The sequence below is a fragment of the Eurytemora carolleeae genome, unplaced genomic scaffold, assembly GCF_000591075.1.
Source record: "Eurytemora carolleeae unplaced genomic scaffold, Eaff_2.0 scaffold9, whole genome shotgun sequence".
NCBI classification, from domain to species: domain Eukaryota; kingdom Metazoa; phylum Arthropoda; class Copepoda; order Calanoida; family Temoridae; genus Eurytemora; species Eurytemora carolleeae.
Genome location: NW_019396095.1, coordinates 545,011 through 688,641, shown reverse-complemented (window position 1 = coordinate 688,641; position 143,631 = coordinate 545,011). Strand labels below are relative to the sequence as shown.

At 33.4% G+C, this 143,631-nt stretch overlaps 10 protein-coding genes and 1 long non-coding RNA gene across 16 annotated transcripts; 9 read left to right on the top strand and 2 right to left on the bottom strand.

Annotated features, from left to right (window-relative positions):
• Nucleotides 1–3,631: 3,631 nt before the first annotated feature.
• Nucleotides 3,632–4,223, top strand: LOC111694804 (formin-like protein 3). The gene is made up of 2 exons (XM_023463829.1): nucleotides 3,632–4,144; nucleotides 4,188–4,223. The coding sequence occupies exons 1-2, from the start codon at nucleotides 3,632–3,634 to the stop codon at nucleotides 4,221–4,223; spliced, it is 549 nt and encodes a 182-aa protein (XP_023319597.1).
• Nucleotide 4,224: 1 nt separating this feature from the next.
• Nucleotides 4,225–17,211, top strand: LOC111694790 (uncharacterized). Its single transcript, XM_023463816.1, has 4 exons — nucleotides 4,225–5,276; nucleotides 9,760–9,961; nucleotides 12,148–12,343; nucleotides 16,418–17,211. Exons 1-4 carry the CDS (start codon nucleotides 4,232–4,234, stop codon nucleotides 16,682–16,684), a joined length of 1,710 nt encoding a protein of 569 aa, XP_023319584.1. The 5' UTR covers nucleotides 4,225–4,231; the 3' UTR covers nucleotides 16,685–17,211.
• A 1,323-nt stretch (nucleotides 17,212–18,534) lies between these two features.
• On the top strand, nucleotides 18,535–19,217 carry LOC111694803 (collagen alpha-4(IV) chain-like). Its single transcript, XM_023463828.1, has 2 exons — nucleotides 18,535–18,850; nucleotides 18,925–19,217. Exons 1-2 carry the CDS (start codon nucleotides 18,535–18,537, stop codon nucleotides 19,215–19,217), a joined length of 609 nt encoding a protein of 202 aa, XP_023319596.1.
• Nucleotides 19,218–20,901: 1,684 nt separating this feature from the next.
• Nucleotides 20,902–28,786, bottom strand: LOC111694796 (uncharacterized). Of its 2 annotated transcripts, XR_002763716.1 has the most exons (11): nucleotides 28,607–28,786; nucleotides 27,946–28,046; nucleotides 27,215–27,266; nucleotides 26,532–26,765; nucleotides 25,906–25,974; nucleotides 25,233–25,501; nucleotides 24,748–24,843; nucleotides 24,356–24,454; nucleotides 24,077–24,096; nucleotides 21,919–22,789; nucleotides 20,902–21,697 (listed from the first exon to the last, which is right to left on the bottom strand). XR_002763716.1 is itself a non-coding variant. In XM_023463822.1 (10 exons), the coding sequence occupies exons 1-10, from the start codon at nucleotides 28,735–28,737 to the stop codon at nucleotides 22,355–22,357; spliced, it is 1,326 nt and encodes a 441-aa protein (XP_023319590.1). In that variant the 5' UTR covers nucleotides 28,738–28,786; the 3' UTR covers nucleotides 22,244–22,354. The 2 variants fall into 2 exon arrangements, 1 of the variants encoding a protein (XP_023319590.1); XM_023463822.1 differs by lacking the exon at nucleotides 20,902–21,697 and having other exon boundaries at nucleotides 22,244–22,789; nucleotides 25,413–25,501.
• Nucleotides 28,787–42,899: 14,113 nt separating this feature from the next.
• Nucleotides 42,900–45,046, bottom strand: LOC111694792 (uncharacterized). The gene is made up of 4 exons (XR_002763715.1): nucleotides 44,946–45,046; nucleotides 44,393–44,452; nucleotides 43,608–43,691; nucleotides 42,900–43,078 (listed from the first exon to the last, which is right to left on the bottom strand). It is a non-coding gene; the product is annotated as an uncharacterized LOC111694792 (long non-coding RNA).
• Nucleotides 45,047–53,549: 8,503 nt separating this feature from the next.
• Nucleotides 53,550–59,394, top strand: LOC111694801 (uncharacterized). The gene is made up of 4 exons (XM_023463827.1): nucleotides 53,550–53,677; nucleotides 54,327–54,455; nucleotides 54,537–56,332; nucleotides 56,702–59,394. Exons 1-4 carry the CDS (start codon nucleotides 53,550–53,552, stop codon nucleotides 59,392–59,394), a joined length of 4,746 nt encoding a protein of 1,581 aa, XP_023319595.1.
• A 3,981-nt stretch (nucleotides 59,395–63,375) lies between these two features.
• LOC111694784 (histone-binding protein RBBP4) lies at nucleotides 63,376–70,647 on the top strand. Its single transcript, XM_023463809.1, has 10 exons — nucleotides 63,376–63,488; nucleotides 64,749–64,859; nucleotides 65,206–65,664; nucleotides 66,187–66,375; nucleotides 67,294–67,379; nucleotides 67,620–67,715; nucleotides 68,966–69,093; nucleotides 69,567–69,631; nucleotides 70,195–70,255; nucleotides 70,429–70,647. The coding sequence occupies exons 1-10, from the start codon at nucleotides 63,411–63,413 to the stop codon at nucleotides 70,434–70,436; spliced, it is 1,281 nt and encodes a 426-aa protein (XP_023319577.1). The 5' UTR covers nucleotides 63,376–63,410; the 3' UTR covers nucleotides 70,437–70,647.
• Nucleotides 70,648–70,681: 34 nt separating this feature from the next.
• LOC111694785 (cell division cycle-associated protein 3) lies at nucleotides 70,682–74,656 on the top strand. The gene is made up of 6 exons (XM_023463810.1): nucleotides 70,682–70,775; nucleotides 71,270–71,410; nucleotides 72,379–72,506; nucleotides 73,000–73,158; nucleotides 73,711–73,871; nucleotides 74,439–74,656. Exons 1-6 carry the CDS (start codon nucleotides 70,701–70,703, stop codon nucleotides 74,498–74,500), a joined length of 726 nt encoding a protein of 241 aa, XP_023319578.1. The 5' UTR covers nucleotides 70,682–70,700; the 3' UTR covers nucleotides 74,501–74,656.
• A 6,605-nt stretch (nucleotides 74,657–81,261) lies between these two features.
• Nucleotides 81,262–83,690, top strand: LOC111694800 (anaphase-promoting complex subunit 10). Its single transcript, XM_023463826.1, has 5 exons — nucleotides 81,262–81,309; nucleotides 81,666–81,725; nucleotides 82,310–82,411; nucleotides 82,830–82,943; nucleotides 83,497–83,690. The coding sequence occupies exons 1-5, from the start codon at nucleotides 81,262–81,264 to the stop codon at nucleotides 83,617–83,619; spliced, it is 447 nt and encodes a 148-aa protein (XP_023319594.1). The 3' UTR covers nucleotides 83,620–83,690.
• On the top strand, nucleotides 83,618–92,719 carry LOC111694786 (deoxyuridine 5'-triphosphate nucleotidohydrolase). Its single transcript, XM_023463811.1, has 5 exons — nucleotides 83,618–83,747; nucleotides 90,423–90,481; nucleotides 90,831–90,903; nucleotides 91,124–91,339; nucleotides 91,969–92,719. Exons 1-5 carry the CDS (start codon nucleotides 83,700–83,702, stop codon nucleotides 92,032–92,034), a joined length of 462 nt encoding a protein of 153 aa, XP_023319579.1. The 5' UTR covers nucleotides 83,618–83,699; the 3' UTR covers nucleotides 92,035–92,719.
• A 37-nt stretch (nucleotides 92,720–92,756) lies between these two features.
• LOC111694782 (arylsulfatase B) lies at nucleotides 92,757–121,209 on the top strand. 5 transcript variants are annotated; one of them, XM_023463807.1, is made up of 24 exons: nucleotides 92,757–92,820; nucleotides 98,173–98,254; nucleotides 98,502–98,559; nucleotides 98,738–98,792; nucleotides 99,329–99,433; nucleotides 107,008–107,087; nucleotides 107,384–107,480; nucleotides 107,835–107,887; nucleotides 109,516–109,611; nucleotides 109,671–109,737; nucleotides 109,997–110,069; nucleotides 111,078–111,144; nucleotides 111,278–111,382; nucleotides 111,739–111,784; nucleotides 113,670–113,759; nucleotides 114,275–114,335; nucleotides 114,708–114,776; nucleotides 115,061–115,168; nucleotides 115,432–115,483; nucleotides 116,928–117,014; nucleotides 118,771–118,845; nucleotides 119,255–119,337; nucleotides 120,271–120,313; nucleotides 120,699–121,209. In XM_023463807.1, exons 1-24 carry the CDS (start codon nucleotides 92,772–92,774, stop codon nucleotides 120,789–120,791), a joined length of 1,794 nt encoding a protein of 597 aa, XP_023319575.1. In that variant the 5' UTR covers nucleotides 92,757–92,771; the 3' UTR covers nucleotides 120,792–121,209. The 5 variants fall into 5 exon arrangements, with proteins under 5 accessions (XP_023319575.1, XP_023319574.1, XP_023319576.1 ...); XM_023463806.1 differs by lacking the exons at nucleotides 107,008–107,087; nucleotides 107,384–107,480; nucleotides 107,835–107,887 and adding exons at nucleotides 100,816–100,972; nucleotides 106,638–106,719 and having other exon boundaries at nucleotides 98,173–98,249; nucleotides 98,497–98,559; XM_023463808.1 differs by lacking the exons at nucleotides 107,008–107,087; nucleotides 107,384–107,480; nucleotides 107,835–107,887 and adding exons at nucleotides 108,407–108,563; nucleotides 108,920–108,989.
• The last annotated feature ends 22,422 nt before the right edge of the window (nucleotides 121,210–143,631 follow it).

Genomic DNA, 143,631 nt, shown 5'->3' with positions numbered 1-143,631 from the left:
AAAAAAAAATGGTATTACTTTTTTATCTCATATAAGATAACCCAAAAAAACATATAAGTTCGTACACATTCAATTATATTACTGTTTTTATGTAGTCAACTTATTATTTTATTGTTTTTATGTACACTAAATTATGGTGCACTTTCCAACGTACATATTATATTGACTAAAAGAAAAGTACGCTGAAATAAAGTGTACATATGTATTATAATCTATTGTAAAGCCTATGAATGCCTATTATTATACAAACCTGCATCATGCAGTTAAGTAATGGCCTATTCTAAGCAGTGTGCAGGTATTTATGCCTGACTATCTATGCATAAAATGTATTTCTATCTCTGTAAATTATGAGGAAGAGATATCGTTTGTTGCAAAAAATTTTCTTCTTTTTTTCTATGAACTTTATACTTTAAACCATTAAAATAAACAATTTTTTGGATAAAAAAACAAATATTCGCATTTGTTATCGTTTGTTTGAATCCAATAAACATTGAAAAGGCTGAACCGATGGTAGTGTTACTGTATTGCCGGGCAGGTTTTCAGAAACCTTAATAATATCAGATTTTTCTAAATTTTGTAAATTAAGCTATGAACCCAGTAAAAGGAACTGATTTTTTGCCACAAACTCAAATTTTCTAATCCCTATATCTTTGCAACCTGATGGTGTAAACCTTTGATATGTTCTACTTATACTTCGTGATCTAACAGAATTCATAGTTTTAAATATCAAAGGTTCAAGACATCGGAGTCTAAAACTAAAGAATGCGCGAATTTTAAGTTCGAGGTTAAAAGTTCTGTAAAATAATTAATAGCTACTTAAATATTAAACTTTCTCAGTTTTAAATTTGAATTTCCCGGGAAAATCTGAACCAATCAGAGAAAAGGATTTACGGAGAATATTACATAACCATCGCTAATCAGCTGTTCTTACGTAACCGAAAACAAAACATACAACCGTTTTTTGGGTTTACATCCAAAAATTAATTTATCTAAAACGTGAAATTTCTTTAACAAGGTTTTCAATTTTAAATATATCGTAAAGTTGAATGCCGCTTTCTCAGCTGCAGCTGAATGATGATTGAATAATAGACAAATAGGGAAAATGCAGGATTTCAAGATAATTTAAAACCTCTGTTTAAATTTTAACTCGTCGATTTCAGCGAGTTAAATATTTAACCACAGGGTTAAATATTTAACCTCAAGGTTAAAGTTCAGGTTTAAATTAAGTCAGAAGTGGCATTTAACCATGAACTTAAAATTTAAGTCAAAACTTTTCGTTCTTTAGTTTTAGACTCTGGTTGCAAAGATTTAAAAATTTGAGCTTGCGACAAAACTCATTTCATTAACGGAATATTTGTGAGCTATTGATTTAATAAAATACGAAGAAAAGCTATTTATTGCCAGAAACCTGGATTCAAACTAAGTGTCCTGGAACTTTGAAGCCTAATATTTTAATATAGTTTAACTGTTATAGTTCTGCATATAATAATCACAGGAATTGAATCATTGGCTGGAATAAAAGGGCAAGTTCAAGATTAAGTATTAAAGGAACCGCGACCAGTTTGCACGTAAAGTGTTTTAACACCGACCCCATGGTCTTTAATGTTTTCTATAGAGAGTAGGGGGGGGGTGGGATTATTGTGGATTTTCTGGTTTAATTTCATCAACTTTGCTTTGATCTCAGATTATCCTGTTGTACTGGGTTTTTCATTATGCATAGGAATACAGTAAACTGATTTTTGTTTAGAGTGTTTCATAAAACATAGGATTACATTTAACAGATCTTTGTACAGGGTGTTTCATTACACATTAAAAAGATCTTTGTACAATGTACAGCACAATTCACGCATGCTGTTAAAAACACTATATTTTAACTTCTAAAAGCCTTTCGAAATTACGCAAATTATGAACATACTGATAGAGATATCTCACAAATCGTTAAATAACAAAAAAAATCGTAATTTCTAACAAAATTTTCGAAATATTTTGGGTAAATTGAAGATCAAGAAATAAATGCGCCAGCTTAAGGAAAATAAAATATTAGAACTTTATCTTTTGCGCCCTCAGTCTCAAATTTGAATATTTAATATCCTCATCGTAAAGACCAAGGAGAATTGAATACAAGGAGGGGGCAATAGGGTTTCCGTACACTTTGCTGTGACGTTTTTGGACTGCTGGAGAACTAGTTTTTGCGTAACAACAATAATAAAGGCAGCCGATCTAATGTAAAGAAACATGAGTTAGTATACGGTGAATCTTCATCTAACGCCAGCTAGATGCGCCCATAGAGAATATAATATATAGAGAGGAATTAAAAGAATCTCTCGGTATGAATTTTTTCAGTCCCTTTCAGCCTGACAGGGAGTTCAAAGAGTACAAATCATGTAAATGTTCACAAATTATATGCAGTAGAGTACATTAATACAGTATGTTCCCTAGACTATCCATTTCAATTTTGAATTTTTTAAACTGTTAAATAAACTTTATATTGAATTAGGTGAAAAAAACATCATTTGATTTATAGTTATAATGGAAAATCATCATTTGTAAAGTGGAAGGCATAGAGTCTATGTGAAATGATCATTGGTCAATAATGAAACCAGCCTATTTCATAATTTGGTTTTCTTTTAATTATAATTTTAGATTTTCTATAAAATGATTTTCCAGGGCCCAACAGGTTATATAGCATAAATATGTGAAGTACACCTGCAGTATGGAAACAGTACAACAAAATGGCCGTTTTACACTTTTTTCTAGTAAATTCATCTCTATATATTCTATTCTCTATGGATGCGCCAGATGTCTGTTTATTATTTGTGTTATTGTTTACAATCTTTATTATTGTTTTTACGCAAAAACTAGTTCTCCATGCATCAGTCCAAAAACGTCACAGCAAAGTGTACGGAAACCCTATTGCCCCCTCCTTCTATTCAATTCTCCTTGGTAAAGACAAACTTCCATAAACTTATCAAAGTCCGTGATCCCACCCTTAGATTGTTTTTATAAGTGTATATAATTGGCAGGTTGGAATTAGCGTTTAATTACTATTTGCCGATAGATGCCAAAAGCTCCGGGTTTTCAAACAATACAGTTTTCCCTCTTTCAATCTGCAGATTTTATCTTCATACCTTTAAATTATCTTGTCGATAAGTTAAATACAATTTACTGAGTTTCCGATATTAAAACTACAAACTTTGATTATTTTTTATATAGAAAGATTTAATTTCATCTATAATAAACATATCGAAGAAAGAGGTTTTATGCGAATGGTTTTTTAAATCCAATATCATATTGGTATACAGGGTTGCCCACAAAGGATGAGACTTCAGAGACGTCTGTACAGAATGTATGCAAACCTTTATTTTTACACATAGTTTTGGTTGGATACTTGTTTCTTTCAGTGCCGATTCATTAATCAGAACTTTTTAAGACTATTTTAGTGCAAATTACCGAATTCAACCATCTAATTGTTATATTTAATAGATTTATGGTCGTCATCCTTTGTGGGAAACCCTGTATGTATGTTTTAACCATGTATTCCAGTTTACGTAAGATCGTAATTATCCTAGTTTAATTAAATCATATTTATTTTTACTAATTCTATTTTTTCCAGATCGAGGATCCAAACACCATGCCGCGGCGGACAACACGGCGGAAACCTAAACTGCCGACTCCGCCCTGCTCACCGAATATTAGTGTTCTTGGGCGGGGAACCTGCTCCACACCCTCCCCTCCTCCTCCACCTCTGCCAGAGATTGATCTAATCACCACATCAGAACCTCTACCTCCTCCTCCTCCTCTAACCGCCGCTAAATTCTCCCGCCAAAATGGGATTATACCGGCTCCCGCCGGTCCCCAGTTTGTGTTTCAACCTGCCTCCTCTAAAGGGGGGATAAGAAATTCATCGTATGCGCCAGGCACAGCAGGTACAGCAGCTGTAGCAGGTTCAGTGGGTACAGCTGTATCTCCGTACGGTCGATCCTCTACGGCAAGACAGACGGTCAATCATCAACATCAACAACAATCTTTCAACAGACAGCCATCAACATCTGCTCAACAGCTGCAGACCACCGCTAGACAGCCAACAACTCCTCCTAAACAGTCACACAGTGTTGGTCGACAGCCAGCTAATACACCACCACAAGTGTCAGGGAGACAGCCGGCTGACAGCCCGCCTCACATGACAGCTACAGGGAGACAGCCAGCATATTATAATATCCTAGGCTGGCAAATGTTCCTTGGAGTGAAGAGTTCAACTGTAAGTTTTACCTCCGAGGAAGCAAGCAAATTTCGAGCTGCGAGAGACGAAAGTCGAACCAGAATTCGCCGCGAGGATCGCCCTCCACCTTCCTCAACCCAACCTAGGGATGAGCGAATGAGCTCGATGGATGACTTAAATGTACTTGAAAGAACTTATCCTAGGGATGAGAGAACATATCCACAGCTCGAACACTCAAGGATCGACACTTTCTCGCGGGATGAAAATTTCCATTCCGGACCTGCTGGGGATGATACTCGTCCTAGGAATAATGTAGCGTACCGTGATGAACTGGGTACCCGGATGAACCGGGATGAACCTGCTCCGGCCAGGAATGAGTTGGGACGTGAAGCGAGTATGTCGAGGTTGCGGAGAACGGAAAGCCGAGGACGGAAGAGAAGTGAGAACCCGAACAGATCCTGCAACGAGAACGAGAACATTGATCCGAACAAGAAGCGGCAGAACCTGAAGGACAGGAACGTGGTGCTCCCCCGGTCCTCTAACGAGAAGTTCTTGAGGAACTTCAATAAGTTCAGCAACGGCCAGGAGTTAAATAGAAGTGTGGAGGAGGAGGAGAAGAATGAAAAACTGGATGATGAAGGAGGATCCTCAGAGAATAAACAACAAAACCTACATCTGAGCAGGGAACGGTCCCTTAAATCCATCTCCAACTGGTGGAAGAGTAGTCTGGATTCAGGACCTACTCCACCCAACCACACTCCAACCAACTCCTCAGCACAAAACCATGAATGGAACGACTCCACCCCAAGTCCTAAACACAACCATTCTCACTCCGACTCTGGTATCTCATCTCTCTCCGGACGCTCCTCCTGTATATCTCCGATGTCTGATCTGAGTAGTAGTAGCGGAAGTAGCAGAACCTCGCTGAGGTCGTCTTCTATAGTATCTGCCAGTAATATCCCTGTAGAAGAAGAACCTGAAGAGCTAGATCTAGAAGATTTATATCGAGATCTTCTAGTCTTTTCTCCAAAGGATTCAAGGGTATCTTGTGCCATAAGTAAGTAATTTTACTTTACAACAAATTTTTCTTCGTTTTTTCAATCTTTCTCATTTTTTTCTCTCTCTTTTCATTATAGATTTTTTCAACTATCTCCATATATCATCTATTTGTTGGCTTTTATATATAGGGTTACTTACAAAGGATGAGACTGGAAAGACGACTTGAATACCTTGAAATGATGATTTCAAGGCTGCTTAAGCCTTTTCCCTTGAAAATAGTCTTTCAGTGGATTAAATCATAATTTAACAAAGAAAGATTTAAGTTTACAGTCGCAGGGTACCATAAATTTAAGAAAACAGACAATATTAATTCCGTAGAGTCGTCTCTGAAGTCTCATCCTTTGTGGTTAACCCTGTATTTGTTGGTATTTTTGTAACTGTGTGAGTTCTGCACAGTATACAGTTAAACTCCTAAAACTTGATATTTGATTATGTATTCTCACACTCTCATATACTTTATTTAAAGTAGAGGCTGTTTAGAAATTAAATTAAATAAAACTAAAATTATATTTTTTGGTCTTTATTTTAACCTTTTAAATAGAATCACTTTCGACTTAAAATATATTCTGTAGATATTTTTAGTTTTTTTTTCTTCTATAAAATAACATATATATATTTATATGTTAGCCATAGCTGAGCAAACGGCTGGACCAAATTAGCAATAAAAAATGTAAGAAACCAAGGGCCGACAATAGGCTAAAAAAATTGAAAATAATATAAACTTTGGCAACACCGAGCACTCCAGCTAGCAGCCTAGCATACATTATATATATAATCTAGCTTTTCCATCTAAATAAATTTGGCTTGTGTGTTTAATTGGTGTTGGTTTTTCTGTCTATTTCTTTTTAATCAAAACTTTTTTTTTGGTAACTCAGATAACCGGTTTATAATCGGGTCAAAATGTAAAAATTTTGATTTGTCAAAAATGACGGAAATTTACAACAAAAAAGCAGAAAAATCTGCTAAATGCGCTGTTGCAAATATTACAATGATTGATACATCTACGAAAAATAATGTTTGATATTCAGAGCTAATTGCGAACATCCTGGTATAAATAAGCTCAACACTTGAAGCCCTTATCTTTTTTTATAGCCTTGCTTTACTAGCGTCCTGTTGCAATAACTTTTTTAATTATTTAAAAATCAAATTCATTTGTTATAACGATTCGATTCTAATGCAAATGTGCAGGATAAACACAAAATTCTGAATTTTTACTTGATAAACACAAGATTAATTTAACACTGAAACACATAACTTACTTAACACGTTGATAACATGACACTTTGTTTACAAAACATGCTAAGTTGTGATTTATGCAAAATACAAATCTTACAAAACACCTTGCAGTGTATTATGTTTTAAAATCGTACATTCTGTTATGCCTCAACTTCCTAAACGCCCTTACTATCACCTGCTGTTTTTACACTTCTAGCGTTGTATTCATAATATACATTATGTAGAGTATAGTTTTTACACTTCCATCGTTGTATTCATAATATACATTATGAAGAGTATAGTTTTTACACTTCTAGCGTTGCATTCATAATATACATTATGTAGAGTATAGTTTTATACCAATGAAGTGTAAAGTTGACCTAGCACGTTTTATGCAACAAAGGCAGCCTAGCAAGATCTCAATGTACTTAACTTAGAAAATTTAACCCAAACAAACAACAATTTGTGGCTCTAACAAGATTCACAATCAAAATTTGAGGCACCTCGGTTAATTGGTTCATGAGTTATGATTAGCCATGCAAGCAAACAGACAGACAAACAGCTAGATTACTACTTTATATATTTACCAGCTGAAGTGTCCGGCGTTCCCCGTGAAATTTTAAAAACATTTTAGGAAAATAGATTTCACATTTTGAAGAAAAAAATTTCAGCCAATTTGGTTCAGCCGTTTTGCCAGCTATAGCTAACTAATATTATATATAGATGAGCGAAGAGCTTTATTATATATCAATATATTTTTGGGGTCACCTAGCGTATCCTAATACTCATGCTTGTATCTATGTAGAATGTAGATGTTAAGTAAGATCTTCAAGAAAATTATTCATTCAGATATAAATTGACAGTTAATATATCTCAGCATAGAATTTCTCCCAGCACTCCCCCCCTTTCCCCTGCCCCCTCCCTCCTCAACCCCCTCAACTCCCTCCTCAACCCCCTCAACCCCCTCTTCCTTATTTTGCCCATCTAGTTTAGCACATTTACATAGGCTATAGTTTGAGAATTTTCAGGAGGGTTAAATAGAACATTTCCTAAAATAGCATCAAAATAATATACTTTAGAAAAGATAATATATAAAGGAAACAAAACTAAAAAAAAAATGTTTTAAAACGAATGGAACAAATTCTTCAATAAAATTTAAACCCCTAACTATCCTTGCGGTTAGAGTTTTCAGGAGGATTAAATAGAAAATGTACTTAAAATTTCTTAAAATGGCCTAAATAAATAGCTTTTGTGGGACCTCGCGTGATCCCAGGGAAGGTTTATGGACGATCGAATTTCCGAAAATTGCTTCTAACAAAATTCGATTTTTGAAAATTTAGAAAATCCACGAAATTTTTTTGTTTTTTGTTTTACAATGTATACAAAGAAAACATGTTCACAATTGAAATAGAAGATGGGCGCGAAGCGCCCAAAAAGCTAGTAGAATAAATTCTTCAATCAAGCTTAAGCCCCATAGCTATCCTTGCCACGAAGGGGTGAAGCATAAATTTGATAAATAAATCCCATTAATCTGGATTCATTCTGAAACCAGACAATCTCAAGGATATTTGGTTGAATAAAAGTGGGCGGTTTCATTCCAGCGCTTTTATACATAAAACTACCTTCAATTCTTCACGCACAGTCTTATGGATTAAAGGGACTGTGTACGTAATTTAGATTGACCCCTATTTACAAAGTATTCTTTACAAATTTTATTGTTGCAACAATGAGGGAGATATCATCGTTTTTCTTTCTAGAACAAAAATCTGGCAATTTCTTTCTTTGTCTCTTCTAGTTACACCATTGATAATAATTAATTTTTAGATAGAAAAAAAGGATACCATTTTTCCTCTGACTCAGTCATACCTCTTTTTTCAGTGCAGGATCACATGAAATTTCGTCGTCGACAATTCCTACAATTCTTTTAGATAAAATATAAGGAATTGAAAATTTGAAAATTCTTATAAAATGGATAAACCGGCAATGTATGGTCTTTTAACTGAGATTGCAGTACTATAGAGCATTTTGTTAGGATTCATTTGAGATCAATCGGACATTTTAACGACGCATTTTTTTCAATAATACTGCAATCTTAGTTCTCGTACTATAAATTGCCGGTAACTCCCTTTAAAGCTTGTAATCAAAACTTGAAGTTCAAGACATTCTGACAGAAGAAGCAAATGTCCGTAATTCTTTGTATAAATTCACTCTTTGTTTAAATGATATGAATACGTTTTAATTTAAGGTGATGTCATTTCACTTTTTCTTTACATATTAATTTTCCCATGGTTTGCTAGTCTCTTGTTTAATTTGTCCTGTCATGTCGTTACACAGTGTTTAGTAGGTTTATATTAGTGTTCACTTCAACCCAACCTTTATGCAAACAATCTAAGGAGGGTGTTCAAAAACTTCTGTTTAAAATTTTTCAAATTTGTTGGATTCAAGAAATAATTTGTTTAAAAGCTGAGAGAAAACTGAAAAATTAGTACGGCACGACAAAAAATATGGTTAATGGAAGAAAAATATTTCCGGAATTTTTTTTGAACTCCCTGTAGAATTCTTTTTAAAACTTGAAAAAGTCAACATTGTCATCTCTTCTTGGTAGGCTTAAACTTTTTCCCAACAGGGAGAGTTTTAACCGTAAATAAGTTTTTAATTTATAGTTTATTATCTCACTTTATAGCGTTCTTAAAAATGTTCACAAATATCTGTCTGTTTGTCTGTTTGGTATGAATTGTCTGTATAATTGCGTAGAGGAGGGGGGGGGAGTAAGGGGGAGAGGGGGAAGGCAGTAGGGTTTAGTTAACTCTAAAATTGAAACAAAAACTAAATTATTCGTTCAGGTCTCAAGTTTCAAAGCTGTCTACACCAACCTCAGTATTTGAGACCTTTTACATACATTGATCCAGACTACTATGAAATGTTGCGTCCATTTCTAAAACCGGGTTGACTTTGAAATTCTCAATTATTTTTGCTTGTGAGCTTACTACCTTTATCACCCTAAACTACACAGTAATCTCCAGTACTCTGACTGAATTAATAGTGGGTTTTAGTGGAATGTTGGATCTCTTTGTTCTTCCAGTCAATTATTTCATTTTCTTTCTTCCTTCTTTCTTCTCTTAAACTGATATTTTTTATAACTTTTTATTGATTATCGTTTTTATAAATAATCTTATATTTTTTGACATTATTTATCCTTCATCACTTTTAGATTTTTTTTGCTTCTGATTTTTTTTTCTGGAAATAATAAATATATATTTTTTTAGAAAGCTGTTTAGCTCCCAGTCTGTCGGTTTACTTCCCCGAAGGGTCCCTCGAGTTCGAAATCAGATCGAACCAGAAGGAGAGCCTCGAAACCGAGTCCCCGAGACGAAACCACTCATCGAGCTTCGAAGAATCTCGAAAGAAAGTTCTGAGTTTCGTCTCTCAACGGGTTCAGGCGGAAAGGAAACATCAAGCTTTGCTCAGGTATGCTGGAACTGGAACTTATGACAGTGTTTAACATCAATTAAACCCGGTTTCAATATTAGAATATTTTTCAGAAATGATTAGATTTAACATTTGCATTTAATAGGAGATGTACTTTTATGATTTTCAATTGCGGTTTTCTCTGAAACAGTGACCTGCGGAGTTGTTCAACAGAGACAAAAAAGAACCTTTTTTTTAGAAAAACAACAATTTCTTCATTATTAAAATCTTTAGATATATGGTCACTAAAAGTACATCCCCTTTATCCGTTAACAGAGAATTCCTAATGGGGGTTTCGTTCCTCGTTACTTCCACTTAAAATTCCGAATCAAGGGGAAAGTGTTTACGCGGATTTTCTCAGAAATGCAAATAAAAAGTAAATAAAATTTACACAAACTTGAAATATTTTATTTTACACAATCTTGAAATTGCCTTTTCACTTTTAAGATTACGTTTGTTGGTATTTTTATTATTTGCTCGAAAACACTTTAAATTTTGAACTGCAAGCACTAAACCTGAACATAAACATTGAGAGGACAAAAGGGATAGAAGTTGTTTTAATTATTTTTATTTATTTTTTCCATGAATCATTTTTGCTAACAAAGATTTTAAGCTAAAACTCTAGTGTTCCAATCGCTTTATCTTTGTAACCCAATGTTGTAAATATTTCAAACAATAGAATTTTGTTAGATCAAATAATCTAAGTTTAAAATATCAAGGATTTACACTATTATGTTGCACAGATAAATGGAACAGAAAATCACAGTTTGTGGCAAAGACTCAATTCTATTCCTGTGAAAGGTGTTTTCCAAATAACTGCATGTTTTATACAGATAAACATAAATAGATAAACAAATGAATAGTGAAGAAATTTTGAAACTAATTCAAAAAAATAAATTTCGTGACAAACTTGTGTAGCCTGTGAACAGGAAGAACATTAAGGTTAATTTTTTACAAAATATCTGGTCATTTCTTGATTATCCCTGGAATTTGGAATTGTTAAATTCATTTAAATCTCAGTTAATAAATTGAACTTGTACAGTTCTGAGAACTAGGATTAAGTCATGGTTGTAGGAGCTGTTGGGATTATGTTGTTGTGATGTTGTGTTGTTGGATAGGAGCTGTTGGCTTTATGTTGTTGTGGTGTTGTGTTGTTTGATAGGAGCTGTTGGGTTTATGTTGTTGTGGTGTTGTATTGTTGGATAGGAGCTGGTGGGTTTATGTTGTTGTGGTGTTGTGTTATTAGATAGGAGCTGTTGGGTTTATGTTGTTGTGGTGTTGTGTTGTTGGATAGGAGCTGGTGGGTTTATGTTGTTGTGGTGTTGTGTTGTTGGACGTCAAGTATCTTACTGTTGAGTTGCCGGGTTCTGTAGTGTTGGGATCAATAATAAATTCCATGTGTCCTATGGTTCCAAGTATGGCGTGTAAAACAAATTTGTGTAGGACTCACTCCAGAATATTCTCTGCACATTGCTTACTGACAGAGCCATTCATTCTTTCATTCATTTATTCATCCATCCTTTCATCCATCCTTTCATTCATCCTTCCTGTCATTCACCTATTCATTCTTCCTTCCATCCTTACTTTTTAACCTACTCTTTTAATCATCTCTCATAGTTCTGTGTTCCTTCTATTTGTTTTTTCATTTTTTTCTTTTTATTTCGTTCACTTGATTAAATTTTTTCCATTTTTTCCTAATAAACTTTTTATATTTAAAACTTTAAATTTAGAAACATTAAAAAGTTTAAGTTTGAAACTTCACGTTACCTCAAACTAAAGCAAAGTGCATGTATAAGATTGATATTTTTATTATTATCAATATTTTGAATTTCTTATGTGTAGTGTAATCCGATAAATTTGCTCTCCTCAGAGCAAACTAGGGGAGCTTTGAGTAGTGAATAGTGAGTAGTAGTGTGAGTAGTATTGTGAGTAGTATTGTGAGAAGTAGTGTGAGTAGTGTTTGAGTAGTATTGTGAGTAGTATTGTAAGTAGTATTGTTAGTAGTGGGTAGTATTGAAAATTTCAATAAAACTTTATTATGTTAAAGTTTGCTTTTATAAAACTTAGAAATATCTTTATCAGGCAAAAAACGACTGAAATCACATCGCTAAAGCTACGAGGTCACAAAGTCGCAGCAGTAATAGAGCATAATTCACAGTGGCTTCGTTAACCCTATGCTTGTTTAGGGAGACCGTCAGGCTGAATGATGAGGTTGGAAAGGATGTCCTCGGGGAGTTGAGACAGGTTGCTCAGCAGATGGAGGTCGACAAGGTCAGGGTCTTCATCGAGGAGGTGGACAAGATCACCAGCCTCGTGATTGGATTAACTAGCAGGCTGGTCAGAGCTAACCTCAACCCTAGACCAGACAACCAGAAATCTCAGGTGAATTAATTTGGATTATTAAATCTATAAGAACTGTATTATTCCAGATATAAGAACTGTATTTAAATATTTTTTTTTAAATTTAAAATGTTTTCTACTGTCGTTGTACAAAAGGTATTTACCTTTTTGATGCCGAATTTTATAAAATTGGACACACATTGTTGGTTCAATTTGAAATGTTAATCAGTGTTTCGAATTTTGAGCCAGCGCGCAATTTGAACCGGTGATCATCGGTTCAGCGACACGGTTCAAATTTATTAAATTCGGCCTCTGATTAAATATTTAAGACAACAATAAAAAACGACATCCAACTTCAGCATATCCGGTTTAGCCGGTCCAGACTAGATATTACATCCGGTTTAGCCGGTCCAGACTAGATATTACATCCGGTTTAGCCGGTCCAGACTAGAAATTATATCCGGTTTAGCCGGTCCAGACTAGATATTATATTCGGTTTAGCCGGTCCAGATTAGAAATTATATCCGGTTTAGCCGGTCCAAACAAGAAATTATATCCGGTTTAGCCGGTCCATAGATATTATATCCGGTTTTGCCGGTCCAGACTAGACATTATATCCGGTTTAGATAATATGTTCATCTTAATTTTTATCACGTTCGGTAATATAGCAGAAAATAATTGTAGCATTTAATAATTAAAGAAAAATCTTATTTTTTTTAATACATCGGTTGAAAGATATGAATTTTACATTAAGATTACAAAAGAAAAATATTACGTTTAACTGATCAAAAAAGCGTATTTTTTAAAGAGATTTTATATGTTAAAACAAAAATGAAGAGTAACGTTTAATTAATCCATGTAATAAATTCATAACATAATTCATATATATGTTCCCTCTGGTCAGCCAAACGGCTGGACCGAATGGGCTGAACTTTTTTGTGGACACTCATGGTTAAACAAATTTAATTTGTTTTCCTATTTTTCCACGGGCAACGCTGGGCCCTTCAGCTAGTTATAAAATAAAATTGCAGAAAATAGTTTATTTCATTTTAAATCAGAAAAAATTCAAAGTAGCTTTAATTATGTTTGATGCTGTGAGTGTGACCCATTAATATGTTTACGATAACTCCCATCTGTCAAAGTTGTCCTGTTGTCAGTTTCTAATATTTAGCATCTAATATTATCAATTGAAGAAAAATGGATAATATTATGTAATAACAGGTTGAACAGACGTGACAATTAAATATTCTATTCAACTTCATGTTAACGCATTGATGCATATTATTGATATTTACACAAACGTTTATTTATTTTGTCTGTCACGTCTCTGTAAATCCGTCGTTTGGTCTGTACCCACAAATAATGAGTCTTTAATGACGACCTAATGGTCTTAAAACCTTTATCTGATCAATAATGTGGAAGATATTTTCGTTTTTCAGGTTTACAAGTGTTTCATGTATGATAATTCCTACATGTTTTTTCTGCATGCAGTGGAAATGCGCAAGTCATTATTGCATATTGTAGAGAAACCACAAATGAAAATAATCAGTTTTCAAAATTACAAAATTCATATCTAATTCATACTTGATCAGACAAAGGGTAGCGTTGTGATTAGGCATTGTCATCTTTGCATGGAGGGTGAATTGAAATTATGCTTACAGTTCCTTTCAGAATTGTTTCTAAAATCTGGAGGAGTGTAACAAATCTATTTCATGTTTTTTGCAAGTTTCCTGGAGTTAAGCTTAGTAAAGAATTAAAAATGCCATTTAGCTAGAATCCTGGAGTTTAACCAGTTTTATGAGATTATTAATCTTTAAAGCAGTTTTGACTGCCTGTCTCCAAGGCCACAAACCACTTATATCCTTATGTATATACATGATGGGGGGGTATATGACCTCTATAAAGTAGATAGATAGATATTACTATGTCGTGTCTCATCCTTTATGCTCGAGTAGAATTGACAGAGTTCAATAATAAACCTCTAACCCCATTATTTTATATATTTATTAGGGTGTCCTGAAGTTTTCAAATCAGTTTCTTGCTTCGGAGCTTTAAGATTAGTCCTCGGAGTAATTATGTTAAAGCAAAGAATACCAAGAGATATATATTTCTAAATTTTGAGTTTGTGAAAAAAATCTTAAATGATAATCGTTAGAAAACTATATAGTTATAAAATGTTGTGTAATGCTAATGAAATAGTATGCAGAGAAGACACCATGCACAAATGATAATAAACTGTTTTCAAAAGCAAAAACATGGATATCTTAGTCAAACTTGATCAGACAACGCTTTTAATGGCACCGTCTGTCTCTACTGTCCCGTTAATGTTTACTAATTTAAGATAAATGTTTATTGTTGAAATACAGGAACTAAATAAAAGTTTTCAGATTTATATAATAATGGGATTTTTTAGACTTTAAAATTTCTATAAATAAAATTATCTATTTTCATTTGATCTAGCAGAAAATCAGAATTTGTGGCAAGATAGCATTTCATACATATACCCCTGCTCTTGTATATACCTCTACTCCTCTATATATACTCCTACTCCTCTATATACTCCTAGACCTACTCCTCCACTCTTGTTAAATATATTGTTAGTGTAGATATAAATCTTGTCAAATGTAACCAGCTCCCTCCCTTCATTAGTTTTACATGCAGGGGGAGGAAGCCCCCCCCCCCCCTATAATTTGTTCATGAAGTTGATGAGTTTTTAAAAACAAGGCCACTGCTGAATATTTTCCTTAATGGAGGAAGAAGGGGGGGGGGGTAATATTTTCTAGATCAATTAATCAATCCATCCATCCTTCGACCATTGGCAGTTTTTGCTAAAATATCAATTATTCTTTTTACTAATTCATCATTTCGTCAATTCGTGAATCAAATTAATTATTAACTCAATTTTTTGCTCATTAGAGCAATCTGATATTCTTCTTTAAAGAGAAGATAAAGAGTTTAAAGTATTTATTTCAAAACTAAAATAATTTGTTAAAGTCTCCTCTCTAAGGGTTAAATGAATGATCTATTGATTAATCTAATGATCTATAAAGTTTAGCTGTATAATAAAAAAGGTCGTATTACAGTGTTTAAATGAGTTCTGTTAACGAACTGCATTGATAAGATTAATGAGTTAATATCTTCCACTAATGAATATTAAACTAAATAAGTCTATTAAGTAACCTAGCCTAACTAGGCAGAAGGAAGAAAAGGAAGCCGACATGTATTTCTTCAAATTAAAAATAGAAATTTGCAAACAAAGATAATTATTTAGATATCACAGCTTGCATCAAATAAATCTAAGGATCGGAAACATTTTTAAAAATAAGATGCCTGGTTCTTCTTTCATTTCTATCCAATTCTTTTTAAAATATTTATTAAGAAATTCTAGAACGTAATGTCCATTTCCGGTTCAGGATTAAAATGTTGATACATTTAAGCAAATAGATTGTCAAGTACAATAGATGGCAACGTAGAATGTGTACACTCTGAGTACAGCTGTATTCTTACGTCACGAGTGTCAACAGTTCTATGTGTCCGACAAAATTATTAATAATATTGATAATTTTAGAATAAAGTGCTTATCTTAAGTAAAATTATTAATAATAGTGAAATAAGTACAAATGTGTGTTCTTTATTTTCTGTTTTTACAGATCTATTTAACCTTGGAAAACATGTCAAATAATGTGAGAAAATGTTGTCTTCCTTGTTATATTTGACACTTGTGACATCATGTATAATTGGTCCATTTCTCTGTTGCCACTTAGTATACTTAATAATTTATTTGTATTTAAGGGGACTTTATGTGGCCCTTTATTTTGAAAGAGTCAAATTCACAACGCTTTTACCCTTTATATGATCAAAAATGTGAAAGATATCGACATTTTCTAGTTTAAGAAGTGTTTAATTTTGACACTTTCTGTAGCAGAAAGTAATTTTATTTTACAATGAAAAGAAAAACATGGATATCTCATTCATTTTTAATCAAACAAAGCATTTCTTGGTACCGTTATGAATCGAACATTTCAGGCTATAAATAGATGGATGGACACTGGAAATCACATCAGCATTTCCTTTTTTTTTTTTAAATATTCAAAATAATGTTTTTTTCTTTTTCAGGTTGAGTTTCAAGAGAAACAAGAGAAGCTTTTAGAACAATTAGAAGAAGCGCGCAAGCTCCGCCAATCCATATTCCGCCGCGCGCAGGTCGTCTTTCGAACCTTGGCCAAGTACCTTCCTGACTCCGCCCTGGAGGGGTTTGGTGGATTTATCAAGGAGAAGATCCGCCTGATTCTAGATACGCGGCAGCTGACAGAAGGATTGAAAAACATGGAAGAGATCATCAAGTGCTTGAAAGAATATTCTAACGGAGTTATGATTATTTAAATTCAAGAAAATTCGTACTTTTCTAAATGGCGAATTTTTCTTATTTGTTTTAAATATCTAAATGAATATGTATATTTGTACCATTTAGATTATTGTTTGGGGCGCGTATGAGGCGGGGAGGGGGGCAATTAATCTGTAAAGGGTTTAGGTATACATTATATATAAAAACCTTTTAATGAATGGTAGTGAAAGTTATCCCTTTGAACCGCATGAATAGAGATCTATGTTGTATAAATCTAAATGTATATATACCATGTATTTATTAAGCTAACTTGGTAGAAACCATTCCCAAGCAGTGCCATAGTATTCTTGCATTCCATCCAACCATATATGGAAGTTGGAACCATTATATATAGTAGAGAGACAACCATAATCATAGCCTCAGCACCATCTAGTCCATACTCATTGGTGACACCTTCAACTTATATCCTTTCCTTTTCAATCCTTTCCTTTTCAATTCTTTCCAGTTTAATCCTTTCCTTTTCAATCCTTTCCTTTTCAATCCTTTCCTTTTCAATCCCTTCCTTTTCAATCCCTTCCTTTTCAATCCTTTCCTTTTCAATCCCTTCCTTTTCAATCCCTTCCTTTTCAATCCTTTCCTTTTCAATTCTTTCCTTTTCAATTCTTTCCAGTTTAATCATTTCATTTTCAATCCCTTCCTTTTCAATCCTTTCCTTTTCAATCCTTTCCTTTTCACTCCTTTTCTTTTCAGTCCTTTCCTTTTCAATCCTTTCCTTTTCAATCATCTCCAGTTTAATCATTTCCTTTTCAATCCTTTCCTTTTCAATCCTTTCCTTTTCAATCCCTTCCTTTTCAATCCTTTCTTTTTCAATCCTTTCCGTTTCTCCCTTTCCCTTTCTTTTCCCTTTCCTTTTCTTCTGTCCTTTCCTTTTCAATCCTTTCTTTTTCAATCATCTCCAGTTTAATCATTTCCTTTTCAATCCTTTCCTTTTCAATCCTTTCCTTTTCAATCCCTTCCTTTTCAATCCCTTCCTTTTCAATCCCTTCCTTTTCAATCCTTTCCTTTTCAATCCTTTCTTTTTCAATCCTTTCCGTTTCTCCCTTTCCCTTTCTTTTCTCCCTCTTTTCCGTCTTGACATTCCACAAAAAATTGTTTATTTTCTATTTAGCCATTTGTTGTGTATTATCATGTTTTATTTGTTATGAAATATATTATCAAAAATAGGTTTTTTTACTTGTCTGATTTTGCTATACTGACATCTCACAAGAGTATTTTACACTTCCATAAAGAAAAGGAGAAAACGATAGAAATATCTTCTTTAATAAATGCCTCCAATATAGATATTGTTGACACATTTTAACAAAGTAACTGAGTTTTAACCAAAAACTCAAATTCTTTAATATTTGGAACCTGATGGTGGAAACCTCTGAAATTTTGAACTTAGATTATTTGATCTCATAGTTTGAAGGTCTACGGCATCGGGTTGCAAAGATTGAAAAATCAGAGTTTATTCCAAAAACTCATTAGTGATTTCCTTTAAAGTAACGAAACATTCCCCAAATATTCTGGTTTTTTAACACAATATATTGGTAACTTTTAATTCTGAAAACCGTTGATATTTCAAACTTTAACTATTTAAACCAGCAAAATTCATATTTTGAAATATAATAGTCGCAATTAACAAAATCAAGAAAACTGATATTATTTGTAATTTTCAGCTTTGTACTTTTAATCTTGACAAGGCCGTCTGAATTTTGTGTTGCATACTTTATTGCAATTATTCTGCACACTGGACAGAAGCAAACCACCCAGCTTGTCAGGGGTCCAGTTTCCCCAGCATGTCTGGGGTCCAGGTCCCCCAGCTTGTCAGGGGTCCAGGTCCCCCAGCATGTCAGTGGTCCAGGTCTCTCAGCTTGTCAAGGGTCCAGGTCCCCCAGCATGTCAGGGGTCCAGGTCCCCCAGCATGTCAGGGGTCCAGGTCCCCCAGCATGTCAGGGGTCCAGGTCCCCCAGCATGTCAGGGGTCCAGGTCTCTCAGCTTGTCAAGGGTCCAGGTCCCCCAGCATGTCAGGGGTCCAGGTCCTCCAGCATGTCAGGGGACCAGGTCCCCTAGCATGTCAGGGATCCAGGTTCCCCCAGCATGTCAGGGTTCCAGGTCCCCCAGCATGTCAGGGATCCAGGTTCCCCAGCTTAGCAAGGGTCCAGGTCCTCTAGCTTGTCAGGGGTCCAGGCCCCCCAGCGTTTCAGGGGTCCAGGTTCCCAGCTTATCAATGGTCCAGGTCCTCTAGCTTGTCAGGGGTCCAGGCCCCCCAGCTTGTCAGGGGTCCAGTTTCCCCAGCATGTCTGGGGTCCAGGTCTCTCAGCTTGTCAGGGGTCCAGGTCCCCCAGCATGTCAGGGGTCCAGGTCTCTCAGCTTGTCAGGGGTCCAGGTCCCCTAGCTTGTCAGGGGTTCAGGTTCCCTAGCCGGTCAGGGGTCCAGGTCCCTCAGTATGCCAGGGTTCCAGGTCCTCTAGCCTGCCATGGGTCCAGGTCCCCAGGTCCCCCAGCTTGTCAGGGGTCCAGGTCATATTAATTTAGATCTTGAATCTGTTTAAACTAACTCCAACTTATTGTGTCCGGTGTCAGGCTTATCATAAGCATTAAGTGTTCAATGGAAGTATGAAGGGAGGGGGGAGGGGGCCTTTGAAATTTCTACCCTTAAAAATTTAAAGGGACTGTAAGCGTAATTTCAAGTAACCCTCCACGCAAAGATAGCAATGTCCGATTCACAATGGTTCCTTTTATAGCTTTGTATGGTCAAGAATGAATTAGATATCAATGTTTTTGCTTCTACAAAATGTATATTTTCATTTGCGGTTTCTCTGCAAATGTGAATTGCGCATTCCTTGTTTATTAGAAGCAATAGAGAAACGCACAGAAATAAACACTTTTCGTGATGGAAAAACGACATGGTCTTCGACATTTTTTATCAGATAAAGGTTTCAAGGATACTGTTGTAAATCGAACGTTGTCATCTTTGTATGGGTGGTCACTTTAGATTACGCTTATTACGCATACAGTTCCTTAAATAGTACGCCAAACAATAGAAAGTATTATTTTTCAAAACATTTTAACTGCATTTTAAGTTATATTTTCGTAGCAAAATTTGTTGACATTTTTTTGATAAATCAGATGATTTTTTTCTTTATTTAATGTGTTCTTGCAAGTTAAATCAAATTACAATTAAATAACTTGAATTATTAACAAAATACAAACATACAAACAAAATACAAAATACACACATACTTAGAATAGACTTTTACTTCCTCTAAGTGCTATAGTTTGGATTTCTTTTCGCCAGCTAAGCAGTTAAGCCAGTTAAGCAACACATACTTAGAATATATATCATTCAAATATAAAATTCCCCTTTAGCATTAGTCAATATAAATTACTGTTAAACTCCAGTATACATTATTACTACAGCATTGTTTTAAAAATTCATATATGTACATGTTTTCAACCAACCCCATAAATCTAAACTTTCCTTCTCGCAATATATTTTCGGCAATAAATCATTTTTTTGCCGACAAATCATGGGTAAAATGTCAAATAACAGGCTTTGAGGAAACCATACTGTAAACCAAAATAATTTAGCTCGCTTAGTTTTAATTTCTAAATTCAAAGTGCCCCCCTTAAAGCTTAAAAAGGGAGTTCATATGTCAAAAACAAAAATGACACGATTTTGTCTGAGCAACATAAAAAAAGTTGAAGATTTCTTGTTTTCACCAAAACATACAAAAATCGCCGACCTTAACAATACCCTCGGTGTGCCTCTGCTACAGGGTGTCTCAATAAACATGGGAATTCAGTGACGATTTTGATATCGTCTTTGTAAATAATTCCTTGATTTAGTATAGCAATACCTACTATGAAAGCTATAATCCGTCTGCTAGAGTTCAGAATCTGTTTGTTTATGTTTTTATAGCATACTGAGGTGTACTTCATAATATAAGAAATTCTCTCTTCACTGTTTTCCTTGCAGAAATGTTACAGAACATCATACAACGTTTTGCAGAATAACAAAACAGCCTTTTACCGTTAACATAAAATATACTCTAGCAGACGTAACTTTATTTTGACCATTTAAATTATGCAACACAACGCTAATTCTTTGCAAAGACGTTTCGAATTCGTCTCTTAATTCCCATGTTTATTGGGACACCCTGTATAAGCGAATTAACTGTTATTTCTTTTCCAAAATTTAATAGCGCTGAATATTTCCCATTACCGAATATTTATTGCATTCTAATGTTTCTAGTTTACGGGTTTGTTTCATCACAATTTTTATTCGTATTTCATTTTTTCGCTGCCTATGTATTATCAAATGTTTAAACTGTATAGATATACGATCTAACAAAACAACCCTACACCCCGGGCGCTCAATTAGCCATTATTTTGGTTAATTTTATAGTCTTGCCTTTTCGCTCGTTTTCTCCTCATTTCCGGTCTTTTTCCGTAATTTCTCATCTAAATTAAAAGTTGTCTGGGTGTGTGCTCCCCTCAGGCGGTAATAAAACTAGGAAGGAGAGAACAAGGGACGAACACGTCAAATTAAAGTAAAGTTCACGTAAGATTAAAATCTTTCATGTTTTCCACGAGAAGAACAAAAATGAGTTTCTTGAATAAAACCAGATAAATTTGCCTTTATCATACTTTTACGTAAATCAAAAATGTATTTAAACCTAGACACTTATTCACCTACCTATATCCCACATACCTACATCTTACCTCAACTTCCTACCTACCTAACTTCCTACCTCAACTTCCTACCTACCTACATCCTACCTCAACTTCCTACCTACCTTCATCCTACCTCAACGTCCTACCTACCTAACTTCCTATCTCAACTTCCTACCTACCTCCATCCTACCTACGTACATCCTACCTCAACTTCCTACCTAACTAAATCCTACCTCAACTTCCTACCTACCTACATATTACCTCAACTTCCTACCTACCTAAAATCCTACCTCATTCTCCTACCTACCTACATCCTACCTACCTACATCCTACCTCAACTTCCTACCTACCTCCATCTTACCTCAACTTCCTACCTACCTACATCCTACCTCAACTTCCTTCCTACCTACATCCTATCTCAACTTCCTACCTACCTACATCCTACCTTCCTACATCCTACCTTAACTTCATACCTACATAAATCCTACCTCAACTTCCTTCCTACCTACATCCTATCTCAACTTCCTACCTACCTACATCCTCCTACATCCTACCTTAACTTCATACCTACATAAATCCTACGTACTGACATTCCATTACCTGCTTAAAATGCTTAAAAACAGAAGAAAAAACTGGAAAAGTTGAGTTCAGGAAAGATAATGTACAGTACAATGCGACCCATGTCAATCGATTGTCAGGAAAGTTTCCAAAGATACAGAAAGGGTTCCAAACAACGTATGAGACTGTAAAGACGACGTGAAACTCTGAAAGAAGTTTAGTGTGGCCGGGACTCCATGAATATCAGGAAATATACAGTGTAAATTCCGTATAGTCATCTCTTAAGTCTCATCCTTTGTGGGCAACCCTGTAGCTACTTTATTAAAAATGTTTAAATATATTGTCTTAAGTTATAAAATATCTTTTTGATTTAATAGCTTTGTTATCACATTTCTGCATTGATACTTTTAACATTTTGAGATAGAAAATTAATCAAACGGAATTACATTTTTTCAGATTCTTTTTTGCATGATAAACAATTGTTTGAACCGGTTCTTTATTGCACTCAACCGTACTGCAGGGTGTACTCTTGTTCAGGGATATAAGTTTACGGGCGTTTAATTTTTCATTCATTGATTGATTTTGTTTATGAACACGTGACCCATTCACTTCTATATTAAGTTTATCCATACTGTATGCATTTACAGATCTCAAAATATTTGAATTTTCACCGAAAACATAAAAGTTATTTATTTGGAAACCGTGGTTTGTTATTCCAACTCCTCCAGCTATTTCAGCTGCTTCAGCTGCATCAGCTGCTCTAGCTCTTCCAGCTGAATTGGTGGATTGATTATTTCGGGATGTGAGACAGGAAGAGAGAAGAGAGAACAAATCTTTCAAAAAGACAGAATAGATTTGGGAGAAATCCTAAAATATCTTAATTGTAGATCTTATAGATATAAAAAGATGTTGGTGAATTTATAGATTTTGGGGATCTGTAAAATCGTGTGAATCTGTAAAATCTTGTGGATCTGTAAGATCTTGTGAGTCTGTAAAATCTTGTGGATCTGTAAGATCTTGTGTATCTGTAAGATCTTGTGGATCTGCAAGATCTTGTGGATCTTAGAGATCTTGTGGATCTTAAAGATCTTGTGGATCTTAAAGATCTTGTGGATCTTAAAGATCTTGTGGATCTGTAAGATCTTGTTTATCTCTAAAATCTTGTGGATCTGTAAGATATTGTGGATCTGCAAGATCTTGTGGATCTGTAAGAACTTGTGGATCTGTAAGATCATGTGGATCTGTAAGATCTTGTGGATCTGTAAGATCGTGTGGATCTGTAAGATCTTGTGGATATGTGAGATCTTCTGGATCAGTAAGATCTTGTGGATCTGTAAGATCTTGTGGATCTGTAAGATCTTTTGGATCTGTAAGATCTTGTGGATCTGTAAGATCTTGTGGATCTGTAAGATCTTGTGTATCTGTAAGATCTTGTGTTTCTTTATCTTGTGGACATTAAAGATCTTGCTGATCTTGTGGATCTTGTGGATCTTTAAGATCTTGTAAATCTGTAAGATCTTGTGGATCTGTAAGATCTTGTGGATCTTTAAGATCTCGTAGATCTGTAAGATCTTGTGGATCTGTAAGATCTTGTGGATCTGTCAGATCTTGTGGGTCTGTAAGATCGTGTGGATCTATAAGATCTTGTGTATCTTAAAAATCTTTGTATCTTAAAATTCTTGTGAATCTTAAAGATCTTGTGGATCTTGAAGATCTTGTGGATCTTAAAGATCTCGTGGATCTGTAAGATATTGTGTATCTGTAAGACCTTGTGGATCTGAAAGATCTCGTGGATCTGTAAGGTCTTGTGGATCTATAAGATTTGATATAACGTTGAAATAGTTTTATTCTCAAGACATGGAACATCAGATAAAATTCATAAAGTTCTCAGATTTTAGCTTATACCCCCTTTCATTTTTAGTTTAATTATTTACCGATTTAAAGAAAAGATAATATATTTCCTCTGATTCATAAATAATGCTTAAAGATTACAAGTTTGAGAGATAAGAGAAAATTTCTCTATATAGCTGTGAATAGGGGAATACCCAAATGGGCAATACAATTATTTAGATATTTTATTACCCTGCTATGGCAACAAACTCAGAAATGGTAAGTTTTATAATTTTAATACAGAATTATAAAAATTGTATTCACCTTGAAATACAGGGATATAACTGAAAAATATAATTATAACTTTAATATTTTAAATTAGTTTGGAAACGCTGTAAGTGCACTTGATATATTATTCGGCTGAATTTTTTCCATTTTTTCCAAAATATTCTCCTGAAATAAATAATTTTATTTTCCAAAAATATTTCAACAATTGTTTTGGTATAAAAGAATAAAACAAGTCAAATAATGAATTCAAAGCTATTTTTTTAAAGATTTTTTAAAAGATTTTTTTTAAAATTCTTATAAGTTATTATTATAAACCTAGAAAGTGAATAGTATAGTTCCACCAATACCAAGAAAAGGAGAACAGGGTTATATATGCTTTTATTGTACTATTCTTCATGTAGGTATCAGCCCATTCTATACAATATAATTCTTGTAAATCTTGTACGTTCTTCTTGTCCTTTTTCTACGTCTTTCTTGTCTGTCTTGTCAATCTTGTCAATCTTGTCAATCTTCTTAATCTTGTCAATGTCAACCTTTTCAATCATGTCAATCTTGTCAATATTGTTAATTTTGTCAATCTTGTAAATTATGTCAATCTTGTCAATCTCGTCAATCTCGTCAATCTTGTCAATCTTGTCAATCTTGTCAATCTTGTCAGTCTTGTCAATCTATATATTCTTGTTCTAGATCCTTATATTTAAACCTACCTATTGGAGTGAGTGATCCAACTAGTACTACATAACTGATACTGAGAAACATTAACAGTTTGCTCACTTTCTCCGTGTCTGCAGTTTGTTGAGCCTCTGTTCAAGTTTTTGAAATAATAATAAAAATATTTTAGATAAAATTATTGAATGAAAATTCTAGATGACACAAACCCAAAGTTCGAACTCAGGGAAATTACAAAGGAATAATGAAACATTTAATAGAGCTTTGACATTTGACATAAAATTGATAACCATTATTGCTTAGTAAGAAAGTCAAAAAGGTAGATGTGAAGTTTACAGTTAGATTTTATCTATCTAGTTAACTATCTAGGCTGATATACCCACAAAATTAATTGGAAAAAAATCCTGTAAATTACTTCTCCGGAAATTCAAGAGGTTTCATGGTGAAATTTTATAAATAGAAACGGTTTAAAAGGCAAATGATAGATTCAAATTAAATATTCAAAACTATTTTTAAATCTTCCCTAACACGTTTCTTATTCTCCTTGATCTATGTTTAAGGATACAGGAGAGGCTGATATAGGATATATTAATAAGAAGACAGGGGACTGAAAACCCTATCAAGAAAACCAATCCTGCTCTGGAATCCGACGAAATACTGGGCTCAACGTTGCATATTCCGACAGGGTTGTATCCGAACCTACCGAAATCTACCGGTCTCTTGACTTGGAATACTATCGGAGATATGATGATAAATGCGAGGATCCAGATTAAGCAGCAGAATAAAATCATCCTACAGGTAGAGATGGGCATCGTTTTTTGGAACGATTGGAATTTTTCGTGAAATAGGCTGTCGTTAAGACGAAAAAACGAATGATGGATGAACGAAATGGATCGTTCGCAGTTATGAAAAAAATATCGTTTTTTATAAAACGAACGATTTAAAATCGTACGAACGAACTTGAAAAATCGATTGTTTTTTACTGAACGAACAAATTATCCGAAAGATTTTGAATAAAACTATCGTTTTGTACTGAACGAACTATTTTACTATACGATTGTTCAGTGAGAAAACGAACGAAATGGACGATAAATTGAGAAAGAACGAAATATTTTTTTGAACGATTGAAAATAATGAAATGGATCGTTCACGAACGATGAACGAAATGAAATTAAGTCGAACGTGCCTATCTCTACCTACAGGGTGTCAAGAAACTAGTTCCAAGCTGAGGAGATTTGTACCGTTCTCTCAACATTCCTTTTAGTCTGAAAAAAATTATTATTATTGTTATTAGATTCTCAATTTTAAACTTGCATGAATTCAAATTAGATTTTTCAGATTAAGGGTCCTTTTGGGCATGGTTAAACGGCTGGTCGGTGTTTGAAAAATAAATCAAAAATATTCCATAACCTTATCAGATCTGAAATTTACTTATTGAAAAATGGATGAAGTATGAAGTGTCGCCAAAAATATTTTATTTATTTTTCTGGCAAGTGACACCTTTTTTTAATCCTCCCTTGCAACCCAACTGATAAAGCTAGTTAGAGATCTAATTTCTTTTAAAGTGAGATGGCCTGGAAAAGTTGAACTAGGTTCTTGTATCAGATTCCCCTATCTCAACTCTGTGGGTAAAATCATATTAGGGGAATGGTGAATCCAACCCTTATTGGACAAAAATAGACCAATCGGAATAGGGTTAAAGGGAAAATCGACCAACCCTAACACACATTTTCCAAAATATTAAACCCTCCCCCCCATCCTGCCTCCTATCCTATTATAAATAGTAAAAAAAAAATTTAACTAATTCATTTGTATTTTTTACCTTAATAATGCAATGAGTGCAATGGTTAAAAATTCTGCGTAGGCGTTGAGATTCCTGAGAAGTGATGTTACGCGGCAAGTGCGCTTAGAGAAGGGAAAATACCCGTAGAGAGGTGGCAGGGTTAAGAAAGGTAAACCGAACAAACAGTACAGCAGATCACAGAAGGAGAGATGAAGGATAAGAATTGTTATAGGATTTTTTATCCATGGATACTTAAATCTGGTCGAAGGGTACCTAAAATTAGACAAAGGAACTAAGTTTTTTCCACAAAATCTGATTTTACAATCGCTATCTTTGCAACCTGATGGTGTAAACCTTTGACATTTCAAACTATCATTATTTGACCTAAAATGATTTATAGTTTGAGATATCTGAGAATAAGAAAATCAGAGTTTGTGACAAAAACTCAATTCCTTTTACTCTGAATGAAACAAACAATTTGTCAACAAATGTCAGAATTATATTTAGTATTTAGAATTATATCTTATATTTAGTAAATTTTTTCTTAAAAATTATTTTTTATGAAGGCCCTAAAGGTCAAAAGAACTTTAATAACAACGAACCAAAAAAGGATTTCAATTTCTTGCTTTAAAAAAATCAAGTTTTGAAGCCACTTTTCATTTTATGTTGACACATTTTTTTCTGTCTTTTTATTATTCATAAGAATAGAATTTAACGTTTACCTTAAGAAAACGTAGGAAACAGATACAATCGTTAGTAGATTTCCAATCCCTCCTAAATTAGAAAATATCGTTAGTAGATTTCCAATCCCCCCTAAATTAGAAAATATCATTAGTAGATTTCCAATCCCCCCTAAATTAGAAAATATCATTAGTAGATTTCCAATCCCGCCTATATTAGAAAATATCATTTCCAATCCCTCCTAAATTAGAAAATATCTTTAGTAGATTTCCAATCCCCCCTAAATTAGAAAATATCATTAGTAGATTTCCAATCCCCCCTAAATTAGAAAATATCATTAGTAGATTTCCAATCCCGCCTATATTAGAAAATATCGTTAGTAGATTTCCAATCCCTCCTAAATTAGAAAATATTATTAGTAGATTTCCAATCCCTCCTAAATTAGAAAATATCGTTAGTAGATTTCCAATCCCTCCTAAATTAGAAAATATTATTAGTAGATTTCAAATCCCTCCTAAATTAGAAATAGTTCTTAATAATAAGTAAATCATCATAATTTATACAATTATTTTTCTACTACTGATTATTTGGTTGTGAATCTATTTTTTTAAAGCAACTGAAAAATAATTATTTTGGTGCTTTATTTGAAGTTTTAAACTTTATTTTTTGACATTTCTAAAATAGATTTTTTGCCGTCTCATTCGATGTTTCCAATTAATGAACAAAATAAGACAAATCAATACAAATTGATAAATTATCAGGATATATTTACCTATTGCTATAATAACAAATATATTCGTGAGATAAAAACTTTTGAACCAGGAATCCTTCAAAAACTCTGGAGTACAGTTTCCCCTGAAATCAGGGGGAACTCTGAAATAGAAAATAAATATGAAGATTTCAGGTTTTACTTATTCAGAATTGACAAAATCTAAGATTTAATATTTAATAATAGATTGAACAGTAAAGAAAAGTTGCGTATTACCAATCTGCTTTATTCTATATTTATTCGATAATCTCTAAATAATCGATTCTTTTCAAATGTTCCCCCCTTTATGTGATTTATCAATTGAAAATCAGGGAATAAATTTTTAGTTGCTGTCCATGCAAATATGGCAATGTCCGATTCACAACGGTACCCTTGATACATTTTTCTGGTCATTAATGCGGAGGATATTGTGGTGTTTTAGGTTTAAAAGTGTTCAATTTTTGGCAATTTCTACATATTTTTCTGCACAGTAGAAATCCGCAAGTCACTTTTGTAGGGAAAATAAAATTAAAAATGATAAATTTTCAAAATGATAAACATTGATATCTAATTTATTCTTGATCAGGCATGGCTTTCATGGTACCGTTGTGAATCGGACATTGAAATCTTTGCATGAAGGGTCACTTGAAATTACACGTACAGTCCCTTTAATTGAATTAATTACCCCCAATATTCTGTTGTGCAGTGCTCGACAGAAATATTGTTGAAGAATAATAAATCTTCTGAGGATTCATTTTTCAGGAGATGATCTTCATATTCATGGAAAACAGCTGCCGGATCTTTAAGCGTATGCATAGTTTTACCAGATTAGATATTAGTTTTACCAGATTAGATATTAGTTTTAACATCTGAAAATGAAGAACATAAAATTAGAAATTTAAAGATTGAAAACTTTTTAACGTTTTTTGGAATGGTAATTTTCTTAATAGTGATTTTCCCGCTTTTAAACTACATTTCCAGCTTTAAAACTTTTTTCATAAAGTCTAGTTTATTGAGTGGTTTAAAAAAGTTAAATGAATTTTGGTCAATGTTGTCTTACAAGGCACCATTTTTCTCGAAGCATCAATTTTTTTTTAAATCGGAGTTTTGCTTTTATTGACTTTTTAAGGCAATTGTTTTCATTAAGCGGACTCTTGCATGGGGCGGACTCTTGCATGAAGCGGACTCTTGCATGGAGCGGACTCTTGCATGGGGCGGACTCTTGCATGGGGCGGACTCTTGCATGGAGCGGACTCTTGCATGGGGCGGACTCTTGCATGGAGCGGACTCTTGCATGGGGCGGACTCTTGCATGGGGCGGACTCTTGCATGGGGCGGACTCTTGCATGGAGCGGACTCTTGCAAGAGGATTTTTGTAATGAAGACGACATTTTCATATTTTCCAGGAATGTTCGAAAACAAGTTGGAAGCTAAATGTTATTTTAAAAAATAAAATCAAAATATACTATGAAAAATCAACTATATACAAATGGGGCGAAAGATAATCGATGACCATAGGATGTAATATCTGAATAATTTGTTTGAAATTAAATAGATTTTTTTTACGGTGTAAGTCGTATGTTGCATCTTTCTGAATTTGTATGGACACTACGTTCTTCGGTATAAGTCGTTTTTAACAATTTTCTCCTTATAGACGCAACAGATAGAAGTAAGATTAGTAGCGATCAAAAGCGCTTTTTTATCGCATTAAGCCTATACCCCCTTTCATTTTTCGCGAACACTCCCTTTAAAACATTAAAAATCATTAGTTGACATATATTAAATACGCATTTAGTTATTAAATGTATTTTAAGAGAGTAAAGCAAAAAAGGTTATTTCCTCTTGAATGTCGTTTTCCTTTCAAATCATCAAAATCAATATTTATCCAAGACAAGGATACATTTAAATGTGTTCTTCAAATTAAAATACATTAATTAATATCGGAAAATGTCATAACATTGCTTTTTTTGTCTCACATTGTGTTGAAATGGTTAAAACTTTAAGGGGAGTTCACCCCATGCAAGAGCCCGCTCCATGCATGACACCGGCGTTATACCTTTTCTAGGGTCATGACTGGTTCAGCCGTTTTGCCGTTTATTGGATACTAACAAACTAACAGAAAAATTTAATAAGATAAATACGATTTCGCTCTGGATATCTAGTTTCACAACCTGTGATGCAAATCTTTTTTCTATAGAACGAGATCACATAACAAAAACTCACATACATATTTTTTGAATGTATAAAAGCAAAATCACTACTGAATATATTTGAAACTGTCTTGTATGTATGTATCCTATTATGTATTTAAGTGTGTATGACGAGAAATGTATTGTTACTGCTGAATCACTACAAGTGTGTCCGCCGGAAACATACTGGGAGATGTTAACTCCGTAAAAAGCCAGTTTTAAACTGCACTATGCTTTAGCAAAAGAGGCCACTCAGGCCTGATTTAGAAAAACGGGGAATTCCCTTATTTACAGAAATCAAAGAATATAGTGCAAGCATCTAAACGTTATCACTTATCTAAACGTTATCACTAATAAATTGCGAATAATCTATATGTATAAAGTTGTAATCTCTGTTTGTCTTGGTGTTTGTTTGTTTGACAGATCATAACTCAGGAACCCCAGTACCGCTTTCCCTCAAATTTTGATAGGGGAACTCGGGAAGCCTAGGGGAATATGCTTAGCTTAGTTTTGAGATTCTAAAGTAAGTGGGTCGACTTTCATAGCGAAAATTCAGTTTCCCGGTAAAATCGTTAAATAGTAGGTAAACGGCGGGAGTAGCTTTTAGTAACCTGGGCAGCTGGGTTCCCAACAAAGGGAATCTCTGTTTTATGGTTTCGAAGCTTATAGTATTACATAGTTCAGCTTTTTCCTGCTGATCTTTTTTCGCAGATTTGTTAAAAATCGTAATTTTTTTTGCCTATCGTTCAAATTTCAACCGACCGATCTTTGGGTCTTATCAGCTTAACCATGTTTTGACGCTATGGAACAAGGAAAGATATGGAAAAAAACAATATAAATAAATAGCTTTTTTGCTTTCACAAATGATGTCATCCTATTTGTGTCAATTTTATTATTTTTTTCTACCTTTAATCTATCTATCTATCTATCTATCTATCTATCTATCTATCTATCTATCCATCTATCTATATATCCAGCTATCTATCTATCTATCTATCTATCTATGTATCTATCTAAATATCTATCTATCTATCTCAATATCTATCTATCTATCTAAATATCCAAATATCTATCTATCTATCTATCTATCTATCTATCTATCTATCTATCTATCTATCTATCTATATATCTATCTATCTATCTAAATATCTATCTATCTATCTATCTATCTAACTAACTATCTCTCTATGTCTGACCTCTGTACATCTTCTCGACCTATATCCTGATCTTAGTTTAGCATTTTCTGCATTTATTCATTGTCGGGAATATTCTTTAACCCTGTTCTCTCATATGTAGATTGGTTGCAATACCGCTTTTTTCGTTAGGATGGCGCTAAGCTTAGCCATAGCGACAAAATTCGATGTACAAAAATTGTATACATAGGCGGATTCAAATAAAGTTCTGAAGATATACAGGGTTACCCACTAGGTATAAGACTGAAATGACTATTCGAATATTGACTTATGGAGATGAAAGGAAAATTTAAAACTGGAGACCTTAACGGCCCACGGAACAATAGCTGAAACGAATCAAGGTTATTTTTTAATGCTTACAACTGATTAAACAGCTGGGATGAGAAATATGATAGTAGTAACGTTAATTAAATACAACTAGACTATATAATGCAATCTATTGACCTATACAGTTAAACTTGTGTTGGTTTACTAAAATTGTGAGACGTGGATACATATTCTTATACCGCGTCAAAGTAAAGTAAATAGAAGTAATATTAAAATCTTTTGTGTTTTCAATTTTTGAATTCTTAATATGTAACCGGATTAGTTATATTTTTCTCATACATAAAATCAAAATTAAAGAAGCTACGATGTCACAAAGTGGTACCAGTAATGTAAATACTATCTTCTTGTCTATGTCGTTCACAGTGATACGACTTGAAATACGTGCAATGAGAAATAAATATATTTAAGTTAAATCAATGTGGTTTAAAGATCATATGAACATTATCCTAATGGCTTATCAATTTTCATTTGATCATTTGGTTGCAGAGCAGATGTTGACTGTTTTATCACCCTTTTGATTTTTAATCGATAATTTTTTAATCTAGTAAATAAGCTAAAAACTAAAATTCAAAAATAAATGAATTGAAAAATTTGGGTTATATTATATATACCAAGAAACAAATGATCTAAACCAATCCCAGAGATGAAAACAGAGGAAGATAATATGCAAACTAAATATTCGTAGAATCATTATCATAGTTGTTGCGAAAAATAATTTTGCGCAAAAATGTTTTTCAAATTATTTATTTTTACAACTTTTTTAGTCTTTAGAATTCAGGACTTAGCATTGAAAAGAAATTAAAGAACAAACGTTTAAGTTGCTACTTGCAAAACCAAGCCATTCAAATATCATGCAAATTCTTGTCAAATTTGCACTCTCCGATGAACTATAGTTCAACGGTTTTTTCTGCTGTTATATAAAGAGGGATAATAAATTTTCTAACCTTGCACGAAACCTTTATTTCACTACTTTTGCANCAAATGTCTACCCCCTTCTCCATTTTTCTGCTTCTCTCTTTTTCGCTCCTTCTCTTCCTCTGTCTTTCTCTCCTTCTCTCCTTCTCTCCTTCTCTCCTTCTCTCCTTCTCTCCTTTTGTACTTCTCTCCTGTTCTTCTTCTCTCATTTTTTCCTTCTCTTCTTTTCTTCTTCTCTCCTTCTCTCCTTATCTCCTTACCTCCTTCTCTCCTTATCTCCTTATCTCCTTCTCTCCTTATCTCATTACCTCCTTCTCTCCTTATCTCATTACCTCCTTCTCTCCTTATCTCATTACCTCCTTCTCTCCTTATCTGATTATCTCCTTACCTCCTCATCTCCTTCTCTCCTTCTGTCCTTTTCCCCCTTCTCTTTTTCTCTCCTACTCTCCGGCTTCGACCCATCCCCTCCATTATCCCCCCTTTTCAATTCCCCCTCTCCTCGCATCCTCTAGCCTCTATTCTCCTTACACCTTGCCTTTTCCTCTCCCTCTCTATTCTTTCCACCCCCCCCCCCATGCAAATTGCCCTTTTTGTGTGGGGGGGGGAGACAGGGGAGGGAAAAATAAATAAACTGTACAAAGAGGATGAAGATTGAAGATTAGAGGAAGAATGAGTTGTTTATTAAAGAACTGAATCGTGCAGACAGAATGTTAAGGAGACATTACGAATATATTTATCAAAAATTGGCGGAAAATTGTAATGTTTGTCCCGTTATAATAAAGATTACCCAGTTCGGACAGAACATGTCGCAGGTATCATTCATAGAAGTTAATTCAACCTTAAAATCGTTATATTCATAGTGGTGCAAGTCGTCCTTACAGTCTCATCATTTTAGGGTAACTCTTACGATCACACGTGCGATCCTTGTCTTATCTGTGTAATCTGTGTGTTTTTGTACAGTTTACAATGTACATTGTACTTTTAGCCATCTGTAATTCATTTTTGTTTTGTTTTGTTAAATCATAAACTAAAGGATAAATGTAGCGCATGTAACTTCCTATAATTATGATCTACAATATCACCTACTTGCCAAAGTTCCCAGCGTTGCCCGGTGAATTTTTAAAACACTTTGGAAAAAATCATTTTGAATTTTGAAGAAGAAAAAACTCAGAATCGTTTTTAAATTAGAAAAGTCATACACACTAAGAAAGCTGTAATCCGAAATATTTTCGTCTGCTAGAGCTTAGAGTTTCTTTGTTATTGTTTTGAATATATGTATATAGTTGTACTTTGTAAAACCAAGTACGCACTTGTCCTCTTCTCCGCTGTTAATGTTGTAGAGACAATTTTCATGTTTGTTAGGACACCCTGTAAGTCATGTGAGAAAATTCTCTAATATGGGTTCACTCTCATTGTATTTTATTTCGTATGTGTTGTTGTATAATGTGAAATTTATTTTAAATCTTTTTTAAGTTATGAAAGAGGGTGGAGCAAGTTTTAAACTTTAATTTTGAAAGGTATATATACAGCTTCAGAATTATTATTATTATTATTATTATTATTATAATTATAATGAATCAGATTTAGGTTTGATATTATCAGATCTGATTTAATATTATATTAACACGAAACCTTAAATTTAAAATTGCTTCTTTTCCCGCCATTTCCTAGAATTTAAGGGAATGTTTGCAATCTAGAACATGGAATCGTCTAAACCAAATATTTTAAACGGAAATATTTGAATAATAACATGAATTTTAATTTGGAACTGCTTGTTTTTTGGATCTGCTTGTTTATTGGAACTGCTTGTTTTTTGGATTTGTTTGTTTATTGGGACTGTCTATATTTCTGAACTGCCTGTGTATTGAGACTGCCTGCTTTTCTGAACTATGTGTTGATTGGGGTTGCCTGTTTTTCTGAACTACGTGTTTATTGGGACTGCCTGTTTTTCTTAACTACGTGTTTACTGGGACTGCCTGTTGGGACTACGTGTTTATTGGAACTACGTGTTTATTGGGACTGCCTGTTTTTCTGAACTACGTGTTTATTGGGACTGCCTGTTTTTCTGAACTGCATGTTTTTTGGGACTTCCTGTTTTTCTGAACTACCTGTGTAAAGAGTTGAATATTGAAATCTCACGACTGGATGATATGCATGAAAAGAGAACGATTACACACGGAAGAATGTTTAAACTAGAATTGTTAAAATAACATAAAAAATATTCTAAATATACACCTAGAGGTGCGTATTCGGGGAAATGTGTATTTTAAAGTGTAATAGGTACATTTAGTTGTAATAGTTAAATAGGTGGACTATATTTAAAAAGTATGAAAAAACTAAATTTTCTACCCCACCAGGCAGCCGCCGGTTCAAAATTAAAATTGAGATATTCATTTTAAAGGGACTGTTCACGTCCTTTGAAGCTTGCTGCACGATTCACAACGGTATACTTTAACCAATGAAGAAGATATGGACCTTTTTTGGTAAATTTTCCACAATTTTCTTCATTGTCTCAGCTGCATACATCTGCAAATCATTTGAACAGATGACAGATGACAGATAGAAAAACAATTTGATACTTATTTATTTATGGTTAGATAAAGGATTAAGGGGAACAGGAAATTTAAACATTTTTATTAATATTTAAAACTTTAATCAGGTCACAAGGCATGGTAATTGAAATTGAGTCTTTGTCACAAACTCAAATTTTGTAATTCCTATATCTTTGTAACCTGAATAGGTAAACCTTTGTTATATAAAACTTATCAGAATTCATAGTTTGAAATATCTAAGGTCTCCGATATTGTGTTGCCAAGATTTATGGGATTAGAAAATCAGAGTTTGTGGTGAAGACTTTCTGTTACGAACATGAAAATGACAAAGATTTCTCCCAACCAGAGGACAAACTATAAAACCCACGCCATCTTTTCACAACAAAAGGTTTAAGAGATGTTTTCAATCCTTAAAGAGTCCTTTATATCACGTTGCCAATCTGAATTCAAAGGCAACAAAGCAATCTGATTTTTTCTGAAAAAAAAGACTTTAGATTTAAAATAGGAATTTTTCTGTTGAACAATGTGACTTATGTCAGGCATTAAAATGTTTTATGAAAGTAAATAAAAGCCTTGGATCTGAAAAGGCTTGATATTAAACATTGGGCGTACCAAGAATATATACGTATAACATTCAAACAGAAACAATTATAAGATAATAAAATTGAAATTCAGATATCAGTTCCATTTTAGGAAATATTAAGAATATACTGGAATATAATGTTCTTCTTATTTTCACCGCAATGAAGTGCTGTGTTCGGTCTTGATTTATTCAAACCTTTTTTTTTCTATTTCTAACGAGGGCACAGAGGACCAATTGCTTCTTCATCTTTTCTCTTTAGTTTTCCTTTCGTTCCTCTATCATTCTTCTTTGATTTCATACCGCTTTCGTTCCTCTTGCACTCCTCTTCCATTTCTGTTTCGTTCAACTTTTGTTCCTCTTTCGCTCCTCTTTCGTTCCTCTTTCATTCCTCTTTCGTTCCTCCTTCATTCTTCGGGGACTCTTCTTTCATACCTCTTTCGTTCCTCTTTTGTTCCTTTTTCGGTCCTCTTTAATTATTTGATCGGTCGTTAACAGTTAACTGATTCCATGTATTCCATTATACTATTTTTATATTTGTCATGCATTTTTCGACACCTTTCATAAGGCACGTCATGTGTTTTATGTGTTCTGAAATACCAGATTTAAGAAATTAGTGTTATACAATACTATCAGGCATTTTATTTATTTTAGGACACCATGCAAACAAAATATTCAGTAAATCCATTCTTTGCATTCTTGTTTACTGTTCAAAGCAAACAAAATATTCAGTAAATCCATTCTTTGTATTCTTCAAACAAAATATTCAGTAAATCCATTCTTTGTATTCTTGTTTACTGTTCAGAGCAAACAAAATATTCAGTAAATCCATTCTTTGTATTCTTGTTTACTGTTCAGAGCAAACAAAATATTCAGTAAATCCATTCTTTGTATTCTTGTTTACTGTTCAAAGCAAACAAAATATTCAGTAAATCCATTCTTTGTATTCTTGTTTACTGTTCAAAGCAAACAAAATATTCAGTAAATCCATTCTTTGTATTCTTGTTTACTGTTCAAAGCAAACAAAATATTCAGTAAATCTATTCTTTGTATTCTTGTTTACAGTTCAAAGCAAACAAAATAATCAGTAAATTTATTCTTTGTATTCTTGTTTACTGTTCATCACATCAGATACAATATCCTGTATTTTTTGTATTCTGAGGCGCTATGGAGTATTTATGAGAAGATACAAACATATATCTATACATTGTGGTTTATGTATTTGCTTGCATGTTTTATGTTTCTGTATTCTGTAATACCATCTCTATATAGCAAACATATATTCATATAATGTGGTTTATGTATTTTATTGTATGTTTTATGTTCTCTGTATTCTGGGATACCATCTATATAGCAAACATATATATAGATATTGTGGTTCCTGTATTTTCTTGTAGTTTTATGTTCTCTGTATTCTGGGATACCATTTATATAGCAAACATATATATTAATATTGTGGTTCCTGTATTTTCTTGTATGTTTTATGTTCTCTGAATATATTTAGCAAACAAAGCCACAGAGTTGGAAACTTTAAACTGTACAAAACCCAGTTTGAGAAATTCATTTTCTCTTAAAATGAAAAAAATGAAATAAAATATGAATGTAAGAATTGGTGATATTCAGATAAATCAAGATAAACATTGGTGGAGCCTTCTCCTAATGTTAAAGAATCTATACCATAGTGCTTTCTGTCTCTATATAAATATGTTCAGTCATATTTTGATCCCCTTTTCAAAGTCCGCAAAAAAGCGTAAGAGATTCGAAATACTCTAATATTTTCCAACAAAAAGGTATAAAATAGCAAATAAAAAAAATCCACACTTAATGGGAAAAATGGGTTCTAAAGTTAAGTCTCACTGGATTTTTAACCAGGACCATTAGTTACATGTATATTTGTAAATATATTAGCTATAGCAGGCCAAACGGATAAACCGAATGGGCTGATTATTTAGGAAACCCATGGGTACCCTGGAGATAGGCTAAAAAAATGAAAAATTTTTATTTCAAATTTTTTTGCCACGGGTAACACCGGGCACTCCCGCGAGTAGCATCTTTAGCAAGCTAAACTGTAACACTATAAAGTAATGCAGGAATAATATATAAGGAACTGCTAAAGCTCTGTTTACAAATAAAGTATCCAATATTCTCATTGGAAACATGTAACCTAAATAAAAAATGTTTCATTTTCCCCTCTGGGAAACTTAAAAAAAGTGGCGTATCCCCCATGAATTCTACAAAACCTTGGGCTAAGTTTGTCGGTTTTCAATGATACTAGTCAAACGGGCCCCACAACGAAGCTGCATTTCTTGTCTCGGTTTAGATATTATGCGTATCTTAAGTTTCAGTCTCTTTCGACCAACTCCGGGTATTTACTAAGAGTAAATGCATTGTAACTCGGCCAAAGGAATCATAAAAATATTTAATAGAACGCTATTACAAAAGTGTCCAATTTAATTCAGAATAGAAGGTTCAAAGAGGTAGGGAGGGGTAGAGAGGGGGATGGGAGGGTGAAGAAAGGGGAAAGGGAGGGGAAAGGGAAGGGAAGGTTAGGGGGAAGGGGGAAGGTATAAGGGAATAGTTAGGAGAAAGTAAGAGTGAAGAGGGAGTTAGGGAGAGGGTAGGGAGGCAAATTAAGAGTGAAGAGGGAGTTAGGGAGAGGGTAGGGAGGCAAATTAAGAGTGAAGAGGGAGTTAGGGAGAGGGTAGGGAGGTGGTATGGAGACAAGGAAGAAGTGCATAGGGGGTGAAGTTAAAAATGTACATTTCTAGGGCAAAAAAAATATATTAGTGAGTAGGTACGGTAAACCCATAATCAAATGCAAATCAAAAAATTAAAAAAGCAAATCAATTTCCGGCCTCCTTTAGTTTTTAACAAATTCTTGAATTTTAAGAAAAAGTTGTTAGATTTTTGCCTTCTGATTTGTTTAACTTCCACAGCCCCTTAACCATTTAGTGGGGTATGTGATACATCCCCCCCCCCCGAAGGTTATACTTTAAAGGTCAGATCCTCAAGAGCCATTTTAGAGTTGACATGAAAATAAACATATATATTATATAAATGCATTCGGAAACATTAAAATCTGCACTTTTTAGCAACTTAGAAACTTTAACTTACATAATCTATTTTAATCTTTATAAAAACGTTCTAAAAACAAACATAAACTTTTAAACTAAAAACTGATGACTGTTTAATACTTGCGAACTAGAGGTCGGCATCGTTATTATCAGTTTTCAAACATGATGTTAAGGCTTTTCAGGAGACTCTACAAAAATTTGAGATTAAAACAAAAAATTGTGATAATAATAAAACTTTGGAATAGAAAGACGACTTTTAGACGCAAGTTATGACTTTAAATATTCCATTGAACCTGAGATCTCACAGCAGTTGTGCAATGTAAACAGACCCATGTTAGTTAAAACGTAATTAATTAGATTACTAGTAAAACTAGCAATGTAACATTATAAAATGCACTAAATAAATGCTTAAATGTCGTCTTCCTATTCTACAGTTTTATGATTCGCACTGTATTCCCTAAAAGGTTGCTTAAATCTTAACTCGGGAAGAACCTGCAACACTTGTTAACCATAGATTGATTTTGCTTCGTTCAGGCTTATTTCTTCAGTGTCAAAGTATAATTTCATGAAAGAAAACGGATTGTAAATAAAATTTGTAATATTAAAGGACTTCATACAATGATAACTGAGAAATTGTGGAATAGAAAGACGACATTATCAAGTGTATTTTATTTTGTTACAAATAATATAGCTAATAGTTTTACTAGTAACTTACAAAATCACTTATTGAGTGAAATTAGTCTGTTTACACTGCACAATATATTCATTAACTATTTAAAACCATAATAACTAAAACTAAAAGTAGTCTTCCCATTTCAGAGTTTCTCACTGTAGATAATTGTGAAGCTAAACATTTTAGAAAACCTAAAAAAGAAATATTATCAATGCCCACCTCTATTCTGACCCCTCTGTGTAGTGAAAGAGTAAATTTTAACTCGCTACATGATTTTTTTCTGGTATTTCCAGGGAAGGAGGGTCGGTTTGGTTAAAGAGGGGAGGGGGGGGGGGCTACTTGGGAGTATTCTTTAAAAAGTCTTTGTTTGAATATATTTGAGTATTAGAATATTACATCATCACATTATAAAAGAAATGTGTTTACAATTAAATTAAATACCGAAGTTACATAAATCCAAGCTGCTTTGAAAAGACTGGATCGTTTTTAAAGCGTGTCAACGCCTTGGCCTTCGAATTTAACTGACTAACACACAATTTATATTTGAATGAATGAAGACAGTGCAATATTTTTCTTTAATCTGATATAATGGCTGAATTATACGGCAGGGTCGAGGGGGAATAATTAAATTAATTGAAGAATTAGATTCTCATTAGTTATCATTTTAGCACATGGAGTGGACGGAGTACATGGAGTACATGGAGTACAGGGAGTACAGGGAGTATAGGGAGTACAGGGAGTACATGGAGTCAATGGAGAACCAGGGAGAACAGGAAGTACAGGAAGAGCAGGGATTAAATGAATTACAGGTAGTACAGGGAGTACAGGGAGTATATGGAGTATAGGGAGTACAGGGAGTACAGGGAGTACAGGGAGTAAATGGAATAAAGGGAGTACAGGGAGTACAGGGAGTACAGGTAGTATAAAGATAAAGGAGTATAAGGTCGAATAAAAGTCCTTCAACATTTATAATTACATGCTTTTTATTGCGAAGCTATCAGAAATCAAAGACGATGATAAAGTCGGGTCTCAATTTTCATGGATTTTGGGACACCCTGTAGCAAGCTAAGGGTTTTAAGTCACCCTTTAGCAAGTATCCCAAATTGGTAATTAAGTAAGATGCGTATTGCACAATCCGTGGTACTCTGTATGCAGCTAGATATAAGCAAGGAGAGATGATTAAAATTCAATGAATATATAAAGTTAAAATTTCCTCCTTTTATTCATTCTACATACCACGTAAAAGTACCTTAATGCACGTACGCATTTTAAAAGTGTCTGAATACGCATATAATGAGACCTGGAAGGGTGCTTGAATGCGCGTATGAGCTGGAAAAAATGCGCGGAATGTTTGGAATGTGTGGCCGTTGAAATCACCAGCTGCGCTTTACCTTTAACTTTAAACCGTTGGACCTATATAGTATTATATATACATCAATATATTTTATCCAGGATATATTCTTCTCATCTGCGCGCAGACATGATTAGACAATCTGGCACTGAGAACACACAGTCAAACTTACATATAGTATAGAATTAAAATTTTAAAAAATTTCAAATAAATATATTTTTTTTATCGGATGTAAACCTTTCTTTTACATCCAGATTTTTATGATTCTAATCTTAAGAAATTGCAAAGGAATACTAAAAGATTTAGTGAAAAAAAAAACTAAATAGTAGCAACATCGTAAATTTATATGAACCATATAAAATAGAAATAATTGAATTCAGACGTCTCTATCATCCTTATTCGGTATATATACTTAGTTAAGGCAATACCTACTTCAAGGTTTATACCCCTGAGATCGTTTTAAAATTCAATATTTTACGCTTTCCAAAAGTAATATATTTGATCATCTTCTAACATTTATGTTTTAGATCTAAAATCATTTTAGAACATTAATATTTTTAAGAAAAAAGTACTTTCAATCTACTAATGAGATGTAAGCTAGTGCAATCAGATTCAGACAAAATTATGCAAATCTACCAATTTGTGTGAAGCTTTGCAACCCGGAGCTAAATTGTCGATTTTTCTGATTTGTTTGTGTATATAGGTGCAAAATCAAGTTTTTGCACTGAGTAATTGTAGCAATGCTTTGCAATTTACGAAAAATTTATGTTAAAGATTCTGAAGAATGAATTATAATGTGTTTTATCTTTCTTTCTTTCTTTTCTTTATGATTTGTCTCTGATTTTGCGTTTCTTAATAATTTCTTGACTTATTTTTTTTCGCTTATCTTCCTTTCTATGTACTTTTCTGTTTGATCTTCTTCGTTATTACTCTTTTTCATCTTTTTCTTCGTTATTACTTTTCTACGTTTCTTCTTCTTTTTCTTCGTTATTTCTCTTCTTTGTTTCTTCTCCTTTTTCTTCGTTATTACTCTTCTTTGTTTCTTCTCCTTTTTCTTTGTTATTACTCTTCTTTGTTTCTTCTCCTTTTTCTTTGTTATTACTCTTCTTTGTTTCTTTATCTTTTTCTTCGCTATTTATCGTCTTTGTTTCTTTATCTTTTTCTTCGCTATTACTCTTCTTTGCTTCTTCATCTTTTTCTTCGCTATTACTCTTCTTTGCTTCTTCATCTTTTTCTTCGTTATTACTCTTCTTTATTTCTTCATCTTTTTCTGTGTTATTACTCTTATTTATTTCTTCTCCGTTTTCTTCGTTATTATTCTTCTTTGTTTCTTCATCTTTTTCTTCGCTATTTATCCTCTTTGTTTTTTATCATTTTCTTCGCTATTACTCTTCTTTATTTCTTTATCTTTTTCTTCGTTATTACTCTTCTTTGTTTCTTTATCTTTTTCTTCAATATTACTCTTCTTTGTTTCTTTATCTTTTTCTTCATTATCACTCTTCTTTGTTTCTTCATCTTTTTTTTCGTTATTACTCTTCTTTGTTTCTTTATCTTTTTCTCCGTTATTACTGTTCTTTGTTTCTTTACCTTTTTCTTCATTATTACTCTTCTTTGTTTCTTTATCTTTTATTTCGTTATTACTCTTCTTTATTCCTTTATCTTTTTCTCCGTTATTTCTCTTCTTTGCTTCTTCATCTTTTTCTTCGTTATTACTCTTTTTTGTTTCTTCTCCTTTTTCTTCGCTATTTCTCTTCTTTGTTTCTTCTCCTTTTTCTTCGCTATTTCTCTTCTTTGCTTCTTCATCTTTTTCTTTGTTATTACTCTTCTTTGTTTCTTCATCTTTTTCTTCGCTATTACTCTTCTTTGTTTAGAAAAGTTAATAAAAATCAGAGATTTACAAATATGGGGATTCAGGTTTCATTTCAATCTGTTTGGATGAATTTGACATGTTTAAAATAACCTTTGGTAAATCAGGGAGGGGTGAGGGGGGTTAGACTGTCGTTTTACAGATTGTCCAACATGCTAGACAATCCTATGACGGACGCCTTATTTTTATATAAATATTAAATATCGAGTATTGTACATTTTATTTATTTTTAAGCAATAGCTGTAAATTTAAAATAAATAAGATTAAGAAACGTTTATCAAATTTTCTAAAATTTACAAATAAAAAGAAACATCGCCATTAGAACGCCAAGCGGCAGTTGTTGGAACCTATACCCGCCGTTTGTACACACAGAGATACAATCAAACCCGCCGTTATCTGGTTTGTTAGTTTTCCTAATGAAGAAAAATAATGCCTCCCTGAAAATAAAGAAATTAGTTTGAATGACTTTTGAAAAAGTAAAGCAGTCTTAATGGAAACGTAGAGGGGACTATTATGTTCTTTGTGTGGGATGATACATGTATAAAAACAGATGTAAGGGGGGGGGGGAATTCCTTCTCCTTGGAAAATTGGCGGATGTTACCCCTTTGGAAAAATTAGAGGGCGCAACTATAGAGAGAGCAGGCATCTCTTTGACTTTTAAGGATGTAGCTAGAGACAATTTTCCTTGTAGCGACTGGCGTGCAACTTAATCTTTCAAAAACTATGGAAAATCAAAAAGGGGGTAACATATTTTTCCCTCCCATCCCTAGCCATGTCAGGGAATGGACATAAAAAATAACCTAAATCTCTTCTGAATTCTAGGGGAGAATTTTGTGTCGAGGACAGGGGGGGGGTGGGGAATTGGGACCAGGTGGTTCAGACGTTTTGACGCTTATTGGATACAAACAAACAAGGAATTTAGCAAAATATATTCATATATATATATATATATTATAGAAAGCTTACTTGTCTTTCTTCACTAGATCATCACAGTCATATAGTCTGTCTTTTCTGAAGTAATTCTTGATTGGTTCATCGCAGTCAGATTTCCTAAAGAAAACTTGCTGCGTTTGTCCTTTATTTGATTACAAAACTCAATCTTTATAATTAATTAAGACATTCACATATATGTTGGTGTAAGGTATTTTCCCAAAGGCATTTTCCCAAGGGCGACTTCCTCTCAAAGAACAATTTCGCAAGTGGCAACTTCACAAATGTGCAATTTCCAAAGCGGCAACTTCCAAAAGGTTAGGTAAGGCTCTCTGAGGCGCCGCAGGCTACAATGGGGGCCAAGCAACGCGGCTAGGTTGCGCTAGGGGGCCGATTGCTGCGGCTAGAACAGGCTGGTGCCGAGCGCTGCACCTAGGTTGGGCTAGGTGGGCTGAGCTCGGCGGCTAGAACAGGCTGAGGCTGAGCGCTGCGGCTATGAAAGACTTGGGAAGTTGCCCTTGGGAACTTTCACATTTGGGATGTTGCCACTTGGGAAAATACCCTTGGGAAGTTGCAACTTGGGAAAAATCCTTTGAGAAAGTACATAACATCTATATGTTCACTATAGCAGGCCAGACGGCTGGAGCGAATGGACTGACATTTGTTGTGGACACTCATGGGTAGCCTGGGGGTGACATAGGCTAAAAAAATATAATTTCTTTTTCTTCAAAAAAAACCTAATTTTATGACATTATTTGTAAATTTATGTTTTTTTATCGAATTGCAATTTCTTTTATGATTAAAAAATTCAAATACGAAACCTTTCCTTCGCAAATTCCTCCTTGTTTGCCAAACTTCTAAGATTGCAGCAGGGATAGTTTCTGAATATTTATATTTGTTACAAAACCATGAAAACCCATATCACGTGTTATATAAAGTGTTTTCACACAGATCCAAAAATTTCAAAATTAGATGAGAATTTCGTCAATTATTTTAAACTAAAGCTAATAAAAAGTACTTTATAGTTATAATCTGAACAAAAAGAATAATTTTGTTTGATATCGGTAATCTTTAATGATTGATCTCGGTATTCAATGTGGGCGCTTTTAAATTTTAGAATAAATGCCTGATAGCTCAATTAAAGCTATCCCTGCAGGGTATAACCATCACGGAATATCATAGAGGAATTAAACTAAGCTGCAAATAAAAAATCAACCAACTTAGAATTTTTGAACAATGTAAACTAAGAAAATTATAATTGTACAAACTTCAGTGGGTTCTCCATTGAAAATTTTGAGGCAAATCGGTTAAGGGGTTTGTTAGTTATGATAGGACATACAAACAGAGATTACTACTTTAAATATAGATTTTAACCTGAACAGTTCCCTACAGTGCTGAACACCTCCAGGTTTCACAAGGATAGGATCAGATGAACCATTCCTGATTTATTATTATTATTATCATTATTATTATTATTATTATTATTATTATTATTATTATTATTATTATTATTATTATTATTATTATTATTATTATTATTAATGGGGGCGAAAAAATAAAAGTTTACCTCTTTCAAGTCTCAGGGAAAAGGTGAATATCCACAAAATAAAGAAAAATATCATTTTCTGAAAGAAAAAAAATTCTTCTCCAAAGCTGTACCTAAATTTGTCTAAATCTTTAAAAAACTAAAACAGATTTTTTCTCTGGTAAAAGATAGATTTACTGCATTTTTTCAGTTTTTTATGTGTGGCTAAAGTGTGTAGTGTATAGATCAATTGTATTTTTTTAACTGAGAAGTTTAACATGAAAACTCAATTAGACCAACACAAGATTTCAATCAACTGCAGTTTGGAAAATAAGCAGAATTTTTAGCAAATATTAAAATGTGAAATCGAATACTACGAAATTAGGATTGAAGATGGATATTTTAATTCTTTTAATTTATAAAAACATTTACAATCTTCTTTTTTGCTATTTATTAAGTTTCCCTTGAGTTAACTGACCTTTTTACATCATTGTCTATTATTTCACTCTGTATTTTTAATTATTTCACAATTTTCTTTTTTGTATCACTTTTTGTTTGAATTATTTTCATCATTGTATTTTTCTTTCGCATTGTTTGAATCTTTCAAATTGTCAATTTTCTTTATCTTTGTATTCATTTTTATTATCATAATATTTTTCTCTTTTTTCTCTCTTTTCCCGTTCTTCGATTCCCCTCCTCATCCCCCCCCCCCCTATCCTCCCTCCCTCCCTTGTATAGATTAGCATGTTATCTGACCTATCTTAACAGTTGCCTGCAATTCTGGTAGAACTTATATTTATTTCTAGATCTACAGATAGACATATTTGACGGTTTTAGATACATTCAGATAAATATTGAAAATTAGAGAGATACAAACAGATATATATGCAGTTATACTAACAATACATGATCTTAGCAAGGAGGATATAGATATAAAAATAGGTAGAGAGATACAAACAGATATACATGCAGTTATACTAACAATACATGATCTTAGCAAGGAGGATAGACATATAAATACATAGAGAGATACAAACAGATATATATGCAGTTATACTAACAATACATGATCTTAGCAAGGAGGATAGATATATAAATAGGTGGAAAAGTAAATATATATTCGATATTAGTTAGTGCATGTATTGTACATCATTGCATGGATATGACTAATTAGCATGCAGATTCAATTGTTGTGGTTTTGATAAAAACACCAGGAATTTATTTGGGGGAAAAATCTCTGAGCCCAAAACTTAAGGCAGGTTATCGTCATGAAAACCAATGGGGTTAGGCAGTTTTGTTGATATCAACATTTTTGTTCAAAAATATAATTTTATTTAGTTTCTTCATATTCTACAATTTTTTCGAATCTCTTAAATCAAAATCTACAAAATTTAAAACCCCAACAAGGAAACTCGATACTCTTTTAAATTTCGGGCTCTGAAAACCATAGATTTCTCTGATCCAAGGGGAGGGGTTAACCCCAATGGTCCCTCCGCTGGTCCTAATTTTTATTTTTTTCTGTTTTGTTATTTCTTTTTTCCATCAGTTTTTTTTCATAAAAGTTCTATACTTTAATAATATTCAATCATTCACTCATAATAATCAAAATAATCACACAATTCAAATTTTCGCCATTCACCGTAAGTTTTTATTTTTTTATTTTGATAGTTATGCGAAGTGAGTATTATTTATAAAAAGAAAACCATAGACAGATAAATTACAGAATACATGTAAAAATAAATAGATAGATAAATTGCAGAATATATGTAAAAAATAAATAGATAGATAAATTGCAGAATATATGTAAAAATAAATAGATATTTCGCCCCTAGGCACCTGTGCAATTATAAATGGTAAACAATACGCAATAAATTTATAAGATACGCGATAAATTATGCACAGCGTCTCTGATATGAATTTCATGCTGTGTTAAGGCAGATGGAAAAAAGTGGAAACCGTTTTATCAATTAATTATATAAACGATATTTCCACCTACAAGGATATTCAAATAATTCAACTTTGCAACTTGTTTAGACTTTTTCCAGGTGCTGCTTTCCTTAGTAAGAGAAGAGAAGAAGAGGTATGTAATTCGTCAATCAAAATCAAAGCGAAGAATGTTTTTAATTATCTGAGTTTTATAGAAAAATACTTAATTTCTTTCAACATTTGTCTGCTAAACCACCAGAGTTGCTTTGAATAAACTTTGAGACACCCTTGGCAAAACTATTTTCTAGATGAAATATTTTAAAATAGATTCTAATATTAAACTAATTAGTTGTCAGTAGAAATCCCACACAGAATGTTTTTAATTCTTAACCCTCAAACTGTTTTTATTTAAACTCTAAAGGGTCTTTTAAAGGTGTCTTATCACATCTGACATTAAGCTAAAATCTTCTAATCCACTACCCCCTACCCCCTCAACCACCCCCCCACACTACGACAGTAAGTGTAACAAGAGGAGGGGAGGGGAGGGAAAAGAGGGGTTGGAGACAGGAGTGGGAGGGAAAGGAGGGATTTTATCTATGTTTATTGTTGACCACTTTTCATTAAATCTATTTAATCAAATTAACCATTAAGACCCATTAACGAATTGATTTGGCTACAGTTGGTAAAAAATATCGTATCTTCATGTTTGCAGAATGTGTCACAGTGATCCAGCACTCCTGCATGCGAGTTCATTTGCGCCTGATCCAATCAGGGTTCAGTCATGTGTTTGTTGTCTATTCTGAACCAATAGAAATAGTATGGCGGTAAAATCTATCTTTCTATCTATCACATTATCCAATCAGAGTTATGAATCCTTCAATCGGCGCTATCAGTAAATGAAAATGTTTACTTCTACTGAAACTATGGGGCCAGAGATTGCAAAAATCTATGAGAATTTCTCCCATTATTTGCTCAAAACTAAAGCTAAAAACAAGTGGTTTATAAGGCTACATGTCTCTGTTAGTGATTGAGGTAAAATCAAAGGCCAAGGTGTTGCGACTCTTCATCGTCGACCTATCTTGAAAATTGATGCAACTTTGATTAGAGTCTAGATCTCTGTGGATTTAACGGATTTATATGTAAAAACACTGTTTGCAATTTAATAAACAAGTTCTGCCAATAAACTTTCAATAATGTAAACTCACTCGATTGTCATTCTATCAAATTATAGAATAAATTAGAGATTTTTTCAAGTTTTTGACTCGTGAATTCTGTTGAATTATGTTCAATTTCCTGGTTGACTTTGATAGCGGACGGGTTCAACCTGGATAGATATGTTTTGAGAACTTGTTATGCAGTAAGGCTTTACTACAAAAGGAGTTTTTATCCTTTTTTATCAAAAATTTCAAGTATTTTATCCTAAAATCATTTATTTTCCTCAATTCAGCGAATGAACACTTTTTTTAAAATTTCACTCTGTGCAAACATAACTTATTTCTTGTGGAAAAAAATATTCACCAAGGGGGGGGGGAGATTTTTCAAGACCATAAACACCCCTGTTAAGACTCGCTGGACTTTAATCAGAACCTCTAGTTTACCGGGGTTATGTACATTGTTTACTGTGACATTTACGAATCATAGGACTATGCTCTTATCAATTAACAGAAACAGAAGAGAAGTTTTCGTGCAGGGAATCAACAGGTATAATATATATCTTTATCTATATGCAGGGTGTCCCACATCATATTGAATCGTGTTATAGCTTTAAATTGCGATTTCCGGGACGAATAAGAAAATTTAAAAAGAACAAATTATTTAAAAAAATTGTATATTGGTAATATAAAGATTTGCATGTAGAAAATAATAAGTTTTTCGAGTACTATATGCGCAGGTAAACAGCGGGAGTAACTTTAAGTAGTCTGGGCAACGCTGAGTTCCCAAGCTAATAGAAACATAAAGTTTCTTAGGTATTACTATGTATCAACTAATTGATATTTATTTACAATAAGCCCATTATTACATTAATTGTATAGACGCTAATTTCCCATAAAATTTTGTCCCACCTTTCAGATGCCTTTTCAGGAATTTGTCCGGAGGGGGTTTACATTTTTTTTTCTACAGGGTAGCCCCGGCACCGTTGGGTCCAAAAAAAACCCTCTGAAACCAACAGATTTAACTGGCCCAGGGGGAGTCGGCTGAGCCCCAATGCCCCCTCCCCCTGCTCCCGATATTTTGAGAAGGAAGTGTATCTAATTTGTAAAAATATTAAAACGTGTGAGGCCTATAATCAGGTCTGCATCCTTTTTTGGGCTGTCTGCATATCCTCAGATTCAATTTGCAGATTTAAATAGTTCGCAATTTTGGTTTGCAAACCCTTGATTAAAGGTGCAGCTCAGGGGTGGACAGAATCTTGATGAAATCTAATCAAGGGGGCTGGGGGGGGGGGGATTATTATATCACGTTAAACTAACTATGCATCGAAGTGAATCATGATTTTATCGGAATATTTTGATCTCTTATTTATATCAGGCAAAAAAACGTTATATTGTATCTATTAAAATGTTTGAAATGCATAGCATAAAAAAATATAATATAGCAAATAAGAAAAAATATACATTTAATGTTTGGAGTTTACACAAACATGACTTTTAACCAGGACCTCTAGTTTGCCGTGATATGGATATGAATATTTATAGCAAGGGACAACCAGCTTTCCTTATTAAATTTGAACTTAGAGATATCTAAATGCTTCGTTTCTTTTATTACGCAATACATTCATTATCTGAAAGGGAGTGTTTGCGAAATTTGAAAGGGGGTATAGGCTGATATCGAATTAAATTTGATCTCGAGCGCTACTAAGTTTACTTTTATTTGTTGCGTAAATAAGCGAAAAATGGGCATGGGAAAAATATGAAATAAATTTTTTGTGCATTTTCATGGAAAAAATTGATTGACCATTTTTTGAACTGCAAAAATATTGTAATAATGAGAATGTGAGAGCAAAGAAAAGAGGATTAGATAAAAAAGCAGTTCAGTTCAAATAGCAACACATGATATAAAAGTGGAAGAAAAACGAAAACATTATTCCAGGGCCCGGCCCGGTGAGATATTCCAGGGCCCGGCCCGGTGAGATTAGATTACAACTTTACTAACTTTCTTTATTTTGTCAATACAGTAGTATTCCCCCCTTTCCCTCATCTAGTATTTTCTAACTATTATACAGTCTTGAATCAAAATATTATTATACTAGCCTTAGAGGGCGCTTCGCGCCCATCTTCTAAATTAATTGTGAACATGTTCTCTTTGTGTACATCGTAAAACAAAACAAAAATAATTCGCGGATTTTCACAAAAAATTTCGCGGATTTTCAAAATTTTAAAAAATTTAATGACGATCGAATTTTGATGGAGACAAATATTTAAAATTTTGATGATTCATAAACCTTCCCTGGAGTCCCTAGATGTCCCACAAAAAATTTGGGCCCGATCGGTTCAGCCGTTTTGACGTTTATTGGATACAAACAGACAGACAAACAGACAAGCCAAATTTATATATAGATTGAGTCTTTGCCACAAACTCAAATGTTCCAATATACCTATATATTTACAACCTTCAATGATGTGAAGATTATTTCATATTTTATTTTTCAAACCTAGATTATTTAATGTCACAAAATTCATAGTTTATAATATCAAAGGTCTACGACATTAGGGTTACAATAATATATGGATGAGAAAATCTGAATTTTTGAAAAAGCCTCAATTTCGGGTAAATGTACAAATTACAATTGTACAGACATATATCAGCGAATAGACATAACTATTAATCATTTCAGATGAAAACTATAAGTATAAATAAACCGGCCAAAAAACAGATCAAATATAGTGCAAACATTAAATATTATACTGTAACTATACATAGCAAAATTATAGATTTGAATCGTGAAAACAGGAATATATATATTTTAACTCTATCAATTGAGAATAAGATCGAATATCTAATTGAGAATAGGATCGAATATCTAATTGAGAATATGATCGAAATCGAATATCTAATTGAGAATAGGATCGAATATCTAATTGAGAATAGGATCGAATATCTAATTGAGAATAGGATCGAATATCCAATTGAGAATAGAATCGAATATCTAATTGAGAATAGGATCGAATATCCAATTGAGAATAGAATCGAATTTCTAATTGTGAATAGGATCGAATATCCAATTGAGAAAAGGATCGAATATCTAATTGAGAATAGGATCGAATATCCAATTGAGAATAGGATCGAATATCTAATTGAGAAGAGGATCAAATATCTAATTGAGAAGAGGATCGAATATCTGATTGAGAATAGAATCGAATATCTGATTGAGAATAGGATCGAATATCTAATAAATAATGAGAAGTTTTCAGAAAACTTCAAAATGGCGGAATCCGAGAGAAAAGAGGAAAATGATGAGAAAAGAATAATAAATTCTACCGAATATTCAGCATCAGGGAAATCAAACATTATTTGATTTTAAAAACTTATTATTATTTTATTAATTAGACTAGCTTGGGAACCCAGCGCTGCCAAGGTAAGTAAAAGTTACACCCGCCCGCCGTTTACCCGCACTGTGAACGATTTTACTGGGAAACTAAATTTTTGCCATTAAATTTGACCCACTCAAAGCCAAACTAAAAAAATTCCCATGGGTCTCTCGAGTTCCCCAATCAAAATTTGAGGCAAATCGGTCCATGGTTCCTGAGTTATGATCAGACAAAACAACAGACAGACAGGTAAACAAGATTTCAACTTTATAAATACAAATACTTCACTTTAAATACAGTCATAGTCGTTTATATCAAAAAAATGAAGACTACTTTCTTTTTCAACTTTCTACCAATATTTCACACAGCAGAGACAAATAAACATGTAAACAAAGAGAAGTCATCAATTAAAAGCTTCTCTATGTCTAGTTGTAAACTTGTAATTTGATAAATGGTTGAAGGGATCAAAGCATTTGTAATAAAAATTAGTCTTTATTGTATTAATATATTCGCCGAACAGTGTAGGAGCATTAATTTTTCTGATATTCCTGCCTTTCCAAAGCGTGGTATACCTTTTTTGTGTTTATATTAACGGAGATATGAAGGATTTCGTTTTAAATTAGATAATTTTGAGATTAAAAAAATCTTAATATTTCTAGTAATTTTTAAAACAAAAAATGGAAGACCACATTTTGTAAATGGTAGGACTAGGATTATGTTATGATTGTATCACAAATATTTATTTTTAAATGAATACCGAAACAATTTTTAAAGGGGCTACAACGTTTTTTAAGTCTCTCTAAATTTATGAAAAAATTCACTTTTTAAAGAATATCTCTATTTCTATTTCTATGACAATGTGAAACTCAAAATTTGAAAATGTTTCATTTTGTCCAGTTTCTGGAAAGTTTCGTAAGGATTCGATCTTTCTCACTCACAGTCTGGGATATGATTGTAAAAGGAGGTAAATTTTTTTTCTTTAAACAATTTTTTTACAATAGATTAGATTAAAATTGATTGTTCTATAAACAACAGGGGAAAGGACATTTTTGGATTAAATGAATGAAATTAAGAAAAAGTCTAAATGACATTAAAATCTACTAAAAGGGCTCAAAATTGTACTCCATCACATAATTTCAAATATACAGGGTGTCCCACGAAACATGACTGTTGGTGAAAAGTTTATAATGTCTTCTTTCATATACTGTAATAGATATTTAAGACTTTTTGCAGTTTATTTCGTAAAAAAAATCATTACTTTAGTAAATTTTACTTTGAAATCAATATAACTATCATATGACTGTCATATTTTAAACTATTTAAAAACTGTGTCAGGTTTCGTGGAACACCTTGTATTAGTTTTTCTCTTCAAAGATTTGAATGATGTGTTATGAAGTCCAAAAGTAATAGAAATTTTTTTAAATTTTTTACACCGTTTAACGTCAATTGGAAACAGACAACAAAAAGTTACTTCAATGACCCACTTACAAAATTTAAAACTATGCGAAAAAGCACATTTTTGAGTATATTAAAATGATTTGAAATGGAATATTGATTTGGGTCACCCTGTGTGTTTGATAAAAAGCAGTACCAAAAGAAAAAAGGTGCAGTTAAGAATTTTAATTTTCGCCAACACAGTAAAACCAAATGCCAAAACATTGCAACACTTTTAAGTAATCCTAATTCTAAATATTTGTGCAACTTTTAATAGCAGTCTAGATGTATGTGTGTGTTCAACTTTTCATAGCAGTCTGGATCTATGTGTGTGTGCAACTTTTCATAGCAGTCTGGATCTATGTGTGTGTGCAACTTTTCATAGCTGTCTAGATCTATGTGTGTGTGCAACTTTTCATAGCAGTCTAGATCTATGTGTGTATGCAACTTTTCATAGCAGTCTGGATCTATGTGTGTGTGCAACTTTTCATATGCAGTCTGGATCTATGTGTGTGTGCAACTTTCATATGCAGTCTGGATCTATGTGTGTGTGCAACTTTTCATATGCAGTCTGGATCTATGTGTGTGTTCAGGGATAACCTGCATATCCTGGAGAATGATGTTTTGATGTACTTTTCTGGAAATCTTCTTCACTTCTTCCACGTAGAGACTTGCAGCTTCACATATCACAGGTATAAACAGTTATTCGGTGCATCAACCAATTTTTATGAAATGGAGAGGTCGCTAAACTACCTACCACTGGTTCAAATCCTGTATCACTGATTCATTCTCCAATTAATTACCTAAATCTTAATAAATCTTTAACTTTGAATTTATGATTCAGGATTTAAACTAGCGTATGCAGGTTCAATGACTTCTCCGTACTCATTAACTCCAGTCCCTGCTTGAATTAATTGAAACAAATTAATTTAGCCAAAACTTTTTTTGCACAAGAATTCAACAAATTGCTAATTTTGACTTTTATATACCTAATTCCGGGGTTATGCTGTTAACTAAAGGGTTTTAATTCAATTCAAATTTAGGGGCCTTAAGACGGAGTGGTCTAAATTTTTCTAATTATTAATGTTTGAAGGTTGATAACAAAATATTGTATGAACATGGAATGGATTTTCAATTACTTTTTCACTTTTCAGGTTTTAAATTTTAAGATTCAGGTTTAGAAGTTAAGTTTTTAAGAGGTTTCAAAAAGATACAACTGTTGATTTTCTTTAGTTTTAGGTTGTCAACAGATTTATATCTCAATGGTTCGCAGAAAAAAAAGATTGAGAAAAATTTTTTAGAACAAATGGAATGATTTTAAATCTGATTTTGAATGTTCAGGATGAATGAAGGAATCTCTGCTTTAAAGGTTCATCCAGTAGAATCATTGTTTGCTGTAGCTGAACAAGGGACTACTCCCTCAATTCTAATATTCTCCTGGCCTAAACTGGAGATTATTAAAAAAATCAGGTAAATATTTTGCATTTCAATTAGAAAGGAGAAAAAAAGACCATTTTATGTTCACTAAGCAATTACATGATTTTTTTTCAGAGAGGAAGAATCTAGCTTCTACAGTGCCATCAGTTTTAGTGCAGATGGTGCCCTTATGTGTCTTCAAGGGTCTTCGCCAAGATTTCTAATATCAGTCTGGAATTGGAGGAATAATGAGCAGATTGCATGCTCAGAAGGAGATCCTTACCCAGTTTATTCCCTTCTTTTCTCTCCTTTTAATCCAACCTTGATTACAACCTGTGGTCAAGGGCACATTAACTTTTGGAGAATTGTAACAACTAGCAGTGGAACAAAAATTGATAAATTAGCTGGAAAGCTATGTCGAAAACCAAAAACTGATATTGAAGCCTGTATTCAACTTTCAGATGGAAAAGTAATCTCTGGCTGCACTTGGGGAAGTCTTTTACTTTGGGAAGAAGGCGCAGTCAAGGTTGAAATCAAAAGAAGAGATTTGTCAAAGTGCCATCAGAGTTCTGTACTCCAGTTTGTGATAGCAGAAGGAGAACTGATTTCCATAGGAGCAGATAGTTGGGTCAGAGTTTGGGATCTTGAAAGTATTCAGCACGCAGAGGGGATCAATCTAGAAAAGACTGACGGAGTATTCCTTCTTGATCCCATAAATGAAGTTCAAATAGCTCCAGATGCTGTTCTTCAGTCTATTTCAAAGAGCAAAGTAAGGTCTTCTGGTGAAGAACATTTCTGGTACATTCAAGATGCTGGGGGTGGTATATGGAAGGCCGATTTATCCTTTTCCCTAACCATGCGGAAACCAGAGAAAATTTTTCAATGCCATGCTGGAGCAGTTACTTCCTTGGTTTCCAACCCATCTGAAAATATATTAATCTCAGGTGGTATTGATGGAAGAATTTGTGCTTACAATTTAAAAAGAAACACAATGGTAGGTAGTATTAAGTATACCTGTGGTGTGACCTGCATGCACTGGCTTCCATTGGCCCTGGACATTACTGGAACTCAGGTCTTAATTGGATTTGAAGATGGAGTTGTCAGGTTATACTTTATAATGGTCAACATGGCAGATGGAAACTTTGCAAATGTTATCAAAGCAATGACTGTGAACATGAGACTCTTGCAAGCCCTTAAACCTCATAGAAAGGCGGTCAGGAAGATAAAAGCTCATTTAAAGATAAATATTGCTGCTTCAGTTGGTAATGACAATACTATATTTGTGTTTAGATTGAATTCACAAGATTGTCTAATTAAGGTTATTCCCATCGGGTACTTCAGTTTTGATCAACAAATTATTGCAGTGGATTTCCATCCTGGGAATAGTATTATCTTGATGGTTGGATTAGAAGATGGAAATCTAAAATTTTTGGATTTTAATGGTCTTCCGAACAGTCAAGTTGAGAAGGTTTGTCTTGACATGTCCCAATTCTTACAGGATGAAATAGATATCAAGACTTATTTAGGAAAGACTGAAATTAGCTTGTTTGATGTCTGGTATGAGAAAACCGAATTAATCCAATGCACTGTAAAGACTAAAGAGGGTATTGAGTTGTATTCCATCAATAAAGGAACTGAAATTGAGGAATTGAGAGTAATGGAAAATGTAAAAATAGTTACGCCAACTTCAACTTCTGATCTGTCTGTAATTGTACCCCCTGTTAGAAATTCAACCATAATCTGTGGATTTTCTAATGGGTTTCTAAAAGTTGAAGAAATATCCTCCTCTAAGAAAAACAACTATTGGCTCCAATCTATAAGTGATTACAAACATGGAATTATTTCTGATATTCTTGTCATGGATGGGAAAATTATTACTTCAGGGTTAGATGGAACTGTTTTTGTATTTGGTACAAAAGATGAGATCTTAAGTAAAAATAAAAACACAAGTGCTGAAATGCTTCTACTTTTAAGATCAAGCTATAACGCCAAAGCTCTGAGCTCCAGTTCATTTGAAAATGTTCATGACATCGAAGATCCAAACCACTTATGCATTGAAGATATGAAAATGAAGGTGAAAGAGGAACAAGACACCAAAGATGCAGAGGAAAAGATGCTTAAAATTCAAAAAGATGTTTCAAACTTAAAAAGAGACTTCAAAAAATTGTTAACAAGAAATGAAGCTCTACCAAGGGAATTTAAAATTCCCAAAGAGAATTTTCAGATGACTGACTATACTTTTCAAGAGATTCAAAACACCATTTGTAAGGACATTGAAAAAATGACTGAATCTTTTAAAGGTGAAACCGATAAAGCTGTTACATTGCTTAATAGCTTAAAGGCCACTTACTTTGATCCTATTGTATTTTCTAGAATTTGTGTGAAAGGATTACGATCAAAGCAAGAGTTATCTACTTTTAGACTTGCTAGGTTGGATGATTCTGATCTTTATGATGAAGAATATGAGGAAGTTGATTTAGATAATTACCACCAAGAGACATACACTCCTAAAACTCCTAAGCTTGCTGATGGTACCTTTAAAAGGTCAACTGGTACAGACACTGTAGACTCTGAATCAAACATTTCCAGTTCTGCAACAAATATTTCCAAGAGCAAATTAAATGTAAAAATTTCCAATGGAAGAATTCTAAAGGCTCTGAATAAGCAGGAGGATAAAAGAGAGAAAAAATTACTTCGTAAAAGAGAATGGGATGACCTGTATAACAGAAAGCCAAGAGAAAACGATGAAGATCCAACACTTGTAGAAGAGTTCAAACATGCAAAAGAGAACATGGGAGATTTTAAAAGAAAAACTAGTTTTGAATACAAACAAAAAGAAGACTTAAAGCCAGATAAAATATCAAAAGACTTGAATGTAATTGTAAAAATGATATTCAGCAAAAAGAAAGACTTCAATGAAAATGTAGTTTCCCTTCAGAAAGAAAAGCTTTCTGTGATTGCTGAGTTAAAACATTTTTATAAGGATATAATTAAAATTCAAGAGGATTTAAAACCTTGTGATAGGGATAATATCCCTAACATACCTACATTAGACTCTGAGGAACATAATACAGATATATTCACCATCGAGCAAACTGAAGTTGAAAATTTGAAAATCAAGCTTGCCTCAGAAGAGGAAGAGATGGAGCTTGGTAAGAAGAACATTGGTTCTAGACGGGGATCCAAAGCATCTTCAATAGGCTTAAAGCGTGCTCCACGCCAGTTATCTTCAGCAAGCAGGCAATCATCTGTAGCTGGACAGCTTGGGCTTAGTAAACCTGAAAAGAAGAATATGTTTTCTCATACAGGATATGGTCATACTACCCTTGAAGAAGATGAAAGTGATCAATGCTTGCAAGATTTCACAATAACAGAAAAATCACAATTTGAGATCATGATTGAAAGTAGAGAAATCATTCTTGCCAAGCATAAGCAGAAACAGAAAATTAATGAGATGAATAAAAAGATGTCTGACTTTGATGATAAAATATTTGAGGCTGTTTGTCAGAAAAATGATCTTGAAGCTCAGCTTAAATATGCTGAGCTCTCTCTGATATTGCTCTTTGAGAAATTTCAAATTATCAATAAGGATCAAGAACTAGAAGCCTGCTTAAAAGCTGAAGTAGAAAAGCACCTTTCAGGTCTAGAAAAAGTTAATACCAAGTTAGAAAGTGTAGAATTGCAGTTAAAAAATAAGCAACGCAATGTTGAAATATACAGAGAACAAAAACGAAGTATAGATGAAAATGTGGAGAGAGAGCTTTCAGACAATAAGTATGCAGACTATCTATGGGATTTGTACAACAAGAAACCATCCATTTCCCACAAAGAAGATTGCTATGCAGACATTGATCTGGAAATGGGAGTTACAGATACACTTTTAACAGCACTTCAAACCGAGGAATGTATATCCAATGATGATGAGATCAACTTAAAACCTGAAGATATCGATCAAGAAACCTTTAAATTGATCATTGGTTTTCGAAACAAGAAACATGATGCTGAAGCTGGATTAACAGCTGAAAGAAGATTGGAAGACAATATTGGACGAGAACTAACAAATCTAAGAACCATAAGTTCAACAAAAGAAAAGGCTTTACATGATGCTCAATATGCTCTGCATGTATATATGATAAAACGACAACAAAAACTGAATGAGCTAGATCAAGTGGTTATGGTTAATATGCACAATTTGAGATTTCTTGACTGTGACCGCTTACATGGAACAAAACCTTCAGCTGATGAACTTCTTGCATTTCCTGAGAACTTGTTAATCACTCTTCAGGAAAGAACTGAAGAATTAAAGTATGAGAAAAATATAATGAAAAAGAAATATAAGGAGACTAAGAATGCATATGAAGGACTAATATCCTCCAATAAACAACTAAAGAAAGAAATCCAGGTATTGGATTTAAAATGCAATGTGGAAATGGAGAAAAGATTTGGCCCTGGAGTAACTTTGGAAAGACTAGAATCATTTTCTGTGAATAGAACGCTAGAAGAAATGAAAGAAACGCTGCTGTTAAAGGAAAGAGAATACTGGAAAATTCAAGATAAAAAAGAAGAAGACATAAGGGCAACAAAGTTGGCATTACATGAGCAAATAATAATAAACACAGACATTTTGACATCAATTACTTCCTTACAACGACAAAAGTTTAGTAACATGAAGAAAAAAGAAAAGTGGGAAAAATTGATAAAGGAGAATCTTGAAAAGCAAGAGATTGACAAGGCAAATGTGGAGGAGTTAAAGGAGATGGTGAAAAAATACCAAAGACAAGAAGCACATATCAAAGAACTCAAAGAGTTGCTAATGCGCTACCTCCTCAAGTCTGGTGTGGTTGAGACAACTAAGAAAAATTGGTCCAGACCTATGACAGGGAGATTGCAACAAGAACCAGCAAGGATAAAAAATCTTCAGGTTGACTTCCCAGTGGTTCAAATTCAAGAATTATCAAAAAGAGGAATTCCAACCATAAATTTGAAAATGTAAGAGTTGTTACCTACAGTGGTCAGTTTTTATACCAATACAATGAAAGCGCCTTTTCTAAGTTTTTATTTCTGTCAAGAATTTTTCAAATTACAAGTTTATAAGTGAACAAAGTTAGAGAAGCTGTATATTGACAGTTTCTCTTTGTTTCTATTTTGATGTGCATCCATGCTGTTTATTAGATTGAAATCAAAATTTAAATCAAATAACGTCTTTTTTTGTATTGATAGAAATTATAAATTAGTAAAACTGTTTCAGTTTCTTTTTAAGCTAGCAATGTAAATCTTTTTGTGTAAAATATATCATTTTTTTCGTATTCAGGTAAAGCATAATATTTTAATCACATAATTACATTAATTTGACTGTAAAATGACAATTGTTTCAGTTTTATTTCTACCTGTATCATAACATTTTTTGGATTAATTTTTTTATTAAAAATGTATGTTAATGAAATATGTTCAAAGAATTCATCAAATTCTGAGAAATATGTAAATAGTTTTGCCAAACATATTAATGTAAAAAAATAATTGACAAATTCTAGTTAATTCAGGAATCAGGAAGCATAATATTATAGTTTTTAAAGATGCAGGTATACAAAATAAGGTGCCCAAAATGGTGAATAAATTTTGTCTGGAAATTTAGTATCAAAACTGGTAAGTTTAGCTTGAATAATTGTTGTCAAATAGAAATTATTGAAATTAAATATCAAAATATTAAGTTTAGCTCGGGTACCGTTTAACACAAACAGAGATAATATAGTTTTCATTTGGTTTTTATAACCATTCAATTTTTCTTCAATTTAACAATTTTTATAACCAATAGAGAATTTTCATAATTTAGATTTTGGCTTAAATTTTTTAATATTTTATTGGGAAAATTATTTAGATTTTTTTTTTACTTTGCACCTTTTTAGGAGCATCAGAATTCGATAAATTTTTAGTTGAACAATAAAACCTTCTTTAAAATTAGCATTTTTAACCTACGTTTACATATGTGGTATATTGTATACTAACTTTAAATACATAGAGGGCTAAACGTTTTGGCAAAAGTTAAACAATTGTATTTTTTATACAAAATGCCAAAACATAATTGTATTTATAAAAATATGTATCATATCTGGCTGGAGTGCCCTGATAACGCTGGCGTTGCCCAGGTTTATATTCCCTAGAAACCAGCGACGTCGCACGACCAGTCCCATTAGGTCAAGATAGGTCAGATTAGGTCGGGTTACGTCAGATTACCAAATTGGTCGCAATATGACCAGTCCCTTTAGGTCGTGTTAGGTCAGGTTAGGTCGGGTTACGTCAGATTACCAAACTGGTCGGAACATGACCAGTCCCCCTAGGTCGTGTTTGGTCAGGTTAGGTCGGGTTAGGTCAAATAACCTAACTGGTCTGATACTGGTCTTAACCTGACCAATCCACTTAGGTCAGATTTGGTCGAGTTTGGTTGAGTAATGTCAGGAGACCTAACTGGTCGGAACATGACAAGTCCTTCTAGGTCATGTTTGGTCAGGTTAGGTAGGATTAGGTCGAGTTACCTAACTGGTCTCATACTGGTCTTAACCTGACCAATCTACTTAGGTTGGATTTGGTCAAGATTGGTTGAGTTATGTCAGGAGACCTAACTGGTCGGAACATGACCAGTCACCCTAACTGGTCGGAACATGACCAGTCACCCTAACTGGTCGGAACATGACCAGTCCTTCTAGGTCATGTTTGGTCAGGTTAGGTCGGATTAGGTCGAGTTACCTAACTGGTCTTATACTGGTCTTAACCTGAACAATCAACTTAGGTTGGATTTGGTCGTGATTGGTTGAGTTATGTCAGGAGACCTAACTGGTTGGAACATGACCAGTCCCCCTAGGTTGTATTTGGTCAGGTTAGGTCGGGTTAGGTTGAGTTACCTAACTGGTCTCATACTAGTCTTAACTTGACCAATCCACTTTGGTCGGATTTGGTCGAGATTGGTTGGATTAGGTCGGACTTGGTTGCTTTACCTAGCTGGTCCTAACTGTTCATAACTTGACTTTTTAGTCAGATTGGATTACCAAACAATTTGGACGTCCAAAGTGACGTCATTTCGACTTCGAAAATTAGGTTGTGAGGACGTAAGAATCCTTGCGTTAAACGTCCTCAACACCTAAAATACGACGTCGCCGGACGTCCCATTGGTAATTATTGACGTCCTCATGACGTCCTAAGGACGACTTCTGGTTTCTAGGGTTAATATGCCTGGTCAGTGGTCATAGTTAATCCTGCTGTTACCCGTACATGGTAATTAATTATTATTTTACAATTCCCTGCAACTATAATAATATATTTGTGAACTGTTTTATCATAAGAGCTTGCACTGAATTGTGATGTCGAATAAGACGAAATGCACGAAACACTATATTTACGCTAAACATAATAACCCCAAGCTTGGGTTTACTTCGGGTATGATATTAACTGTCCTATGTACAACATAACATGAACTATGTATATTGAGGCCATGCTCACACGTGTTTCTTTCTTTGCCAAAGAGTTTTATTTATATGACCTTTAAATTATATACATAGATGACAAAACAGATGACAAATAGAGTATTGTTTATATTATATGTCAACGTACTATAGCTATACCTATAGTGAGCTTCTTACTATTCATAAAATGTTATCGATCCGGACGAGGGAGGGAAGGCAACCTCCCCCGCGCAGGTTCCGACCCTTATTTTAACTATTTTGCGGCAGGGCTTCCGAACCTCCCCCAAACCCTCAGGATTCTAGGGGGGGGGGGTAGATAACCGGCCAATAACCCCCCTTATTTACGCCACTGTTTGTAATTTTAATTATTTTTATGTCCATATGTGAAATATTGCTCGATCATGTGAACTATAATTTTGTGATGAAAAATTGTTTGACCTATATTTTTTCATGAAATATATAAATTTTAAACTGCATGATTATACAGGGTGTCCCAAAAAACATGGGAATTCAGTGACGAATTCGATATCGTCTTTTTAAATAATTCTTTGATTTAGTATAGTAATACCTAATGAGAAAGCTGTAATCTGTAAGAGTTTCGTCTGCTATGTTTACAATTTGTTTTTTTATGTTTTGACTGCATACGGTTGTACTTAGTTAAACAAGAAAATTGCAGTATACAAACAGAGTAAACTTGTCCGTCTTCACTGTTCATCGTGCGGAGCCATTATAGACACATCTTTACAGTCTTTTACCGTTTTCATAAAATAAACTCTAGCAGACATAATAATATTATTGCTTTTGAAATTAGGTATTATAATGCTATAATTCATAACAAAGACGATATCGAATTCGTCACTGAATTCCCATGTTTTTTGGGACACCCTGTATATAGTTCAAATGAGTAAATAATGTGATGTTTGAACTACAGGAAATGACGTCATGGTCAGAAGTTAGAATGAACAATAGTTCAAACGATCAATTGTTCAAATGATCAATAGTTCAAACGGCAGTAGTTTAAATGCGGATCCACCTCATCCACCTATGGAACATATAGATCCACCAAACTTTCTTACAAAACTCTATGTCTTTAAATGTCGTCGTATAATTTAGACTTGTTTGTAATTGAAATAAATCGAAGTATACTAATTCAACTCAATTGTTCCGAGAGTATAACAATTTCGCCGAATTGAATTTTTAAAGATTTTTTAAACAAAAAAATAAATTTCTACTTGTAGACATGACAATTTGTCCAATCTATCCATTTGATAAATAATGGCCTTCACTCTGTTCCTGGTTGGTAATTTCTTGCGGCATTTTCAAGTACAAAGCCGGTTTTTACCCGGGATACCGCGATATCAGCTCCTTGGCGGTAAAAGGCATCAGTTAGCCAAGAAAACTCATTATTTTTAATGTTTTGGAAAGGTTTGGCGACTTGTTTCTTTCTTATTTACATGCTGTCAAATACCATTTGATTTCTGCCATATTTTTTCATAGTTTGAAAACGTTTGTTTACATCTCTTTCAATCAGTTTTGATTACAGAACGGCTTTGTGATGAAAATGGCTGATAAAGAAGGAGGCGAAACTTTTGATGAAGCTGTAGAGGAGAGAGTGATCAATGAAGAGTATAAGGTCTGCAACACATTAGATAATTCATGTCACAAATGCAGGGAATGCACAAGTGTTGTTGTTTTCTTCAGGGTGGTAAACATCGTGTAAGATAGGACACAGTTCTAAATTAGGATTTAAGGGAGTGTAAGGATAAAATTGATCTAATTGATAAATTTAATTTTGTTCCAAAAGGCAAATTCAGGGTCACCCTCATTAACCATATTATGCATCTTCTGAGTTCTGATAGGACTGATCATTTTTCTTTCGGTATATTCCTAGAGAACGATTTTTGGACCCCCCCCCCNTTTAGAATTAATCCACCATTTTCTTTTAACTGTTTTTATTTAGAAATAATCCACCATTTTCTTTTAATGGTTCATATATTTAGCTGCCAAGTATCGCAAGTACAAAGTGCAGAATGACCTGGACGGATTACCAAACTACAGCGGGCGGTCAGCCCAGCTTTGGAGGTTTGCCCGGGATGCTGTTCTAGGTAGTTTAACTTTAATAGGTTTAGGGGGGGGGGTCCAAAAATCGTTCACTAGGACAGACCCTTTCTTTCTTTCACTCAATATTTGTTTATTTTCCTCTGAAAATCATTATTTTCTTAAATTCAGTAAAGAAAACTTAAAAAATCTTTCTAAATTTCTCTCATTTTCACTTCAGAAATGTGCCTTTTTTGCCTCAGATTGAGCTATAAACAAATACGAGAATGGATGCTGTGTACATATAGTCAAACTAAACTTGCAACATTTCTGAGTTTGTTAACTTCTGACCCCGATATCTACTACAAACTTATAAACAAAAAATAAAAGATTCCAGGGAAAAATAATTTATAGATGATTTAAATAAACGGAAGTCTTTGTCAGTTGACTTAACCGATGAAAAAAAAAAATTTCAGGAGCTAACTCGCTGATTTGAGCGAGAAGTTTTTTCTACTTTATTTTAGACGAGAAGTCTATTCCAGATCTCAGAGTTGTTAAATGTTAATTTAAATCTTATATAAAATAGAGAGTAAAATGCGAGATGCATTTTGTAAATTTTTGTGTATTTTTTAATATTGTTTCTACATGCATAAATTTTACGTAAATTTGTAACATTTTGTGTTCATTAAAAGTTTAAAAGAGAGAGATTTGGGCAAAATTATAAATTTAGGTTTCAACACATTAAAAAAAAATGAAAAAACTTTCCTTTGATGTTCAATTTTTTCAGTTTTTCCCATAGATTAACTAAAATCATGCCCCCCCCCCCTCGAAAGTTTTGACCTTTGTTGTGTTTTAGATCTGGAAGAAGAATACCCCGTTCCTTTATGACCTTGTGATGACCCATGCTCTTGAATGGCCTAGTCTCACGGCGCAGTGGTTGCCTGATGTCACACGACCAGAGGGAAAAGTAAGATTGTTTATTATTTATCAATCATAAGTCTTTGATTGGATGAATACCAATTCCTCAATTTTTTGTTGCTATGTGATAAGGAAACTTGACGATATAAATATACAAGCAAAGTATTTGATAGGATAATCGAACAATTTATAAAACAGCAAGTTAAAGCCAATTTTGATTTTGGTCTTTGTCGCATAGTGTTTAGCACTGATTGAAACAAATATCAAATTAAACTTTGGTTTGTTGGTGGATGAAAACTTTTTAATTGTCATTTATTCATATTATTTTTCCGGGTTACGTGTTTTAAGTGTTCTGTACTGTACCAACCATAGGACTGATTTTAGTATTTTTTAAGGATTACTCTGTTCACCGATTGATCCTCGGGACGCACACATCTGACGAGCAGAACCATCTTCTAATTGGTTCCGTACAGCTACCTAACGAGGACGCACAATTCGACTCCTCCCACTACGACAACGAGAAGGGAGAGTTCGGAGGGTTTGGTTCCGTCAGCGGTAAGATCGAGATTGAGATCAAGATCAACCATGAGGGAGAGGTGAACCGTGCCAGGTATATGCCCCAGAACCCCTGCGTTATTGCGACGAAAACCCCGTCAAGTGACGTGCTTGTTTTCGACTACACGAAGCACGCCAGCAAACCTGATCCCAGCGGAAAGTGTCAACCCGACCTCAAGCTCCGAGGACACCAGAAGGAAGGATATGGATTATCCTGGAACCCGAACCTGAACGGACATCTTCTCTCCGCTAGTGACGATCATACGATCTGTCTCTGGGATATCAACGCAACGCCACAGGTTCTTTATTCCTTTTTGCATTTGGTGTGTATTTGTGTGTGTGGTGGGGGTGGGGGGTCATGTTGGAATGCAGGAACTAAACCTAATCTAAATTTTAAATTAATATAGATCATTATTAGAATATATAAGACAGTCTGGGGGTTCCACCTTGGGTTCCCCCTTGGTTTCCCTTTCAGATTGATGATTGATTGATTGACAAGAACTTTTAAGACTCCCAAGAAATTAAAAGGCCCAACATTCAATGGTTGGGAAAGATCATTTAGCGATAACGCATTTAAATATAAACTTTTATATCTGCATAATGACCGATAAAAATAAGAATTCCAATGCACATGAAACGCAACATATTGACAGTGATCCATTTTTCTTAAAAAAGATCATTTTCAAGCTACTTTCAAACAAAAAACTTCTGCTGTCCTGTCAAGCTTTAAATAGAAAAAAATGTCTTCAATATCGTCTTCATTTTCTAGAGTTTTATGGGTTCCGTTTAATTCATATTTGTAACTTGAGGAAATGTTCTAGGAGAACAAGATAATCAACGCCAAGACCATCTTCACTGGACACACTGCTGTAGTTGAGGATGTTGCCTGGCATCTGCTTCATGAATCTCTATTTGGAAGTGTAGGAGACGACCACAAGCTGATGATCTGGGATACAAGGAGTGCTGTATCCAACAAACCCAGCCATACTGTTGACGCTCACCAGGCTGAGGTAACACACTTTCTCATCCCTCTTTATCAGTGTTGAAGTGAAAATTGGAGTGTTGAGACATCTTTTGGTAAAATCGGTATATTTTTGAGAATTACCTTAGAACACTTAGACAGTAGACAGTAACGTGTACTCTAACTTCTAAACCCTATTTCTTTTCAAACTGACAGCAGAGTAAAGGACTACGACATCAGTTTGAATATAAATAGAGACTAAAAGATTGTTAAGTTTCTTTAATTTTCAATTGTCAATATAATTGCAACCGGGTTAAATCCTTATTACACTTTTTTTTGTTATGGGAACTGAACTCTAATTTTCTAATCCCCCTTTCTTTGCCACCCTTCGATATTCAGGGTGTCCCAATAAGCATGAGAATTATGTGACTACTTTAATCGTCTTTGACTTCCATCTTTATAACAAAACAAGACATTTATATATAAATATGTTGTCTATAGCCGGCCAAACGGCTGGACCGATTGGGCTAAAAAAAAATTAAAACCTTTTTTGTTTTATTTTTTTTTCACGGGCAACGCCGGGCCCTGCAGCTAGTAGTTAATAAAGAGTTTATCATTGATATTACATAATGCTTTATTCTCTTTTCTAAATTTCGTTCTTCCTTGTATTTTTAGAATTGACCGAAAATATTATACATTTGAACACAGTTAATTGGATTCTTGACAAATTTTGATAGCTTAAACAATTTTAAAGATAACGAGATGTAAAAATGGTGTACTGAGAAGATTTTTATGTATTTATTTTATCTGTGGTCCTTCAAAATTGTGTTTTTTAAGTAATGCCATGGCAACTTAAAGAAGACCAAGCACAATAACCAAATTTTAAGACGTCAGTTTGAACATTAGAAAATTAGAGAACATACAACCTCCCCCCCCCCCTCATAACACTTGAAATCATAACATTTAGGTGAACTGCTTGAGTTTCAACCCCTACAGTGAGTTTATCCTTGCTACTGGAAGTGCAGACAAGACTGTTGCACTCTGGGATTTAAGGTATATTTACAGCAAACCTAATAATCACAGTTTCATTTCCTGTTCGTATAATCAACCAGATTTGATTTTGCAAGAGAGAGCTTAAAATGTTTTTAAAATAAAAATTATTGGTAAAGTTTAGTTCTCATTTTGGGACTTGAAAGTATGTTTTTAAGAGGAATTCCCCCCCTTTTAAATTTTTTTTTTAAAGTTTCTTATTTTTATTTAAACATATAAAACTCTTCTATTAAAATTGTTCAGGAACCTAAAGCTGAAACTTCACAGTTTTGAATCACACAAAGACGAGATCTTCCAAGTTCAGTGGTCTCCCCATAACGAAACCATCCTCGCTTCAAGGTAGGGTTAAAAAGGATCCGATCAGGAACATTTTGGGTTCCTGGATACGGATCCAAGGGGCAATATTTCGGGTTCCTGGATACGAATCCAATGGGCAATATTTCGGGTTCCTGGATACGGATCCAAGGGGCAATATTTCTGATTCCTGGATACGAATCCAAGGGGCAATATTTCGGGATCCTGGATACGAATCCAAGGGGCAATATTTCGGGATCCTGGATACGAATCCAAGGGGCAATATTTCGGGTTTCTGGATACGGATCCAAGGGGCAATATTTCGGGTTCCTGGATACGAATCCAAGGGGCAATATTTCGGGATCCTGGATACGAATCCAAGGGGCAATATTTCGGGTTCATGGGTACGGATCCAAGGGGCATTACTTCGGGTGGATGAATACCAATTCCTCAATTTTTTGTTGCNGGTTCCTGGATTCAGATCCAAGGGGCAATATTTCGGGTTCCTTGATACGAATCCAAGGGGCAATATTTCGGGTTCCTGGATACGAATCCAAGGTGCAATATTTCGGGTTCCTGGGTACGGATCCAAGGGGCAATACTTCGGGTTCTTGGATACGGATCCAAGGGGCAATATTTCCGGTTCCTGGATACGAATCCAAGGGGCAATATTTCGGGATCCTGGATACGAATCCAAGGGGCAATATTTCGGGTTCCTGGATACGGATCCAAGGGGCAATATTTCATCCATAACCTCCGTACTCAACTGAGCACAAATCTCACCTGTTAATAAATAAGAAATAATGGATAACTTCCTTTATAATATGCAGTGGTTAAATGCAATCGTTAAAAAAAGTCAACAATACCCAGACATTCTATAATTTGATCTGAAATTCTTGTTAATCTTTCTAGAAAGAAAAAATGTTCTATTTGTGATTTTATGGTGATCTCTAAAAAATGTCCGTCCACTTCTCAATAATGTTTGCCCACTTCTCAATCATGTACGTCCACTTCTCAATCATGTACGTCCACTTCTCAATCATGTACGTCCACTTCTCAATCATGTGCGTCCACTTCTCAATCATGTGCGCCCACTTCTCCATCATGTGCGCCCACTTCTTAATCATGTGCGTGTCCACTTCTCAATCATGTGCGCCCACTTCTCAATCATATGCGCCCACTTCTCAATCATGTGCGTCCACTTCTCAATCATGTGCGTCCACTTCTTAAAAATGTGCGTCCACTTGTAAACTTATTGACACTCTGGACGGGGTTATAATTGTTTTTATTTCTAGTGGAACCGACCGGAGGCTGCATGTTTGGGATCTATCCAAGATAGGAGAGGAGCAGACTGCTGAGGATGCAGAGGACGGTCCTCCAGAACTTCTCTTCATCCATGGAGGACACACAGCTAAGATCTCAGGTTGGAATTTTTTCCCTTTCAAGTAAAAGATTTGCGAAGATTCTGGAATCTTGAAAGTTTCTATACTTTTTCTCCCCAAAAAATAAATCTTTCATGATGCATATTTAAACCTAAAAGATAGTTTTCCAGAACCTAATTTTTTTCTTTGTAGAATTTATGTTCAATATATTGAAACTAAAATTAAATTTGATTTAAATAAACCAAAGAACATTTGATGATATATGAATTGAAAAATAACTGGTTTATCCCAGTTTTCTTCTAGAACCGGAATTGAAGATACTAAAACAATAATTGCCAATTTTATTGATATCTATTAATGATATTTCCGTTTGCTCAAAATCTATGAAATATCAACTTAAAATTGATTTTTTGCCGATAGCATTGTACGATGAAAATCCAGAGAAAAATTATCCAAAGAACATTCGATAAGTTTCGTAAAAATTTTGTTTAAAATTTTGTTTGATTAATCTTAGATTTCTCCTGGAACCCCAACGATCCTTGGGTGATATGCAGCGTTAGCGAGGACAACATTATGCAGGTAGATAACAATCATGCTGTAGTTGTAACCATTGCTCCATAGTTGCGTATATCGGCACGGATATTAGTTGTGAAGTTAGTTATAACTGTTTCATTGATCCGCGTACTTCCTGAAGCCTACTCAAGTATTACATCACCTTGGCCTATTTGATTGTTGGCAGATTTGCATGTTATAGCATTCAACGTAATGACCTCCAACAACGACTGTAATTTAATACCACCTGTAGGACTGTCAGAATAACGATCATCATCATTCATCACAGCACAATAAATAATCTTGATAGGAAGCTATAAAATGGAATGAATTATAACCTCATTTATTCTTAACGTTGGCCGCTAGGAAATATATATTCATTTTTAATACATTTATGTTAAGCAAATTGCGGGAAATATATATATATATATTATATCTTGAAATATTTAGGTTTGGCAGATTGCGGAGAATATATATCATATCTTGGATAGATTTAGGTTTGGCAGATGGTGGAGAATATATATTTTATCTTGGATATATTCAGGTTTTACAGAATGCGGAGAATATATATTATATCATGATCTATTTAGGTTTGGCAGATGGCGGAGAATATATACAATGACGAGGAGCCTGATACACCCGCTGCTGATAATTTTCCCATTACTCTCACACTTAATATTATAAAATCCCCCGTATTCAAGGCATTGTTTTTGCTCTCAAAAATAAAGTCTCTTTACATTAATTAAATAACATGTTATAAAGCTATTTTGGGAAAATTCTGAAAAATCTCCCATTCCGCCTTGTAAAAACTTGATTTTGTTGCCCAGATTAAGCTTGCCTGCATCTCCGATCATTCTACAACTTCTCTCCTGGATTATTTTTATATTTGTAATCGTATTCATTATCCCGAGAAAATATGAGGCCCGTAAACAATATTATTTTTATTTCTTTCGACTTGAGCATCGGGAAAACACGCTTCTCTTACTTATTTTGTGAATGGTTTATTCAGTATTAGTGGAACCTTTAATTATAATAATTTCAGATTTGTGTAAACCCTGGTATCCCGGCCCTGTAGGGGTTACAAGGATACAGCAATATGGGAGGATTCACGAGTAAGCACTGGGAGGAGATGACGGAGATGGAGGCTGCACAGCAGGGTATTAAAAAGGAGGTATGACCCCCCCCCCCTCATTTATATATTTATATAAAGGTGTTCTTAGATACATATCAAGAGACCATGGACCATTAGAACCTACTTATTTTCTAAATTCATTCTCCAATGTGTGACGTAAAATCGTAACTCTACATTTGCCTTGTTAATACTTTCAGTTACTAAGTTTATGATAAAAAATTAGCATAAAAGACCGAATATTTAGCAAAAATCATTTTTTAGCTATATCCGAGACTGAATTTAATGAATTTGAGCCAGGTCACTAAACTATCTAACGTCGATTGAAATACTTACTGTAGTTTTGATCGGAGGTTTTATGGACAAATCTTGAATCACCGATTCAAGACACGTGGTTGAACCGTCTCTAGACCTGGTTCAAATTCATTAAGTTCGGTCCCCAGATTTATTTTCCAAATACATGAGATGGATCCTGGAGGATGACCTGCATCAAAATGAAAAGTGATATTATTTGATTTACCGATTATAATGTTAAGGAGAACAAGGAGAGGCTTAGTTTCCGTGATAAATTGCGAACCCGTATCCTCAGATCAGATCCTAGATCCTGTTCAGATGGTTTAGATAGAACTCCCATAGCTGTAGATAGACCAGGAGCAGAGTGTGAAACCCCAGTTCAGGTAGGATTGATTGATTTGTTATGTAGTTAGTTGATTTGTTATATAATTGATATGTTAAATAGTTGATTGATTTGTTATATAATTGATTTATTTGTTATATAATTGATATGTTATATAGTTGATTTGTTAATTGATTGATTTTTATATAGTTGATTGATTTGTTATAAAGTTTATTGATTTGTTATATAATTAGATAAGATAAAGTTTATTGCTAAAATAAATGTATCTGTATACAGATAGTTTACAATCACAAAATTGATGATTATATTAACAGTACAAGCATAAAGCAATTAGGTGGAAAATAGCTCTTGGCTGTTTTGATTATTTTTTCCACCTAATGTTAGTAATAATAACAAAATATTTCAATTAAATAGATTTAAATGATTGATTTGTTATATAATTGATTGATTTGTTATATAGTTGATTGATTTGTTATATAGTTGATTGATTTGTTATATAATTGATTGATTTGTTATATAGTTGATTGGTTTGTTATATAATTGATTGATTTGTTATATAGTTGATTGATTTGTTATATAATTGATTGATTTGTTATATAGTTGATTGGTTTGTTACATAATTGATCTGTTATATAATTGATTGATTTATTATATAATCAATTGATTTGTTATATAGTTGATTGGTTTGTTATATAATTGATTGATTTGTTATATAGTTGATTGGTTTGTTATATAATTGATTGATTTGTTATAAAATTGATTGGTTTGTTATATAGTTGATTGGTTTGTTATATAATTGATTGATTTGTTATATAATTGATTGATTTGTTATATAAATAGACCCTAGTAGACCCTAGATCTCCTGGTGGTGGAGTGGATAGGACTCATATAGTTTAGTAAATAGTTTCCTATATCTAGGTGAAGACAGTATCCCTATTAGACCCTAGATCTCCTGGTGGTGGAGTAGATAGGACTCCTATAGTTTAGTAAATAGTTTCCTATATCTAGATGAAGACAGTATCCCTAGTAGACCCTAGATCTCCAGGTGGTGGAGTGGATAGGACTCCTATAGTTGTAGAAGATGAAGGGGTCAGGAGACGGGTTCTAATGCAACAAGAATGTGATACTCCAATCAGGTAAATATTAAACCATCACTTTATTGTATCTCTTTTATAACTTGTAAAGATAGGTTCTACAAGAAGTGGACAAAAATTACATTTTTTTCTCTCTAACAAACAGCAACATCAAAAACACTAGTCGTACCGACATACATGTAAATTGTACAAGCTATAAGGCGTTGTTTCATTCTTGGTCTAGTAAAGTCACTACTAGTTTGAAACGTGGATAGTAGGACCCCCTTTAAAGCCTATTTTAATAATTTTTTGAAATCCCTGGATTAAAACTAACATCTTTCTCTTTAATACCAATTTATTAAAACATCTACTTGGGGGGGGGGGGGATGATTAAGCTGCCAAAATTCCAGAAGAAAATTTAAGCATTTTTGAAGTGTTTTCCTTATACTTATACATATAATTCTGCTAAAAAATAGCATTATACATATAATAATAATAATAAAAAAATAGCATAACATGTCTTGAAATATTTCTTTTTTAACCAACCATATTTTAGAGGACAGATACCTCCAGCAATAACAATCCCTGGATCTGATAGGACAATTGATCCATTGATCATTGATTCCGGAGAGTATGATCCTAGATCACCCAGCAATCTTCAACCTAGAACACCGATCACCTCGACTCCTGCACTAGATCTCATCACTAAACAAAGGTAGAATTATTTTTATTTTTATTTTTATTTTTACTTTATACTTGAGAAGTAATTCTCCATCTTCAAAATAGGAATGTTTAGAATATCTTGATTTCTTCATGCTATTTATCAGATGTAGATTCAGTTTTTCTCAAATCAGCAGCCACTCCATTCTCAATGGTTCTTATCATACAGTTGATAAAACTGAATTGTATTTTTTGCATGTTTAACATCATAGGGTAAAGTATTTCATAGGACAATAACTCTGTGTGAGAAAAAATTCTTTCTAATCTCCAGTTTATTTTATTCAGAGAACGGTGCTTTTTAAACGTCCATAATTACCCCCTCATCCCCAGAGTTGAGCAAGGGCGGGGGGAATTTTAGAACATAATTATCCTTTAGCATTAATGTGAGCAAGAACAAACCAGGATGGAGAACTTGTTCAAACTTTTAACTGTTGTGAATCGGAATATGTCACTTTAAATAGAGGGTCATAGTCCCTTTAACGAAAACATATTTTGTGGAAAGATTAAAATGTTTGTTTTGTGATAATGTAAAATTTTTCTGTTTTAGTTCTAACTACGATACTCCGCCCACCGTGGACTTGTCGGATTTGAAGGTGGAGACAGAGAGACGAGTTGATAAAGGACAACCCAGTCATATTCTACAGAATAAGTTTAAATCTGCGCTCTCTACTCTTCCATACTCGGATCCTTCTACCCCAGAAGCTGCAGGTACTTACCGACTTGATACTTGAAGAGCAGTGCGTAGGATCCGGATCCGCATCAAAATTAAATGGATCCTAAGCACTGTTGGAGAGTTTATTTTTCATTTTCCATCTAGGAATGTTGAGAATATCTTGATTTCTTCATATGTGGCCTCCTATAGATCTGAATCGAATTCTTTGCATGTTTTACATCATGGGGGGGGGAGAAAATATTATTTGAGTAATATACTCTATTCTCAATCTCTGTGCTGTACACTCTTTAGTGTACACTGTGTACGCTACAGTGTACACTGTCTAAAATAGTTTTCCGATCAGGGAAGAAATCAAATACCCTCGGGAGGGGAGGGGAAAGATTTTTGCGGTTATTATTTGGATTCTTTTTTAATCAAAGCAAGTTGTAATTTTTTTTAATTATTATTAAATTCTGTTTTAATTAATTCAGTTTCTCAATTTTTTTTGTGTTTATTAATTGGATCACATTTTAATCAATGAAAACTACTCAATTCATTATTTATTGTGATTATTATTGGACTCTGTTTTAATAAATGCAAGTTCCACTATTCTATATTTTCAGGAGACCTGGATAGTTCGGATCTGAGCTTAAAGAGCAGCAATGATAGTTCTCTTGTCATCTAAACCCTATGATTCCTCAAACTATTCTTGCCAAGAGAGTTATTTGTTGATCAGTTTCATTTCCCAAGAGATCAGGAGCTCACGGTTGCTTATATTCATGTTCTAAGGAGTCGAAAAAAAGTTGTTAAAAATTTATCATATCCCAGTTTAAAAGAATAAGTAAGAATTTAAAAAGTTTAACACTGAACCTGAAGCAAGCAGTATTTGTAATGGACCCGCTTGGGATCAAGTGAAATATATTTACCCCTGTTTTTTATATAAGGCGAAGGCTCCGATTTAAAATATGAATATTTTTTTTGGAGAGTATATTTACCCCTGAATGCCCTAAGAATCCCCACTCCCTAGCACCCACCACCCACCACCGGTCATTCCAATCACCCGTCGTCCGCGTAAATATTTATGATATATATATATAAATAGTGTTTTTTAAGATCATAACTCAGTTTACAATGTCTTAATATCATGGAAGGTTCAGAGATAAACGTTACAAATATATCAAGGGATACAGTCATTACAAATGTTCAAAATAAGTCAAGAAGTTCAGTTATCGAATGTGGATTTAAAATACCGTATACAGATAAAGTTCGTCATCTTGACACTGAAAAATCAAAAAAACGACCCAATGTTTTGGTTACTGAAAGCGTAAAAAAACGTCCCAATGTTTTGGTTGATGAAAACGTAAAAAAACGTCCCAATGAAACTGAATCATTCTATCACCGGAGTATTAAAACCGGATTTTTCGATTTACATAGGTAAATATTTTAATTTTATATAATTATAAATAATATAAATCATCCAAACGCCATATAATACTTTATAACGATATCATGTATACATAAGTGTATATCTTTGCAACATGATTCTATATAACTTATATATATATATATAAGAAGATCTTGTTCGTGTAGATATTTCAATTTAACAAATCTAAAAAAAAATTAAATTGATATATCTACACGAACCTGATCCTGACAAGAGAAGAAATCACATCTTACTACAGAAAACATGGAGCTCTAAAATGTACTATAGCAGTCAAAGTAGCTTTTACTCGAGAGGATGATTCATCAGTTTATGTATATTTTTGGTAAGAAATTAATAATTTATGTTGTATCCTAGACTGTTCTTGATAAGAGTGAACAGTCCCATGAATACAAGCGGATGCCAGAGCAGTCAGTACAGCCCGAACCTTAGAAGAGTAGACACATAACCATACACGTCAGTCTGCCACTATCATTCCGGGACTTGTACGACATACAGCGAGAACCCACTTGAACGAGCTACCCGGAAGAAGATGAATTTAGTACCCAACAGACCTTGCTCCTCTAGTCAGTGGGAATGCTCCCATTGTCACTGCCCCAGCTTCAGAGAATGGAGAAGCAGCTGAGGACATAGTAGAGAACAAGGATGATGGTGATGTACTGGAGGATATATTGGAGATACTGCAAAACGTCCTAAATAACTTGGAGGATCTTCATTAGGAGGTTACAGACCTCCGACGCCCCACTCCTGGGGGCGCAGGCTCCTAACAGCCCCCTGTAGTCCCTCGTATTAATGTATGAGACACAGGGAGGGCTTGGGAGTTAGAGTACAACCTGTACCTGAACTCAAGTAGAGATGAGATCAGTACTAGGTTGTCCAACCAGGTGGTAGATCTGCTCCGGATCATGCAGGAGCAGGTCAGCCAGCAAACCTGGAATGAAAGAGATAGAGAGCTGATTGATGGGCTGAATAATATATCAGTCATGCACACAAGACTTGGTAAATTAACCAAGAAAGTGCTCAAAGATCAAGCTAAGAAACCTAATATATAAAGGGATCATGGCTGGTCGTTAAACCATCTAATAGTCTCTATATTGTGATTATGTATACATTTATGAATATATGTAAATAAATGTGATCAGTATACAAAAATAAATATCCAACAACATTTTGGATCGGTTAATATTACAGAAAACTGGTATCTTGCAGATATTATGAACTTCATTAAAGATACTAAAGAAAACCTTCCTACAGAACTTTCTAAAATCGTTTTGAATAAAGACTTTATCTGGAATGAACAAACATCAGAAATAGGTGTATTAAGATTACAACCAAAAGTTTTAAAGTTAAAAGCAATTAACTATCAAAATATTAAAAATTTAACTTCACGAGGGATTAAGAGCTCCATGAAAGGTCCGATTAAGATAATTAAAAAAATTCTTGATAAAATTTTCAATCACTTACTTTTTTATATTGAGGAAACTTTTCAATCCCAATTTGGAATGCTTTCACCATCAGTAACAGGTGTAAATGAAGCCATGGAAAGGATTAAAAATTCAAAAACAGGACTATGGGGTAGATCAATTGAATTAGAAGGGGATTTCAGTGACCTCTATTCAAACTGTAATAAAAATTTGTTAACTGAATGTGTGGAAAAAGCATGCCGTTACACTAAATTACATGAGTCAACTTGTTAGTACATGAAACTTCTTATTGATAACATAATGACACACTCATATTTTAAGGAACCAACAGGTTTATTTAAAACTTTAAAAGGCTTTTGTAGTATTCTCGCACTACTAAACTTATGCAATAAATTAGCAACTCAAATTGGCACTTTGATTAGATTTTACTTCAAGTTATTTTACTTGTTTATCTATCATCTGTGCAACCTGATGACATTGCAGATCAGGTTATTCCTATCACTCGGGCCTAACCCTCATGCGCCGTCTATATCTTTGCAACCTGGCATTACTATAGTAGAAACCAGAGGAAGAGGGAGAGGAGGGAACAACTTGCGGCCAGCAGAGTAGCGAATCCAGTTAGGAATTCAACTCCTGTCCAGCCCCCTGCTGCAGCAGGGGTAGGAAGCCCCAAGCCCATGGTAGCTCAACCTACAGGACCGGTAGCAGCTGAAGCGGGGCTCAGCTCAAACACTCACCCTGGAACTGAGCATGGTAAAGTGGAAAGTGAATCCGTAGCAAACCACTCAGGTTATCACACTGGTGATTATTCCCGGCTCAGGGCTAACCAGCTGGCCCTTCGAAACCAAAATAACTTGTCAGCTGAGATGATGCTGAACAATGTGAAGAAGTTGGTTAATTATGTATACAGCTTCACTAAAGTGTTGGCGTCTCCTGACCCTGGAGCTGATTTCGAGGTCGTCAAAATGTGGCGCTACACAAATAATGGCGCGCAAGTTATTGCCGGAGGCAATATGTTGAACGTCGTCATTGAGATCTTATTCTTTTTCAAAGCTTTTGGAAATCCGGTAGAGGGTGACAAGTTCATTTCCCCCGCGCTGGATTGTATAAAGTTGCACCATAGTCTGGTGAGAGGCAAATTTCTCAGAGCTGGGTAGAAGATAAGATCGTTCAACTCCCTCCAGAGACGATTATTGCCAAGCTAGAAGCTGTAACTTAGTCAGAAACTTGGGCAATTCTGAGGAAATTTCTAAACGTCCTGGATAACGGTGGGCAGCTGACAGCCAGGTTGCCCCAGAGCGTATTTCAGCCATGTTACAGGTTTATTGGTAACAGTGGTGAACCCCGTTCACTCTGTGATGTCTTTAACCTGTGGATGTTGACGCGGTATAATAGAGCGTTAAACACCCTAGTCATGTACGTCCAGCGCCCTCACACGCCTTTGCTGGGCGTAAATCAGATCAATGCCCTTTTAAAAGGGACTGGAATATCACTAAACAGGTTCACCGGCTTTGCTCAAGCTGAGAGCAGAGTTGCACGGGGAAAGAATGATGATAGTAACTTTCCTTCCCCTACTGATCTTTTGAACTTGTGAAGACTACCATTGCCAGCACAAAACCAGGCAGAGGAAATCCAGCGATTGATTTCGCCGTTACTTGAGAAAATTGATCACTTAATTAATGTGCAGATCCAAACATCCCAGCAAATCAATGGGAGACTGTTAAGCGGCAAGAGGTAGTGAAATTATTCTTAGGATTAAAATGTTCGCAAATTTAGCAAGGAAAAATTTATTAAAAAATATTCTAAGATTTTTGCGGTTTAGAGACGACGTGTCCATACACATTACTGGATCTGATCTAGAGTTGTTTCAAGCCATGCAAATTATTGGATCAGGGTATCCCCCATGCATAATTTTTAATATAGAATCAAAAGTAATCCATGGAAAATTTCTAAATATAAGAATTTATAATAACCTGGCAACTCAAACACCCTACACAACTGTGCTCAGGAAAGGCCAAAATATATATAATATAATACCACCAAACTCAAATACACATCCTCGGTTCAAACAAATGGCAGGACTAGGTTATTTTAGAACTTTCAGAACTCATTGCAGTACTCAGAAAGAAATAAAAATCAACAAAAAAAGAAAATGGAGAAATTTAAAACAAGAAACAACAAAGAAGTTAAAAGGTTCTTATCTAAAACTACATATAACAGTATTTCAAGAAGACATGAATACATATTAAAAACATTCAAAGCATTCGAAATAGATCCACAGAAGTACTATCAGCCCATGGAAGTTTCCGGACAAAAACTAGAACAAATGATATTTACAGTAAAACAAATGCGTCAAAAACTAAACTTCTAAATAAATACACCAAGGAAACAATCAAAGGATTCATTGGAGTAACTTGAATTACGGGTAATTTTAATTATTTGAATTGGTGGGAGTGGTTGACATGGATCCTTTCTTTTAAATACTTAAATTTTGTTAGCAAAATAAAACCCTGCATGGGTCTAGTGCCAAGGGGCACTGGACCCATGCTTAAAAAAGGGTCCAGTGCCCCTTTGAGGAAGCACATTTTTTAGATTTAAATTTTAAGTTACAAATAAAACCTAAACTATTTCAGGGGATTCCGTTTCGTCCACTCTGACCCTCTTCAATCTTTACTACTTTGTAAATTATACAGGATACATTGCTAATTTTGACTGTTTTAACTAAGACTATGTAATTTTAAATTATTAATTTTATATTTACTTGAATAATCTAACCAAAGTTCCATTCCTATAATTATTTAAATAACTCCAATCAAAGTACGAGCCTCTTTAAAACCTAGGATGATCATTTTAGGAAAGTTTGTTAAACGGGACAATTCAAAAATTTATCATCTAACGAGTTTGGAATTTTGAGTTTCGATAAACCAGTTGTGGGCCATGATAAGCTGGGAGCTGCCGACCATAGCAGTGTTGATCAGGATGCACGGTTCGAGCCAATCCTATCCATCTTCGGGACTGAGTCCTACTGACTATATACTTTTAGTTATAGTATTATTAAAAAATTAATCTAATGAGAGCATATTTATTACTTTGGGTGTTAAATGCTGCATAGACAAGTAATTGTATAAAGGTTTGACCCATGTGATGGTGATAACCCGAAGTATAATGTTGTCAGGTTGCAAAGATAAGTAATTGTATAAAGGTTTGATCCGTATGATGGAGATAACCCGAAGTATGATGTTATCTCCTTATTGAGTTCCGCCAAACTAACAATGATGTCCCGGAGAATCTGTGGAACATCTTCCATCTCCTCATCCTCATCATTATTCTCTACAACATCCTCAGCTACATCTTCATCCTCCGAGGCTGGGACAGTGACAATGAGAGTGTCCCCACTGATAAGAGGAGTAAGGTCAGCTGGATCAACTTCATCTTCATCCAGCTCAACATCTGCAACCTAGGCGGGGTTGTGTACTATGACAGGAACTTGGTTCATCTTCTATGTAGCTCGTCCAGTTAGGTTCCCTCTGTATGCTGTATGTTCGCTGTATGTTGTACAAGTCCCGGAACGATAGTGGCAGACAGACGTGTATGTTACATGTCTACTCTTCTAAGGTTCGGGCTGTACTGATCTTCTGGCATCCGATTGTATTCAAGGGACTGTTCACTCTTATTAAGAACAATCTAGGATACAACAGTTTCAAATCTTCTTATTTCATTGATTGGTGTTGGATATGATAATCCAGATGTATTTAAATCATCAATGAATGGAGTATACGCACTCGCACGACTTCCACGACCCCTCTTGATATCTGTAGCTCTTGTAGATGCTAAGATGGAGTAGATGATACACTTTTCATCCTTAAGATTTTTAACGTTGATGATGGCACGTTTTCCTGCTAGTTTTGAAGGTGTTGGAATCCAAGAGCTACCACGTATAGGTTGATAGTTGTATAATTCCATGCTGAATGAGGGAATGAAGGCAAAAAAATTGGGGAGGAGGGGGAGATCTGTCCTCCGCCGTTTGCCTGCCGGGTAGTCCGCTGTGTCCGCCCCCTCCGCCGTTCTTCTGCGCATGTGCATAAAAAAATCCAAAAAACAGTAGACCTGTCTTGGAGCATTCAGGGGTAAATATACTCTCCAAAAAAATATTCATATTTTACATCGGAGCCTTCACCATATATAAAAAACAGGGGTAAATATATTTCACTTGATCCCACGCGGGTCCATTACAACTACTGCTAGCTAAGCATAAATTATCGTTTAAATGACAATTTATGTCATAATGTATTCAGAAGTACGAGAAACTTCATTTTTTGAGCTAATGATGAAAATGTTATGCTTTTTACGTATAAAATACGCTTATATGGGAATTCTTGGTTTTCCCTCTTTTGTATGGGTTAGAATTGATATATTTGAATGAAAAGTGTGATTCATATTATTTTACAGTATAGATGGTGTGTTATAATGCACATTGTAGAAATATATATTTTTTAGTAAAACAAAACTAATTTTATATTTATGTCTGGGGTGTAAAAACTTAAGTTTCTGTTGAAAAAAAAACTATTTTGCAGACTGAAGATGGGAGATGAGCAGCCAGCTGCTCTTCCTGACGCGAAATCTAGAAATGTAAGCATTAAAGAGATTGTTCAGAATTTTCTAAGTGAAGTTTACTTGGAGAACATTTGAACTTGTTCAGGTTAGGTAGGTGGTTAACCAGGGTACCTGGAGTATATTTAAACCTGTTCAGGTTAGGTAGGTGGTTAACCAGGGTACCTAGAGTATATTTAAACCTGTTCAGGTTAGGTAGGTGGTTAACCAGGGTACCTGGAGTATATTTAAACCTGTTCAGGTTAGGTAGGTGGTTAACCAGGGTACCTACCCCTCTCCTTTTTTTCCAAAACTCCCCCCTCTTATTTTTTTCCATAACTTATTTTTTCTAAAACTTCCCTCTCTTCTTGTTTCTAAACTATGTTTGTCTCTAGTCGGATGGACAGCTCCCTCACCTTGTTAATATTCAGTTTAAGAGAAAGACAACAATACAGGTATTTTTATTTACTATTTTTTATCACTGTAATTCTTTTTATCAATCGAATAATTTCTGGATAAGATTGGACTTTTTGTCTAAAAAATGGGGCACTTTAAATATGTCGTTGCCCAGGAAATTCAGTTACTCTCGCTGTTTACCCGCACTTGGTCGTAAATTACGATTTACGCTATTTTTCCCAATAAATCTACTCAACGTAGAATCTCAAACATTCATGTGGCTCTCCCGAGTCCCCCCCATCAAAGTATTAGGCAAATCGGTCCAAGAGGTCCTGAGTCATGATCGGACAAACAAACAAACAGAGATTACAACTTTATACTAAAGATTTACCGCTGCTATTAATACAATTATATTTATTGAGACCCAGGTCAAGTATGAAATGGCTTTTCACAAATCTTTGCCAACTTTCAATAATGAGATATCCCCTAAAAAATTGAAATTGTTAATTTGATTTTTTGGAAGCTAATCCTGGATTTTTTGTATATTTCAAATTCCAAAGTCTCAAATATAAAGGATAAAGAGGGTGTTGATCATTATAGCACTTGTTACAAAATTACGCTGATAGTTACACAACTTGTCTAGGATGTAGCACTGTACACAGATTTCAAGTTGGATGAAAGCTACACCCCGACTAGAATCTCAGTCAGGGTGGGAACTAATTTCAACGATCTACAAGAAATAGAGGTAAAATATTAACAACGAGGATTTTTTAGTTTTCGAATTTCAAAAATGAAAAATGTCGAAATTTTTTTCTAGGTAAACTTTGTCATATTAAACCATCCTTTAGACCTTATTTGGGGTCATGTGAGTTGCCACAAAAAACGTGGTTAGGTCAAGGTTAGATATATATTGATATAGTCGTGTGCAGTTCCTCTTTTTCAGATGGAGGGTCAGGGCACATTTAATGAGAATAAACCAAATCTAGTTATGGTCTATGTTTCTTTCATTCAAGTCCCACCACTAAAAAACAGCCAATTGATGAATGATAAATCTCATAAGTTCTTTTAAATAATATTAAAACATATCACATATACCGAGGAAAATAGGATGGATGGGGGAATGTATTTCTGATGTTAGAAACATATAATGTTTCTTATTTTAGGTGATAGATATATCTGAACCGAACGGGTGGATAATAATACCTTTAAAGGATATGAATGACAAGCTGGTTAGAACCTTTATGCTGCAGATAGCAGTTCTACAAAATCATCAACAGGTAGAACCATACAGCTCTGGAATAGGAACACATACTTTTAGACAAGTTTTGACTTAGAATATTCCAATGAAGATTATACACATCAAAGGTGCAGTGTAAACCGACCCATTTCACTTCCTTCATGAGTTAATGAGTTAATAGTATAACTGTTTGCCTTGTAACAACATCAAATACACCTTATTGCTAATGTCGTCTTCATAATCCAGGATTTTTTGACTTATGTAAAGTGTGATGTGAAACTAATAGAAACTTAAAGAGACTGAAAGGGTAATTTAAAGTGACTCCCCATGCAAATCTAGCAATGCCCATTGCTCAATGAACAACGGTATCCTTGACACTTTAATCTGATTAAAATTTGAAAATAACGTCGTTTTTCTTGCTCGAAAAGTGTGAATTATGTTAATTTCTCCATTTTATCTTCACAAATGAAAATAAGCTGTTTTCAAAATTATAAACATCGATATCTAATTGAAAAGATGAAGCTCCTCTCCTAGCCCCTTGATAAAGACACCAATTATTTATATTTTTACCTAATAATATATTTATTATGTAGGGTCGAGATACACATATGCGGCAGATAAAGATCCATTCTCCTGTCCAGAACCAACCCGTCTCATCAGCTGACTTCGCAACCTTCGCAAACCCAGACTTTAAACAGTTCCAGAGTATCAGATGATCTAATTTATCCAGTTTTTTAGATTTATTGACGACAAATTTTGAGGTTATTTTGTGACTATTTTCAGAAAATAATTCACGATGCCTTCTCCCGTCAAGAAACCAAGAACTATGGAAGATACCCTCCAGGTTAGGCCTTTCTTAAATTTTCTAAAATATATATATTTTAAAATTTCATTATGATTTAGTAATTTCACTTCGAAATAGCTGGTCCTTAAAAGTCTGATTTAAGGTCAAAACTTACGTTATATGATCCTCGGGATCAAACAATTATCCGTGTGTCGTCCGTCCGAAGTATTAATATTTCTCTCGCATATCCTGTGGCCGAGAGTCAACTAAATTAATAGATTGAAAAAGTTGGCACAGTGGATATCAAGATCAAGCGTTCACTGTGCTCTAAATCGACCCCAAGAGGTCGACCTTGTGTGACTTAAAAACTTCTTTGCCATCACTTCTGTGAAGGTTTTGGGGGCCAAAATCCGGTTTTACATAAATCTGAACACACATGGGGAACCCAAAAAAGGCCCCCAAAAATGGTCCAAATTTTTAAATGGCCGAAATCGTGTTAAAAATTGTTGAATAAAAAGTCTACTTCGATGAACCCCCAAAACTTTCTTTTTGGTCATCAAGATATCAAAAGAGTTATTGACGAATATAAATATCTAGTCCGTAATCTGAAAATTTATTTTAGCAAAACGTGAATTAGTGGAAAATAGATAGTTTTAACGTCAAAATATGAAATAAATAACCTTTAAAAAAAATATAATTGAGTAAAATTAGTAATAGACGATTGCAAGTAGAAATGAAAGATAAACAACGCTAAGGAAAGAAATGACGAGGAAAATTAAGAAGAAAATTACGGTGGAATCTGATATTTTAGAGTTAGTTGTTAAGAAAAGATAAATATATAATAATACCAAGGGAATCCAGGACAACAACAATAAAAAGTGAAAGTGAGGATTACAATTTAAAAACAAGAAGGAAAACATTTTTGAAAATACGCACCTGACCATGAAAAAAAAAATATTACTGCCTTTTCACCAACATTACCGACTTATGATTCCCCAACAGAGGGAGTTAAGGTTACTTAACGTCCCTGGGGACAGTTATGTAAAATAACCACCTGCTGTGTAGAGTTTTCGGGGGAAAAATTCGCACATTTTCATCCCAATAGGCGATAAAATTGTGTACAACTACTTTTTCGGAAAATTAAAAATTTACTTAACCTCGGGTTCCCTTTGGTAAAGTAAAATTCCCCTAACTTCTCTGTAAAGTAGTTGTAAATAATTATAAATACTTATATCTCGACTCTAGATATTTAAAAAATGTTACTTACAAGTTCTCTCTCTAAATCTATTATCATAATTTTATACTCATCATAAATCTAAGTTCTAATTTTCTTTTATCTTTTTTTCCTTTTTACATCCATTCCTTATTTATGTCTTTCATTTTTTTCCTTTTATTTAGTTGTTTTTTTTACTCTTCTTCCTCTTTCTAACTTACACTTTCATTATAATGTTTTCCCTTTGTATGTGTATGTCTTGTTTATAATCTGCTGGTTAATCTATATTCATCCTTTCATCCTCATATTCTTATCTTTGATACATTTTTTCATACGTTTTTTTTTGCAGATAGTTTTTTCTAGAGTACAAATATTTCATTTACATAATTCTCTGTCTAACTCCTCTGTTAAAATTCTTAAAAAAAATTTTTTTTCAATTTATCTTTATTTGAAATATTTTGATTACTCCCCAATTTAATTTTTACTGTCATATTGATTATCTATATAATAAAACAAGACATTCGTATGTATATATGTTGCCTATAGCCGGCCAAACCGGCAGGACTGATGGGGCTGAAATTTTTTGTGGACACTAATAAGTGGCGGGGGGGGGGGTAGGGCGGCCCTGTAAAAATTGTTCAGAGATGCACTTTTTCTTTTGAATAGATATATATGAAACTAAGAAAAATCCAAAATATTTTTTATTTTTGACCATTTTTTCCGGTGCCGTCGGAAAAAAACGTGATTTTTTGGCCTTTTTTGAACTTGATTTTATTTCTTAAAACTTTTATAAAATCCAAAGTTTTTGACTGAGAATAATGTTTTATATCATTTTGGAAATCCCAGATAATGGTCTAAAAGATCAAACCAACTTATAATGAATATTTTGAAACTGTCGTTTACTACATTTGTGTGAACTTGCAGCAAGAAACCTCCTGAGCAGCTTAATATGGCGAAAAATCAGGGCCATTCTCAAGGAAAGGACTGATTGGAGAACAGTTATGTCTATTGAATCTATGAAAATTGTTCCTTTTTTCCCTATGCCAAACGAACAGTTCCCCAATGTACCTGATGTACTTCATACTGAAGCTCTGTACAGTACCAGAGATATTTTTATCTCATATGCAAATGGGATTATATCTGAGCTGGGAACTTTTAATTTCTGGATATTGGGATTAATGCTAGATCAACTTTTTATCTCGAGATTAAATAATGCTTGTTTTCAGGGGTGGAGACAGGATTTAAGTGAGGGGGGGGGTCAAGATTTTTTAGGAACAAAAAAAAACTAATTAGGAACAAAAAATCGTGCCGCATGTGAAATTTTTCTTTGACTTATAAGACTCAAAAAGAGTCCAAATTAATCACTAAAGACTAAAAAACTAAATTTTTAACTTTTAGGAACAAAATTACAGGATTAGAACAGGAATTTAGGAACAATTAAAAGATTGTTTAGGAATTAGGAACAAAAAAAAGGATTAGAACAGGAATTTTGGAACAATTAAAAGATTGTTTAGGAATTAGGAACAAAAATAAAGGATTAGGACAGGAATTTATGAACAATTAAAAAATTGTTCAGGAATTAGGAACAAAATTAAAGGATTAGGACAGGGATTTAGGAACCATAAAAAGATTGTTCAGGAATTAGGAACAAAAATAATGGATTAGGACAGGGATTTAGGAACAATAAAAAGATTGTCCAGGAATTAGGAACAAAATTAAAGGATTAGGACAGGGATTTAGGAACAATAAAAAGATTGTTCAGGAATTAGGAACAAAAATATAGGATTAGGACATGGATTTAAGGTGGGTCGGACACAGTATTAGGAACAGGAACAATAATAGGAACATTAGCAATTTAAGAACAAAAAGAAATTACTAGTTATACATAAATGCATGAAAATTAGGAACAATATTACAATTTTAATAAATGAGTATTGATTAAGGAACATTACTAGATATGAACAATATTATAACTTAAGTCTAGTTTCTAATTCTAAATTTATCGTTAACAATAACATTTACTTCTTGTCGTTGATTTTTAAATTAAACTGAAGAAAAGAAAGTCAAGATTTCCATAAAATAAAAAATCAAATAGCTTGAAATTGAAAAACACATACGATTTATCAAATTGGGAACGTTTTTTGCCTCGAAATCTCAGGGAGGGGCTACGCCCCTCACTGAATCTGTCAGGGGGGGGCGAATGTCCCCCCACCCCTGTATCCGCCCCTGCTTGTTCTCCTCTTGTTATTAATCTCCAGATTAATTAACTAATCGGGATTAAGGATATCCCATTCAAAAGTTTTCAGCCCATAAAAATATTTCTACTGACTTAGAAAAGAATAAACCTGGCCCACATTCTAAACCAGTTCTCCAGACTGTTAGAATATATGCAGCAACAACAAATCCTCCTCATTGTCTGATATGTATAGTCCATCACAGAGAGATGAAACAGCAGTTTCAAATCCAAATTTTGTCTGTTTTATTGTGTTCCAGGTCCATTTTGATTGTTGTGCACTTCCAAAAATTAAATGCTTTCAAAAATTAAATATTTTTGAATGACAATCAAGAAAACCGTGCAATGCTGAGATGAATAAAATGTAATATAATTTTTTGTTCCATTTATCATGTTTAGCTTAAAGCTTGATATTTAAGCTCTTTAAATTGTGTCCAACCTTAATCTTACGGGGACTGTAAAGGAAAAATAAAAGGGGGTATAGGCTGAAAGCAAAAATGCAAAATAATTTGATATTTGATTGTGCCCAACCTTGACCTGCAGAAGTTAAGAATTGACGATTCTACAAGGATTTCAATACATGTCATTGAAGTGGAGGAAAATCACTTTTCTTCAATGGCATATCACTTCAAAATATTTATAGATTTCTTAAGTTGTCTAAATCATTAAGCATAGAATATATCAAATAGAAAGTAAAAATCTTAAATGTTTTAATATTTGTCAGCGAGTGTTTTAACAAGGATTGTATATAGTAAAAAACCAGATTATTTTTTGACTAAACTTACATGAAAATAAAATAGTTTTCAACAATTTTTAAAACAAATTTTAATACTAAGTCTTATAAAGTAGTATCTGGGGTTTCCAAAATGATATTAAACAACATTCCCAAGTCAAAAACTATGTATTTTATAAACATTTTAAATGAACAAGTTCAAAATGTCCAAACACGTCAATAATTTAAAAGAGAGAGTTACAATTTTCAAAAACTCAAAAAAAGGAGTTTTTTGAACTGTTCATTAATCGACCATTTTTGAAGGTATTTCAAAAAGTAATGACATTTTAGATTAAGTATAAAATATAGAAAATGAAAATAAAAATTAATTTTTTTTGTTCAGTTCTCAGGTTATGTTAGTGAGCTGCAAGTGCGCATCAATAAAATCAATGATTTTGGGGCTAAAACTGCTTATAAAACTATCATTTTTCAAAATATTCAGTATAAGCTGGTTTTAACTTTTAGACCATTTTCTGGGATTTCCAAAATGATATAAAACACTATTCTCAGTCAAAAACTTTGGATTTTATAAAAGTTTTAAGAAATAAAATCAATAAAGTACAAAAATGGCCAAAAAATCACGTTTTTTCCGACGGCACCGGAAAAAAAGGTCAAAAATAAAAAATATTTTGGATTTTTCTTAGTTTCATATATATCTATTCAAAAGAAAAAGTGCACCTCTGAACAATTTTTACAGGGCCGCCCTATTGGGGGGGGGGGGGTGTTATGGTTTTTTAAAAAATCAAAAAAAATTGTTCTTTTTTTCACGGGCAACGCCGGGCGCTTCAGCTAGTTATTAATAATTCCCCCGATGATGTTTTATTTTCTCTATTCTATATTTTGATAATCATATAAATCATTCAAAATCGGCGATAACTTGAATTTTTTTAGACTTTTTATTTTCTTATTATAAAATTGAGTTTCGATGACCCCAATTATCTTCAGCATATTTTAAGTGGTCGGAGAATTTAATAAACCGGATTTTTTTTAATTAAATCAAAAATTTGCATACTTTTGGCCATTTTTTTATTTCGAGCATTTTTGAAGTCATTTTTTGGGGCCCCCTAATGTGTTTGTGATATCGGATTCTGACCCCCTAAACTATTGAAAAAGTCACGGTAAAGAAAATTTTTAACTCATAAGGTCAACCCTTTGGGTCGATTTAGAGCACTGACTAGCGCTATTTCACACAAAAGTTTTACCTCAGATTTGAAAAAAAATTTGAAATTGTTAAGTTTTGCATCATGGTAGCTACCCTGAGTTTCTTTTTTGTTTTCTTTTGATTAACCACAAAGGATGAGAATTCTCATACGACTGTACGGAATTTAGGATGTATTCTTATTTCTTGCATTCTGACTTTTTGAAACTTTACATGTCTCGTTATCTTTACAACATCCTTAAATTGATCATGAAAACACTATTTTCAATGCAGTACCAAAATTACATGGTGCTTAGGATCCATTAAATTTTGATGCGGATCCGGTTCCTGAATCCGCACTGGAAAAAATATGGATCCGTATTCGGATCCAGGTCATTTCTTTAAGATTTACTGAAATTTTTTAACAAAAATTTTTTTAATTTTGTGTCTCATTTTTATCGGTTATTTTCATTCTAAAAGATGAACCATTTAGAAATCAGGAATTTTTGTAATCTCTCTTTTATTTGGGTTTAGAGAGTGAAAAAGTTTTTTGTTTGCAGTTTTTGGTTGATATTTTGCCCCTTGGATCTGGATCCGTGGTGTGCATATTTTTATTTTTGCGGATCCGGATCCAGGAAGCCAAAATCTTAAGGATCCAACGGATCTGGATCCGGATCCTAAGCACTGGTTAAAGGGACTGTAATTGTCATTTTAAGTGACCCTCCATGCGAAGATATTACAATGCCCGATTTACAATGGTACCCTTTAAAGCGTCGTCTGATAAAAGCATGAATTAGATATTAATTTTTGCAATTTTAATTTCAGATTATTTTCAATTGTGGTTTCTCTATGAAATTGACTTGACTAATACAGGAAAATATATGGGAATTATCAGAAACTAACACTTGTAAACTCTTCCACAATAATATCAGATAAAGGTTTCAAGCAGTGTTTCGGATCCGGATCCGTATCAGGAAACGTTGATATGGATCCGGGTAGCGCCAAAAATTAACCAAAACCATGGAATAAATAAATCAAAATGGTTCGTAAATCTATTATTTACATGACGAAAATTTTTCAAAATTATCTTTAATAATTTAATGTTTACATTTATATAATAGTAATGACGACATTTTTAACTTTAGGATTAGTATAGTTTATAAATTATAACCTTGCATAACATTTAATAGGGAAAATCCGATTCACAGAATCAAAAGTTACCTCGGATCCGGATCCGAATCAAAATGATATGGATCCGAAACACTGGTTTCAAGGATACTGTTGTGAATCTGGAATTGTCATCTTTTCACAGATGATTACTTGAAATTACGTTGACAGTCCCTTCGAAGTCTCCTCAGTTTTTAATGTTATGTGTTGAGGTGTCTAAACTGTCTGAGCATGCTATTATTCCTACACGTGGAAGCGTGCTTGCTGCAGGGTAAGTTTATATTATTTTCTTTCAATATCAGTGCTTTAGTTCCGGATTTTTTAATCAAATGAAAAGTTTTCAAGACTTTCTTTTTTCGTTTTTTAATGCTGAACCTTAGTGAACCCTCCAGAGATTGGGAAGTTTGTATAAATCTCCTCTTAGTAAACAATTTTGATTTGTAATTTTGGTTTTGGTCGATATCTTGCCCCTAGGATTCGGATCCGTGGAACTGCATATTTTCCGGATACGGATCTAGAAAGCCAAACTGTTGCGGATCCTAAGCACACTGGTGGCCTGAATTGCTTTTTGAACAAAAGATTAATCCCAAAATTTCATCACTTGACTTACTGTATCGTAGGTATGATCTGTACAGTGCTTATGACTACGTTATCCCAGCCAATGGAAAGATTCTCGCCAAAACTGATATCCAGGTAGTGATTGTTTGGGGGGAGGGGNGTTAACAATCAGAATTCCCTTAGTGTAGATTTGGTTAATGATTTACTACAAAATCCTTAAAAATGTTAGGAGATATCTTATTGTCAATCTACAAAATGAGAAATTTACCACGATTTGACAAAGTCACGATCAAGTATTCCGGGGAGGTGTATAGAATAAGCCACTCAAACAAATATTAGAGTTTCTGTTGTTAAGGTAAAAGTCCCCCACGGCACCTATGGTCGTGTAGCTCCCCGGTCTGGGCTGGCCTGGAAGAATCATATTGATATCGGAGCTGGAGTCGTGGACGAGGATTACCGCGGGAACGTCGGGGTCATCATGTTTAACCACAGCAGCACCGAGTTCGTCGTTAAAGCTGGGGATAGGGTGGCCCAGCTTGTCTGTGAGAAGATTGCTTATCCAGAAATTGAGGTGAAGAATTGAGTTATTGACTGTTTCTAATATCTTTAAAGTTAAAATAGTGAGTAAAGCTCAAAGGGACTGTAAGCGTATTTTCAAGTGATCTTTCATGCAAATAAGGCAATATGTTTTCCTGCAGTAGACATGCGCAAGGCCCTTTTGCAGAGACACAGCAATAGAAAATAATCAGTTTTTAAGATTATAAACATTGATATTTTATTCGTATTTGGTCAGACTAAGCTTTTACGGGTACGGTTGTGAATCGGGCATTGACATCTTTGCACGAAGGGTCACTTGAAATTACGCTTGCTGTCTTCTTTTTTGATCTATTGTTTTTTATTATATATTTGTAAAGTTAAAATAGAAAGCAATGCTTAACGTCGATTTAATGTACTTTTTAATCATAGTTTGTATTTATTTTTATTTAGGGATATAAATTTTCATGAACATATTTTGTATGCCTCTTGCAGATTTTGTAAGGGGTTTCATGAGGCTAAATTGTAAAAACAAAACAAACATTGTAGCATTGAATAATAAAATTAGTTTATTCAAACATGTTAGTTATCACCATTGATGAAATATTTAAGATTCCTTAAATCGACTTATTTTTAGTTTAATTATATTTAATTTTTGTTTTCAAGGTTCTGGATAGTCTTGATGATACTGTGAGGGGAGAGGGTGGTTTTGGTTCAACTGGAACAAACTAGATCAAACCAGAACCATCTTGCTGAAACAAGAAACTCCCCTTTCATCCTGGCTTTTTTTTCCGTTGGATTTTTATACGCTCATTTTCTCATAGTATAATCCAAACCACTAAATATTTAAACAAAGATCCTTTTTTCATAATTTTACATAATTTATTCTAACCTTTTCTAATTTAATCCCAGCTCTTTGTATTCCTGACTTCACATCATTAATTCCAACCTCTCCGAATTAAATCCCAGCTCTCTGTTTTCCTAACTTCACATCATTAATTCCAACCTCTCCGAATTTAATCCCAGCTCTCTGTTTTCCTAACTTCACATCATTAATTCTAATCTCTCCTAATTTAATTCCAACTCTTTGTATTCCTAACTTCACATCATTAATTTCAACCTCTCCTAATTTAATCCCAGCTTTTCTTACTTGAGCCTTCTCGGAACTTATTTTCAGTTTATACTTTAATATGAAACCCTGTGAAACTATTACGCTTTTTATAAAAATTAGAGATCTCAGAACCATGACATATTTAAAGATTTATTTACAATCAATACTTTTGTAAGGTTGGATCGATCTCTATTCTACAGTCGATACAGTTTTTAGTTTGCTGCTCATTTGGCATTTTAATATGTGGAACTTTTTACGCTTATTTTGTCATTTAAAGAATCAATAAATATATTTTACGATTTATCAGATATTTTGTATTTGTTTTTATAGAAATAATGATAGAGCTAAGACTTTCTTCATGCCATACTGTGGTCTTAGTGGGTTCTTTCATCTTTGTTCTGTAGAAGGTACTAGAGAAGAGGAAGTTCAGATGGGAAAAGTTTGTTCTGGATTATAAGGTTGAATGTATTTTTACAATGCAGGCGCAGGCCAAATTTTACTGTTTCATCCCCCTTCTGAATTTATGACCTATTAACTCTCCAACCTACTGCAATATCTGACCTATTAACTCTCCAACCTACTGCAATATCTTACCTTCGACAACTCTTCAATTTTGTATTATTTGAGAGTTGGCTTAAGACCATTTCTGGCCGAGCGTTGCGGTTTTTTTTGCGGATTTGTTTTAGGTCACGAGTGAAGTATAGCGGATGTGCGTAGGTCGAAACATGAGAATTGAGAATGTAGTGTAATTGATGCTTTTAAATAGTTTATGAGTTGCACAATATTTTATTTTGAAGATTTAAAAAAACTCAATGTCTTTGGAAAACCTATGAGACCTTAAAATAGTTTATAATCCACATAAGCTTTTTTTCTACTGTCGGAATTTATAGACTATTCATCAACAAGGGGAGGAAGGCCAGCCACAACAATTTCTAGTCCGAGCCACATTCTCATTTTTTCGTCCGAGCCACCTCGAAATCCTCGTCCTTCGAATATTAACTTTTTAACGTTTTCAATTCTCCAAGATAAAACAATTTTTTTAAGAATCGGGTCACGTTAGAGCATAAGCAAAATAAGAAATTTTTGTAAATCGAAAAAAATACTTCCAAAAGAATTAAGGTTTTTCAGTGCAATGTCCTGAAAAATATTCAACTTTTTTACGTGCATTTTCAGATATTCCTGGTGTAGAATGCCGCAAATAATTCCAAATTTATAGAACTTTTAATCTTTTAGTTAATTTTAGCGAAAACCACACAATTTTTTCGGGTGTTTCCATGGGGAAAACCACAGGCAGAGGTATGGCGAATATTTTACTATTTATTTTGTATCACGAAGGTTAGCTATTATAGAGGCAGAAGAGATGGTGACATGGAAACGCCTCAACACGGAAACGACTCAACACGGAAACGGATCAAAAATTATTTTTGAGGCATTTTACTTTGGAAAATTTAAATAATATTTATTTCTTTTTTGACAAATATTAGCATGTGAAACAAACTACTTCATCTATTTTTCACTGGCTTTTCAAATAAGTACAATTTAATTTTCTGTGTCTGAGATATTTTTGCAAATTATGTTTTCAATTATGAAGTTGAAAAACTCAAGAAGTTTGAGTGCTTTAGTATAAGCCGTTTTAAATGATGGAGAAAAAACATTAAGGGGGTGGAGAACGACCCCCTTCCTTTGTAATTGGGTTAACACTTTGTTTTTGACGTTGCTCATAAATTGATTGATTTTTCAGTTAAATTCGGAGCTTGAAGATCAAATATTAAAGGAAAAAAATCTGAAGTTTAAAAAATTCTATCAGTTTTGATACAGGGTAACTCACAAAGGATTGACGACTTAAAACTCTTCAAATTTGACGATCCCAAGATTAAGTTAAGCCTTCTGTCTTAAATTTGGTCTTTAAATGGCTTAAATAACTAATGATTTGGCAAAGAAATGAAGAATTTTATAGTTGTTGGAAACAGTGGGAACAAACATACAGCAGGAGTTCCGTACAGTCGTCTTTGAAATCTCATCCTTTGTGGATAACCCTGTATTTAAAGAGATTGCTAGAGAAGTTTGTGAAGTAATCCTGAAGTTCAAGTTAAACGATAATTTTCTATAACGGGCATTTTGTATTTTCCTAAATTTTTTATTCTTGCCCCAAAATTTGTCAAATTATAGAATTCTAACTATTCCCCTCACCCATGACCCCNGTTCTGTAAATTCCCCCTGGGAAATTGTTACGTCTCTGTACGTCTGGTAACGCAAGCCGTAAGTGCGTTTAAACTGCACATTGCGTAAAGCCGGAGGAGGGGGGGAGTGCAGAAGTCCTCAATTAGTAATCACCGCCACCCAAATGTGTTTTGCGGCGTGTGCGCTCCTCAATTGGTAATGTCCACCACCTCAATTTGTAATCAAAAATCAAAATGTTTACATTAAATCGTTTATTTCTTAGAAATAAGACCATATTGACATCTGTAAATTGCCTTATGGTGTACAATATTCTTAAAGCTTTCTTTGTTAAATCAGCTAATTTGATCTAAGATTCGGCTAAAATATATGCAATGCCTTGTTTCTCAGTTTTGTTGACCAAACCAATCTGAAAACAAATACAGATGCCATGAAACCCGTTTGGTTGGCGGTGATTGCTAATTGAGGCTTCTGCACTCCCCCCTTCACCGGAGCTTTCTTTGTTTTATATATACACATATATAATTATAGTTCTTCCTACTCAGTAGGATAACAGCAGACACAATATTTCTACATATGTTTTAATTTTAACAGTGATTCAGAAAAGATAGAAAATGACCTTCTATTCGAGGAGTGACACAAACGATTCACAGATTAGACTCTCAGCCTTTATCTATACGCACAGTGTAAAGATAGTAGAAGTTGAACGATTTTGAGCAATTTGTGATGATATCTTCGTTTTTCTGAACTGTAATTCACGAACTTTGACGGTCTGGACTTTTTTAAAAAAAAAAACAAGTTCACTTTCAAAGATACCCCTAGGACCAGAACTGTTCGATTCTTTTTGAAAAATATACTTTTATTGGTTTGGAACAATTTGTTACATACGTTTTAAATCTTAAAGGATAAAAATTGTCATTGTCAATCGTGGAAATTATGTCATTGCTTAGGATCCAATTCATTATGCTGTGGATGCGGATACAGGGCCGGTTCCTTGATCCAATTCAGCTTTTTTAATTTACCATTCAATGATTGGCAAGGTTTTAATGATATCTCGTTTGTTAACACTAATTCTTCACTCTTCAGATTTTGTTTTTTTGATTTTTTGGTCCGGATCCGGACCTAGGGAGCGAAGTTGTTGCGGATCCGGATCCTTAGCACAAACTCAAATTTTATAATGTATCTTTTCCACCTGACGGTTTAAACCTTTGATATGCCAAACTTAGCATATTTGATCAACAGAATTTAATCTATCAGAATTCCTAACTTAACATATCTAAGGTCTACGACATTGGGTTGCAAAGATATAGTGATTTGAAAGTTTAGAGTTTGTGGCAAAGACTCAATTCCTTTAATTTTATCTATAAACCTTCAAATTGTAATGTAACAGATGTTAAACATTTAAATTTTCAAAATTAAAAATATTAGATTTTCAATGTTTAAAATATTAGATTTTCAATGTTTAAAATATCAGATTTGCGATGTTTAATATCTATGTATTCAATATTCAATATTCATTATTTAAATATTCAATGTTTAATCTCTAGATATTTAATGTTAAATATCTAAATATTAAATGTGTATTATATAATTATTCCATTTTTAAAATCTAGATATTCACTTTTTAATATCTAGATATTCACTTTTTAATATCTAGATATTGATTGTTAGGTATCTATATATTTACTGTTTAATATCTAGATATTCAATGTTAAATATCTAGATATTCACTGTTAAATATCTAGATATTCACTTTTTAATATCTAGATATTCACTGTTTAATATCTAGATATTCATTGTTTAATTAGAGTTTCCAATCGCAAGACTTTTGCGAAAGAAAGCGCAAATTTTTGCTTTCTTTGCGCTTCAATTTTGCGTGAAAAGAATAGCACTTTGTGCAAACATTCGCAAACTTCATTTCGTGCAAAATTGCGCTTTTGCGTTATTCTGTTTTGCGCAATGTTGCGGAACAAATTCTCAGTAAAATGTTGAATAAATTGGTCGTGTATTTTCTGAATATGAGCTGTTAAACATACTATTTTTGTACATAATTTTACACATATATAGATTTTCGTAAAAATTTGTCACTGTTCTATATCAATTTCTCGAGACATGAACATCAGATCATGGGTCTCGATCAAATCCTAAATGCTAAGGTTTCCCTTTTTTATTTTTCCTTCACAGTCCCTTTAAGCACTAATTGAAATTCGCTGAAAAAATTAATAAAGAAACAGCTTGCCCCCCCCCCCCGAGAAAATGAAAAATTAGCTGGTTTAGAAAGGATGTGTTTTGATAAAATTATCAAATTTAGCATTATACATTGAGATAAGATAAGAGTTCAAAACCTTGAACTGTAATTTAGTTATATCAACCATTTTCTATTATAACTTACTGCAAACTAGACATATGGTGAAGGTAAATAGATTATAGTACAATAGATGGCAACATAAAATTTGTACACTCTCAGTACAGCTGTATTCTGACGTTCCAAGTGTCAACTTAGTTTTTGTATCCGACAAAATTATTAATAATAGTGATAATTTTAGATTAAAGTGCTTATCTTACAGTAAAATAAGTGCAATTCTATGTGTTCTTTGATTTCTGTTTTTACATTTTTTTATTTAATCTTGGAAAGCATGTCAACTAATGTGAAAAAATTTAGTTTTTCTTGTTATATTTGACACTTGTGACGTCCTTTATAATTGATCCATTTCTCTGTTGCCACCTATTATACTTGATAATCTATTTGGGTGAAGGTAACAGCTATGCGACATTACTGGAACTGTGTGTCATGACATTATAGCTCTTCTAGAGGTGCTTAAGCACAAGTTACATATTAGAAGTTCAAAACAATTATTGTTTTCTCATACAGCGATTCAAAAGTGGAGTTATAATTAAAAACATAAAATATTTAAATCTTGCAATTCACTTTAGTTTAATGTAAACTGGAATGCACCCTGCAAACTACACTGTATTTAAACCTGTCACCAAGTTGTAAGAATGGCCTAAAAAATTTAAACGCTCACATTTTTAAAAAACTTTTTTAACGAATTTACTTCATGTCCCAATGGTACCCTCAAAAGTGTTACCTGATCAAACATAAATTAGATCAATATCCAATTTTTGTTTTTCAAAAATGTTTTTTATTTGTGGTTTCTCTGTAAAAGTGACTTACGCATTTCTTGCTTCAGAAGCAACTGGGAAATTATCAAAATAAAACACTTATCAAGCCAGAAAATTAATCAAATTAAATTTTAAATGGAGGGTCATGTAAAATTACGACGACAGTCCCTTTAATGATGATCCCAATATATCTTTGCAACCTGTTGGTGCCAATATTTAAAATTTCTTAGTTTAATACTTTTATTAAACAGATTTCATAGTATGAAATATCTTATGACTATAATGGCGTTGGGTTACAAAGATAAAGGAATAAAGGAGTTTGTGACTTAACTCCTTCATGAATAATTTTGATTATCATTTCTCCTCTTGTCTAGTAAATAACATGTAAATTATTTAAACTCAAATCATCAAAGTATTTTCTTGTAACAGTTTACAATACTTTGTCTTTATTTTTACAGATTCTATGAATGTTACAACGCGAGATCGGAATAATATCATAATGAAGTATTTCCTTTCCTTCATTATTCTTCTATTTTCTAGGAATATATATATTCATTTAAGAAATGTATTTTCTTTTGAAAAGAAATTGTGCTTTTAAAATAAATTTAATTATTTTTTTCCAAACTGAAAAAATGTTATATGCGTCAATCATATAGATTGCGAAAACAGAAATTTACAGAAAAAAACATCAAATTTAAAAGAATGTTGAGACAATATCCTATAACCTTGACCCCTTATTAACATTAAAGAAAAATACTTGTAAAGAATATTTATTTTTATTGTTCAGTCCACATCAAATTTCAGCTAAGAAACCTCACATCATTCTCATTGTAGCAGACGATCTTGTAAGTAAACTATTATAATACTTATTTTTCTTTTTATTATCATAATTATTATCATGATGATCATCATGATGATGATCATCATCATCATCATCATCATCATCATCATCATCATCATCATCATCATCATCATCATCATCATCATCATCATCATCATCATTACTATAAAACATTATTTAAGGGTTGGAATGATGTTAGTTTCCATGGCTCGAATCAGATTCCAACACCTAATATAGGTAAAACAATGTTGTGTTTATAAAATAAAACATTTTGGCTAAACATACCTTAATTTAACTTTTAAATTTGGGGATCCTAACAAATCTAGGAGGATAAAAATAGATATCTAAATCTCCATCTAGTCTTGTGTCATTAAAAATGCGGGTTCTTCTTTGCAGAACATTTGAAGAATATGAAATATGTGAGAAGAGAAGAGTTCTGCTAGATTGAATTGTAAAAGTTTGAACAATTAAAGATTCACGCCATCAGGTTGCAAAGAGACGTTTAATCAGATTCTTTTTTTTTACAATCTTTGTGATAGGGGGCAATTAATGATGCATTTATTCATAGTGAATAATCATATTTTCTTAGACTCTTTTGACCAAATATAATGAATTGGAGAGAGGTTACTGAATTACTTACTGCCGGTTCAAACTCTTATAAATTAAATAACTTTGAATCGCAAATTCAAGATTTGAACTGGCGGTATGTAGTTCAGTATCTTAGCTCACTTTTATTATTTTGGTATCTGGATCTTAATTAACTATTATTACAGACAGTCTTGCCTATTCTGGAATTATCTTAAATAATTACTATGTGGACGCTATATGTACACCCAGCAGAAGTGCTCTTATGACTGGTCGCCACCCAATACACACAGGTCACATACTACCTATACTACCTTGTACAGAATATTTAACAGAAGTATTAATATATGTCTGTGTAACATAGTAATTACACTTTTGATGTAAAAGACTTAAGAAAAATGCATCAGAACCCCCAATTACTATGTTCCAATAAAAAGTGTACTGAAGTTTATGGAAGACGGTAAACAAACTCAAGTCTACTAGGACAGTTTTTTTTCCATTCCTTGACTATGTAGTAAAGCTTGGTTTAGCTTGTAGAGGTTTACAAATTCATATGAGAAAATGCAGTAAACTTTTCTCTGGTTGAAAACAAAATAGGGGTTATTATTTACACAACCGAACAAACTTTTGTTGCTTTTTAAGCGCTGAACCATTATATTACCTTTTATGTATGCGCTATGCATGTGAGCAATTGAGAAACATTTGAATATTTTTTTGCACTGTTGTTCCGAGGCACTTTACACAATTAATATAACTGAATCTTGAATAAATAACAGATTAATCTAAAAATTATATCTTAAGAAATGTTTTTAGATTTTAAATTAATTATGAATATTCTTGGTGCTACGACTGGAATAAAAATTATGATTATGGCTTAAATTAAAAAGTTGTTGCTAGTTAATATTCATGGAGTTGAGAAAGTTGAGTAATATGAAGGTGCGGGAAGAAACTTTCCCGCCAATATCTAAATCTTGAAAGAAACTTTGATAATATATTAATTAATTTACAATTTAATATGAAAACAAAACTTCTTAATATTAATGATTACATTCAAGTTTTGGTTTAAAGTTGATAGAAGATTTTTATTTTCATAGAATTTTTATAAAAGACAAAGGGTCAGTAAGTATTTTTAAAACTTGTTTTATCTGTTTTTTACAAAACATTGTTGCACCCTAAAAATATATATATTGCATTTTAGTATAACAATCATGCATGAATGTATTTTACAAAGTGTTTGCCTGAGTAAACTGTTTTATGAGATTTTCAGTCTATACAATCAATTTATAAATATATGCTCTATTTTCTTAGATTAGTTTTTCTTCTTTTACAAACACTTTGTAATTTGTATGCACTCGGAGAAGGTGGTTTTTGTTGTAATTACAGGATAACTAAAAAAATGGAAAACCTTCTGCAATAAAGAAAAAATAATAATTAAATGAGCATTCTTCTAGTAAATTGAAGTTCATAACACAAACATCAATTTGACAATCTTAGATTTTTAAGAGAAAAATTTGTAACTTGATATGTCAGTGTTTTTTCTGAAAGTACTGTTTTTGTGCAATCCTGATCCTGACTTCATCTTTCCCTGCCTGTTCTTTTAGAATTTCATGAAAATTGTCCAGGACAAAATCACAGTAACTTGATAGTTAGCAACAAATTTACACTTGGTCTTCAGGGCTTCAAGAGCATGTTCTGGTTGGGGCAGCACCGTATGCTTTATCCACTAAAGAGAAGCTTATCCCTGAATATTTAAACACCTTGGGGTACAACTCTCATGCTATCGGAAAATGGCATCTTGGTAGCCATAAAAGAACTGTAACCCCAACATTTAGGCACATTGTCTTATGGCTCCTTGCCACTGAACTTTCATTCACTGGTTAATTTTTTGGACTGTTATGATAAAAGTCCAAGAAAAATCATTTTGAACTTGATATTTCATCCTGCTCTTACAGCGAAAACTTTTTCTTACACATACTTGGTCTTTAGGGCTACAAGAGAATGTTCTGGTTGGGGCAGCACCGTATGCTTTATCCACTAAAGAGAAGCTTATCCCTGAATATTTAAATACCTTGGGGTACAGCTCTCATGCTGTTGGAAAATGGCATCTCGGTAGCCATAAGAGAACTGTAACCCCAACATTCAGGCACATTGTCTCATAGTTCCTTGAACCATGCTAGGCAGAATTCTTTAAGGAACTTTAAGGCCAGGCTTTTTTTTTTTTTTTGATGGCCAGTATTAATCCCACTATATCACTAGCCTTTCATTTAACAGTAAATTTATGAATAACATATATTTCTTGAAAAATCATTCATACCCCCCCCCCCCCCCCCCCCCCCCCCCTAGGAGCTCCGGGGGGGGGGGGTTGCGCTTCGCGAAAATTTCGCCCGACCCCCTTGATTTATTTCAGTATACGCCCTTGCTAGAATTCTCTAGAACTAAAGTACAAAGAGATATGAGTTCTGCACATTTTGTATTTTCATCCAATTTCTTAAAATACCTTTGTCAAAACTTTTAAAACTACCTTTTTGTTCATGTATTATTTTAATAGAAATTTCGATTTATCTAATTAATTATGGCAATTCAGATTTTCTTCCTATCGTACTTCTCGTACTTCTCAAATGTTATTGTCTGAGAGTGGACACCCTGTAAATCTGGCTTTTACTGCTTCTCTTTTCACCTTACTATTAGGGGTGTGGCTTTTTCCTGAGAACCTATTACAGAAACAACACTTTACTTGAGTTCCAAGGCACGTGTTTTGTGTATGCATTTAATGCAAATTTTTAACAATAAAAATTAAACTGTAAGATAGGTTTTTATAACAAAATGTGTACTGTTATCAGAGAACATTAAAAAATTAAAAAGCAAATTGGACAAGTAAAAGTCAAATCCCTTTTTTCTCCAAAAAAAACTTTCAGTAATTTTACTCTAAAATGTTGAATATCTTTCAATTAAAAGTAAAGTACAATTTCTTTTCTGTAAAGTGATATCGGAAAAATGTCGGATTGTGTCCATATCTGAAACCATAATGCCATGTATCCATGCATAAAATCAGGCAACATGAACTAGATCTAACCAGAGTTATTTAACATAAAATGAACCAACATTTTTTCTTTCAGGATTGTCAGATATGGTATGAGTCATATTTATTTATTTTATTATTTGAAAATCCACCAATAGAAACAGAAAAATCCGCTAAAATTTGTGTTTATTGCGGAGTAAAATGATAGGCAACAGTTAAAAGCTAACATTTTAACTAGAAAATCGGGCGCGACGAGGGAGGGAAGGCAACCACCCCCGTACAACTTCCGAACCTCCCCTAAACAGCCTTCCGGGAATGATCTTCCATTTATAATCGTCAATTTCTACTTAAACCCGGACTAATTCGATAACGGAACGGTATTCAATCTATAGTAGAAGGAGGATGAAAAGATAAATGGGTGAAGTAAAACCATTTTAATCATTAAAGAACAAAAGGATAAAATGGTATGTCATAACAGATTATTCGAGTAAATTTCTTTATTTATAAGTTAAAGGATTAAAAGCTGTAGAAAATTTCAAATATCTCAAGGAATTAAAAATCATCAAGTTCCGAATGTTGAAAGAGTTTGAAAGAATGATCGAAATGATCTCAATATTGCTTTCAAACTCGAGGTTCGGAAGCAATATAGGGATTCAGCGCAATGCCGCAAACCAAAACGAAACACAAAAACAAAATCTACAAAATTTTCGTTTTTTCAGTCCAATATTTGATTGTAAAATAAAAATATTATGCAAATGTTAAGAATACTATAGATTGACTACCGTGCTTTAATGATCGAATTAGTCCCGGTTTAAGAAGAAATTGACGATTATAAATGGAAGATTATTCCCGGAAGACTGTTTGGGGGAGGTTCGGAAGCCCTATGGGGACGTGCACTGCCGCAAATAGGTAAAATGAGGTTCGGAAGCTGTGCGGGCGAGGGGTGAGGGTGCCTTCCCTCCCTCGCGCGACGCGCCTTAAAAGCTTAGTATTGTAAAATTGACTGCAAAATTTGAAAATATTAAACATGTTAATCTATTATGAAGTATAAAATAATCGTGTTTTATCAGATCCTAAAATGAATCTTTTGACCCATTTGAAAATGTTGTAAAACAACCTAGTTAAGAATGTAGAGATATAAAAACATTAAATAGTCTATCCTTTCTACAGAATCCTTGCCGTGGACTAGGATAAGACTGCAGGATTTTCATCAGTTGACATCACAGGTCTATGGTTGGCAATTAACCATTGTGGATTCATACTATTTAAAGGGACGGTAAGCGTAATTTCAAGGGATCCTTCATGCCAAAACACAAAGCACAATTTACAACAGTGTCCTTGAAATATTTATCTAATCAGTAATGTGGAAGATATTGGCTTTTTTCTAAGTTTAAAGATATTTAATTCTGATAATTCCCGTATGTTCTCCTGCTGCAGTAGAAATGGGACCACCCAAAAAGGATGAGACTAAAAAACGACCCAAAAACTCTTTAAATATGACAATGTAAATGTCAGATTTCTTTAGTTCAGTCTTTAGATGGTTTACTCAATGATTTAGAGCAAAATAGGGGGCGAACACTGCGGCTAGGGATAATAGGGGTCAGAGCACTGCGCCTAGGGATAATAGGGGTCAGAGCACTGCGGCTAGGGATAATAAGGGTCAGAGCACTGCTGCTAGGTATAATAGCGGTCAGAGCACTGCGGCTAGAGATAATAGGTATAAGAGGACTGGGGCTAGGGATAATAGGGGTCAGAGCACTGGGGCTAGGGATAATAGGGGTCAGAGCACTGCGGCTAGAAATAATAGTGGTAGAGCACTGCGACTAGGGATAAAAGGGGTAGAGCACTGCGGCTAGGGATAATAGGTGGCAGATCACTGCGGCTAGGAATAATAGGGGTCAGAGCACTGCGGCTAGGGATAATAGGGGTCAGAGCACTGGGGCATAAAAGAAGACGGCTGACGGGCCAAGTTCAAAGGATTGGTTTCACATTTCACTACTGTAAACTTTGCCATGGACTCAATTTATTAGTTTTTGTTTGTACTAAAATAAATTTCTTACAGTTTCCCTCATCTTACATTCACCATTAACCCCCTCTTGGTAACCGATCAACAAATTGAGATTTTTAAAGTTTTTGAAAAAAGCGGAAACGGATCAAAAATATGAGGAAACGGACCAAAAATTTGAGGAAACCGATCAACAAATTGAGATTTTTAAAGTTTTCGAAAAAAGCGGAAACGGATCAAAAAACTGAGGAAACGGATCAAAAATATTGTGAATCCCCTCAAAAATATTGGGAAACAGATTAATTTTAAAGTTTTCGAAAAAAGCGGAAACGGATCAAAAAACTGAGGAAACGGATCAAAAATATTGTGAATCCCCTCAAAAATATTGGGAAATCCCTCTAAAATATTTGAATAAAATAAAGGGGAAACGGATATACAATTCTGGGAAATCGATCAAAAAAAAGAGGAAACTCCTCAAAATTTGAATTTAGAGGGATTTCCGAAAAATTTGAAGAAATCGCGGAAATGCCTCAAAAAAACCGGTTTTTGAGGGGTTTCCGCGTATTTTTGATCCGTTTCCGTGTTGAGTCGTTTCCGTGTTGAGGCGTTTCCATGTCACCGAAGAGATTTAAGTTTCACCTAAATAAAGTTTGACGTCATTCTCATGGCTTTGAAGATTCAAACATGATGCAATCATTGGAATACATCCATATTTTATGCCCTAACGTGGCCTGATTTTGAAAAGATAGCTTTATCTTCAAGATTTAGAAACTTAAAAACACATACTAAGCGAAGGACGTGGATTTCGAGGTGGCTCGGACGAGAAAATGAGTAAAATGTGACTCGGCCGAGAAATTGTTGTGGCTGGCCTTCCTCCCCTCCATCAACCCACACCCATTTTATCTCCGACTCACATATGTTAAAAGCATATTCTTTCACTAAATTGCACACCAAAAGGCGACATTTTAGTGCTTCAACTTCCAAACCTTATTTTGAGAAGACTATCGTCAGTGGATGTCTAAATTAATGCTGTAATTAGTTTACAAAAGTACAGACTTCTTGCCGGAAGGGAAAAGGTCGGAGTCTATACGGGTAAGCGCATGCCGAAAATACTATTTCGTGACTTTATATTTGTGAGTCGGAGGTAAAACGGTTGTGTGTCTCCTCTCCCCATCAGCAGAGTTTTGAATTGTTACGAATAATATCTCTAGAATTCAAGGGCGTATACAGGGGGGGTGGGCAGTGACCCCCCCCCTTGAACTTAGAGATTTCACACTTTTTAAATCTTAAACTCAAGAGTGAAGAATATAAATAAATTCAGTGCAATAAGAAGATTGTATACGGGCACCAGAGCCACCATGACAGAAGTCTGAATGAAAAATCTATTTAGAATGCACATTCATCCTAAGCAGATGGGCGCTATCAGGGATAGCGAAGTAAAACAATTATTTTTAAATGCTATGAAGGCTTGAGTTTGGGGGTAGGAAAAGACAATTTTTTTTTATTTGGATTTAATTTACTTTATTCATTGCACCCCTGTTTTGTAATCTTTCTGTTCATTACAAACTAGCTGAAGTGCCAGGCGTTGCTCGTGGAATTTTAAAAATAGAATTAAAACAAAAACTTATAATTTATTTAGCTTAGTTCATCTCCAATGGTATCCATGAGTTTCCCCACCAAAATTCAGCCCATTTGATTTAACCTTTTGGCCAGCCATACCAAACATGTACTCCTTTTTTTCAATACAGAAACTTTTACAACTCATAATTATTTTCTGGACCTTTGTCCTTTTTTTCATCTCATAGAATCTAAGTTTCAGTTGAGTTTTTCATTTTAAAAAATGTCGTTTACTATCTCTAGCTTAAATACTAGTTATTATTAACATAACATAATTAACATAATTAAAATGTCGATTTTTCAATGCTAGTTTTGTCAGAAGGAGAAGTATTGTACTTGCAAGGTAATTGGACTGTATGTGTACCTTTAAAGTATCATATACTTATACCTTATATCCAGAGAGCCAAATGTTTTGAATTCACAGTTAAAATTTTGCCCCCCCCCCCTAGGAGCTCCTGGGGTATAGATAGGACATTTCATAGATAAGACATTTCATAGAAAGGACATTTCATAGATAAGACATTTCATAGATAGGACATTTCATAGATAAGACATTTTATAGACAGAGAAGAAGAATATGAAATTTCCTATCTATGAAACGCCCTTTAGATTTTTTTTCTAAGGGAGCAGATGGTCCTTTCTGCTGTATTTTTTTGGGTGGTTTCAATTGCAGAATTGGGGAAAGTAAATGAGTTGAAAAGGGAAACACATATGAACATTATGAGCAAAAATTATCAATAAGCAAAAAAATTAGCTTATGATGTCTAATCATCATTTTCCCACTCACTCCAGGTGTGGAGTAATTCTTAAAAATATAAACCTCTGAAGAACTAAGAGACAATGTTACTGATTGTAGAGGGTTTAAAAGTCATGTTGGATACTGGACCGGACATGAAGATTACTATGATCACTCTGCACAGGAGCTTTACCCACCAGTTGTAAGCTTTTAATAATTTGCAAGAATGGATTTTGGGATAGGTTGCACCGTTATGTTATGCACTTTAACTTGTTAAAGTTAGGTTGTCAAGGATTACCTTATACTTATGGATGATTAATTAAGAAAGAAATATTTGCACAATAGAATATGGTGGTGGTCCCTATATCATAAAGAATTCAATAACCTTGAATGTCATCACAGTGGTTGCTGAACAGTTTTCTTGTTTGAATTTTCTAGTTGATAAGGCTTAATTTTAATCAAAAAAGACAAACAAATCATCAATTTACAGGGATGCAACATTACACAGTTGGGGCTCCTTACCCATGGGGACTTCCACTCAACATTAGGATATTGCCTCAATATCTTCAGGCAAACATATAAAATTAATCATCTTTAACTCAACTAAATTAGGCTTTCAAGCATTTTTTGCACTGTACTTTACCATACCATCATGAAGGGGATTTTAAGAGTTGAAGCTAACCATGAAGAATATTCCAAATGGCTTGCTAAAGCACTTCTCCCTCTAACCACAGGAAATGCCCCCCCCCCCTAAGAAAATCAAACCCCTACGTTTCCAAACTGTTTGTAAGAAAGGTAGCCCAACTTTATTTAAGACCAACCAATCATCTTTTTTTTTCATGCAATAATACTGTTTAACTCTTTAGGATCTGAATTACCAGACACATAGCATTGGCAAATGGCATCTTGGTTTTCATAAGCGTAAATATATGCCAACTGAACGTGGCTTTCTGTCCTACACAGGAACAGAGTATTTAATGCAAAACTTTGGACAGAATTAAATAAGTTTGAGCTAGGTTGCTAAACTACCCACATCCATTTCATGAATCACCTGTTCAAAGTTAAAGATTCCTGAGGATTTGAATCGGTGATTAAAGATTGTTACCAGAACATGGTAGGGTATTTTAGGAACCTCCAGTCTCCAATTCATTTAATTCTGAGTTTTGAAAAAGATTTAAATGACACAAATATGTCTCTCAGGCAAAAAATAATGTCACTGTTTGATAAATTTATTTTAGCTTAATTTAATCAAAAAAAGGAAAACTCAGTAAACGTTTGTGGGGTTACATCACTTTCAGTAAATACAACTGTATAAAGGATTCCTTGCTGGTATGGAAGATTATTATGATCATTCCTCACAAGGGCGCATGGTATGATAAAAAATAAAAATTGCACCTAGTATAATGAATGTTTGCACTTTTATTAGACTGTTTAGGGCTTTGTTGCATTGGGGGTTGGTACCAATTATCATATAGAAGATATAAAAGTTCTAGAAAAAAAATTCTAAGAACTAAAATGTTTGTAAACTTTGCTGAAGATGGACTGTTAAAGGTAAAACAGTCACTTGGGTTTTGACTTGTGTTTTATTTAATTTTTATAAGAACTTGTGAAAAAGTAACCCCATTAGATTAATAATGTCCTCCAAGAGCCTGTTAAAGTAGAAAGCAAATTCTATACTTGTCTTCAAAGAAGTTGGTACCACACCCCCTTCCAATGCCATTTAATAAATGATAAATTATGTCAGCATGATCAAAAAATCCTGCTACCTTCACTTGGACTTTACTCAAATCTAGTCTGTCTTGTTTTAGCAAGATTAGTAGTACTTTGTAGTGAGCCTAGCTTGGGCTGCGTGTGTGTAGGTTTTGAATTCCAAATAGAGGTTTGTGTAGGTATGCAAGAGTATGTGATATATGCAGATGGCCCTTGGGGTCTTCCCCTTGATACAGTCCTTCTGCCAAGCCACCTTGCCAACCTAGGATATTCTCCTCACATGATTGGAAAATGGCATCTAGGACATCATAAATCATCCTATACTCCCACCCAAAGGAATGTTATTAAGATATTAAGGAATAACTGCCTTTTTTGGAAACTCCTTAATGTCAAGTTATAGCCTGAGCTGATTTGGAAAAATCTCAGAAAACTCTTCCAACATTTAACACCATCCATATGGATTTCAAAGTCCAGTGCTTCATGTGCTAAGCATTCACATCTAAATCTTTACAAACTATACCCAACTTAGATAAATATTGAAAGATAAATAAAGTTTCCCTGTTCTTGAATGTTAGTACCTGATAGCAGGCAGAAGACAAGCATACTAAGTTATCAATTTATGCAGTTTTGAAGAATATTTTCTGAAACAACACAATTTAAGATCAATTTAATAATACATATTTGTGAAAAAGAGGATTTAGCTCTCATGTTGGATACCTACATGGAAAGCAGGATTATTATGATCATTCTGACAAAAATAAGGTGCAACCGAATTCCAATATCCATTCTTAAACAGTGCTCACCTGAATCATAATAGATTTTTGGAAATGATCAGGGGTGTATATTTTCTTTTTCTATTGATGTCCAATTTTTCATTCTTGAAAATAGAAGGCCTGGAAAAGTTTTTGAAAACGATAAAAAGAACAAAAAAGATAAAGGAGTTGAGTTTTTGCCAAAAACTCGGATTTTTTAATCCCTATATATCTCTGCAACCCCTTCTTGTAGACCTTTGACATTTCAAACTAAGAATTCTGACAGATCAAATATTCTAAGTTAAAAATATAAAAGGTTTCAGCATCTGGTTGCAAAGATAAAGTGATTAGAAAGTTGGAGTTTGGGATAAAAATGGAAACTCTTATCTTTTTGTGTCTCAAAATCTATCTCACAAGTACAATTGAGCGGAGTATAACAAAAGTTACCAAAGAAAACTGTGGTACAAAGCATGAATTTTAAAAATCAAAGTGAAACAAATCCCAATTTTCAAGGGTCTCTACATCTGTATTTGCAGGCTGGTTGGGGGTATGATTTCAGGAGAAATATGTCAATTGCTTGGGATGATTACGGAGAATATGCTACAGATATATTTACAAAAGAAGCCGTGAAGGTAAAACAAATATATATCATAGAACTTGTATCAAATATTCAAAACATTGTGTTTTTTAGGTGATTGCTAATCATGATAAAGATTCTCCATTATTCCTGTACTTGGCACATCTTGCTGTACACTCAGGTATTCCTGTACACACCAATTTAGCTGTACATTCTACAATACTATATTTTACACAGACCATCTTACATGGGGTCCCATAAATCAGTGACCATGAAACAGATCAAATATACAGGGATAAAGTTCATGTTCAAGCTTCAAGTAAAACTAGTTGCTTTATTACAACTCTAAAGTACACAAAATTTCTTAAATTTGATCTTCCTTTTCCACAGTTTTATGAGCCTCAATGTTTTTATATTATGTTAAAAGAGATATTTTCAAGGAAACACCTATGCTCCACTACAAGCTCCCGAAGATGCCATAAATAAACATTCATACATTACAGATACTAATAGGTTAGTTATGAAATCATGATAAGTAATATGCAAAATGAATATTTTATAAATCAATTGATAAATATTACAGATATTAAGAGGAATGAATATTTCAGCAATATCTTTATATAATAAAGCTCTTTGTTCATATATGTTAGTCAGCTATGCTGGCCTAATTGCTGGACCAAATCGGCTGAATTTTTTGTACAAAAGTTTTTTTTTTGTAATTCCACAAGCACTTTGGCTAATAAATCATTTAACTAATGATATTTTTTCTCAAAACCAGTCAGGGAGCTCAATACCAAAGTAAATAAATACTAAAGTGGGCCAAACTCATAGTAGGATGACGACATTTTATGTCCCAAGTATTTCATAGTAATATTGCGGGGCCCTTATAATCTGTTTGTACTGTTTGTACAGTACTCACATTAGTGTAATTTGCATAATTGTTAACCGAAGAATACAGTTTGTTTTTAATCTTTGTGAAGAAACAATCTCAAGAACTGACGAGGGTCAACACAGACTGAAATATATTTTCAATAAATGTAGAACTAACATCTACTTTTTTACTCTACAGAGGTTTGGTCCATCACCATCACTGAATTTTAAGAATGCATAATTTCTTGTGATGCAAATAAGAAAAGCTCAGTGTACAGAGAGTCAAAAGATATCAAATGAGTAAGTAACATGGTAATTTCTGTAGCTAAGAAAGAAAATTTAGTTCATATTTTGTTTCTTGAGAATTTTTTTTTCAAACCCTTAAAAAGTTTTTGTAACGACGACATTAATAGTTGTAAACTATTTCTAGTCCTTACATAAGAAATTGGGCCCCGAAAAATAATTTGAAAATTTTACCAAACCAAATTATTCCGAATCACCCAACTAGTCGTCTTTGAACTGTCTGTTCCCCTTTAGTATTTATTCACTTTGGATCAATACCATCTCCCCCACTGGACCCTTTAAAAAAGGGGTACAAGTCTAGTCCCTACAGCATTGCCTTGTGACTTTTATCTTAAATCTTTTTTCCAGGAGAACGTTCTCAGGAATGCTCTCCAAGCTGGATGATAGTGTTGGTGCTGTTGTGGAATCATTACAGGTTAAAACTACACCAACTGCCAAAAAAAATATACATATTCTTTTTTATTTAAATTTTTATTAAAAATTAATATACTTGTGACTAAGTTCTAACTTAATTTAATTTTGACCTTTTTTAAACTTTAAATGTGTAGAAGAAAGGGATGCTTCAAGACAGCATAATTGTCTTTACATCTGACAATGGTGGCCCAGCGGCAGGATTTAATGAAAATGCAGCTTCTAATTGGCCGCTTAGAGGGGTAATAGTTATTCAATATTATATATTAATGGTTGGAAAGACTTGGTGTCCCCCATCAATAGATTTCATATTCCTTGGACGATGATTTTTAAATTGAAAGTAGCTTTTAAAGTGTAGATGGATCTATTCAGTTGATTATAAAAAAAGAATATTTCAGAATCCATATAATACATGCTTTTGTATCTACCAATTTGATGTAGGACACCATGAAGTTTCCATAAAATTATGTTTTTTCCTTCTTTTTCATGAACATTATATTAATGTATATAAAAAATTGTACTATAAATAGAACATTTCTTGTGTTCAGAAAATTTTCAGTTGTGATAATTTTGAATTGGAAAGGATATTTTTGTTCAGGTTAAAGATACTTTGTGGGAGGGAGGAGTTAGAGGAGCAGCTTTAGGTAAATAAAAATTAAAGTTGTAATTTACCCTTTTCAAAAAAGGTGTTTTACATCCACCATTGTGGTACTAGATAATAGATATCGCAGAATAAATTATATTTATCACAGTAAAATTAATAGTTGTCACAGCAGACATAATAGTTGTTAAAAAAAAATATAATAGTTGTGGCAACGGTTAAAACAGAAACAGTTAAAATAACATAGTTGTCACAGCAGAAAGATCACACATCAAAATAAAAATATAGGGGTGATATAAATTTGGATTTACTTGGTGGAAAAACTGAAATATGGTAATTTTTTAAGAAAGTAGGAATCCATGTCATTTTTAAAGAAAGTCTTCTTGAGTTAGAAGATTCAGAGGGTTTAGGCGACTAAATTACATTCTATTTAATACAAAATAAAGAGAAAATAAAAATATTTTAAAAAAGGAATTTTTCCATCCTGAATTCAATTCTGTTTTTTTTCAAGTATACTATATTGAACTTTTAACTTGAGTTCTGTTTTAATCGAAAATATTTCTGTGTAAATGTTTGATATGTGAGTTGTATTTTATAGTCCCAAAGGAACCATTTCCATATTTGTTTTGGATTTAGAATATCTTGTTACAGTTATTCCATCCCAGAAAAATAAAGATAACTATTTTTATACAATTCATGTTTTATTATTATGTTTCAATGTATTTCATATCTATTATACTTTTACAAGAAAATCTGTACAAGCTGTTAATACTTTGACATTATTTTATTTTGAATACGTGCTTTTGAGGATTATTGCAAATATTTTTATTATTATATATTGTTACAATAAAGTGCAAAGTCCTCTACTAAAGACTGGACCTAGAGAAACTTGTTTTGTTGTAGTTTGGAGTCATCTACTAAAGACGACCTAGAGTATCTTATATTATTGTAGTTTGGAGTCCTCTACTAAAGACTGGACCAAGAGTATCTTAAATTATTGTAGTTTGGAGTCATCTACTAAAGAATGGACCTAGAGTATCTTATATTATTGTAGTTTGGAGTCATCTACTAAAGACTGGACCTAGAGTATCTTATATTATTGTAGTTTGGATTCCTCTACTAAAGACTGGGTCCAGATTATCTTATATTATTGTAGTTTAAAGTCTATACTAAAGACTGGACCCAGAGTATCTTATATTATTGTAGTTTGGAGTCCTCTACTAAAGACTGGACCTAGAGAATCTTGTTTTATTGTAGTTTGGAGTCCTCTACTAAAAACTGGACCTAGAGTATCTTATATTATTGTATTTTGAAGTCTATACTAAAGACTGGACCCAGATTATCTTATATTATTGTAGTTTGAAGTCTATACTAAAGACTGGACCCAGAGTATCTTATATAGGTAAAATATTATTGTAGTTTGGAGTCCTCTACTAAAGACTGGACCCAGAGTTCCTTATATTATTGTAGTTTGGAGTCCTCTACTAAAGGCTGGACCTATAGTATCTTATATTATTGTAGTTGGAAGTCTATACTAAAGACTGAACCCAGATTATTTTATATTATTGTAGTTTTGAGTCCTCTGCTAAAGGCTGGACCTAGAGTATCTTTTATTATTGCAGTTTGGAATCTTCTACTAAAGACTAGACCTAGAGTATCTTATATTATTGTTGTTTGAAGTCCTCTGCTAAAGGCTGGACTTAGAGTAATATATATTATTGTAGTTTGGAGTCCTCTACTAACGGCTGGACCTAGACTATATTATATTATTGTAGTTTGGAGTCCTCTACTAAAGACTGGACCTTAAGTATCTTATATTATTGTATTTTGAAGTCCTCTACTAAATACTGGACCTATAGTATCTTATATTATTGTAGTTTGGAGTCCTCTACTAAATACTGGACCTATAGTATCTTATATTATTGTAGTTTGGAGTCCTCTACTAAAGACTGGACCTAGAGTATCTGACCAGATGATGAATATCCAGGATTGGTTACCAACTCTCTATTCTGCTGCAGGTTTTTTTATTTTTTTGCTCTGGATTAAACCATGATTGATTTTTCTTACATTTAATTTTTCTGTGAAGACATCATGCTTTTTAACCAAGTGTTTCCTGATTCCTTTAGAGAAAAAAACCGGTTTTCCATTGCGATCTATAACTATCATATATCGGGGAAACTTTTAATATTCCAAATTCCACCTTTTATTTTTTCGATTTTTCTTAAGTGGCAACTTCCCAAGGGTATTTTCCCAAGTGGCAACGTCCCAAGTCTGTCCTAGCTGCAGCGCTAGGCCCCCTAATTCATCCTAGCCGCAGCGCTCGGCCCCCTAGACCATCCTAGCCGCAGCGCTCGGCCCCCATTGCAGACCGCGGCACCTCAGAGGGCCTAACTAATTTTTTGGGGGGAAATTACCTAACACCATTATTATATTCATTTGCAATTAAAATAAAATCACAAGAACAATGTTTTTTAATCTTAGAAATAAATTTTTCATTAAAAAACAATCTCATATCTTGTAATTAATATTTTAGGTGGAGATAGTTCCAAAATAGAAAATATTGATGGATTAGATATGTGGACTGCTATTTCAAGGTTAGCATAGATAATTAACAAAATTTTGATTTTATGCTTTTTATCTCAAAAATTCAAAGAGACATGAAGCCTTTAATATAAAGTTAGATGATTTGAGATATTAAAATTGCGTCCTTAAAAAGAGATAAACAGTGAGAACCAGAAAACTGTTCAACAACTGTTGTTTTTGTTCTTCCTGTTACTTAAGAAATGTTGCTAAGCATTTTGTGGCGTTGCAACTCTCTATAAAAATGTTGACAGAACTTTTTTAGAAATAGCTGTGTTGTAAATTAGAAAATCCCGAGCGATATTCATAAGGGAAAAAAAGTATTTCACCAAAAGTTTGTGTAATTTCATTGAATCTGAATTTCAAGATCTAATTCTCTCTTCTAGGAATCTGCCATCTCCCAGAAATCTTATGCTTCATAATATAGATGAGGATAGACATATATCAGCAGTAAGGTAACCTGCTTTATTACTTTAGTTTCAACTTTTTTCATTATTTTCTTATTCTTCACTTTTTATTATTATAAACCTATCTAACTTGACACAATGGATGAGGCTGTAAAGACGACATGTAACTCTTGTAGGTTGATTTAAATCCTACCCCAAACAACCTACCTACCTTCCTTCCTTCCTATCTACCTTCCTAACTGCCTTCCTATCTACCTTCCTAACTACCTTCCTACCTACCTAATTACCTACCTACCTACCTATCTATCTATCTATCTATCTATCTACTGCAGGGTAGGGGATTGGAAGCTAATGAAAGGAACCACCTATTCTGGAGAATGGGACTCATGGTATGGACCTAGTGGTAGAGATGGATATAATTACTCAATGCAGGATGTCAGGTACTCAAAAATACAAAAAGTTTAAAAGTTGAAGCGATTTTTCACTAACAGTCAACAAAAACTTTAAGTAAAATAAAATTATATCAAAGTAGATGAATTAGCAGATAAGAAGTGTTTCATTCTAATCTGTATATAACAGATCAAAATGCTAGCTTTCTGAAGAAAATTGTACAAAAATTGATGAATTAACAATTTTTTGATTTGATTGTTAACGTGATGCATTCACAATTTTTCCAAAATGAAACGAAAATTAATATTTTTAGAAACAGTAAGGTTTCTAAGGCTCTAGAGGGGATTGAAATGCCGTTGCATGAGGTACAATTTAATTACAGGGTGTCATATAATGAATACACTTTAATTACAGGGTGTCATATAATTAATACACTTTAATTACAGGGTGTTATATAATGAATACAATTTAATTACAGGGTGTCATATAATGAATACACTTTAATTACAGGGTGTTATATAATTAATACACTTTAATTACAGGGTGTCATATAATGAATACAATTTAATATATAATGAATACACTTTAATTACAGGGTGTTATAAAATTAATACAATTTTTATCTACAGGGTGTAATATAATTGAAACGTTTTATCTACAAGGTGTAAAACTAATAAAATATTTTATCTACAAAGTGTCAAACTATTAAACATTTTATCTACGTACAAGGTGTCAAACTATTAAATATTTTATCTACGAACAAGGTGTTATACTATTAAACAATTTATCTACAATGTGTCATGGTGTCAAACTTTTAAACATTTTATCTACGTACGTACAAGGTGTTATACTAATAAACATTTTATCTAAGTATCAAGGTGCTATATTAAACATTATATCTACAAGATGTCAAACTATTTAACATTTTATCTACAAGGTGTCAAACTATTAAACATTTCATCTACAAGGTGTCATGGTGTCATACCATTAAACATTTTATCTACAATGTGTCTTACACTACATTATTGATCAGATGATAAATACCAATTTGAATCGTACATGCCCCTTGTTAATGAAATTACAATGACATTCTCTTAGAAAGCGGCAGGAAATAATATACAGGGTGAGTCAAAAAAAAGTGTGATTTACGGTGCCTGGTGCAAAATTGTACTTTTTTTGTGCAACACTCCTGTATGGTGTTTTTTTAATATTTTTTAAAAATTTATAATTTTTTTGGTACTTCAATGGCCCAAAAAAAATCCGCGAACCTTTTCTTCTCTTAAAATCAAAAGTTCAGAAAATCAAAAATGTGTAAATAAATTGTTTCTATCGAAATCTAAAATTGAAATTAGAAAATTCGCAGTTTTCAGTTCTGGTATGATTTTTACGGAAAAATTGTTTTTCAATGGTTCTTATATTTTATACTAGAAGAAAAGAACTAGAGAATTTAAATAACTTTTCCTTAAAAATTAGACCAGAGCTAAAAATTGCGAATTTTCTTATTACAATTTTGCGAATTTTCTGTGATTCTGTAATTCAATCGTTAAAAATTTTGGATTTCGATAGAAAAAATTTTTATACACATTTTTGCTTTTCTGAACTTTTGATTTTGAGAGAGATAAAGGTGTGCGGATTTTATTTTGGGCCATTGGAGTACCAAAAAAATAAGAAATTTTCAAAAAATATTGAAAAAACACCATACAGGAAAGTTGCACAAAAATAGGTACAATTTTGCACCACCACTTTTTTTTGACTCACCCTGTAGATTAAAAAATGAATAAAATATGTCATGATGAAATTATATTGCAGGATAAAGTTTTGGAAAAGCTGAGATCTGATGCAACCGTATCCTGCACTAAACCTGCAAACTCAGAACCCTGCAAACCATTACAACAGGTTATTTTATAATGTATAAGGTAAAGCACCAGGTCCCCCTGACATTTTTTTTATTCTTATTTTTTCTCATGAATGTGCAACAGATTAGCTTTTTAAAAGGAGAAAACATGACATTGCTATTGAGGGGAAAATATGATATTTTCCCCCAAAAAAATGTTTTCCTGTGTGAACCAAAACTGAAAGATAAAAAATCCCTCCTTTTTCCTTCCCTCTTCCCCTTCCCATTTTCCATTTTCTCTTTGGGAGAAAAAAATATCATATTTTTCATTTTTCCCAAGAAAGGTTTGCTTAGTTTACTGTGTGAGTTAAAACCAGCGGATTAAAAATTTCTCTTTTTCATTTTTTTTTCCTTTTTTTTAGCAACAACGGCGCGGCAGGGTCTACATATCTTTCTGTCTATTTATTAAAATCTAATCTCTATCATTCACTTAGACATAGGATATAGACTACCGTTTTCTTTGGAATATCATTTTAGCATTTTTCTATGTGTTTCTTTTCTGAATATGTTTGATCGGAATCTAGTAAAAATTAATGATATTGATAATCAAACATTCTGTAAATATTATCTATCTATCTGCATATTAATATTTCCTGTAATTAATATTTATCTAATAATTAATAATATTATTCTTTTATTTGAAAAAGAACTACACAATAAATCAAATATTTGTATTATGTTATGTTACGACATTGTTTATTGTTGCATGCTGCATGTTGCACTCTGTACAATATACATATAATAATGAAATACCTACAAAACCTTCGCGTGCTAACACTTTTTCAAAGGGAGTGTTCGCAAAAATGAAATGGATCATGGAGTTGAAATTGAGTCCACTTAATACAAGTTTCTCTTTGCCGGTTAAACCTTGCACTGTTCTGTTTGCCGAAATTGTTTTGGGTGTGTAGGAAGGATTACTCAATTAATGCCCTTAAAGGGAGTGTTCGCGAAAAGTGAAAGGGGGTATAGGCTTACGGCAAAAAATAAGCGCTTTTGATCGCTCCTAATCTTAGTTCTATCTGTTGCGTGAGGAGAAAATTGTTAAAAACGACTCATACCGAAGAACGTAGCGTCCATACAAATTCAGAAAGTTGCAAAATTCAACTCTGATCGTAAATATTTTAATTCCAAACAAATCATTTAGATATTGCAACCTATAATCCTCGATTATTTTTCGACGCATACGTATATAGTTTATATTTCATAATATTTTTAATTTTTTATGATCTCAGAATTACTTTTGATTCCTGTTTAAAGATTTTTTTTAATGAGGACAACATTTTCATATTTTCCAGGAATGTTCGAAAATCCAGCGCCGCCAGCGAAATATTATTTTAGAATAACATAATCAAAAATATTATGAAATATAAACTATATACGGATGCGTCGAAAAATAATCGATGACTATTGGTAGTAATATCTGAATGATTTGTTTGGAATTAATTGATTATTTTACGATCCGAGTTGAATATTGCAACTTTCTGACGCTACGTTCTACGGTATGAGTAGTTTTTAACAATTTTCTCCTTATAGACCCAACAGATAGAAGTAAGATTAGTGGCGATCAAAAGCGCTTATTTTTCACCGAAAGTCTATACCCTCTTTCATTTTTCGCGAACACCTCTTTAACAGAATTCTGAATTATAGGATAAAAAATATAGTACCGACAAAACTCCTTGTCTCTGCCACACCCCCTAATGTTTTTCCCACACACTCCCTTTTTTTCAGAGAAAAATATACATTTATAAATATATTCAGGTTTGTTTGTTCAACGTTACAGCAGATCCTTGTGAGTTTGAGAACCTTGTTTTCAAATTCCCAGACATTGTTAAGGTAATGATATTTTTTATTCTAAAAAGTGCATGGATTGGTAGAATTTTGAATTGGAAAATCTTATAAAATTCTGTTTGGATTGGACTGGAGAAAAGTGACCGAGGTGCATTGACGGCAGCAAATTACTTGAAATTGCGGATTTTCTTGGATCATTACTGGAAGATTCTTTGAAAACTTTCTTTTTTAATATAAATTATTTATGTACTCTCCTCAACGTAAATACTCCCTTTTCTGGGCGTCAATAGTTTGTTTGTTGTTTATGGATGATATTTGTTTGTTTATGTTTAGACCCTGGATGAAATTTGTTTGTTTATGTATAGACCCTGGATGATATTTGTTTGTTTATGTTTAGACCCTGGATGATATTTGTTTGTTTATGTTTAGACCCTGGTTGTTTGTTTATGTTTAGACCCTGGATGATACAATTGATCTGTATAAGTCTACAGCTGTCCCACCAAGAAACAAGCCTTTAGATCCACGAGCTGATCCAAAGTAAGATAAAATAAGATAAAATTACACAGCGTTTATCCAAAGTAAGATAAAATAAAATAAAAAACAGAGCGTTTATCCAAAGTAAGATAAAATAAAATAAAAAACAGAGCGTTTATCCAAAGTAAGATAAAATTAAATAAAAAACAGAGCGTTTATCCAAAGTAAGATAAAATTAAATAAAAAACAGAGCGTTTATCCAAAGTAAGATAAAATAAAATAAAAAACAGAGCGTTTATCCAAAGTAAGCTAAAATAAAATAAAAAACAGAGCGTTTATCTAAAGTAAGATAAAATAGGATAAAAACACAGCGCTTATCCAAAGTAAGATAAAATAGGATAAAAGCACAACGTTTATCCAAAGTAAAATAAAATAAGATAAAAACACAAGAGTTAATCCAAAGTTAGATAAAATAGGATAAAACCCATGAGATAATCCAAAGTAAGATAAAATAAGATACAAAACATAAGACGCTGATCCAAAGTAAGATAAAATAAGATACAAAACATAAGACGCTGATCCAAAGTAAGATAAAATAAGATACAAAAAACACAAGAGCTACTGAAGGGAATTATCAGTTATCAGTGGAATGTGTCATGTAACAATTGTTTCCAGACTTTCAGCTTGTATAATTTAACATTAAATTATAAAAACAATCTTTTTTTTCAAATATAAAATTGTTCATTGTTAAAATTCAAAATTATCTTTTTTAAACTAAATCCTTGCCGCAAACTCAAATGTTTGCTATTCCCTTTATCTTTTCAGCCTAATGATGTAAACCTGTGATATTTTAATCTTTGATAATTTCATTTAGCAAAATCCATAGTTTGAAATATCAAAGATCTACAACTTTAGATTGCAAAGAGTTAGGAACAAGAAAAATGGAATTTGTGGCAAGGGTTAAGTTCCTTTAACCCTAAAGTTGTTAAATTTTAGATACTGGGACTATGCCTGGACCAACTGGTGTGATTATGTCGAGGAATTAAACCAAAATCAAATCAAATTTGTTTCACCCTTTTCTAGAGATGAAGAGCTAATATTCTCAAATGTTTCTGAATTTTTAAATTTTTGCGCATTTTCAAAAAAAAATTTTTTTTTAATTAAAAATTTTGGGCTAAATTTTTCATCTTTAGCGGACCTTCCCTGGCTCTATATGAGTTGCCACAAAAATGTTGGCCCTAATAGGTTCAGTCGTTTTGATGCGTGAAATGTATATTTTTCTGTATGGATCGAATAAACTGGAATTCAGTGACGACAAACAATTAATATAAAGTTTAAACTTCAACAAACCATTTCGCAACTTTTAAAATTTGAAAAGAAAACCTAAAAATCCACTAAAGTTTTAAATATTTGGTTTGGTAAAGGATGGTTGTGGAGAAGACGACATTACTGATGTGACGAATGTAGTTTGGGATCCACAGATACAAAACTTGATGAAAGATGTCGTTCTACATTAAGATCAACAAGAATGACACTGGAATATTACCTCAAGCCGCTGATATTAAAAGATAAATTGATAATTGTTTTTATACAGATGAGAAGGTTGTCCTGCCATTAGCTTTAGGGTTACCCACAAAGAATGAGACTTCAGAGACGACTGTACGTAATGTATACAGTCTGTTTCCTGATATTATTGATTCTCTGCAACTTTACACTTCTTTCTTTCTTTGTCAAATTATTAATAAACCATTTAAAGATTACAATCAATACTTGGGTGCGTACTTGGGATTGTCATATTTGAAAAGTTTCAAATCGTCTTTACTGTCTCATCCTGTGTTGGTAACTCTGTAGTTCTAAAACTATAGTTGTAATTAATAAAGAGTGGAAGAATTGTCCTTTTTATTCTTTTTTGTTAATTAAAAATGTCTCTAAGGATTTTTAATTTGTAGCTGTTATATCTCTTGAAAATGTGACCTGAATATTTATAAAGTTACATTCTACATTGCACAGGGTTACTTAGAAAGGATGATATTTCAGAGACGATATTTTAGAATATATATTCAGATTGTTTTCTTTAAGAGAGAGTACCCTTTTTTGATAACCTTTTTTTAATTCATTTACTTTTAATAGACTTTATTTATGCCAGAGGATCTTGTGTACTTTAAATGATCAAGTTTCATACCACATGTAAATTGTACAATGTACAATGTACGTACATTCAAGTCTGTACGAGATTCCGACTGAAAACAGTTCCGACTAGTTCCGTCTTCCTGCCATAAACTGCATTAAATTGTTGTAATCATAAATATCCATTTTTCCATGATATGGTTATGACTAGATACAGGGTGTCCCACGAAACATGACAGTTGGTGAATAGTTTAAAATGTCTTCTTCCATAATTTGAAAAGTTGTTTGATACTAAAGAGACTAATAACATTTTTTATAAGACAGTTATATTATAGTAAAACCAATTTCACAGTAAAATATTTATAGAGTTAAACATTTTTTTAAAGAAATAAACTGCAAAAAGTCTTTAATATCTAATACAGTATGTGGAACAAGAATTTTAAAACTTTTCACCAACTTCCATATTTCGTGGCCCGTGGGACACCCTATATACATAGAGAATAGAATATATAGAGAGGAATTAAAAGAATCTCTCGGTATGAATTTTTTCAGTCCCTTTCAGCCTGAAAGGGAGTTCAAAGTGTACAAATCATTTAAATGTTCACAAATTATATGCATAGAATACATTAATACAGTATGTTCCCTAGACTATTCATTTCAATTTCGAAATTTTTAAAGCTGTTAAATAAACTTTATAATGAATTAGGTGAATAAAAACATCATTTGATTTATAGTTATAACGGAAAATCATCTTTTGTACAGTGGAAGGCATAGAGTCTATGTGAAATGATCATTGGTCAATTTTGAAACCAGCCTATTTCATAATTTGGTTTTCTTTTAACAATAATTTTAGATTTTCTATAAAATGATATTCCAGGGCCCAACAGGTTATGTAGCATAAATATGTGAAGTACACCTGCAGTATGGAAACAGTACAACAAAATGGCCGTTTTACACTTTTTTCTAGTAAATTCCTCTCTATATATTCTATTCTCTATGCCTGTATATGATTTGATTTGCTTTTGATTTGCTAACAGATTCATATTATTAATTCCTAAGCCGCATTTCTTCTTTTGAACGCAAGGATGAAAAGGCCAACTATTCCGCTATAAAACTATAGTTTCCTACTGTTTTATGATTGGCAGAGGTCTACTTTTATCAGTTTTATCATTGTATTACATAATCTATGTTCTTGTGTATGTCATATATACAGTGTTTAGTAAGTTATTAAATCAAGTATTAAGTAAAATGGAGGTCTGTAAGTCGACTTCCTATTCCAGAGTTTTCTTGTTATCACTGTAAAATACCAAATATGACCACCATCACTGTTCATTTTGTGGAGCTTAAGAAAAGATGACATTTCATTTTAGTAGTATGACTATTGGACGGTGGGTCCGCATATGAACTACTGTCGTTTGATCTATTGATAATTTGAACAATTGATCGTTTGAACTAAATTGTTCATTATAACTACTGATGATGACGTCATTTCCTAGTTCAAACAACACATTATTTACTCATTTAACTATTTTATATTTCATGAAAAAATATAGGTTAAACAATCATCACAATTAATAGTTTAAATGATCAAAAAATATGGACATAAAAATAATTCAAATGACCAAAAAAAAACAGTTCAAATGAAGCATTTAATATTTCAAATAAGCAAAAAATAGTTTAAATGAGCAAGGAAATAGTTCATATGAGTAAAAAAATAGTTCATATGAGTAAAAAAATAGTTCATATGAGTAAAAAAATAGTTCATATGAGTAAAAAAATAGTTCAAATGAGCAGAAAAAGTCAACAATTTTTAACAAAATTAGTATACATTTAGGGTTAGGTTAGGTTAAGACACATTCTGGGCCGAACGCTGCGGCTAGGATAGGTCAGGGAGCCGAGCGCTACGGCCTCATGACCAACTTTATGCATGTCTTAAATATGAGATGCTAGAGTGTTGTGTCAACGTTTTTTTGCTCATTTAAACTTTTTTTGGCACATTTTAACTATTTTTTTTTGCTCGTTTTTTGCTCATTTGAACTATATTTTTGCTCATTTGAACTTTTTTTTTGGCTCGTTTTAACTATTTGTTTTTCTAATATTAAATATTTTATGGCATATTTTAAATGTTTTTGCTCATTTGAACTATTTTTTTTGTCAATTTCTATCCCATTCAAAAGTACCGTCCTGAGGGTTCAAAGCGGGTTGTAAATGTAATTAAATTCATATATATTGATTATTAACAACTACTTTACAGGGAAGTTAAGGGAATTTTACTNTGGGGGTGGGGTTAAGGGGGGTTTCCCCCCCTTTTTCGAAAATTTTTCAAAAACAAAAGTGCTTTTTTAAGGGTTTGAAGTCGAAAAAAAGGAAATTTTAAGTTGTTGCATGCAGATTTGGCTGTCTTCAATTCAAATCGATTTTTTGTTCTTGTGTTTTTTTAATTCATTGAATATGTGTGCGAATCTTAAAATATGAGTTATCAAATAGTTATCAAATAGTTATCAAATAAATGTTTACAATAGCCTTGAGAATTGAGAAAGATAAAAATATTTTATTATAATAAAATTTCTACAATTTCTTATTCCTGTGCTACGGATTTTTGCCATTCTTTCTTTCTTTTCATTCTGCAGGGGGTCTTTTCATTCTGCAGGGGGGCTCTCAGGTGCTATGGGAGGGCACGCGCCCGGCCGTCCCCCCCCCCTAGTTGCGCCTCTGGGACTTTGTACTACACAATTTTATCGTCTTTTGAGTTTTAAGATGAAAATGCGCAAATTTTTCCTCCGAAAACTTTGCAGTACGAGTGTTTTTTTTTTATTCAACTGTCCCAAGAGATAACGTCTCTTGGGACAGTCACTAAACCTCCCTCTGTTGGGGGAATCATTAATCGGTAATGTTGGTCAAAAGGCGGTAAAAGGAATTGAGCCTTTGCCGTAAACTCTAATGTATAATCCCTATGTCTTTGCAACCTAATAGTGTAAATCTTTCATATTTCAACCTTAGATTATTTGATCTAACAGAAATCACAGTTTGAAATATTTAAGGTCCACTACATTATGTTAGCTAAAGGGATTAGTAAATCTGAGTTTGTGACTCGATTCCTTTCCGGATTTAAATTTGTTGAGTATTTTGTATAAAAATATGAACTTATATTTCTATTCTCATCATAAAAATTTCTTTGAAAACGTCAATTTAGCTTCATGGAGGGAGGGGTGGCTGCTCTTAGGGTTTTAGAATTGCTCCCAGGGTGTTGGAGTTACTCGCAGGGTTTTAAGTAAAACATGAAAAAATCTTCTGGAAAAAAAAAACTTGGAAATAAGACAATTTATAACGATGTTGAGATGTATTACTAGCTCAAATAAAACCTTTATGGTGGAGCTAGCTGAAGAAAAAAAATTTTTATTATACATTAACATATTCAATGTATAAGCTAAAACAAAATTGTAGTCAGTTTGGCTAATCAAAACTATATGATCGCCACAGGCTACTGGGACTCAATTTTTTTTTCCTTTGCAAATATCTGAACAAAGACAGTATAAAACGGGTACCAGAGCCCTTTTCTCAATTTTCGGTTTTATAGTTCTCTTTTTAAAGTATTTTTTATAAAAGGTCGGATAAATTTTCACCCTGGGAGCAATTCCAAACCCTGAGAGCAGCCTGCACCCCTCCCTCCTTCATGACGTTATAATAATTTTTATTTGTAGTATTTGTGTTGTAAATTATTTCTATTAATAAATAATGACCAATAAATATATTCCCTTTTAAATATAAGAAGTTAGTTTAGTGTAATAATTGGGAATATTGATATACCAGAGAGGGGGGTATATTTTTTCTAAATTGCAGGGTTTGGGGGAGATAGGTCGCATCAACCTGAATAATTTTTACAAATTATTTTATCATCTTTTTCATCTCTAAATACTTTCTAAACAAGGTCTACATAAGGAATGGGGGGGAAAAATGTTTATTTATAAAATCATATAAACCCCTGTAATTATGTATATTGATATACCGGGGTTTCATGTTAGAAATGTATAACCCTAAACATGATATAGAGCGGGATAATAAAAGGGGGTGGGGACTTATAGGGGCGTAGGCAGGAATTTGTCCAAGACCAAGGGGGTTTTACCAAGTTTTTTTCTTTCCAGAGGTTTTATCACCCGTTGGGGACTGAAACCCCATAAGATACCATAGATTTTGCTAATCCAGGGGGGCTGACTCCCACTCCCTGAGTACGCCTCTGATTGGAGTATAAGGGGTCTGCGAAAGGGACTGTAAGCGTAATTTTAAATGACCCTCTAGGCACAGATGGCAGTGCCTGATTCACACAGATACCTCTGAAACCTTCATCTGATCAATAATATGGAAGATATTGTCATTTTTCTAGGCTTGAAAGTGTTTAATTCTGATAATTACAATTAGTTTCCTGCAAACTAGAAATGCGCAAGTCACTTTAGAAGCCAAAACTCAAAATAATCTGTTTTCAAGATTATAAACGTTAACATCTAATTTATACTTGATCAGACAAAGCTGTTAAGGGTACTGTTGTGGATCGGGTGATGTCATCTTGTCACTTGAAATTTCGTTTACAGTCCCTACAAGATCACATACAGTTAAACCCTAAATGAGCCTTACATCGAAAGAATTTATCAAATGTCGTCTTGGCAATTTTCCAATGGGTTTTATACTATTTTACGTAAATTTCAGTATTTACGAAAATAAATAAATAGCCATGAATATGCGGGAACAGTTTTAAAGAGTTTCATATAATCATTTAATTAAAAAACTAAATATCTGCAACATTCCGTTATCAGAAAGTGAAGAATACGACATTTGATAAATTCTTTCGATGTATGGCTTATTTAAGGGTTTAACTGTAGAAAGAAAAAGTTTTTAAGAATTGGTTGAAAGGAAACTTTTTGCTCGGTATTTTCTGAAACTTTCTTATTTTAAAATTTTTACAAAGTTGTAATTTTCCAGAGACTAACACAAAAGTTTAAGTAGATAATGAAAATACCATAGATAAATAAATAAACATAGATAGCTTATGTACGCAAAATCACCAAGAATTGTACAGTCCGCGAACTCATACTTCTAGGGGTCAAAGTGTACTTCAATGATAAGCGGGGTGGTAGGGTGTTTTAATGGATTTCATAATAGAGTGTAAAATAACTCCGGGAATGGAACTATTTGAACAACAATATTTCACTGAGCAATATATCATATTGACGAGAACTGAAGAAGGACATGAGAAGGACTAGACTATAACTTAAATTTCTCTCTACAGAACTCATGTACACCACAAGTACTCAATGACATAAGAAAAGCCAATGTTCACAACCGACCCAGTTAATCTATATAATAGGAATATCTTTAAAACATCTCTGTACATTTATATCTTTCAAGATGAAAAATGTCGGCTTCGTCTATCTTTATGGAAAATACATTCAATGATGAAAAGTTTGAAATTAAATGTTTACTGAACTACAAATCTTGGTTTTTAATTGATCACTGCATTAGGACAAAATAATTTAAAAACCTCTAAAAATAGTAAAAAAATGTTTTTTTAAATTTAATAATTTTATTTAATATTATAATTGAATGTTATCACAAAACGACAGAAATACACGAAATTGCATGAAAACAATGTCTAATTTCAATGTATACAGTTTAATTGGGTAAGTTCAATATTAATTATTTATCATCACATCAAAAATATTATAAAGTTTTGGATTAATAACACTTTTTTCTAAATTAATATTAAATCAAGTGGATTCTAGACAAAAATGTTTTATATCTTTGTTCTGAAGGCATTTTAATCATTTTAGTAAATATGTTAAGCAGTTTTATTTCAAATATGTTTATGCTATAACGATATGAAAATCTGACAATTTTTTAATTTGAAAAATTTGATCTTTTATTGGTTTATTTCAAAAACGTATAAAATCCTTGAAATGAATATAATGTATTTTATATAAAATATGTCTTAATACTGACTAGGGACTGATATGTATCATAAGTATGTTAATAAAAATCATGTCAGTTTTAAACAATAAAAGAATTGTTTGATACTAATAAAATTATGTTAGCTAAGAACACATAATTCCAGAACTCCAGAACCAGGCCTCATAATTTTTACAAAAGGGCAAAATAACTATTTATAACACTGTTACTTTGATTCTCTCATGGTATTATAGAGTTTTTGTACAGAATTTTTCTCTTTATCGAGAACATCCGAGATATGGAGAAAATTTAAGTCCAAAAACTGTATAGCACGTCTTACCAAAATAATAGTGCTTTAGGTAATTTTACGAAGCGTTTCTGTACTTGTTTTATTTCAATGGCTATTCTTGATGAAATAAACTCTGAACCAAAGCAGAAGTCAAAATATAAAGTTGATTTCAATTTTATTTTCATTTCAATTGAAAAAAATATCTTAAAAATATCCTAAATTTTTTGGAGAAAATCCGGGAACCAATCAAAACTTTATAGCACACGTGCTATAATTTAACTTTATAGCACGATGATTACTTTACATAACGTTCATTATGAAATTCACGATGAAGTGAGGAAGAATGATAAAGTACACAATAGTTTTATAAAATTATTTTAAAGATTTTTCAGTTTATTTCTTTTGGGGTTAATGTATAACTACTTGAGTAAAAAAGTTAATAACATTCTTCTTCTTTTTTTAATGGAAAGGAGAGAGTTTATTATTCTGGTTTTCTCTGAACACAATTTACCAGAAAGATATAAATTCTAATTATTGACAGCTCCCAGGTGTTTACAGGGTGAGTTATATCACATCGGATTTCACCCACAGGGTGAAACATTAAGCACGACATTTGAATATTTTCATCATTGATTCATTGATAGATATCTGAATACATTATACGGATAAATAGTTGCACGATAGGGACTTCAGTAGAAGAATCTACCTAGCTCTCTGACACAGACTCCAATAGAGGAATCTACCTCTGATATAGACTCCAGTAGAGGAATCTACCTCTGATACACACTCTAGAAGAGGAAACTACCTTTCATATAGACTCCAGTAGATGAATCTACCTCTGATATAGACTCCAGTAGATGAATCTACCTCTGATATAGACTCCAGTAGATGAATCTACCTCTGATATAGACTCCAGTAGATGAATCTACCTCTGATATAGACTCCAGTAGAGGAATCTACCTCTGATATAGACTCCAGTAGATGAATCTACCTCTGATATAGACTCCAGTAGAGGAATCTACCTCTGATATAGACTCCAGTAGATGAATCTACCTCTGATATAGACTCAAGTAGAGGAATCTACCTCTGATATAGACTCCAATAGATGAATCTACCTCTGATATAGACTCCAGTAGAGGAATCTACCTCTGATATAGACTCCAGTAGATGAATCTACCTCTGATATAGACTCCAGTAGATGAATCTACCTCTGATATAGACTCCAGTAGAGAGAAGATGTTTCTAGAGTTTCCATCCTTTGTTTCATTCTCCTGCATAGAGCTGTTACTAGAGCAGCACGGTCCGGGGATACTACACTTCGCCTTAATATGATAGAACATGTTACTTGTCTATTAGTTACTTAATATAATAAAACATGTTACTTGTCTATTTGTCACTTAATATAATAAAACATGCTACTTGCCTATTTGTTACTTAATATAATAAAACATGTTACTTGTCTATTTGTTACTTAATATAATAAAACATGTTACTTGTCTATTAGTTACTTAATATAATAAAACATGTTACTTGTCTATTAGTTACTTAATATAATAAAACATGTCACTTGTTTATCTGTTACTTAATATAATAAAACATGTTACTTGTCTATTAGTTACTTAATATAATAAAACATGTCACTTGTCTATTTGTTACTTAATATAATAAAACATGTCACTTGTTTATCTGTTACTTGATATAATATAACGTGTTACTTGTCATGTGTTTCTTAATGGTTAGTTACTTGGTTGTTTGTGACTGGTCTGTTTGTTATTTGTCGGTTTGTTACTTGTCTGTTTAAAACTTATCTTTTTGTTACTTGTATGTTTATTTCTTGTCTGTTTTTTACTTGTCTGTATCTTAATTTTCTGTTTTTATTATATGTTTTATATCTGTCTGTTTGTCTGTTTTATATCTGTCTGTTTGTCTGTTTGTTACTTTAAACTTTAATTTTTCGCGAACACTTACTTTAAAATTTGATTATGCTGGTTTGAATCTACCTTGTTTATTACCTGTGATGTCTAGGCTCCAAAGTTTGAACCGATTCAGAAACTCCGAGGGATTGAGATCTTTTCAGAAATATTCTTTTATTTCTCTCCTCCTCTCCTGTACTCACAGGTTCCTTAAACCCTTGCAGTGCACCTGGAGTACCTGGAGAAGGTTCAGATTTAATTTCATCCTGCAATTCTCTGGGTATATGTCGAGAGTGTAGACCTGGATTTAGATATTTATAAATCTGTGATCCAGGATCACTCAATTGTCTTTGAACCCGTCCTCTCCTCTCTGGTAGTATTATCCGTGTCCAGATATCATCTATCCGCCCTGAACCATCCTGCCGTTCAATCTGTTGATTCATGTCTCGTCCTACCCTGCTCCCATCTCCACTAGCTCCCAGTTTGTTCTGATTTAGAAATTCACTCTTTTTCACTTTATGACACGTTACATCATTAGTTTGATTTACATCAAAGGTTTCATCCTGAAAGGTTTTGTATGGATCTTGTATCCGGGGTCCGGTTAGATCCAGTGAAGGTTTAAGATCTATTTCGCCTGTTTCTCCGGGAATTCTTGTTTCTCCATTAGCATAATTCCCTGGAATAGGAGAACAAAAGGTAAAAAATACAACTTAGCGAGATTGTCAACGTAATATGTCAAAAGTGAAAAAAGCATTAATTTAATGTAAGTGATCCTTTAACCTCTTATATAATATATTAAATTATATAATAATATAATTTAAAATATAAGAAAAGTTGGGTTATATCAAAATCAAGTTTGTAATCTTCCTGGACTGAAGCTAGATTAAAAAGTGTTAAAATAGAGTAAAATAGTAACTTAATAAAATATTATTTAATCATGCAGTTTCATCATTAATCATACGTATAGAACATGCAGTAAATTGTTGTTCGGAGTATGCAGTTCATGCATACTGAGCTGGGAACTTTACAATGGATAACCTTTAATCCCAACTACTTAATCCGAGTTTCCACTGTGGAAACTTTTAATTTTAGTCCTTAATCCAATCTTTTTTCGCTCTCTTTGGATATCCGTACATTGTTTTTTCCAATGAGAGAGCAGGAATTGAATGACAGCCTTGAAAATAAATTCTATCCCATGAGAGAAATCCGCAATTTCGAACAAATAAAGAATATGTTGTCGGCCATTTTGAAAATTAATCGGTGAAGAAAAATATTTGATAATACGTTTGAGATTCTTTTTTAACTAATTTTAACTCCTGTAGTAATAAATAAATGGGTGAGAAATTAAGTTAAGGCCGTTCCAGTCAAGAAAACGAACAAATCTGGCGTTCCTAGAATCAAATTTGTTGATCTAAATATCTAATCTTGAAACTAACATAATCTGGAAATTATGTTAGTTTCAAGATTAGCAAAAAAAAAAGGATTCAGCATAATCTCGATATCCACCATTCTAAAGTTCCTAGCTCAGGAGTATTTAAATAAAACTATTTTTAAAAACTAAATTAAATTTCCTTCTCTCCTTTCGCTTCATGCACTAGTTCAGTAATATAGAGAGATACATTTGACCTTGGGGTTATGTAATAATATTATGGTTATTTTTTAAGCCAAACAATTTTTAATCAATGGTTAATCAAGTTGATAAGCCAGGAGTAGAATCAGGTATAGGACTAGGATCAGGGTTATAAAAAGGACTAAGATCAGGCTTATAATCAGGACTAGGATCAGGGTTAGAATCAGGGTTTGCATTAAAGTAAGTATCAGTGTAAAGATTAGATAAGGATTACGATCAGGTTTAGTATCAGGGTTAGAATTAGGTTGAAGATCAGGGCTAGGATCAGGTTTCAGATCAGGGTTAGAATTAGGTTGAAGATCAGGGCTAGGATCAGGTTTCAGATCAGGGTTAGAATTAGGATGAAGATTAGGGCTAGGATAAGGTTTCAGATCAGGGTTAGAATTAGGTTGAAGATCAGGGCTAGGATCAGGTTTCAGATCAGGGTTAAAATTAGGTTGAAGATCAGGTTTCAGATCAGGGTTAGAATTAAGTTGAAGATCAGAGCTAGGATAAGGTTTCAGATCAGGGTTAGAATTAAGTTGAAGATCAGGGCTAGGATCAGGTTTCAGATCAGGGTTAGAATTACGTAGAAGATCAGGGCTAGGATCAGGTTTCAGATCAGGGTTAGAATTAGGTAGAAGATCAGGGCTAGGATCAGGTTTCAGATCAGGGTTAGAATTAGGTAGAAGATCAGGGCTAGGATCAGGTTTCAGATCAGGGTTAAAATTATGTTGAAGATTATGGCTGGGATCATAAAGAGGATCAGGGTTGGAATTAAGATAAAGATCAGGATGAGGATCAGGGTTAGAATTAAGGTAAAGATCAGGGCTAGGATCAGGATGAGGATCAGGGTTAGAATTAGGGTGAAGATCAGTGCTAGGATCAGGATGAGCATCAGGACTAGGATCAGGATTGGAATCAAGGTTTGCATTTAAGTAAGTATCAGGGTTAGTATCATAGTCAAAATCAGTTTAAGGATCAAGGTTAGTTTCAGAGTTAGGATGAGTGTTAGAATTCGGGTAAGCCTCAAGATTAAGTAAGAAATAGGATTGGTTAGGTTTTAGTTTAAGCTCAGGGTTAGAACAAAGTCTAGAATATTGGTTAGGTTCTAGTTTAAGCCCAGGGTTGGTTGTACCTTGTGAGAAAACTCCAGCATAGTGATTACTTCCCTGGAATAATATAGAGTGAAGGTCAATGTAAAGAGTCTTTACATAGAGTCGGGACTGTAGCCCTACTGCCCCCACCCGGGACTATAGCCCTACTCCCCCCACCCGGGACTATAGCCCTTCCGCCCCCCCCCGGGACTTTAGCCCTACTGCCCCCCGGGACTTTAGCCCTACTGCCCCCCCGGGACTTTAGCCCTACTGCCCCCCGGGACTTTAGCCCTACTCCCCCACCCCCCGGGACTCTAGCCCTACTGTCCCCTTCACCGCCCATTCCTCCTAGGACTCTAACTTGGCATGAAGATTGAATGTAATCCTAGTAATTTGGACAAACTTCAGGATTCCCCATACACCTCATTCTAATTCAGGCAGTAGCAGAACAATTCAGGGTTCGGATACAATATATGTTCAGGGTTTGTATACAATATATGTTCAGGGTTTAAATACAATATATGTTCAGGGTTTGGATACTATATATCTTCAGGGTTTAGATACAATATATGATCAGGGTTTAGATACAATATATGTTCAGGGTTTAGATACAATATATGCTCAGGGTTTAGATACAATATATGTTCAGGGTTTGGATACAATATATGTTCAGGGTTTAGATACAATATATGTTCAGGGTTAAGATACAATATATGTTCAGGGTTTAGATACAATATATGTTCAGGGTTAAGATACAATATATGTTCAGGGTTTGGATACAAGATATATTCAGGGTTAAGATACAAAATATGTTCAGGGTTTGGATACAATACATGATCAGAGTTTGGATACAATACATATTAAGGGTTTGAATACAATACATACACGATCAGGGTTTTTATGTATAATGGATATAACTTGTATCAAATTTATCTGTTTGTTCAAATATGTTTCAACCAAGGTTATAATGTAAGGAAAGTTAATTGCAGTTGCGTATACTCTGAGTACATGTTGAAACCAGTTCTCTCTGGGCGGAATTTGTAAACAAGAATAGATGCATCTGTGTTCGTTTTGTACCCGAGGAGGTTGATAATTTTGATAATTCACATAATAGTTTCCTATGACCAGAATATTTCATTGATTTTGTGAAAGATGGATCCCATGTCAGGCTTCGACATCCGTCTTGTGTTTATATTACCGCCCAGAGACTGTACGCTGCAGTACAAAAGATGTGTAAATCTCTGAAATAACTTTCCTTGCATTATAACCTTGGTTCCAACAATCTTTTTTTTTGTATAGAATCATTTTCACATGTGCTAGGTATATTGTATTATTGTAAAAAGTGCAATAGTGGTGTCACAAAATATGCTTCTACAGGCTAAATCAAAGATCAAGACTACAATGAAAAGTTGTATCTTATTTTTAGACTGGATCGACTTTGCTTACAGCTTTAGTTTTAAGAAAGAAATTGGGAGATATGTCTCAACGATTTTTGTGTAAGAGCTTGAATCCTTTGGATAAATGTGACATATTACTGGTGGTTTAAAGGGTGTTTACTCTGCTTATATTCTACAGGAAATACAGGAAACAATCTGGCACTAAACCCTCCAAGGATTAATTAAAGGGAAACTTCACAAAACAGAAAAAAATTGAACACTTAAAGGGAAACTTCACGAAACAGAAAACAATTGAACACTTAAAGAGAACCTTCACGAAACAGAAAACAATTGAACACTTAAAGATAAACTTCAGGAAAATATTTGAATAATAAAGAGGACCTCCACAAAACTAATTTAACATTTAAAGAGAACCTCCACGAAACTACAGAACAATTAAAGAGAACCTCCACGAAACTACAGAACAATTAAAGAGAACCTCCACAAAACTACAGAACAATTAAAGAGAACCTAAGCGAAACTAATGAAAAATTAAAGAGAATCTCCACGAAACTACAGAACAATGAAAGAGAACCTCCACGAAACTACAGAACAATTAAAGAGAACCTCCACAAAACTACAGAAAAATTAAAGAGAACCTCCACGAAACTACAGAACAATTAAAGAGAACTTCCACAAAACTACAGAACAATTAAAGAGAACCTCCACGAAACTACAGAACGATTAAAGAGAACCTCCACGAAACTACAGAACAATTAAAGAGAACTTCCACAAAACTACAGAACGATTAAAGAGAACCTCCACGAAACTACAGAACAATTAGTGAGACATTTTTTGCAACAATTACCTAAACCTCAAAAGATTAAATTTCCAAAAATTCGTAATAAAAACAATGAGTTTAAGAAATAATTCAATTTCACAAATTTCAAGAAAAAAATGCATTTAATTAATTACTATTAAATTGTAATATGGTGCTAGGGACGTGTGATATGGTGCTAGGGATGTGTGATGTGATACAGGGGCACTAATAACTTGTGAAAGGGTGCTACTAAACTAACTTACATAAAAGGGCGCTAAACTTGTGTTATGATGCAGTACAGTGTCACAAATTCAAATTTATAATCCCTATATCTTTGCAACTTGCTGGTGTAAATATTTTATATTATGCCATCTATCCTAATTCTATAGTTTGAAATATCTTAGGTCAATGATATTGGTTTGCAAACATATAGAGATTATAAAATCAGAGTTTGTGACAAAGACTCAATTCCTTTTTGATATGGTATTATTATTGTTAGAGATATTGTACTAAATATAAAAATATAGCCAAAAGTATTTTACCTGTAGGTTCATGTAAGGGATTTGTTCTACTGTTGGGGTTATATCATCATCACTCAACCCTTTCGAGGGGGTTCCAGGGCCCCATTCATCCCGCTGTTTAGGGGGTCCAGGGCCCCAGAGTTCACCCTGTTTCGAGTTCTCTACTACAGGGGTGGCAAGGTCGTCTGTGTTAGAATCGTGAGAAGATGATTTATTCTGGTTTATATCCAGGTTTATATCCAGGGGAAGGTGTTCATCTCCTGTAGCAGGAGGAGAATATAGGTTAGGTAGTGTCGGGTAAAGATTTTATCCGTTTTTTTTAATATTTAGTTTTTTGGCTTTTTAAAGGGTCTATTAGCGTCATTTCAAGTGACCCTCCATGCAAATATGGCACAAAGTCCGATTAACAACTGTACCTTTGAAACCTTTTTCTGATCAATAATGTGGAAGATATTGTCGTTTTTCAGATAATTCCTTTTTTCTGTAGTAGAATTGAGCAAGTTACTTTTGTAGAGAAACCACAATTAAAATAATCAGTTCTCAAAAATAAAAGCATTGATATCTGATTCTTGCTTGATCATAGAAAGAATTTAAGAGTACCGTCTGCATGGAGGGTCACTTTAAATTACACTTATAGTCCCTTTTAGAGGTCTTCCAAAAATAGTGAAATTTTAATATTTTATGCTCTAAAAGTATATTTTTTGCTGTGATATAAGCCTGTACTATTAAAGGATAATAAACACAAGCATCAACCCCTCTCCTCTTCTCCCCTCGAACCCTCGAAACGTTAATCTAAAAGACCCCCCCCCCCCCTATATAAACCTTAACATCTCCCGTCATTAAAATGACTGTAAGCATAATTTCAAGTGAATCTCCATGAAAAGATGATAATACCCTATTTACAACGGTACCCCTGAAAATTTTATCTAATCAATAATATAGAAGATATTGTTGTTTTTCTAGGCGTAAAAGTGATTGAATCTGATATTTCATATAGATTGAAAATAATCAGTTATCAAAATTATAAACCTTGATATCTAGTCCATGCTTGATCAGACATAGCTTTTAAGGTTACCGTTGTAAATCGGGCATTGTAACCTTTGCTTAGAGGGTTACGCTTATAGTCCCTTTAACCTTGAAAGACCTCCTAGAGTCCCAGCCCTTCTACTGAAATACATGTATAGTCCCTTTAACCTTGAAAGACCCTCTAGAGTCCCAGCCCTTCTTCTGAAATACCTGTATAGTCCCTTTAACCTTGAAAGACCTCCTAGAGTCCCAGCCCTTCTATTGAAATACCTGTATCCTTGACGAGATCCTTATTGAAGTTGATGTTAAGGGAGCGAGGGAGGGAGTATGGGGAGCTGAAGGGATGGATAATAGCAGTGCTTGAACCACGCCCACCTCCAGCACTAGAAGAGGAGAAGGCGTGGCTGGGGGAGTTGAAGGTTGGTTTAGAGTAGTTGATTGATTGATTAGATTGGTTAGAGAGGGGTTTGGGTTGATTTTGGGAGTATATGGGTTGATTTTGGGAGTATATGGGTTGGATTAGTTGCGGTCCTCTTGGGATCTCATTACTTGTTTGTTTGAAGGGAGAGGATTGAAGAGAACTGAAGGACTGCTGAATAGGGCTGTGTGAGGAGGGATGGGAGGGGTGCGGAAAGGGGTGAGAGGGTATGGAGGAGGGATGATGAGAGGAGGATGGAGTATAAGAATGCTTCGGAGAGTTGAATGAATTCAACTTTTTAGGATTAGAGTGAGAGTCTCTGTCGTGAATAGCTGAATTGCAGTTGGTTCCTTGGTGTTGCTGTTGGTGTTGTTGTTGACTAGAGTTGGCGTATATATTAGAAGCCCTGAACCCAACGCTGTTGTCTGAATTTATGTTGTTCGCATAATCTGAACTATCGTAGGTTAAGGAACTACTATTACCGTTAAGTTTACTAGAATAGTGTCCAGAATAACCGTTGGTGCCGTTAGTAATGCCGTTGAAACCGTTATATCCATTCGTGTGGTTTACTTGTATACCGTTACTGCTGACCAGACCGTTGCTGTAAATCGCTGAACTGTTGTACTCCTCCTTGCTAGAGTTAAAGTCTCTAGGTAAAGACGGAAAATCTCCAGGTTTGAAGGATATACCTCCAGGTATTGACGGAATATCTGCAGGTTTGCAGGATATATCTCCAGGTATTGACGGAATATCTCCTGGTATTGACGGAAAATCTCCAGATTTGAATGGAATATGAGTATCAAACCCATCAGTTGAGAAACTGCTGCTTCGTCTAAAATCAGAAAGCAAATTTTAGAAGTTGAAAACGAAGATCATATTATTAAATCATAATTTTTTTTGGCTTTTATAACGGTTTGTTATAAAACGAGGTAGATGAAACTAAGGAGAATTAACAAAATTAAAGAATTAGGGGGGGGGGAGGTTATGGAATGCTGCCTTCCCCCTACCCCACCTCTGAAACCGCCAATAAAAACATTATTAGGAAATAAGTAAACGTATTTTGTTTTGTTATAGTACATACAATACTTTTTTCTCTATTTCAAATATACTGTGCTTATAGCTTTTTAAGATATTTATAAGAATCTTATTAAAAAACATTTATATCCCTGTTAACCGTATTTACACCCCTGTAAATTAGTATTTATGCCCCTGCGGCTTGAACAGTTTCAAAATGTTGAAATGTGGTCAACTTCGTAGATAAACAATTATCTGACCAAATCTAACCCTCCACACTATTAACTATACTTATCTGTTCGTAATTTTCAAATAATATATAACATAATGAGCAGTGCATTTGTGGCGTGCTGCGCCCTCTTTCTAGGAACAATTTTAGCTTTAACTGATTATAACTTGTCATTTTATCATCAAACTCCAATAAAAATAGATTTTCGTGGATTTTTCTGTTAAAATTAATGGATTTTTTAAAAAGAAATGTCCGCATTTTTTCCCGGGCGTGTTGAGGTGAATTGACAATCAAAATTTGGGCCTGATCGGTTTAAGTTTAAAATAAGTAATCTAAACAATAATGCTTGATTTTTCAGTGAAAGCGTGAATATTTTAGATTTCCAGTCACCTACCCTTTCCTTTTAAGTTTTTAAACAATTCTCCCATATCTGATGTTTTAGTCTCAGATTAGTGCCAACTAGTTTATCATTTATTATGTAAACAAACAAACTAGTTTATTGTTTATTATGTAAACAAACAAACTAGTTTATTGTTTATTATGTAAACAAACAAACTAGTTTATTGTTTATTATGTAAACAAACAAACTAGTTTATTGTTTATTATGTAAACAAACAAACTAGTTTATGGTTTATTATGTAAACAAACAAACTATTTTATTGTTTATTATGTAAACAAACAAACTAGTTTATTGTTTATTATGTAAACAAACAAACTAGTTTATTGTTTATTATGTAAACAAACAAACATTGGGATGAATATTCTTGAATGCAATTAATTGCAATGTAAACATGCATTAGCAAACATTTTTTTCTATTTAACCATATTTATGCAAATAAACAATATATCTAATGTGTACCAAGAGTTTTCCATCTTGTTTGACTCAAGGAACTGTACAGCGTACTAGCAAAGATGGTAATGCCCGATTCACAACGGTATCCTTGAACTCTTTATTGAATCAATAATGTGGAAGATATTGTTATTTTTCTAGGTTTAAAAGCGGTTAATTCTGATAATTCCTACATGCTGCAGTAAAATGCGCAACTCATTTTAGTAGAGAAACCACAATTGGAAATAATCAGTGTTCAAGATTACAAATTTTGATATCTATTATCTAATTCATACTTGATCAGACAAAGCTTTTAAGGCTACCGTTAATAATCGAAAATTGTAATTTTTGCATGGAGAATCACTGCAAATTACGCTTACAGGCCCTTTCACTTTTACAAATTAATAAAACTGCAACCAAAAAAAGCTTTCACTAAGTTCGATTAAATTTTATTGGATCAATACAAGTTTTGAGTTGAAATTGTTGAAAAATACAAATTAATGAAAACTAAGCAATGGAACCATGATCACTGACCAGTGAACACTCTGCACGCACCTCTGACCCTTCAGTAAAATTGAATTAAACCTAAAGTCTGGCCGTGTCAACCTTGTTGCACCGGCTAGTCCTATTGAGTGTAAGCTTTATTTACCCAATGTAAAGTACAAACTGGGACCGGAAAGGTTGACCCGGCCCAGAAATTCAAATGTACTACGTCTGCCCGTGTCTGTAACTTAGCAACTTTATGGTGATAACCCTTTGATATTTCAAATTTTATCAATTTAAACAAGCAAAATAATTCATTGTTTGTAATATTAATGGCAGGCATGCGTTTGCAAAAATTTAAGAATTAGAAAATTAGATAAAATTTTGCATTAAATTTTTATATGTTTAAATGTTTTGAGTACACATCTATCCCGATTGGAATTTCTATACCCTCACAATCGACAAACGTAACATACAAAGTAAGTACAGGGTTACCCCACAAAGGCTAAAACTTCAGAGACGACTGTGAGGAATGTATGATGTCTTGAACAGAACTTATATTCAATATTCCCTGCAACTTTGAACTTCTTTTTTCTTTGTTAAATCATAAAATATTATTTGACTTATCATATTTTAAGAGTTTCAGGTCGTTTTTACAGTCTCATCCTTTGTAGGTAACCCTGTATACATATGAATGCATTATGCATGTAGTAGGATGTAGGTAGTATGCCTCATCAGATCAAATATAAGATTAAAGGATAAAGATAGATTGTATAATACAGATGACTGCACTCAGTGTAAAGAATAGATAATAAAACATTTTTTGCCGGAAAAAATTTAATAGAAGCAAAGAGAGAGATAAAGGGATTAGGGGCAAACAGGACACTGACAGGGTTATTGATCACATTTATTATTAATAGATGAAGAAATAAAGAATAAAAAAGAAAAAGACGAAGAATGAAGAATGTAGGATGAAGAATGAAGAATGAAGAATGAAGAATGTAGGATGTAGGATGTAGGATGAAGAATGAAGAATGAAGAATGAAGAATGAAGAATGAAGAATGAAGAATGAAGAATGAAGAATGAAAAATGAAGAATGAAGAATGAAGAATGAAGAATGAAGAATGAAGAATGTAGGATGTAGGATAAAGAATGAAGAATGAAGAATGAAGAATGAAAAATGAAGAATGAAGAATGAAGAATGAAGAATGAAGAATGAAGAATGAAAAATGAAGAATGAAGAATGAAGAATGAAGAATGAAGAATGAAGAATGAAGCATGAAGCATGAAAAATGAAGAATGAAGAATGAAGAATGAAGAATGAAGAATGAAGAATGAAAAATGAACAATGAACAATGACGAATGAAGAATGAAGAATGAAGCATGAAAAATGAAGAATGAAGAATGAAGAATGAAGAATGAAAGATAAAGTATATAAAAATTAGTATAAAGGATGAGATTGAGGAATGAAGGATGAAGGTTGTTTACCATATCTTAAGATAAACACATTAAGGGAAAACTGCTTTAGGGTATTCTCTATACAAAGAGCAGTTGCAGGAACTTCTTAATATCTGGGTTTAATCATAGGAGTTATGTACACATTTATTCTACTTCATAGTATAGTGTACACTGTACTACAGCCTACAGTTTTATGTACACATTTATTCTACTGCATAGTATAGTGTACACTGTACTACAGCCTACAGTTTTATGTACACATTTATTCTACTGCATAGTATAGTGTACACTGTACTACAGCCTACAGTTGTATGTACACATTTAATCTACTGCATAGTATAGTGAACACTGTACTACAGCCTACAGTTTTATGTACACATTTATTCTACTGCATAGTATAGTGTACACTGAACTACAGTCTACAGTTTTATGTACACATTTATTCTACTGCATAGTATAGTGAACACTGTACTACAGACTACAGTTTTATGTAAACATTTATTATACTGCATAGTATAGTGTACACTGTACTATAGCATACAGTTTTATGTACACATTTATTCTACTGCATAGTATTGTGTACACTGTACTATAGCATACAGTTTTATGTACAAATTTATTCTACTGCATAGTATTGTGTACACTGTACTATAGCATACAGTTTTATGTACACATTTATTCTACTGCATAGTATTGTGTACACTGTACTGTAGCATACAGTTTTATGTACAAATTTATTCTACTGCATAGTACAGTGTACACTGTACTATAGCATACAGTTTTATGTACACATTTATTTTACTGCATAGTATAGTGTACACTGTACTACAGTTTTATGTACACATTTATTCTACTGCATAGTATAGTGTACACTGTACTACAGCATACAGTTTTATGTACACATTTATCCTACTGCAAAGTATAGTGTACACTGTACTACAGCATACAGTTTTATGTACGCATTTATTCTACTGAATAGTATTGTGTACACTGTACTACTAGCATACAGTTTTATGTACAAATTTATTCTACTGCATAGTACAGTGTACACTGTACTATAGCATACAGTTTTATGTACACATTTATTTTACTGCATAGTATAGTGTACACTGTACTACAGTTTTATGTACACATTTATTCTACTGCATAGTATAGTGTACACTGTACTACAGCCTACAGTTTTATGTACACATTTATTCTAATGCATATTATAGTGTACACTGTACTATAGCATACAGTTTTATGTACACATTCATTCTACTGCATAGTTTAATGTACACTGTACTACAGCATACAGTTTTATGTACACATTCATTCTACTGCATAGTATAGTGTACACTGTACTACAGCATACAGTTTTATGTACACATTCATTCTACTGCATAGTATAGTGTACACTGTACTACAGAATACAGTTTTATGTACACATTCATTCTACTGCATAGTATAGTGTACACTATACTACAGCATACAGTTTATATCTAATCTATCCCAAATCCCGCATCAATCTTATCCAATCAATCCTATCAGTTTCTTTCTCAACCATTAGTGTTAGAAAGGAGGTTAGGGTTTTTCTCACTTTCTTTCTTCTAATAAAGAAAATATGAAAGGCGCCATTTTTTTAAGGTGGCTGAAATTGTGGTAGACAATATGAAAGGCACCATTTTTAAAGATGGTGGAAAAGTTTATTTGTTGTTATTTTTATTGAAAAGTTATTTAAATTACCTTGGTAAAGGTGGACGTCGTGTAACTGTTCCGTTCCTAGTCTTCTCCAGGTCTTGGTTTAGGTTCAAGTTCTCCTGTGAGATCTGTTCTCCGGTATTACTTTTCCCTGTTTTAAATTAAAGCACTTTTATAGTCGTACAGTAATAAAATAAACTATGGAATAATTTTCTTTTTCCTTTATTCTTTTTTAAAATAAATTTTAATATTTGTAACTGTCATAGCTGATATGTTGTGATTTATATAATAGAGAGAAATAGTTCAACCACGTATTGCTAGTTCAACCAGTTCTCTTGTGAGCCGGCCAGGTCAAACAGAGGAAAACTGGTTCAATTTAGTACGTATTCTCCTATTCATTAAATCTGGTCCCCTGTGCATATGTTTTAAATAGATCATTTACAAATTGCTAATTTTTAAGTCACATAAATAGTTAAAGAAAAATAGAAGACAACCCAAAAACCATATCGCATTCTCAACCCTAGTTTCATTGCACTTTGTTCATTTCTATTAAACTTTCGGCTCAATAATTGGATTTAGTTATATAAACTTCGTTTTGGAAAATGTTAAATATTGTAATAAAACTACCTTTCAGTTTTAGCTTGATCATTTATTCTTCCATCTTCAACTTCTTTTTCATTTTGTTTTATTTTCTCTTCTCTTCCTCCATTCTTCTTCCTCTCCAGAGAACAGGTTCTTTGCGGGGGATTCGGCAAATATTTTCTAAAAATAAATTTACATACAGTTAGAACCAGAAAACTCTGGAATAGGAAGAATACTTTAAGACTCCATTAGTGACTTTAAATAGTCCAATGAACATGCAACACAGAAATTGTGCAGTGTAAACAGACCCGTGTCACTTAATAACTGATTTTATAAGTTACTGTTTGCTTTGCAAAAACATCAAATATGCATCGGTATTACTATTCCAAAGTTTTCTGTAGAATGACAATATGTTCCCGCGATTTAAAATTAAAAATGGAAAAACTTTATTTCGCAATTTAAATCTTAGTCTCGAATCTAAATCTATATAATAAAACAAGACATTCGTATATATGTTCCGTTATGCCGGCCAAACGGCTGGACCGATTGGGCTGAATTTTTTTGTGGACACTCATTGGTGGCCTGGGGGTGTTATAGGCTAAAAAAATTGAAAATACCCAACAAGATAGACCCGACTTTAATGGTAAGTTTTGTGGTTTACTTTTTTAATCAAACTTAACTCTTACACAATTATCTACATATTGTCAAGGCTTGAGTTGTAATTTAGTATAATATAAATAGCAGCTAAATTAGTCAAATTTTTTCCAAATTATCTATTTTAAATTGCAGTCAAAAGGATTTCAAGAAATTGAATGAAGATTCCCAGAAAATACTAAAGATTCATAGAAATCCGGGAAATAGTGACGTAACTCAAGTTATTGAGTTGAAAGAAGAAAAAACTATGTTCAATTTGTTTATGCATTCATGGAACACTCCCCCCCAGTTTTA

Bases quoted from the DNA above. Each gene is read 5' to 3' on its own strand.
- LOC111694804 (XM_023463829.1), top strand. From the start codon at position 3,632: ATGCCGCGGCGGACAACACGGCGGAAACCTAAACTGCCGACTCCGCCC. The intron at 4,145-4,187 runs GTGTCAGGGAGA...CTCACATGACAG, and splicing joins CAGCTAATACACCACCACAA to CTACAGGGAGACAGCCAGCA.
- LOC111694790 (XM_023463816.1), top strand. From the start codon at position 4,232: ATGTTCCTTGGAGTGAAGAGTTCAACTGTAAGTTTTACCTCCGAGGAA. The intron at 5,277-9,759 runs GTAAGTAATTTT...ATATTTTTTTAG, and splicing joins AAGGGTATCTTGTGCCATAA to AAAGCTGTTTAGCTCCCAGT. The intron at 9,962-12,147 runs GTATGCTGGAAC...ATGCTTGTTTAG, and splicing joins AAACATCAAGCTTTGCTCAG to GGAGACCGTCAGGCTGAATG.
- LOC111694803 (XM_023463828.1), top strand. From the start codon at position 18,535: ATGTCAGTGGTCCAGGTCTCTCAGCTTGTCAAGGGTCCAGGTCCCCCA. The intron at 18,851-18,924 runs GTCCTCTAGCTT...TCAATGGTCCAG, and splicing joins CCAGCTTAGCAAGGGTCCAG to GTCCTCTAGCTTGTCAGGGG.
- LOC111694796 (XM_023463822.1), bottom strand. From the start codon at position 28,737: ATGCATACGCTTAAAGATCCGGCAGCTGTTTTCCATGAATATGAAGAT. The intron at 27,267-27,945 runs GTAAATATATCC...TTTCTAATTTAG, and splicing joins ATTTGTTATTATAGCAATAG to GAGGGATTGGAAATCTACTA. The intron at 24,097-24,355 runs GTTTATAATAAT...TATATTTTTCAG, and splicing joins CTATACTATTCACTTTCTAG to TTATATCCCTGTATTTCAAG.
- LOC111694801 (XM_023463827.1), top strand. From the start codon at position 53,550: ATGCAGTCTGGATCTATGTGTGTGTTCAGGGATAACCTGCATATCCTG. The intron at 53,678-54,326 runs GTATAAACAGTT...TTGAATGTTCAG, and splicing joins TGCAGCTTCACATATCACAG to GATGAATGAAGGAATCTCTG. The intron at 54,456-54,536 runs GTAAATATTTTG...ATTTTTTTTCAG, and splicing joins GAGATTATTAAAAAAATCAG to AGAGGAAGAATCTAGCTTCT.
- LOC111694784 (XM_023463809.1), top strand. From the start codon at position 63,411: ATGAAAATGGCTGATAAAGAAGGAGGCGAAACTTTTGATGAAGCTGTA. The intron at 63,489-64,748 runs GTCTGCAACACA...GTTGTGTTTTAG, and splicing joins TGATCAATGAAGAGTATAAG to ATCTGGAAGAAGAATACCCC. The intron at 69,632-70,194 runs GTAGATAACAAT...TGATCTATTTAG, and splicing joins GCGAGGACAACATTATGCAG to GTTTGGCAGATGGCGGAGAA.
- LOC111694785 (XM_023463810.1), top strand. From the start codon at position 70,701: ATGGGAGGATTCACGAGTAAGCACTGGGAGGAGATGACGGAGATGGAG. The intron at 70,776-71,269 runs GTATGACCCCCC...TATAATGTTAAG, and splicing joins AGCAGGGTATTAAAAAGGAG to GAGAACAAGGAGAGGCTTAG. The intron at 72,507-72,999 runs GTAAATATTAAA...ACCATATTTTAG, and splicing joins GAATGTGATACTCCAATCAG to AGGACAGATACCTCCAGCAA.
- LOC111694800 (XM_023463826.1), top strand. From the start codon at position 81,262: ATGGGAGATGAGCAGCCAGCTGCTCTTCCTGACGCGAAATCTAGAAAT. The intron at 81,726-82,309 runs GTATTTTTATTT...CAACTTGTCTAG, and splicing joins AGAGAAAGACAACAATACAG to GATGTAGCACTGTACACAGA. The intron at 82,944-83,496 runs GTAGAACCATAC...TTTATTATGTAG, and splicing joins TTCTACAAAATCATCAACAG to GGTCGAGATACACATATGCG.
- LOC111694786 (XM_023463811.1), top strand. From the start codon at position 83,700: ATGCCTTCTCCCGTCAAGAAACCAAGAACTATGGAAGATACCCTCCAG. The intron at 83,748-90,422 runs GTTAGGCCTTTC...TTATGTGTTGAG, and splicing joins CTATGGAAGATACCCTCCAG to GTGTCTAAACTGTCTGAGCA. The intron at 90,482-90,830 runs GTAAGTTTATAT...ACTGTATCGTAG, and splicing joins GGAAGCGTGCTTGCTGCAGG to GTATGATCTGTACAGTGCTT.
- LOC111694782 (XM_023463806.1), top strand. From the start codon at position 92,772: ATGCCATACTGTGGTCTTAGTGGGTTCTTTCATCTTTGTTCTGTAGAA. The intron at 111,145-111,277 runs GTTAAAACTACA...TTAAATGTGTAG, and splicing joins CTGTTGTGGAATCATTACAG to AAGAAAGGGATGCTTCAAGA. The intron at 113,760-114,274 runs GTTTTTTTATTT...TTAATATTTTAG, and splicing joins AACTCTCTATTCTGCTGCAG to GTGGAGATAGTTCCAAAATA.